The sequence below is a fragment of the Coturnix japonica genome, chromosome 14, assembly GCF_001577835.2.
Source record: "Coturnix japonica isolate 7356 chromosome 14, Coturnix japonica 2.1, whole genome shotgun sequence".
NCBI lineage: Eukaryota > Metazoa > Chordata > Aves > Galliformes > Phasianidae > Coturnix > Coturnix japonica.
This window is the reverse complement of record NC_029529.1, coordinates 73032-217210: the sequence shown is the minus strand read 5'-3', so window position 1 is coordinate 217210 and position 144179 is coordinate 73032. Positions and strand designations below refer to the sequence as shown.

At 36.8% G+C, this 144179-nt stretch overlaps 2 protein-coding genes across 4 annotated transcripts in view; one reads left to right on the top strand and one right to left on the bottom strand.

Moving 5' to 3' along the window:
- Positions 1–22978: 22978 nt before the first annotated feature.
- SNX29 (sorting nexin 29) lies at positions 22979–106583 on the bottom strand. 3 transcript variants are annotated; one of them, XM_015876438.2, is made up of 21 exons: positions 106442–106583; positions 100348–100409; positions 99517–99569; positions 97742–97866; positions 93030–93210; positions 91273–91343; positions 90175–90423; positions 88413–88782; positions 87486–87604; positions 84163–84268; positions 83653–83735; positions 80587–80650; positions 79096–79224; positions 76814–76896; positions 70180–70286; positions 68024–68140; positions 66901–66956; positions 65502–65583; positions 62518–62658; positions 46927–47066; positions 22979–28177 (listed from the first exon to the last, which is right to left on the bottom strand). In XM_015876438.2, exons 1-21 carry the CDS (start codon positions 106446–106448, stop codon positions 28048–28050), a joined length of 2475 nt encoding a protein of 824 aa, XP_015731924.1. In that variant the 5' UTR covers positions 106449–106583; the 3' UTR covers positions 22979–28047. The 3 variants fall into 3 exon arrangements, with proteins under 3 accessions (XP_015731924.1, XP_015731923.1, XP_015731922.1); XM_015876436.2 differs by lacking the exon at positions 22979–28177 and adding an exon at positions 43872–44572 and having other exon boundaries at positions 106442–106547; XM_015876437.2 differs by lacking the exons at positions 97742–97866; positions 99517–99569; positions 100348–100409; positions 106442–106583 and having other exon boundaries at positions 93115–93210.
- Positions 106584–121066: 14483 nt separating this feature from the next.
- GSPT1 (G1 to S phase transition 1) overlaps positions 121067–144179 on the top strand; it is a 25365-nt gene continuing 2252 nt past the window's right edge. The window contains exons 1-15 of the mRNA XM_015876435.1: positions 121067–121499; positions 131109–131156; positions 131526–131567; positions 132310–132537; positions 133237–133270; positions 134714–134791; positions 136856–137036; positions 137388–137542; positions 138127–138267; positions 138946–139039; positions 139358–139438; positions 140917–141090; positions 141495–141584; positions 141794–141962; positions 142584–144179. The exon at positions 142584–144179 is cut by the window's right edge and continues 2252 nt beyond it. Of these exons, the coding sequence (XP_015731921.1) occupies positions 121211–121499; positions 131109–131156; positions 131526–131567; positions 132310–132537; positions 133237–133270; positions 134714–134791; positions 136856–137036; positions 137388–137542; positions 138127–138267; positions 138946–139039; positions 139358–139438; positions 140917–141090; positions 141495–141584; positions 141794–141962; positions 142584–142636 (1857 nt within the window). The 5' untranslated portion in view covers positions 121067–121210 and the 3' untranslated portion in view covers positions 142637–144179. The remainder of the gene's footprint in view (positions 121500–131108; positions 131157–131525; positions 131568–132309; positions 132538–133236; positions 133271–134713; positions 134792–136855; positions 137037–137387; positions 137543–138126; positions 138268–138945; positions 139040–139357; positions 139439–140916; positions 141091–141494; positions 141585–141793; positions 141963–142583) is intronic.

The window sequence follows — 144179 nt, the reverse complement described above, 5'->3', positions numbered from 1 at the left end:
AATATCAGAAGTCCCAACATCTACAATGACCTGAAATTTTATTTTAATAATTTTGTTCCACTCGATAACAAAGTTTTAAGATCTTTATAGCAAATGGATAAAGGATATTTTGTAAAAATCTACATCAGAGGGTGGTGATGCACTGGAACAGGTTGCCCAAGGAAGTTGTGAATGCCCTGGAGGCATTCAAGGCCAGGCTGGATGTGACTCTGGGCAGCCTGGACTGCTGGTTGGCGACCCTGCACACAGCAGGGGGGTTGAAACCAGATGAGCATTGTGGTTCTTTTCAACCCAGGCCATTCTACAATTCTATGATTGTTAGCAAATTCTTTTTATTTATATCATTACAACATGTCATTATCATTTGTTCAAAGAGAACACCAGTCTGATCTTCTGATCACAGCTTTTATATATCCAGTGTTCTCCATTTTCAGAAGATGTGAATCCAAGCATTAAAAAGAGAAATATAATTGCCTCAAATTTTTCTCATCCTAGCAGATGTTTGCAGACAAACAAATTTTTTTGCTGCCAGATCTTTTCACGATTTATGATGTACAGAGCCACTTATCCCTCACTATATTTGCAGTCACTACAACTAAAATTGGACTCCACGAAGGGCATACTGTAAGTACCCCTTGAGAAATTCCAACTGGCTTTCTTTTCCAATGAAATTTTCATCAATAGTACATATGCAAAAAAGAGAAATGAAGGAGCCTTGGAGTTTTTGTGAATGGTTGTTTTAGTGTGGTTTTGATTTGGTTGTTGATTTTTTTGTTGTTGTTGTTGTTCGTTGGTAGATTTGTTTCTTTGTTTTCCTTCCTTCCTTCCTTCCTTCCTTCCTTCCTTCCTTCCNTTCTTCCTTTCTTCCTTTCTTTCTTTTTTTTTCTCTCTTTAAAAGAGAGATTTCCTATAACAATGAATTGTGTTTTTCTCACTTTTTTTTTTTTTCCTTCCTTCCTTCCTTCCTTCCTTCCTTCCTTCCTTCCTTCCTTCCATGCTCATTTTCTTCCTTCATTTTCTTCCATGCTCATTTATTTTCTGAAACTGTTCATTTGTTTCTTATTTGCTTTATTTTCTTTGCATTGAATACTAACAAGAAGTAATCAGCCACAGGAAAATGGCACTTTTCCCTATAAGGTTTTCACCCACGTGCAAGATAATGTTAAAATTCCCCACCAATAAACCATTTTAAGGCTGAGGTTCCAATACCTTGTTACCTGACACTCTTCTCTAGGTAATTTTCATTCCCAGATGTGCAAAACTGACAAACAAACATTTTGTTTATTATTTATTTTTTTTTTTTTTTATTCAATCTTTTATTCTTGCTGTTAGAAATTTGTTGTAGAAAAGTGCAGTCTCTTCCAACCGTGACTTCCCTTCTCTGCCACCAATGCTCAGCATGGTGCAGGTGGGAAGAGCAGAGACTGCAGGGCTAGGTGCCCCTGTTTCCAGACAAAGAGTAAGAGGTTGCAGCCTTGAGACCTGCTACTGAATATCACATAATCTTTTCTCTTGTTTATAGACACCTGGGGAATACTTGATACATAGCCAAGCCTTTCAGTTACTCTAGTCTTTCTATTTGTACAACCATAATTACCGTAACCTACATGAAGAAACAACAGCAGCCTGAAGACTAAGCTTATGGAAGGGAAAACAAACAAACAAACACAAACCAAAACCCATCAGTTCGGTTCCCGCCATTGCTGACCAACATGGACAGCCCAAAAGTTGTTCTGCTGGGTTAGGGAAAGGGGGGATGCTCCTTAACATGTTTCTTTGTAATAATTCAGTACAATACTATACATGCTTTTAAAATGCTTCTTTTAGTGTGTCAAGCTCAGCTTATTTCTGATGTAGTGCTTTTGTAATGTTTATACATAAAAACTGCGCACTCAGAAGTTGAGGAGCTTGAGCTATACAATCAAATCTAACATAGGACTACTGCATCAACAGTAAATAGTTGCTGTGCAAACAAAGTTATAAAATACAAAATCTACAGCACTGGCAGCACATAAAATTCTAAAATTTGTAAAAAACGGGGAAAAGACCTACACTTTATTTGAAAATTACATCATTCACAATTCCATTATTTTTGACTTTTTTTCCAGTTATATGAGAAAACTTGTTTTGGAGAATTCATGTGGTAATATTCAGTACTAACTAAAAATTCATCTGTCTGGAGAGTGCAATACAGACACACTAAAGTCTATCAAATGATAGCATTGCTTTCAAGAGCCTCAGGCTAGGATGATGGTCTTGAAGATGATTGTGAAGACAATATTATGCAGGTATGTCTTGGAGCTACTAGAGATATTAAGCACCAAAACCAATCAGTTAATGTAAAATGTAATAACTGATCTCTTCTTGTAAGACAACAACAGCACTATAGGTTAAACAAGTTCTGAGACAGATGGCTATTAGGCCATTATATGAAAATGGCAATAAGAGGATAGTAAGAACAGATTGGTATTTCTATCAAAACATGAGCCTTGAGGAGCCTTTACTTTCCTCATGTGATATGGATGATGTGGCAAACCACTGTTTAACAGTGTGGACTGAGATGTTACATTAGTGTTGGCCTTCGGAAGTTCACTGTGAGTGGGTAACCAAAGCATCCATAGCCTTCAGAAGGCTTCTCCCAGCAATACAGATAGAAAGACTTTGAAATTTGTTGCAAATGCATTCCTGCAGCTTGTTGTTTTGCTGAATGTAAATTTCAACTTAGGTTGGGAAAATATTTATTACCTTTTCTTATTCTGTCCTGAACTCCACATGACTTCTTCAAGTCAATGCCATTGCCATGGGCAATGTAAGGTGAATGCTATTCCAAATTACAAGCCACGGAGTTCGGTCAGTTTAAAGGCTCTTATCACTTTCTTAATACCAGAAGCTCCAGGGAACAATGCTTAGCATTAGGTTTAATACTTTAAGGGTCACTAGATCATAGGATATTGATGTTAAATCTGATTTTAACTCCATTAATATGCTTTTAGTCTGCTTTATTTAACTTCATGCTTTCTTGACAGATGAACTATTATATATATGTTTTATATATAAAAAAACTTTGAGTTGACACTGACTTATACTTCTAGATAATTTTCCATTGACATGAAAACAACTGACAACATCTGGAATATAAACACATCACAAGTCTGAAAGGTCTTTTTCACAAGACCCACTCTGGATAACATTTTCCTATACAGTGAGTACAAAAGGATGAAAGACCTATAATTTGATGGCAGGAGCCATCAAATCCAGGGGGAAGACTTTGAGGATGATTCCCTGGAAGAAGCTGCTTGGAAACATAGCACTCAAAAAGCATCTAAACAGCAATTGCCACAGCATTAAGATTCTATGTAAGGCAGCAGCCAGAAAAAAAAAATCCCTTTTCCAGTTTTAACATTGTTCGCAGTCATGTTCTTAATTGGCATAATACAATAAATATGCAAATTGTAAAAATTTTAATAAGTTGTTAATGACAGCAGTTATTTCCCATTTTTGCTTTAAAAGCCAGCAGAGTTACTGCTATCTGTATCTCTTGTTTAGCTTGCACGTAAGACCCATTACAGAAAATCTGATTTTCCTGAACTTCATCTGGTTATGAATTTGTTTCCTAAATATGAGCACCAGAGCAGTGTCACAGGACTCTTAACATAAGCACAGCAACAGCAGCAAAAACCAGAACCTGCTTCTCTTCTGCAGGGCTTCCTGAGGAACTACGTCTGATGACTCAGACACCTAACTACTTGTTTATAGTGTTTGTATGCATGAAACTGGAAAATGATAAAAGCTGGTACCTGGGGTTAAAGGAAGAAGAAAATAGAAAGATGACTGACCAAAGCAAATATTTCTGCCAGCTTGATTATAAAAAGAAACAAAAACAAACAAAAAATTTCTACGCCACTTGCAGCAACAGTTATCAAGAGTGACTGACTGGAAATTCATTGCACGGTAAAACAGTCTGCCTAAAGAATAGGCACTAGACTGTATTGCCTTTAACACATATGCTCCTCAGTCAAATCTCATTCACCATCTCATTCATTGCAGCCATCAGAATCTGTCATCAGATTAGCAGATTCAGGCAGTCCCTTTCCAATTTAAAGGAGAAAAAATTCTATATAAATAATGTAGCTAATGGAAAGATTGAAGTGGAAGGAGTTTCTCCCTATCTTCACACTGAGCTCACGCAGTTGTTAGAAGCATCTCCTTCTACCTGTTGATTTTTTTTTTCCAGAAAAAATGCAATTTAGTGATGCAGGGAACAGTGAAGCCATTTCCCTGCTAGGAATTCATGTAGCATAGAGAGACATTATGCAGATGGCCTAAGGAAAACACAGGGACACAGTAGTGCAATTTAAGAATCTTCCATTAAAATCCTAATACCACTAGATGGAGAAACAGTATCTCAATGGAACTAGCAGAAAACAAAGACTGCAGCAATGCCATTCCACAGCCACCGAATAAGATGTACTTCGCATTTTTACTAACACTGGTGTGGTGATCAACAACAGAGCTTGCAAGGAATGGTCTGAGGAATGGAAAGCAGCAGTCTCATTGTCTTCTCCTGCACCACAGTGTTTCATTATCATCAAGTACTGGATCCACGCAACCAAATCAATTTAGTTTACTTACCAACAAGCATGTATTGAAGTTGAAAAAAAAGGAATGTAACTTGCAGGAAAATTTTTCCAGTACACTTCAACACAAAAATGTGACAAGATACAAAGTTTGAAAGGTCTGTCATAAACAGCAAGGAACATGGACAATCAAAGACATGAAACACAGTCCTCAAAGGATAACCAGACACACTCAGATTTTCACATAGCTTACAAGACCGAGCATAATGCCTATAAAAATTATCCTCCTAAGACTTCCTAATAAGAAAAGGAAATTCCTTGATGGAAACACCTAATTTCTGTTAATTCACCTAAAAAGAATTTGCAAGTGGAAGTTAAGTTTCTTGAGGATAAGACAAAAGTAATCCCAAATAATTTGTATAAATTTGCCAAATATTTAAAAATATAACATCAAGGATATACCAGGAGTCTCTTTGAACCTGTACTATTCTGAGAAGAACAGAGACAGTCTGCCTTGAAGTATTACACACACCAACATTTTTTTTTGGTTTCTAATGAGTCTGAGAATTGGAAGAAACCTTTTACAGTATAACTGCTACAGAGACAAATAAGCAAATCTGATTTGTTATCTTCGTAGACAGGAGTCCAAAGCGAGATGTTACAATTTTGGCATAATGGAAGCAATGATGATTACAGCACAACTTTTAATGCCTGCCATTTTCACTTTCTTGTTTCTCATCGTCTCTAGTATGCTGTCATCAAAAACACCACTCTGTGATTATAAATTTCTATTAATATCAAACAGTGATAACTAGCTGTTGCAATAAAATGTTTTATAACAAGCTGTAGTTCCATTTCCCCATTTTCCTAAATATCTTAATACAAACTAAGACACAGATAAAATATGTGCATTTGTTTTGGGGCTGTAGACCTACTGTTTTTATGTAAATATGAAATAGAAGACTAGAGGAGTTAAAAACACAATGGCTGGAAAGAGGAGGAATATGAGATAACAGAGATTTATATTTTACAATACATTTAGATGAACAAGAAGAGATTTAAATCTAGATATTTTATTTTCTTACCTTTTCTCTCCCACCTCCCCAGAAGTGAGAATCTGTATCACACATTTCCCCTTTAGAACTTCTGTTTGTTATCAGCCCTGCAGAGAAGGACATGGGGATGCTGGTAGACAAGAAGAACATGAGACAACAGTGTGCATTTCCAGCGCAGAAGGCCAATCATGTTCTGGGCTGCATTAAAAAAAGGGGTGGCCAGCAGGGAGAGGGAGATGATTGTCCCCCTCGACTCAGCTCTTGTGAGGCACCATCTGCAGTTCTGCATCCAGGCCTGGGGCCCCCAGTATAGGAATGACATGGAGCTCTTTGAGTGGGTCCAGAGGAGGGAGTCATGGTTTTGTAATTTTGTAATTTTGCTATCAGTATTCCACATTATAACATCATGTAAAGCATGGATACTTTTATCAAGTGTGCAGTCCACAGAAGAAGACTACATATCCCAGAGAACATCACGGTCAGGGATAAGTCACGGAACCAGGACGCTATATAATCTTGTTCCCAGGCTGGAGTTCTCTCTTCTCTCTCGAACTCTCGGAGAGTGGGAAGCATTCCAGCCGTGTCGCCTAGAGTTCACAGTAGGCCTCTCGGTTTTTGGGGACTCTCTCTTTCTGTTTTGTTCGATTTATTATCCTCAATTATATTATATTGTGTTATCTTGTATTCCAATATCATATTTAGTAAAATAAGTTTTTCCTCCTTATATTGCCGCTATTTTTATCCCATTTCCCTTTTCCCCCTCCTTTCCGGGCCCCCGGGGGGGTGGGGGGCGTGGGGGGGAGGGGCCTACAGGGTGGCTTCCCCTGTCACGGGCATAGGTAAATCTAGGTAACCCTTGACAGAGGGCCACTAAGAAGATCAGAGGGCTTGAACATCTCTCCTATGAGGAAGGGTTGAGGAAACTGGGCTTGTTTAGCTTGGAGAAGAGAAGGCTGCAGGGAGACCTCACTGTGGCCTTCCAGTACTTGAAGGGAATATATAAACAGAAGCAGGAATGGCTGTTTACAAGGGTGGACAGTGATAGGACAAGGGGGAATAGTGTTAAACTGAGACAAGGGAGGTTTAGGTTAGACACTAGGAGGAAGTTTTTCACTCAGAGGGTGGTGATGCACCGGAACAGGTTGCCCAAGGAGGTTGTGGATGCCCCATCCCTGGAGGCATTCAAGGCCAGGCTGGATGTGGCTCTGGGCAGCCTGGTCTGGTGGTTGGTGACCCTGCACACAGCAGGGGGGTTGAAACCAGATGAGCATTGTGGTCCTTTTCAACCCAGGCCATTCTACAATTCTATTATTCTATTTAGTGTTGAATAATAAGAAAATAGGGCTAATGGCAGGCATGTGACTCTGCAGTTCACAGCTTTGAAAATCTCATATCTAGAATTAAGTTAACTTGTTAAAATAATAATAATAATAATAATAATAATAATAATAATAATAATAATAATAATAATAATAAATCTACTCTAAATGGCAGAGAAATTGATTTGCCATTTAGAGATAGCGTGGAGATGAGAAGTGGAATTGTGTGTTGTACAGAGGAGTCATCCAATTGTCTATTTAAATACAGAAGTTAATTAGGTACAGGAGAAATCAGACAGAAAAATGACCAAAGCAAGCGCAGCCTCTATCTTCAGCACAGGAGAATTAGGAGGAAAACAAGCATTCAGTCCTTTTTTATGAAATCCAGCCACACCGTACCCGCCAGAGAGGCCTCTGCACTTAACCCCTACATATAAAATAATTTAAAAGGAGGAAACTATACAGGAATATTTACACCTCTGATAAATAGACTGATACTGATCCAGGTGTCTCTCTGGACCTGCGTATGTGGCTGGGGAATGAGATGGCCATAGTGCTTGTGCTCATTACTGTAAAGGAAGACAGAGAAGCACACAGCAGTGGTGACTGTAATAACTGCCCACGTTAAACATGTGCAGAACCCAGTGAACAGTGTTTGAATCTCTAAACTTCCATACAGCTAACCTTCAAGAAACATGTGCTGCTCTACCTTTCTTCTCCTATTTAAATTTTACATTCTATACTTTAATCAAGTTCATTCATTACCCAACAGCTTGGCAAGGATTCCTGCTTTCACTAAAGAAAGACGTACACGCACACACATCCAACACAAGCCTGCATATAGACTGTTTCCCTCCAAACCCTTGCAGTTTTGTGAAAGTCAGGAATGCAAACACCCACACTTCACAAGAGACACATCTATAATGTTTTCGGTCATTTGCAACCAGTGTGTACAAATACAACTCATCAATACTCACTGACAAAATATGGCCTATATCTCTGCTCTCTGAATCATAATGGAAGATTTATCCTCCCACATCTAAAAGTAACAGAGGCTAATAATGTACACACTTTACCTTTTCTAAATGCAATTTCTTTTTTTTTCCTATTTTAGTTTTCTAGTTTTTTGAGAATTTTCTCTCTTACCTGACTTCCCTACATGCTCACCACACTATCTTCTTAACTAAACTGCTGATAGTTACCATACTGGTTTGGAGTATGCAGCTATCAAAAAAGCAGTGAGGGGTTCTTGTGTGCTTGTCTTTGGTGTGTTACTTTTGTTTCTTTCCCTTTTGTTGTTTCTTCACAAAAGAAGAATAATCAGTGCTATCAGCAAACACCAGGAACCTGAAACACATAGCATCTTCTTGTTCCATAGCAATGACACTGCAGATCACCAACAAATAACAAGATATGAAAGATGTTCTAGCCTATTTTACTGCATACACTGGAGAGTATTCCCTTACGTGATTTGGGAAAAAATTAAGTAGCTTTCTCTTGGTTTGAACAGGGATTATTTTCTATTGACTTCACATTCAGAGGAGTTGTGTTCATTTTTTCAAGGACAGAAGTTCTCCAAAAGCCTTCACAATGAAAGAAGGTCAGGGCCATATTTCTCCCAGAAGTATTTCTCCTAAATTTCTCTCCAGTCTCCTTTTTCCCCTATAGAAATTTACAGCTCAGGCACAGAGTTGCCAATATCTGATATATATTTTATACCCAATAAAGAAACAGGTATTCAACAAAATGATAGTGGCAGGTAAAATTGCTTACAGGGCTTTGCAGAAATGATGTGGTTAAATAGTTATATAGTTTCCTATTATCAGATATCACTTTTCTCGCATACAATTGGGAGATGTGGTTTATTTGCAACCTAATATACTTTCATGTCATGGACATTGTAAAGAAAGCAGGCTTTGCATGAGGGGCTGTCAACAAAGTAGAATTTCTTAAAGGAATGACATCTTCCATAATATATTAGAAAGGGATGTAAGCCTTGAATAAAAATACGCTATCACAGTTTAGGAATAGCAATACACTCTATTATTTGAGACCTTAATGACAATGGGATTTACTATTTAAGACTGAAAGATTAGGAAATGATATTTACAAATTACTTTCCTTACTACTTTCTTCTTACCCATAGTATTTGTGGGCTCACTTTAAAAGACAGTAAACTTCATGCACTCTCATATGTAATTCCAGCAAAGTTATTCGTCTCCAGTCAACGTTCTGAATTCTATCAGAAGTAGAGTTCATTTGTATTTACCTGGACAATGGGGTGTTATACTGACAAACAAAAGTACAGCTGATAGGCAGTCTGCTAGCACATACATGCAATAGGCTTAAGAAGGGCTACTATCTAAAGTTCTATTAAAAACGATGATTGAATTGAATTCTGTCCCACATCAGAAACTGAGAACCTCATGAGGTCTGGAAAGATCAGACACATAGTTACAAACTTTGTTTTATTATCTTTTTTTAGGAGGAAGTTTTTCATTCAGAGGGTGGTGATGCACTGGAACAGGTTGCCCCAGGAGGCTGTGGATGCCCCATCCCTGCAGGCATTCAAGGACAGGCTGGACGTGGCTCTGGGCAGCCTGGGCTGCTGGTTGGCAACCCTGCACACAGCAGGGCGATTGAAACCAGATGAGCACTGTGGTCCTTTTCAACCCAGGTCATTCTATGATTCTGTGACCTTCTCGACAGGTGAGTGCTGCTGAAATACAGAGCCAAGGGAGAACTCTAAGGCAAAAAAGCATCCAGTTTTCATTCTTCTTTCATCCAGAAAGCAAAAGAGCAAAAGTTCCTACCATAATTTTGAGGAGTCAAGACCTTTACGTTGTTTCCAAGCTTGTTGGGGGTCCCTATCAGTAGCAGCAATACATATTTAGAAATGAATAATAACTGTCTGTCTTAAAAACTAATGAAATTAATTCAATTATTTTGTAAAGGACTTTTGTAAAATAAAACAAAGCCTTTGCAAATGGGCTGATGGCATTAACAGTGAGAGCAGTATGCTCTCCATGGCTCATGTACAAAGGATAGCTTTGCTGCTCTAAGATGTTTAAAACTGCAGATTTCATCCAAGACTTCCTACTTTGCTAGTGCTTGTGTTAAAAGCAACAAGATTTTAGATTTCTGATCATTATGTTCTAAGTGTAGGTCTCAGATAAAGCAGTGCTATCATATTTTGGACTTTTTTTTGCTTTTGTTTTTGTTTTTGTTTTTGTCTTACTTGCCTCAGTGATGTGCTGTAAAAATCCATGAATGCTTGCAAAACAACATTTAAACGTTGACACCTGCTCCTCTATTAACTCACAACTTCCTCCCTCAGTCTGTACAAGATCAAAAGATGCAAGGCAAGGACAATGGAAACAACATAAAGGGCAGTAAAGAGCCCGATGGCATTTCCCATTGAGCAGACAGGCATTAAACATCCGGTGCCACTTCCCAAAGCAAAACACTACCAGCAGCAGCTGTTTGCCCTGGCCAGTGGCAGCACACTGGGACAGGACACACCACAAAATAACAAGAACCAGTTCAATACCCCCTTAAGTATTTGTCCATAGACAGCCTTATACCCCATCTGGGGTGCACCCCACAGCATCACAAGTGTGGGCCTGAAAAGTTGTGGTGTTTGCTGCAAAGTGGGGCTGTAAACTGTAAAGGAAGAAAAAAAAAATCACCACAGTTTTAATTTAGAGAAGTTTGTTAGAGAAAAAGAGCTCGTGGAAGGGAAATATGAAAAGGTTTTAGAGTGATGAACATAAAGTTCTGCATGAAATGGGATCCCCAGCTGGCTTGGCAGCTGGGAGCAGAGGTGACCTTCCTGAGGATAATTCCTATGCTGTGAAGAAGGAGGTGGCTGCTGCTTTGTGCAGGGAGGAAACCCTGTCAGCAAACCCTAAAACCTCGAATTTGTCCGGAGAAGACAGTGAGTGAATGACAACGAGCCTCCTTCAGACACCAGATGTAGGGATGGGATGCACGCAGAGCATGGTCTGGAAGGAGCTTGCCCACCTGTGTGCGCTCCCAGCTTCATCCAGCTAAATGCCACTTTTGTCTGGGCAGCACGGCCTCAAGGCTCATCCAGCACAGCTGCTGGTGAAAGCTCTGAAAATAGTAGCCTTGTGTTTTCCATCTAGATGTGGAATTGGTGGTACATTTCTATGACTGTTGCTTTGTTCAGATTTCAGTTTTGCTGAATGCTCATCTCAGTGAGTTGGCAGGTATTCTAAGAGGAGAAAAAACTCAGGAGGATGACAGAAAATATGCAAGGGAGGCTGGCATGGCTGATTGTGCCTTACTGTAATGGCCTTTCCTCCTGCACAGCCAAGATAACATGTGCCTGCAGCTCAGCTGTCCTGCAGCTGTAATGTTACACAGGTGTTTATTGACTATGGTTTCAAAATAGAAAGATTCTTTTCAGGTACTGATATCCTTGATCACAAATATCTAACAGCCAAAGATGGTAGGAAAGATGCTGATAATTATTTTAGTTTATCAAATTTCTATAATGCCGTCCAGCATATGAAAGAAAATGCCATCCAGCTTGGAGAGAAAAAAAAAACCCAAACATTGTGCTTTCTGCTCCTTTGACTGGGTAATTTGTTAAGTTCATCCTTCAGTGCTGACTCTTGAACGCTGCAGATATCCAGGCTGGTTAGATAACTTGTGAATTCAGTTTTTGTTCATGAGCTTTCAATTTGTCTTTGACAAGCAAAACCATTCATTGATGAAAACAAGACCCAAGGATATCTGAGCTAAAAAGGTACGATGCGTCACTGTTCTCTGATATTCCTAACTGTTCTGCAAAAAGCTAAGACAGGCATGATTTATTTATTTTTTTAAAGGAAAAATTACGTATTTTGATCATGTTTTGTCAGTGCCTCATCCCATATACCTGTTACAACAGGGGAACGTTACTACCTGGCTTCCAATACTTTCTTACATGTTGTATGGGAGATTGGTAATCACAGCGTGAACCACTGATTAATCAGCTGGGGCAAGTGTTGGGTCAGCTGCGGGAGCACAGGTGAGAGTAATGGAGCTGTGCTCCCGGGAGGGGTGGACCTCGACTCCACCTCCTCTGAGACCTCATTGAAGGGCTGACCCTCACTGAGGCAGCATCTCTTGGTGATTGCTTGCTAGTAAAGATTGCCCCAGCTCCTTCAGCTAAAGCATCATCACTGGTGAGTTCCCCTTTTACTTATATCTTCTGTACATTTGTTACCATCCTTGTAGTTACCACCTATACACATGTACTGTGCATAGAATTGATATTTACAACAAATATGTCAATGTGAGACTCTCATCAGTGTTTATTTACTGGTGGATGTGAAAGATGGCGTGATAAAATCAGCCACTCATAACAAAGCAAAATTGGTGTGCAAGGTGTGATGACTAGCTCAGTTTAGAGTGCTGCAGTTTTTGCTGCTTGTTGAATCACATCTATCAGTAATTAGGTAGTATTTCAAAAACTTTGTTATGTTCTCTCAGTAGAGGCTCAAATTCTCAGAATCTTCCCTTTGCAAAGTTGTACTGCCTGTGTGAACCTTGACTGCTTGTTACCAGAAGTATTCATAGAGTTTGTTGTTGTTTCCTAGGCAACCACTCCAGGTTCACCCCAGAGCTCTTGCTCTTTTTGTTCCCTGATTAAGATTTGCATGCTGCCTTTGGCTGATCTTACTTATGGGAGTAGTACTAATTTTCACAGGTGTGATATTGATTAATGTTTTATTTTTCAAAGAATGTTATAAAGTATGACAGGATTACATGATTATTAACTTTGGTAAATTATAGTTTCAGCTCCCTAATATGGAAGTTATTCTAGTTTTCTAAAGGCAATTTTAATTTACACAACAACTGGTTTTGTTTTTCTCTATTTTTATGCAGACCGGCTGTAATTCAAATATGCTCCTCTTGTCCTGAGCACTACTAGGGATCTTTTTCAGGGAAAAGGGATCTGAATTCACTACTTGAATAGGATCTTTCTTTTTTTTTTTTTTTTTTTAAGCATTTAGTGTATCTTAAATTTGAAAAATCACTTCAAGCATAATGAGAGACAATGAAATAGTTCTACTTACTGGTTGAAAGTAATTCTGGATCTTGAGCCCTTTTGTAAATATTGAACTAAGTACTCAGTAGGCTTTCCATTTGTATGCTGCTTTAATATACGTACATATTTTTTACAATACCACTTGCAGTTGCCTTGTTTTCTCAGGTGGCTCTTCTGAGGGGGAGCATTATACACAATCAGTCAGCTTTATAAGTTTCAGAATTGCTTCTAAAACCTTCCTCTTTAGCATAGTGCACCATTTTACAAATGGGAATGTCATACTAGTCTTTTATGTACCTTTAATTTATTCCAGTGGCCACTGTGCTCAAACAGTATGACTGCTGAATGAATAACTTTTCTCCCTGAAGTACTTTTTATGCTACTCTTATCTACTGTCATGCAGTGCAGTGTATGATCACCTTAACAAAGTGAGGTGGGCTTAAACCTGAAACATGATTTAATTCCTAAGAATCCTTGGAAATTCATTGTGAATCTTTCTCACTGACGTCCTGTTGAAGGAAGAAATGTTTGCACAGGTTTCATTTGAAGCCTGAATGTGTCTTTCTAAGGCAGAAGTCCATTTTCAAAAATAAATAAATAAATAAAACAAGTTTATAGAAATTTGTTTCCATAAGAATGAAGATAAATCTGAAGAACCATTAGTAATACATAGAAAAGCTAGTAAAAAAGGTGGAAGGGAAAAGACCTACAGGACTTTTATACTTCAAGGAATGGACTCATAATGATGTTTGCTTTTATTTCTGTCCTTCTTTCTGACCAATAAATGAGAAAATCAAATGAGAAACAACTATGGCTTCCCACTATGGCTTTCCCACTCCAATTTCCCGTTCCAATTGAATATTCCTGGGAAGTTCAAGCTTACTCTTAAGTACCTCAGTTCTCAGGGGGTCAAAACCAGGGTCTTCCCTCTCTTTATCCATGAAAATTTGCTTATTCCTTTAGAATAAGAGAAGGTAAATTGGCATACAAGTTCCTAATGAACGTATTCTTAAAGAGGAGGGTGGGAATGACCTCTTTTTATTAAATTGGGTCTATCTGTGATCTGTTCCATAGCATATCTATCCAATGTCCTTTTCCTGTTCCATCCAAAACAATGCCTAATTGCCTATTTGCAACCACAGCCTTTGACAGTACCTCATAGCACCTACAAGTAAGCATGTTTGAATTTTTTGAGTTAGTACAAAAAGATAGCACCACATCATCAGAAGTTTGATACCATCCTTCCTCTCAATGGATATAATAATAAAATCCCTCAGTTTCCTTACAAGACAGGTATACTTGAAATGACTTTCAAATAGCTTGACAGCAAGTACACACTGATTCGCAGTCAGTAAGCAAGCCAAATAACTGGATCGCTAAGCTGTGCATTATGCAAGTCTGAAAAAGAGAAAAATATGAGCAAGGAAAGCTCAAAACAGATTCCACAACAAGAAAAGAATCAGAATGTTTCCAGTAACACAATGATCCACTGGCACATATTGTTGCCAAACTTAACAAACAAACAAAACAAACAAATAAATAAATGTATAAATAAATAAAAACCCAAAACAAAAACAAACAAACAAAAAAACCAAAAACATGCACACATGAATATAAATTTTGATTCTGGAAAACCAGAAAGGCCAAGTGCAATGGCATCTGGGTCAGGGCAACCCACTGATACAAGTTGGACAGAGAATGACTTGACTGCAGCCCTGAGAAAGATTTGGGGGTGCTGACTGATGAAAGATTCAACATGAGCTGGAAATGTGTGCTTGCAGCCCAGAATGTCAAACGTATCCTGGGTTGTGTCATGAGAAGTGTGACCAGCAAGGGAGGCAATTCTGTGCTTCTACTCGGCTCTCATGACACCCCATCTGAGCATTACATTCAGTTCTGGAGCCCCCAACACGAGAACATGGAACTGGTGGAGCTGGTCCGGAGGAGGGGCCACAAGGATGATCAGAGGGCTGGAGCACCTCTCCTATGTGGACAAGTTGCGAGAGTTAGGGCTCTTCAGCCTGGAGAAGAGAAGGCTCCGAGGAGACCTTATAGTGGCCCTCCAGTACCTGAAGGGGGCCTACAGGAAAGCTGGAGAGGGACTTTCTATAAGGGCAGGTAGTGGCAGGATGAGGGCAAATGGTTTCAAACTGGATAGATTTAGACCAGATGTTAGGAAGAAATGCTTTACTGTGAGCATGGTGAGACACTGGAACAGGTTGCCCAGTAAAGTTGTGAATGCTCCCTCCCTGGAAACACTCAAGGCCAGGCTGGATGGTGCTTTGAGCAAGCTGGTCAAGAGGGAGGTATCCCCGCCTACAGCAGGGGGGTTGGAATGAGATGATCTTAAAGGTCCATTCCAACCCAAATCATTCTGTGATTCCATGAAACCTTTTGAATACAAAGCAGAAGCAATTAATTACAGGCTTTTAAAATATTTATTTTTTAAAATTGAAATCCTTGTAAAGGTCTAACCAATCAGCCTTAGGAAAACAAGAAGCATGAGACAGAGAGAGCTCAGTGAGCAGGAGTCACAGGGGCCAGACACCTTGGGTAATGATTTATACAAAATTAATCTGGCCTTTTTTGGAGGGAGTGGCCTCCAGAGCAGAGAGGCATGCTCAACCCATGGATAGTACTATAGTACTTGTTGTCTGAGTGAGCTGCAAATAAATAAATAAATACATACATACATAAAGTAAAACATTACTACACACTCCATTACAGTTTCAGATAAACCACATTTAATGGTAAGATGATAATTGTTTATCCATAGTTTGAAGCTAGTAGAACATATAGAACTAATAGAATAATAACTTGAACAGTTCAGGGGATTGTCCATCTGTTATAATGTTACCACTAAAATCTAACAACAGATCTGCAGTCACAAAGCTTATCTATCTCATTGTATTGGCAAAGCTTCATAACTTAGGTTCACTTCAGTGCAATGCAAAGACTGCCATAAATGCTGTTATTACTGATGAAATCAAAAGGTACAGTTCCGTATGATTAACGGAAGTCAGAAATTCTGTTATAACCAGCTGTGATCTTAGTGGTCATATTAAAGCACATTGAAAGAGGCTCTTTTCTGCAACACAGAAGAAAAATCTTGGGTCAAAGAAAATCTTTAGTTTAATCTGATGTCTCTCATTTAGGTTATGCATTATAAATAATACGTAATGATGGAGGCAAAGAAAAGAGGGGGAATAATTTCAGCAATCAGTAGAAGCTGAAGAGTCTGGAAGTTTTAAAACTGGAGTACACTGTTCGCAATAGAGAGACTTGCTTTTTGTAAAAAGCACAAACATGTAACAGTCATTAAAAAAAACTTTCCTCCCACCATTATTCCCATCATAAAAGTTTATAGGAAACTGTGAAACAGTTCTGTCATCCCTGTTTTAGTAAAGACAGGTGAGACATATGAGAGATGTTACACATGTCAATGTGTAGTCTCAAGGAGCTTCTAACTCAATTCATCTTCAAGAGAATAATGGAGGAGTCTACAGAATTCACATCTTCCATTTCTATATGAGGGAACTGGTGGCAGATTTGATTCAGAGGGAAAATGTTCTCTTTATCCTCAGCACTGAAGGCAAGATAGCTGTGACAGGATGTCCCGGAGCTATACTGCTTTAGGGATCAAACTTATACCTCTTGCCATTGTACTGGGCCATGTAGGGACACCTGATTGTATCACTGACTCCTCTTTTATTCTGGGACGCACTTTTATAGTCTATACTTTGATTAAAATAAGCAATGTTCACTGTAGAATGTGCTTATATATCTGCATTAAGGAGGCATCTAAGTCTCACGGAAGCAAAAAGAAAGCCTCACAGACTTTGCAGCATCCCTGACCTTTCCCTCACATCTGCTCTCCTCTTCCTATGCAAACATACACGAAGTCAAAGGATTTACAAAGCAGGAAAACAAATGGAATCCCACAAGGCATTCATACTGGGTCACATCTCTACTTTGACAAGGTACTATTTAATATCAGAGTGAACTCAATTTTCATAGACCATGGGGAATGCTTATGTAACAGTGAACTGTTAAAACAGGAATAGGCAAAGATTTCACAAACCAAAGCAAAGATAGATTATTGACTATTATTAAAAAAAACAAAACAAAACAACCAACACTTTTGACACTAGCTTATCTTGAAGAAAATATTATAAAACTACAGCCTTAGCAATTTATGCATTAGTTACTTCTTATCTTGAGCAGATATCTGATATTTTATTGATGATCTGTACACTCTAAGTAATTTAAAAATAAAGTGTCTCAAAGAAAAGCTTCAGCTTTACAAACAGATTTCTGTAGTATGACTTAATATTGCTTTAGAACCATATCCATATGTGGTCAGCCCTTGCACAGCCATATGATTCTTATGTGTAAGACCTCTCTGTGGGGCATTGTCTATTTCTCTATTTCTGAATGTCTCAATTAAGGATTTTTCAAACTTTCTGATGACAATTCTAGTAAAAAGTATTGCAGAGCTTTTTAGCTCACTGAGTGAAAAACTTCCCTATGGCAATTTCAGTAGTCTATGCAGTGCAGACAACCTAAAAAGAATAACCCAAAAATATTAGATGTGCACCCTTTTTGTCTTTCATTCTTCTCTTCCCCCTGTTTAAATGTTTAAAATTCATTCACATTCCAGCACATGTCCATCTAAATTGAACATTACATTCCTGTTTAGCAACATTTGCAATAAGGCAGTTTTTATAACACAATCCAAAATCTGGTCCCAACTTAATGAGGCAGTAATAGAAAACCGCTTTTATTCACTCATTATGTTTACAGTTATATGTAGTACAATTTCATATTTATAAATAAATACAAATTCAATTAAGAAAAGAGTAATCAGAAAGGAGAGAGTTAAGATCTATGTGGTACCAAAGGATGACCTAAGTTATTCATGACATTTTTCCATAGAATTCCTTCCTGTAGGAGAAATCTGGTGGCAGGAAGACTCTGATGTGGAAGTCAGAGCCAATAAAGAGCAGAGAATATTCTTTTTTCTCTATAATGGGCCATTGGACACTATGCAGCTTTCAGACCTTTCCCCCTAAAATTTGGTGCTCGTAGTTGTTCTATTTCAGTAAATCAACATTTGTGGAAAATAAGAATGTATGGACAACAGAGATACCGTATAACAAGTTATTTCTTTTATATTGGGAACGTTAGAAATGTACATGTGCACAAGGTAACTGCTCTCTTTAGTACACAGCTAAGCTTTTGACTGCACTATGTGACATTAGGTTAAAAAGGCTATTTTTTCCCCAGGTAATATCCTGACTTGAGAACAATTGTTATTGATTGTAGTGTAATAATAATATACAATTAAAGGTATGAGCCCGTTGCTTCATTCACTTGCCCTTTTTAAGAGCAATTTATAAACTGTTTGAGGAATGTTTTCAAACAGGTTAGATGGCAGCATTTTTGTCTATAGCAGTCATTTACCAAACAAAGTACCAATTACAGTTCAGATCAAAATCCTGTATCTGAGTTTCAGTATCAGATTTAAGCCTCTGTACTATGTCTGACTCCCCAGAATGACAAGAGAGTGCCTAGCACCGTAGTGTTTTAAGTTTGTATCCCAAGCACTGATCTCATGCCCAACTTTCAGAATAGACTTAAACTTTACAGGGATCTCGTTCTTATCTTCCTGTGGTGGTTTCACATTGATAGCTAAGTTTTGTCATGAAGCTCACTTATGCCCCCACCTAAATAAAAACAAGGGGAGAAAATACAGTGGAAACAAGACTTCTGTGTCTTACTTTGAGATAAAGAGAAGTTTAATTAAAAGAAAAATAAGCAAAAGCATGCAGAAGCAGCGGGAGAAAAATATTCTCTACTTCACATCAACAAGTATTGTTCAGCTTCAGAAACAGCCTTCAATACCTGTAGCAAATGTTCAAGAAGACACTAAATAAATTATAAAATACTTCTATATGGGCAGAGATGTCTTTCTTTGAAACCATTTTAAAAACAGCTCACAGCTGAATGCAAACTGAAGCTTTCACAAAGAATTAATCTATGAACACCATAGATGAGCAGAATAGTTTCACAGATGGGCGTGAGACAACTGCCTCCACCTTCCTGATCATATAGATGTCTCAGTTATTAATGCCTGCAACACCACTGCCCTCTGTCCTCATTATACACAGACCAAAAGTGGGTCAAGAACGAGGAACTTTAAAAGTGAAATCAATGCTTGAGACAAATAGAGTACTTGATTTGGCAAAATCACAGTCAATGTATAAATAAATGAAAACTCTACTTGTGCAGCAGAATTTCATGCTTTAGAAAGAACAGACTATGAGCAGAGGGTGAGTTTCTAATTAAGAGAAAATTGCTATGGTAACCAAAGGTGGTCATGCATAACTGGGTGTGAAACCACATGAGGCTTCTTGACAGAGATGTCTGCATATATTTTCTAGCACATTTTCTGTTTCTTAGAATTACATTGTCAGATCAGTCAATATTTTCCACATTTTATGTGCCCTCCATTTAGCAACTAAAAATGCATCTCTGTGGGCTTTGGTGATTATTGCAGTTCTTCAGCACCCTTCTTACAGCCAAGGCATCGGAAGTCTAGATGCAGTTCCCACAGGAGCTAACAAGCAATAGGAAAGAATAATATTTACAGGGTACCAGTAGTGGTACTTAAGGTGCATTGTATTGGAGTTTGTCTTCCAAGCCAGGTACTGTATTAACATAAACTTAGCACTAAAGCTGACTTAATGTATTCTTTGCTTTCCTATTTTCCACAAACTTCGTACATTGTGTTATTATTAGTGTCTCTGCATAGCTGAAGTGACTGCTCACCTACACTGACAGTGCCAACTGTATATACATTAGAGCATTAAGTAGTCAGGAAAAATGTCTGACTGAAAATAAAGATAAGTGAAAACTCTCAGTCAGCACTGTACTGCTGATCCAGCTATAGTTTGCTGTTTCTGCATGTCCATATTTTCCATTAATTACATATCCGCAGGTGTTTTGCATGAAGTGATGTGGTCAAAGAAGTTTTCAATTACTAAGGAAAAGCAGAGTATCATATTCTGCTTCTGTCATGCAGAGAGGAAAACTTTGCCCATGCTGATTAACTACAGCAGTTGACAACAGATGCTATTTGTTAATTATTGACATATCCAAAGGGTCCTATGGCTTGACAAAATGTCATCTCAATCTCAACACAGAACATATGGTGGCAGTTTGATGTAGTACTGTAGGGTTTGGGTTGTTGTTTTTTTTTTAATATATTCCTACACTGAATTCCTAACTTGTTTTTCTTTTGCTCCTTGTAAGGGTATTTTGTATTCCTTTTTTTTCTGATAGGCAATTACTGTGTTTTTTGATATAGTAGAATTACAGAGAGGTATTGATGCATCATTTGCCAATTCACACTTCTTTTTTCACTCTTAAAAAAGATCAGCCAGATGACTTCCTTAACTGCTAATAATGTCCAATATATTGTTTGAAATTAAAGCATCACTGCAGAACTCCTCACACCAACTGCTTGAAGCTACACATACCACTGAATGCAAAAAGATCTGTGTACTATCAAAAGCCTACTGGAGAATTTGAGTGAATAGCTAAATTGTATGCTGCAGAGTATTAACGTGTATCTAATGCTTACATCTGAAAAACACTCCTTCAAATAGTTCTGCAGTTTAAAGATTATGATACAAAGAATATACAATTTTTTTGTCACAGTTATCTCTACATCTGTGTCCATGACAGTGAGACAGCAGGCCCACTGTCTTAACCGAAAGAAAGAAAAAAACAAAAAAAGAGCAGCAACAAACAGATGGAGAAACATTAATTTACTAATTATAATAGCAGAAATACAAGTTAATTGGGTTTAAAGCTAATAAATGAAATAAAAGGAGAGAATTTCTGAAAGTTCTTACTCTGATCTGCCAGGGAGTGAAGAGAGCTGGGCCTGTGACCTCCAGCCAAGTTTTACCCTTCCTATTGACCAGAAAACAGAACAGCAAAGTTTTTTGGAGAGCTGTAGTACATCTCTTCTGAGACTCCCAGTGCAGTACATGATGTGGTGATGATGTGGAATATTGATGACAAAAATCATAAAACCATAACAGAATGTGGTCTTATAGTGAATAAATAGACTTGCTTGAGTACGTCAATGGTGACAAGATTCATATTTCTGATGAGGTGTTATTTACTCTTAACTTGTAGCTGGACTGTTACTTAACTATATTCAATGATATTTAATTTCCTGCCTAGGAAATGCACTAGGGGATCTCCACTATTGAAAAATAATTTTATCATAACACATGAAATCAGGAACTTTAATCTTCATAAATTAGTTTCCTACTAGAAACTGAAATGTTGAAACTGTCGCTGAACTTCACACACATGCCAAAGTCTTAATTCATGGACAAATTAGCTCTTGAAAAAAGCAGGCAACCAAAGGAATAAAAAGGCAGATTTTATACATATATACACACATATAAATACTAATTAATATTGCCATGGTTAACTCTTTACTTTGTGAGCTATCCCAACCAGTAAATGGACTCGATGATCTCTAGAGGTCCCTTCCAACACCTAAAATTCTGTGATTCTGTGAAATATTTTTCACAAAGAGCTATATAATATGAAAGTGAAATCTTACATAATGATAATTTCCAATGAAAGGCCTTGGATTTCACAGCTCTTGTATTTGCAAGTTGGAATCATTATAAAGAAGCCATTCTCATGCAAAGTTGATGACTTGGAACTCAGACATTGAGAAAAACAAACATTTATTGTGTACTGACTGTGTGCACAACAGCACCAGCAATAAAATGAATTAAGAACGTATTTTTATTTTAAAAATATATTAGTGACAGTCAGCTGAAGCACTATTTAGCTGGCTCTTACATAGATACCCTGACCAGAGAGATTTTATAAGATGTGGAGGCCAAAAGATCACTTTGGTTTTGTCTTTCATTTATTTATTTATTTATTTATTGTACGACTAATTAGTTTTCCATGTAGCAATCGTGCCTTGAAATTTTTTAATTGAATTAATCAGCTGTGAGTAATTCTGTGAGTACAAGAACTGACTAACACTATTTTTTTTTTTTAACTACAGCTTTGTTTGTTAGGTAGAAATTGATATACCACAACTTTAATTTAAAACTATCCCTTACAGTGAAGCAACCAAATCCAGCAGTTTGTTTTAATGTGATGTGGAATCACCTGACACTGTGAATTGCCAAAAGCATCATTTCTCAATAAAACAAACGGAGGGGGAATAGAATCAGAATCGTTTGAGTTAGAAGATACATTTAAAGATCATCTAGTCCATATCCCCTGCAATTAACAGGGACATCTACAGGTACATCCTGCTCTGCTCCAGCAATGAATGTAAAGAGAGGAGGGGAAAAATTAAAAAAAGCTATTCTTAGAACTTTTTCCAAGTGACCATGAAGGTCATAAAAACTGTCACTCTAACAGCGGTTATCAGCTTGCATGTGTAGGGCAGATTATTAGTCAGACTTTGAAACAGCTTTGTAGTTCTTCCTTTTTAAGAAGGTCTTTGAAAGGAAAGGGAGATCAAAGTCAGTCTAAATTCCAGAGCAAATTGGCATAACAGACATGGAGACAGTAGAGAATACAGTCTCTTGATCTGTGCTGGAACACCAGTTCTGCTAAAACTGTAAGTATGCCATCTAATTCACCATAGATCTCATGTAATGACAGTAAAGATCTTTTGTAATACCAACACACAAGAAAAAAAATCTTGTGTGATATTTCCTTCTTTTTTGACTGAGTTATTTATATAATATGAGATTATCAAGTGAAATATTTGAGATTTCTGCCCATAAATACTCCTGCTTATAAGGAGACATAAGACTGTTCAACAAATTATAGTGATGCCTATCTATATAGTTCTAGAAACCCTGAGGAAAAAAATGAACAAATTACAGAAGTGTTTAGCGTGCTCTGTTTCAAATGTGGAAGGACATTTTTTATTTTCATCTTGATAAAGTAGTATGTTTCAACCAAATTACAACAAAATTACCACAGATTATTTTAAAAAATACAAGAAAATATTTAGAAAATTTTATATATTTATATACACATTTTCTTAAAAATTATCTAGTGTAAACATTAGCATAGCAAGTTAAAATAATATTACAGTTTATTAATACTTAGGTGAATGCTGTATGTACATATGCTTTAGAATTAATACAATCCTTTTTACAGTTTCACAGGAACACCACAGTTTCTCCAAATCAAAAGGGAAATGAAGCTTCTTCGTTTTCCAGCACGTTTGGTCCCATATACAAGATATTTATCTCAGTTTTCAGGGAAAAAAATGAAAATGTAGCCATTCAGAATTATATGTTCACTCAAATTTGCATTTCGGTAATTTTTAGTGTCCTAAATTATTAACACTCTGCTAAAGGGAACAAATACTACAGTAACTTCTGTAATGACAACAGACATCAGCTTTAAAATCTTGTTAAGTAAACTGATTCCTCTTACATGGGAGTACAATATATTTGTGTAAATGGAACAAAGATATACATAAATATTTTAAAGTCCTGATACTTGCAGCAATTTGTGAATCTGGAAAATTCATTCCTCTCTAAACATTTTAGTGGTGTTTTCTAGTATAAAATCATGCAATTATTAAACAAAAAGTTGCCATTATCATTAATTAGAAGTATCCTCTTCTAATTTTTGAGAAGAGATTTTATAAACAACTGATGTTATCTATAACTGGACATGAAAAGTACAGTTAGAACAGAGTAAGATATATGCAAGAAATAAATGAAATTTATAATGTCAGAGCAAGTTTTTATCTTTCATTCAATATGTGAAATAGAAAGCAAGTTAACTGATACTCATATAATTCATATATGTAATTTCATACATTAAAATGATTCTTTCGATACAGAATACTAAGAAACTAATAAAAGGGCTGAATGTTCAATCAAATTAATATTCAAGGTAGTAATAATACAAAATGTTGACTAAAATATCCTAACATACAGAAAAGGAGAAAAAAAAAAATTCTTGAGTTAACTACTTTTCTAAAAGTAACATAAGCTCCAATACAGAAGTACTGTTTCTGTTTCCAAGGAAAAAAGTTATATCCTAATGTTACATGTGTTTATTTTATTATTAACAGGAGTTCTAGTTGGAAGAGCACACAGTGCTGTTATCAAAATTTGCAAGAGGATATAATTTGGTTTAATTTAATTTTATTTATTTATTTTAAAGCAACTGCTCCACAGATTTATCTTGGGAATTATAAGCAGATAAATTTATTTCTATCCACAGGTATAGACTATCTGCTCTCAGAATTACTAGACATTGAATGAAAGATGTTTTGATATGGTGGGTGTTGTGGAGTGTGAGGGCTGAACCTTTGAAATGGCATGAAACTTACAGCAGAACTGCAATCCTCATTTGCTTTGAAACAAAGAGAATTACATCCATATCTGAAAGCATTAATAACTGATTCTGTTAACAAAACATTATCTTCTTAAATTGTTAATATGGCCTGATGAACAGTATCATTAGTTCACTCGGGGCTCACTGAGTCTTATTTATTATCAGCTTGCTGCTCTGAGTGACTCAACTCCATTTGCTAGTAGCTTCTCAATAATTTGACAGCTACCATGCTGACATAGACATTGGGGTTAGATGCCAATATAGACATTATTCTATAAAATAAGGCATTTTGTAACAAAAAAAAAAGAAAAAAAAAACAACTTAGCAATAGGTCACAATTTTGAACCAACGGACTTTAATACCATTAAGCCCTTTCTTCAAGTACTTGTATTAATTCAGTCATGATGGTGTATGACTTCAAGCGGATTCTGTAAGATAGTATGATTTAATTTCAACTATCACATCAACAATATATTCCAACAAAAAGTAACTGGCTTTGAGATTACTAATCTTCCTAAGAATATATAACTTAATGAATGTATTAATGTAACACTTTATGCTAACATCCTGCCTCATTTAAACCTTGAAAATTACATTTCCAAAAACTTGATTTAATGGAAAAAGCAAGGTCAATACACTGCATTCTCTACAATGAATGACAGACTCTCTAAATAAATGAGATTCTGAAAAAACACGGTCAATATTTAAGGGATTAATAGTGACAGACAATTACATTTGCAAAAGATCCAATTCTTGTCTGCCCAGTTTTTCTTAGAAAATTGTTCCCTTTGAGTGTGACAGGAGAGCAGTGTTAAAATTAAGAAGTAATGCCATTTACTTTCAGAATTTATTTTGAATAGACTCTAAAAGTTGCAGATGAGCAGCCCAACCTAATATATCTGAAGATAAAATGTGAATGAAATGGAAATAATACTTAAAGTTTCTAAACACCACGCTGTAGCCTAAAGCTTGAAGGAACAACTGCTGGGATCAGACAGGCCTGAATCCTGTATTATACATTCACAGAGACGTTCAGAGCAGACAGAAAGACCTGGCTGAATACATAAACTCACTTTGCATCAGCCACAGACCAGACCTAAGGATTTAAGAGCACTCAGCTATTATGAAAATCTGAGACTTGTAAAAAATGATAACTACATGCTACAGAATGTATTTACGTGCATGGAATTAGGCGATATAAGACAAACTGGTACAATCCACTCAGTTGACTGAATCTTTGCTGCCTTTGCAGCTATTTTACATGAACAATACATTGGAATGCTTAATGCCATCAAGTCATCCTTCATCAACTGTCATTCCTGATTTTGATGAATAAACAATTAGTGGGACTTGTGATAGAGTTGTAATTCTATAGAAGACAGACCATTTTAGAATGTTCTGAGGTGCTAAAATTTTGGGCATTGGTTGTTCCCAAGCATCTCTTCACAGTCATGCAAGTAGCACCTTTCATAGGTATCCAAGTGAGGTGGAAAATCTGACTTGTGAAGAAAGGCTTAATTGAACTATCTTCTGAGTTCAGATAAGCCACAGATGAGTATTTAAAGGGATTAGTAATGCACTCACTACACTACCTTGTATTACACACAGTTTACAGACTGTATTCTTAGCAGCAGATATATAATTCAGATGAATTTAATAAAGAACAAATTGTACACAGTAAACAAGTTCAGAATTTTTGTGTAATCTACATACATTAAAAAATTAAAAGAACTAAAACAAGAATGAAATAATTTTAAGAGCCAAATGTAGAGACAAGAAAAAATCCTCCTCAGCAACTAGAACACTTTAGAAGTTGGATTGTGTAAAATGAATTTTCTTACCATTTGCAACTTTCAGAATAAAATCCTTAATCTGTGAATTATTTCCTGAAAACACAAACAGCTTCAAGTGACAAACAAATACATTACAAAGGATTTCATACAGTGCTTTCTTCCAGATTTACTTGCAATTCATTATTAATTGATGTGTGTTATAATTCTACTAACCAAGACCCTGTTTTCTGAAAAGTGAATTTAGTTTTGTTTCAGAGTGGAACCACCATTACAGCTGCTTTTTCCTTCCAGGGAATGCAAAGCTTAACTTGCCAGCAGTGCATCAAACTGAAGTTTGGAAAGGTTTTAACTGACTTACTACTACTGGCTTTTCTTCTTTCTTCATTCTTTCTTCAGTAAATACTTCAGTTACACAAGACACCAACAGTAATTCAACTTTTAATTAACAACAACAACAAAAAAAAGCTATTTCCCAAGTTGCACTTTCAGATTTTGGATTTTGATCCAGCCCACAGCCAATACTTACTGTTTGTAATGATTCCTACTCAAGAAGTGCCATTGAAAATGACTAGAACCATAACTAACTAAAGAATGTGAATTGGTCACAGGTTCTGCAGAGCAGAAACTTGTCTGCCAGAGTCTGATAGAGCACTGATGTAAAGAGTCTGTTATGAATCATCAACTTGAGTTACTTAATTTTTTTTTCCTGCAGGGTAACATTAGGTCTCAGTATCTACTGATGTGAGAAGAAAATTAGTAGATACTGAAATGACAAGATACACAAACTTAAATTAACATTATTCAATAAAACAGTACTTCAGAGGAAAAGGATGTTCTTACACAAAAGAAAACCAGAATAAAACTGACAGAAAAACTGGATGTACACTGCTTAAACTCAATGAAGAAAAGATGATAGCTAAAATACAATTGACTGCCTATGGCAGAGCAACTGTTGGATACTGAACTAGCTTCCAGTTAATCCTTGTCTGAACTTCCATCACCTGTAGTGATAAGGGACTGTTCAGTAGCAACAGTGACAAGTTAATAACAAACTATAACCCAAGACTTGAAAACACTATTTCGTACCATGCTAATTTTGTGGTGGTTTACAGGAATTAATAATATTGCACCTAGCCTTAAATCAAGACTGAAATTTCACTAAAAAATTATGATATTCTCTGATTTTAAAGAATTACTTGCCACAGATGAAAGCTATTGAAAATACCTAGCTAGAAACATAGAAAAGCTCTTTTTCCACTTGTACCATTTTCCCCTCGTCATCTACTTGGTCACCTTTAAAAAAAAAAAAGAAAACAATAGTAATTTACAAAAAAAACCAAAACAAAACAGTATTCCTATTTACAAAAGATTATAAATTAGTGAGGTCATTTTAAGCACTTTTTTCTGACATAATAAGAAGTGATATACATAGCAGTTTTTTTTTAAGGAAAACTGTCATGACATAATACTCATGTGTGAACCAGAAAAATGAACACGTGCAAAGGCAGACACAACAACAGAAACAAGCAATTTGCTTGAACAGAACAAAGGAGAATATGTGCAATGAAGCTTCAAAAAACAAAGAAAATGCTTGTAAGTGTGATTGAGCCCTTGTAAAGAGCCCTCATATTCTTTTTGAGAAAGTGATTACTGACTTCCAAAGGAGTCAGGATATGACCCTTAGTAATAAATGTCTTTTTTCAGGATTTAAGTTGATGCAGCTGTAGTCTCTTCAGGAGCTTAAATTATAAATACAAGCTACAAAGGAATCACAGAGCAACTTAAAGTACTTAGTGCCAGTATTCAGAATTAGAAGGGTCAGAGATCACCGCTTTGAGGTTCCAGACTTCGTGGCTCTCTTTGATGGCTGCGAGTCAGTTTTGGGAAGCGTGTAGTCACTCTCAAGCAACTGCTTTTGCTTACTCCTTCTCCAGAAGGTGGAATATCGCTAGGAAGAAAATAAAGGCAGTGGTAACTAGTTTTTTATAAGTTATGCACAAATTATTCTGTCATAATTTTGAACATGAAAAAAGCAGATGTTATGGGAGCCTGGCACATAACTGAGAAGTACTGCACACATCTTCAGCTACATAGAACTGCATTTTTTCTACAGGTATCTCAACTTCAATTTACAAATGGGCTCTTTCAATAATGAGAACTGGTAGAACTTCCAATACTTTATGGAAGGTTGCAAATTACAAGATGAAGTACTAGCTGAAATTTGGAAATGGAAATAAGCATTTTGAAGTGATAGAAGTACAAGCACAATAGACATAAGCTCGGATGATGCTCTACTTAACAATCCTCTAATTGTGGATGGATGTATCATTATGCGATGAAGTACATTAGCAATACATCCCTGTTGCAAATTCTTCAGTCTCTTCTGACCCACAACAGACTACAGTCTTACATGAATGAGCCTTTTTGAAGAGACTCTGAGAAGTATATTAGGTTCAAGAACAAACAGTAACATAAAATTCAAGCTTACCTACGTGATATTCAGAGGCTATACACTCCTCGGAAAACTACAGTATAAAGGGATAGCATTGTACTTTTGCCATTCTCTTGGAGGACTTCAGATGGTTTTTAATTATGCTGCTCACAGACTAATATATAAATTTTACAGTTTACAGTTTGTAACTCAGCTAGGCCATAAAATTACACAGCATACAAAGTCAAGTTTACTTTTATAATTTTTTTAACATTGAAAAAAATAAATAAATAAATTATTTATCTTCAGAGTGAGTTAACAAGTCCAAAAGGGAAGAACTACTCTTCTGCAGTTCTTGCCATTTTAAATAAATACAGATCTTTTAAAAAAAGATTACCCTGTGTTCCCCTTTCCTACAGTGACTGTTCTCACAGTTCAGACGGCCCTGTAAAAGCCATAGGCACGTGCAGGCTCCACTCAAGCATTCTGTGCACCCTCATGGGAGAAACTGCAGCAGGTCAAAGGACAAGGTCTGGGGTCAAGTGGAAAATTCACTTGCAAGAAGCAGAATACTTCAACAAGATGGAGCAGCTGTACCATTGGTAGCAATTAACTTTGGAACAACAATGCAGACAGATGTTATTTACTTTACTTATAATAACAATATAATTCAGTACAGAAAAAAAAAAAAAAAGTGTCCAATTTAGATGATAACATTAACAGGAAAGAAAAGGATTTGAAATGGCAGTGTATTTTATTCGTCTAACTTCCCTTACGAAATAGCCTAAAGTAATAGTTAAAATAGTAAGTTAAATGATTTTTCTGAATTAAAATTCACTGTGTTCATAAAACAGTCTTCCCAGGCAACCAGGAAGTCCTTTACATTAAAAAAAAAAAAAAAAAAAAAAAAAAAAAAAAAAAAAAATAATAATAATAATAATAATAATAATAATAATAAACAAACTAGAAGTAGCTGTGGCATATATCCTCCTTTAATAACAAGACTAACAATCTAGATCTTTAGTTCTATATTTTCTTTTCAACAAAATCAAAATTCTAAACATTAATTTAGCATATGTTACTAACTTTTGGTTGCCAAGGATAATAGGATTTCCAACCCCATGGTCCTTTGAGTCGGTATTTTGAAACTCAGCACTGCTTTCTAATTTGCTATAGAGAACTCTGGTCACGTGAATTCAATTTCAGCTGTGCTCATAAACATTCTTTTAGTACATGAATATCATTATTCACTGTTTTTATATTATTTATAAAAATACAGCCACACAGTGTTTATTCTCTAGTGTTTATAATACAGCATGGGGTAGCAGTGATTTCAGAGGCTTGGATTTTTTTGTTAGATATATATGTTTTGTAATTTTGTAGATACAGCAGCTTTTAAATATAAAGTATGCAACTTTTTTTCATTGATTTATTTATTTTTGCCTGATTGGGCTTTTCTCAAACTTACTTAGGTTAATTTACCAGAAGGATCGCTGCTGATAGTGCTTCAGTTTTGTCAGGCCAACAGAAGCTATTATGGGTCATTTGTAGTGCAGAAGAAAGCACAGTTATGTGCAAATACTATAACTTCGTGATGTACTTTTCTGAATGAACATCTTAATACTCAAGCTCCTCCTGCTGGTGCATCCACAAAATTACATTAATGACAGCCCAGAGGAAAATCACCTTTCCCTTCCGGAGAAAAAAATACCATTAAAGTGAAAAGTGAAAAAGTGCAAAATGAGTTCCTCTAAAAGAATAAATGAACATGTCATTTATACCAGTCTGTCTTGACAGGAATAGTTGAGGTAATAAAATTATCTTAAGATGAACACTGACATGTGTAAAATAAAAAATAAAATTGCAAGTAATTCTGCTAACTTAAATGATATTACTTCCAAAAAAGATTTATCAAATAGAAAATTACTGCTGATTTGTCTTAAATGCATAATTATTTTTTTACTCATCATAGTGGAAATTCATTCAAATCATCATGTCATATAGATTTAAAGAAAGCAATTTATAACCAAGGAATAATCTTGATACATCCCACACAGAAAGACAAACAGGACCTTAAAATTAATTTCAGCTGTTGTTGGCCTGAAACATTCACATGGAAACAGAGGTTGGATGGTGAAAAAAGATTTGGAGCATTAAAAAAAACCAAACCAAAACAAAAAGCCATACATTAGTAAATATACATCCTAAGCCCCTTCTCTTCAACACTATTCCCAAAACTGATGCAAGAACTTGCTAGAGCTGAAATCCTCAAGATAAATGGCTTTTTACTCTGCAATCAAAACTCTCTCATTTCTGTCTCATGTTAATGGCTTTAATCTATTTCTGGCCTCCAGGTCAAATGATCAAGTCTCTGGCACTACATAAGACACTTTTTCAAACCAACAGACACATCCTGTGAGCTCTTGGGCAGAAGTATGAGCATATTAAAATAATCCTGCCATTTCTGGCAAATACATGTGAAGATGAAATTGAAATATTTGTTTTGAATTTATTTTTGCCAATCTTCATTTGGAATTGAGGAAGAAGGAATAAGCATATCTGCATGCAATTCTTTTTGTTCTATTACCTTCTTAACCACTGAAGTCTTACCAGGGTTTAATTTTGTAGGCTGTCTGGCAGTCACGCCAGAATCTGTTTGCTATGCGGGAACCTGCTCAGCCATAGAATACTCAAGTATCAAAGGCTCAAGTTCCCTGCATTCTCACCTTGTCTCAGCCTGAAGAAAAAACACAACCAGCTGAGAATCAATTCCTTTTTCCCCACCAGGTCACTGTTTAGAATTTAAGCATTCCTGATTGATCTGCCTTGCATTTGTTTGGATACCAATCCTGATACATTTATTTTGTCTAGGTGTCAAGTTCTGCCTAAGGTGCATCTGTAGAAAAAGCTTAAAATTATTGTCTTTTTAATCAGCTTCTAGTTTCTCCAGACCTTTCATTAATGTCTTAACTTACACATATCAAAATGTAAGCCCAGCTTTGGGTGTTTTTCTTTATGCACCTAGCATGTGAAATGGCAGTATTCTCTTCAATGACATCACAAGTGCTTACATAAATGTATTTTCCATCTCATTTTTGACTTTTCTGAATAATGTTAGAGAGAAGTTTCTTATAAAGTACCTGGAATTGGAATTACTTTTGTACCAGCCTGAGATCAAAATAGAATATAATAGTAAAAGCACACCCTGGGAGCACAGTAGAGCCCAGGATCAGGCTACTTATCTCACCTGGAAATGTATCTGTGGAAACAGTAACGAGTGTGGTAGTATTAGATGCACCTCATGAAAAAAGGCATTAGCAGGCAGATAAATCACATAGTTTTCCATTGACATTTTCTTGTGGGATTCATGTTTCTGTTTGCCATGACAATTAATTTGTTTAAAACCCAAATACTTGATGGGTTAAGCTCGATCCAGTCAGAAAGTTGCCTCAAGAAGTTAATAGTAAACAATGCCAATACATTATTAAAGACATTCTTGTTAATCCATTGAGAAATAATTCTATCTGCCAGTACAACATATCTCAGCACCTTCTTCTGCCAATTACAATCAGTTATAACACCTGTTCAGTGGCAATATTAACTAAGATTGTGACTTCAAATAATTTTGTATACTTTAGTAACACATGCCAGTCTGGTTTACACTTTTTTCCAGTTGCTGAAATGTAAAACAAATTGGAGGCACGTTCTGGTTATCCCTCCCAACTTTGTAGAAATGAAATTTAACTATTAATGAGAAACAGGGATCTACACTTAGTAATACAAAAGACTGGGCTGGAAAGTTTAAACAGTCAGCTTTTATCAGAAGAGATACAAAGATATGGGTAAAATTATCCCCCTACAGTACAACTTGATATCGAAATTTCTGAAGATACTAGTATAGCAAAGATGTCAGGTTAAATACTGAACAACTACTCCCTCAAAGATTAGGTCTGGATTGACCAAGAAATTAAAAACATCAGTTCTAGTATTAGAAAGGAGCAAGATGATGGAGAATTTTATCTTGGAGCAGTTTCATTTTACAAGCAGCCGGAAGAAAGTCTTCTGAGACGCCTATACAACACGTGCCTATGGTTCCCCTTCACAATATTACTGTACAGGCTCAAAGAATAACTGACTATGCTGATACAACGAGAAGACTATTTACACTCTAGACACGTGATCTAATAACTGAGGTTACAGCCCTACATGACATATTTCTTCCTTTTAGACTTACAGCTGCCCTATGCACTGAAAAGCATGGGCACTGGAATTTGTTGGAGACATGGAATCACCAAGGTTGGAAACAACCTATAAGATCATCCAGTCCAACCATCCAACTATCACCAACAGTTCTCACTAAACCATGTCCCCTCAACACAGTGTCCAAACTTTCCTTGAACACCCCCAGGGTTGGTGACTCCACAGCCTCCCTGGGCAGCCCATTCCACTGCCTGACCACTCTTTCAGAGAAGTATTTCCTAACACCCTAACATACCCTGGTGCAACTCGAAGCTGTTCCCTCTTGTCAAGCCACTAGCCACAAGAGAGACGTGTCTGACCCCCAGCTCACTACCACCTCCCTTCAGGTAGTTATAGAGAGTGATATGGCCACCCCTGAGCCTTCTCTTCTCTATACTGAATAATCCCAGCTCCCTCAGCCACTTCTCAGAAGGTCAGTGCTCCAGACCCCTCACCAGCTTTGCTGCCCTCCTCTGGACACACTCCTGGGCCTTGATATCTTTCTGGCAGTGGGGGGCCCAAAACTGGACGCAGTTCTCAAGGTGCAGCCTCACCAGTCCTGAGGATTTAGATGTATTTGACTCAGCTGTAGAAGTGAAAACATGATAAAATATTCCACTCTGCCTGACAATGTTAACCAGTCCCATTTAATTTTCTTTTGGTCATGCCTAGCTATTCTCAACAGCTACTGCTTTGAGATTTGTCTTCTTAATTCTTATATGTCTTCTACTGAAAGATTTTAAAAGAAGTAAGGCATTCAGAGTGATTCAGTATATTTATGACTTACCCAGAAACTGTATTAAGACTAATAAATTAACCTCTTATAGGGAATTAATCTATGACTTCTTACAGCTTCCAATCAAATTCCAGAAAATAGATTTGAAACATGGATTAATAAGAAAGAGACTCTTCTGCTCACTCTGCAGTTGCAAAATTAACAATTTTATGCTGTTTACGAGGCACAGATTTCTAATATTTTCTACAGGGAACAGCAAGCTCTGCAGATTAGTGGTTTTTCTCCCCATATATCTAGAACTTTACTGAACACTTAAGTGCAACTGCATTATACTTAAAATCACAATCTGAAAATAAATCTTCATAATATTCCAACATAATCGCTTGCTGAGGCACTGTGTTGTTAATTATATGTAGATCTGAAGAAAAACTACTCTGGCATGATCCTGGAGACAGTGACATCAGTCATATTCAAACAAATCCCTCCTGTAATTTTTTAATAACAAGGTTATTCTAGCAAGAGCAAATTGAAGAAAACTGCTTCACTATCTGCATGATAACTTGAAAATCTCCAGCTATTCTGACTACATAATTATAGGCAAGAATAGCCTGACATTATAATCAGACGAAGCAATCCAGTCATGCTGTCCCTGGTTAAGGGCCATACTGAAAAAGTACACGGAACAAGCATGCTGCAGCTGAACTCTGTTAAGTTATTTCTGCACAGACCTCAATAATTCATGCTGTTTTCAAATAAGGGACTGCTGACTATTTTTCAATATGACTTCAAGATGAAGAAAAGAAATATCCCAGCTCCTTTTGAAAAGTTAAGCATAAAAGTGCAGTTAAGCATAAACTTGTTATGGCCAGAATTAAAGCCAAGTACATATATAAGGACATCTCCCTCATGAACATTATTTGCCTTGTTTATTTGAATGGCTGCATCCATTTATCCATTACAGTCAGTGTTGCACAAAATGGAGTATGAATAAGCAATGGAACACTGCAACATAAGACGTATAAACAGGTTTTTCTAAACCATGTTTTCTCAAGTATTCCTTACTCTTTCCTGTGCAAAGAGAAAGAAATAAAGCTTACACTTCCATCTCTCAGCAAATTCTCTTTCACCCTTCAAAATATTCCAGCTCGAATTTAGACTTCCAGCTTGAATTTAGACTTCCAGCTCGAATTTAGGCTGGCCACAACAGTAAAAGAGAATAAGAAATCTTTTTACAAATATATCAACGGTAAGAGGAGAACCAAGGAAAGAGTTCACTCCTTCCTTGATGCAACGGGGAATGTGACCACTGAGGATAAGGGGAAGGCTGAGGTCCTCAATGCCTTCTTTACATCTGCCTTTAATGGGCAGAACAGTTGTCCTCAGGGCACTTCATGCCCCGATCTGAAAGTCTGGGATGGAATGCAGAATACACCCTAAGTGATTCAGGTGATAAAGAGCTCCTTCTCCACCTGGACTGCCACAGGTCCATGGGACCGGATGGGCTCCACCATCGGGTGCTGAGGGAACTGGTGGAGGTGATTGCTGAGCCGCTCTCCACCATCTACCAGCACTCCTGGTTAACTGGAGAGGTCCCAGAGGATTGGAGGCTTGCTGATGTGATTCCCATCTACAAGAAGGGTAGTAGAGAGGACCCGGGTAACAACAGGCCTGTCAGCCTGACCTCGGTACCGGGGAAAGTTATGGAGCAAATCATCTTGGGTGAGATCACACGGCATGTGTGTGGCATCCAGGGGATCAGGCCTAGCCAGCATGGATTCATGAAAGGCAGGTCGTGCTTAACCAATCTCATCTCCTTCTATGATTGGGTAACCAGGCTGGTAGATGAGGGTAAGGCAGTTGATGTAGTCTACCTAGACTTCAGCAAAGCCTTTGGCATGATTTCTCACAATATCCTCCTGAGGAAACTGGCTGCCCGTGGCCTAGACAGGTATACCCTTCTTTGGGTAAGGAACTGGCTGGAGGGTTGTGCCCAGAGGGTAGTGGTTAATGGAGTTAAGTCCTGCTGGCGACCCGTTACAAGTGGTGTCCCCCAAGGATTGGTTCTAGGGCCCATCTTGTTTAACATCTTCATTGACAACCTAGATGAGGGAACTGAGTGCAAGCTAAGTAAGTTTGCAGATGACACCAAGTTGGGAGGTGGTGTTGATCTGCCCAAGGGTAGGGAGGCCCTCCAAAGGGATCTGGATAGGCTGAATCGCTGGGCTGAGGTTAATGGGATGAGGTTCAACAAGGCCAAGTGCCAGGTCCTGCACTTTGGCCACAATAACCCAATGCAGCGCTATAGGCTTGGGGCAGAGTGGCTGGATGACTGAGAAGAGGAAAGGGACCTGGGAGTGTTGATCAATACTTGGCTGAACATGAGCCAACACTGTGCCCAGGTGGCCAAGAAGGCCAACGGCATCCTGGTCTGTATTAGAAATAGTGTTGTCAGCAGGAGCAGGGAGGTGATCATCCCTCTGTACTCAGCTCTGGTGAGGCCGTATCTTGAGTACTGTGCTCAGTTTTGGGCTCCTCACTACAAGAAAGAGGTCCTGGAACATGTCCAGAGAAGGGCAACAAAACTTGTGAGGGGTCTGGAGCACAAGTCTTATGAGGAGCGGCTCACGGAGCTGGGTTTGTTTAGCCTGGAAAAGAGGAGGCTCAGGGGAGACCTCATTGCACTTTACAACCTCCTGAGGGGAGGCTGTGATGAGGAGGAGCTTGGCCTCTTCTGCCAGGCAACAAATAGGACCCAAGGAAATGGACACAAGTTGTATCAGAAGAGGTTTAGGCTGGACATATGAAGGAACTTCTTTTCTCAGAGAGTGGTCAGGCACAGAAATGGCTGCCCAGGGAGGTGGTGGAGTCGCCATCCCTGGCAGTGTTCAAGAAGCACCTAGATAGGGAACTAGGAGACATGGTTTAGGGGTTTCCGGTAGGTATGTTAAAGGGAGGATGGTTGGACTAGATGATCTTATAGGTCCTTTCCAACCTTGTGGTTCTATGATTCTATATTTTCATCTTTGAAAAAGTAATTAAACTTAATCTTGGGTTTTATACCCCTTAGAGAATGCTTTGTTTTCTTTAAATATTCCAAGTGAAACAATTAGATGGAGAGGAAAATGTTTTAGAAGTCAAATCAGTTTATTAAAAACTGCTACTACAGCAGTTATGCGATTTTTACATACGTGGTTATATTTACACACAAGCTTTCTGATTTAAATAACAGCATATTATCAATACTTATTCTCCCCTCTGCCTACCACACCCTAGCAAATTCATCAACCAAGATGATTGTATTTAGGAGGCTTAACATTATAAACTCATGTTTGTAAGCTTAGTTTGTAGTATTTATGAGAATGAATTATATAAATGCACTATGCCAAAACTGCATGCAAAAAAAAAAAAAAAAAAGTTGTGCAAATGTACAGAGAACCACCCAACATGACCAACATGAAACGGTCCCTTTCCTTAATCTAGAATGACTGATCTCTTCCGCACAAGGTCCTAATTTTCTGGCTACAAAATACAAAGCGTTTGACTGATGCTTCTTCCTGTGACCCCTGTGAATCTCATCACTAGGAAATAAAAGCATGCAGTGACTTAAACAAATTGTTCATAATTTTTCAGCACCACATACTTTGAAAAAACATTTTTAAATCAGCAGAACATCAGAAAAACAATCTGGTCATAAGACAGTAGGTATCTGGGTACTGAAGAGAGAACACAGGGGATATAGATAACTCATTAGGATATTTCACACAGATTCTGGTTCCTAAAAAATAAATTCACCAAATTATATTTTCCAGTGAAGGGTCCCGCTTCTGAATATCAACTACACACACTTAATGCTGTCTGATTTCTTCCATTCCTCCACAGACAGTCATGAAACAAAAGTGGATTTTCTGATGGCCAGTGCATTGCTGGCAAATGCCAAGCTTCTGTAACAGAATTCAAGCTGAATTCTTTGAGCATACACTCCAAATGTAAACCAGAGCTGTTGTTTGACCCTGGAGTTATCTGCTATGAATTCTATCAATTACACAAGTCTTTTAATTATTGCAGTTAATAGAATTATTGTTCTAAGTAGGGACTTGAACTTTTCATAGACCTCTAGAACGAGTTTTGTCTAGCTCATGTCACTTAGACGAGACCAGCACTGCTTTAAGTGATACATTCTGCCACGCAGACTGGTTAAAGTCAGTCAGAAGCCACTCAGTTTCTTTCAGTGCACAGGGATTAAGGAATAAAAATAACCTTAGCCTTTGTTAGAGCAGTAAGTCTTTAAGAATATTCCAGAGTATCCAGAGGTGCATGATGTGCAATTTCCAAATACATTAATTATAAGTGATTATTTGTGTCAGGTTTTTGGTTTTTTTTTCCAGTTTCATTTTAAAAAAATCCATTCATTCTGTGAATATATATTTAAATAAATGCTCCTCTCTTCGATTGTACATTTCAAATTCTAAAAAAAAAAAAAAATCACCAAAAGTGATAAGAACTTCAAAAAGGAAATACACAGTCCCATCTATTAAAACCCCTTATGCTATACTACTTACCCAAAATCTGCTTGCAGCTGTATGGAGAATGTAACTCAGAAAATTTATCTTAAAATTTTGTGGGCTTCACCTTTGCAAAACAAAGTAAAGAAAAAAAATCTGATTTTTGAGCACCTTAGCTATTGCTGTAAATGGTGGAATAACAGATAATCAAAATGTTGTGGAAATTGGGAATGGTAACAGAAGGTAATGGAACCCAGAGCTCTCATATCCATCTAAAGATGCACGTAGACAGCTCTGACTGACCAGATGGCTTCTTACAAAATGTCACGGTTTTGTGCTGTTGCAGTCAATATTCTACATCATAACATCATGTGCAGTATGAATCATTAATTGAGGGTATAAATAGTGGAATCAAGTTCAAAGGAAAAAGGGTTAAAGAGAAAGTAAGATTATGTTTATAACTGAACAATACGGATTGCTAAGGGAAAGTTATATGGTATTAAAAGTGTTTGAATGGGACAAACTGTTTTGATGGTATAAGAAAGTGTAATTGAGGGTATGTGGAAGTGTAATTAAGGGTATGTGGAAGTGTGATTGAGGGTATGTGGAAGTGTGGAAGGTTCATGCTCCAGTTCTGTGGAATAGCAGCGTCCTGAGTACTCAGCTCTCAGAGGAGAACTACATATCCCAGAGGACGTCGTGGCCAGAGATGAATCACCAGAGGAGGAGCACATATATAATCTCACTCCCAGGCTGGAACGCCCTCTTCTTCTCTCGCTCTCTGCGTTCCAGCTCTGTCGTCTCTGCGCTCCAGCCCTATCGCCTAGAGTTAACAGTAGGCCTCCCAGTTTTCAGGGATTTTCTCTCTCTCTCTCTTTCTCTCTCTCTCTCCCTCGTTTGATTTATTAGCCTCAATTATATTGTACTATATTGTGTTATCTTGTATTCCAATATCGTATTTAGTAAAATAAGTTTCCTCCTTAGATTGCTGCCACTGTTTTTTGTCCATTCCTCTTTTTCCCTTCATTTCCAGGGTGGCGGCCCCTGTCACGGGCACAGGTAAACCTAGGTGACCCGTGACACAAAATAAGATATTTACATGACTAATTTTGAAAACAATTCATGGTGGTACACTTATTTTCTGCAACAGACCTGGAGATGGTTCCCTTTCCCTATTAGTCCTCCAAAATAAGTTGCCTGAACTAGTTGTTATGCAGTCTTCACCTATATGTGCTGATACTTGACAGTGAATATCTAAAGTTGGCAAGATTCTTAAAATAACCTCCATAAAGAGAACCCTAGCAAATAATTATAGATTAACTAGTTCAAGTGCAGAAGAAAAAAAATATATTATTAACTACATAGTAGGATTTTGTAAGGAAATTATGAATTGCACCATTCCATTATAGAAGAATTATATAGAATTGGGCTAGGGATGCTTTGTTTCGCTTATATTACTTCTGCGATGATCAAGGGCAATCAAGTGACTACGGATGGATCATGTTTATAATTATCTGATATATAAATCTGATTATCAGATGGTACTAACCAGCGGCTAATGTAACTCAAAAGGCAAAAAAAAAAAAAAAAAAAAAAGTCTCAGGAAGGTGAGATTCTGTGAAAATAATATTCAACTGGATCAGAGATACCTTAGGAGCATGCACTTGCAGACTGACAAAGTCATGAGCTTGAAACGGTCTAGAACAATCACATAATGAATCACATACCATCAGTTTTACTGCTTTGTGTTTATTCACTATAGAGATAATTCAGTACTCTATGTTGCTGAGTAATTCCAAAAAATCTAATGAGAAAAATAAATAAATAAATAAAAAATCTTCACATCAAAGTATTCACTAAACACAGAGCAAAAACACTTTTTCATCTGTGCTTGTTCACATTCCCAAAGTTTTTAGCATGCCCTCAGCTATTCATTATTTGAGTTACTAATTGTTCTGTGCGCCCCTTCTCTGGAAGGGTGGACAAGGAGGATAACCAGGGAATACAGTGTCAAGCTATTGCAGACATGTCTAGTCTCATTTACTACAGAATTTAGGAAATAAAATAAATGAGAAAGGATTTTATTTTATATTAGGTATATTATTGGAGCATTTATTTTAAGAATCCTACTCAAGTTACTGCACAAGAAATTGTTTTACAATATTGTATGAAAAAATAGACAATCGCAAAGGATGTGCAAGTTTTGGCCATGAGTATTAGACTTAACTCCCCACAAATCCTGTACATATGTACTTTGAAGAAAATATGCTGTAAGATTTCTTGGCTACTCTAATAAAAATAAGTTCTACAGGCTTAGGAGAAATGATTTTTCAATCCTGTATATACTTCAATCTTTCAAATATCATTATTTGACAACCATTAGCAAAGAGGTAGCCTAGGAAGTTAACAGAAAGCAGACTTCAGCACACTGCATTTTATTTTTACTATTTTCATGGTTATATTTTGCAATTCTTGATTATCATTCTATGTGAATGAAATCTTATTTATATTATCTTGGGTTTATATTTGGAGATAAACACTTAATACAAACAGTACATTAACCCACTCTAGAGCCTGCTGAACAGAGAATATACCCATCTAATTAATCAAAGAGGGACTAGTAAACTGAGTTGACAGGCAGACTCTAAAGCTCTGGGCAAGCCCAGCAAGCTACACAACATGCACAAACTCAACAGCACACATAGCTAAAAGACTAACAGATTGTCAGGATGAATCAGTGTTACAAATACAGTAAGAATCAAGCATACTAATGCACCTGGAAGAGCTGCTGATTAGCAAGTGTTTTAGTTTCCTGTAACTTTCCATGTAGTTCATACCTTAAGTTTGGAGAATAAGCACAGTAGCCCGATTCAGAAATATCTGTATTTTAAATCATAATAAAACTGTCATCTAGATTTAGTTTAGTGTGAACATATTTGCACCCCACACAAGTCTTTTATAAGTTCACATGCTCATTCACCACTGTGTAACAGATCTAGTAGAGCTTTTCCTCCCAGTTAATTCCTACCTTGCTCTACACAAGGAGTAACAACTACACACAGAATATTTGCTGGGCCAGACATCTGCATACCAAGATCCTATGTGGAGCAGGATCTTTATCTTTTCTCCCCCAAGGTTTATTTTCAAAAGAAAGATGAAATACCTTCTACCTACTACACTAGTGGGAGATGTGGAGGTTGGGGGCTGCCTTGGACAGAGTGACCATGAAATGATAAAGTTTTCGATTCATGGTGGAGCTCGGAGGGGAAATAGTAAAACTGCTACCTTGTACTTCCAGAGGGAGGACTTTGATTTCTTCAAGAGACTAGAAGGGGCAGTCCCCTGGCACTCAGTCTTAGCGAACAAAGGGGTCCAAGAGAGCTGGTTGCTCTTCAAGAAGGAAATCTTAAGGGCGCAGGAGCAGGCGGTCCCCTGAGCCACAAAATGAGCCGGCAGGGAAGAAGACCGAAGTGGATGAATAGGGAGCTATTCTTGAGGCTCCGGGAGAAAAAGAGAATCTACCTCCTGTGGAAGAAGGGATGGGCAACTGAGAATGAATACAGAGAAGTTGTTAGGATTTGTAGAGGTGAAATCAGAAAGGCAAAGGCCCAGCTTGAATTTAGCCTGGTTGCTGGGGTGAAAAGGAATAAGAAACTCTTTTATAAATACATTAACAGTAAGAGGAGGACAAAGGAGAATATCCACTCTTTGCTGGATGAGGCTGGGAATGTGACCACTAAGGACAAGGAAATGGCGGAGGTTCTGAATGCCTTCTTTACGTCTGTCTTTAAAAGTCAGAACAGTTATCCTCAGGGTACTCCTCTCTGTGATCCGGTAGTCTCAGCTGGGGAGCACACTAACCCCCCTTTGATTTTGGAAGAAATGGTCAGAGACTTGCTACTAAAACTGGACTGCCACAAGTTCATGGGGCCGGATGAGATCCATCCAAGAGTGCTAAGGGAACTGGTGGAGGTGATAGCCGAGTTGCTTTCCATCATCTATCAGCGCTCCTTGTTGACTGGTGAGGTCCCACAAGACTGGAGGCTTGCCAATGTGACTCCCATTTACAAGAAGGGTTGTAAGGAGGATCTGGGGAACTACAGGCCTGTTTGCCTGACCTCGGTTCCAGGGAAGGTTATGGAACAGATTGTCTTGAGTGAGATCATGCAGCATGTGCAGGATGGCGGGGGGATCAGGCCTAGCCAGCATGGGTTCATGAAGGGCAGGTCCTGTTTGACCAACCTGACCTCCTTTTATGATCTAGTGACCCATCTGCTGGATGAGGGAAAGGCTGTTGATGTGGTCTACCTGGACTTCAGCAAAGCCTTTGACACTGTCTCCCACAGTATTCTCATGCAGAAGCTGACAGTCCGTGGCTTGGATGGGTACACTCTCAGCTGGGTAAGGAGCTGGCTGGAAGGTCAGGCTCAGAGAGTGGTGGTGAATTGAGTTAAATACAGCTGGCAACTGGTCACAAGTGGTGTTCCCCAGGGGTCGGTGCTGGGGCCTGTCTTCTTCAATATCTTTATTGATGACCTGGATGAGGGCATTGAGTGCACCCTCAGTAAGCACACAGATGACACCAAATTGGCTGGGAGTGTGAATCTGCCCGGTGGTAGCGAGGCCCTACAGAAGGATCTGGACAGGCTGGAGAGCTGGGCTGAAGCCAATGGGATGAGGTTCAACAAGACCAAATGCCAAGTCCTGCACTTTGGCCACAACAACCCCAGGCAGCGCTACAGGCACAGGGCAGAGTGGCTGGAGGATTGTGTTGAGGAAATGGATCTGGGGATACTGATTGATGCTCGGCTGAACACGAGCTGACAGCATGCCTGGGTGGCCAAGAAGGCCAACAGCATCCTGGCTTGCATCAAAAACAGTGTTACTAGCAGGAACAGGGAGGTAATTGTCCCCCTGTACTCGGCATTGGTGCGGCCACACCTTGAGTACTGTGTTCAGTTTTGGGCCCCTCACTGCAAGAAAGTCATTGCGGCCCTGGAACGTGTTCAGAGGAGGACTACAAAGCTGGTGAGGGGTCTGGAGCACAGGCCTTACTAGGAGCGGCTGATGGAGCTGGGATTGTTCAGCCTGGAGAAGAGGAGGCTCAGGGAAGACCTTATAGCTCTCTATAACTTCCTGAAGGGAGTTTGTAGTGAGCTAGAGGCAATGGTTCCAAGCTGTGGCAGGGGAGATTCAGGCTGGACATCTGGAAATATTACTTCTCGGAAAAGGTAGTCAGGCACTGGAATGCACTGCCCAGGGAGGTGGTGGAGTCACCGACCATGGGGGTGTTCAAGAAACATTGGATGTTGTAATATAGGCTTCAGTTCCCCGTTGACTCATGTTTTCAACCACACTGATCTCATTCAGAAAACCTGCTGAGTCTCCGGTATCTTTTATTCTGTCATACAAAATAAATTTTGTGAAAGCTACTAGTTTAAGGCAATTTCAGTACTTTTCTGCAGGCTGTAAACTCCACTTCAAAGTTCTTGCTGGAAAAGTCACTGCAGTTAACAGAGCTGCTCCTCTGTCTTTATGCACTGTTTTCAGATTAAACAACCTAAATGCTGAGCTGTGCAGCCTAATACGCTATGAAAATGCTACCTGCTTTTGTTAAATAGAGTCAAAGTTGTACACAATGCCTACAAGAAACATACATTAATTTGATGACATAGAGAATAACTTACAAGTATCTAATAGCAAGAGAAGCTATCACATGACAGGAAGAACTGTATTACTTTATTCACTTTTTATTTCACTTTGGAACATCACACCACTTTATCAACACAGATACCAAAAAAGAGTAAGTAACTTTGCAAACCTTAAGTCTGAACCAAATGAGAGGATGCAGAACAGTTACTATGTGGAAAAGCACAGTACATTTGCAACAAATGCTATCTGACAAAGACCTGACTGACTTTTTCAATGAATATTCAAATTTTGAGTTTCAAATACATTAGAGCCATTCCACATGATCTGTGCAATCCTGGAAAATTCAGACTGTTAAGTTTCAATCTATTTGTGGAAGGTGTTGCCAAGAGCTTTTTTATTTTTAAAGGAAATCTAAGATATTTTTACCTCAGCAGTCAACAGAGCTTGGCAACACATTTCTGCTGAAACATAAATGCTGCATAATGTGTCTACATGGTTTTATGAGTAGATCAATCAATTAACGTGGCAATAAATTAGCTTCATTACCATGTTTCAGGTATTAGCAGGCACTTTATTAATTAAAAGTCACATATTTAAGCAAGTGCTAGTCCCAGTTTGTTCAAGTAAATTATATTAGTCGTTATCAAAAGACAGCTTACTGCTACAGAGCATAACTGAGATCTGCTGAAGAGATACTGAACTCAGTGCCAAACTGGCAATGCAGGCTGTCACTTCAAAGGATGCAATCAAGTGAAAATTTGTCCATTGGCAATTGTTTAAGACCTGTAAGATGATCAGTCATTTATGCTATTAGAAGCCACATACATGTGCAACAGCTTTTATACATATCCCTTAATCAATTATTTTTTTGAGAAATTAATCTGTTCAAAATTGTATTTAAAATTTCCTTACATCCCACTGATGTTGCTTTGCAGTGCTTCTGGGTTAGACTGTGCAGTTTGATAACCTTTTTATGTGAAGATGTTAGTGGCTATGTATTCAAAGATCTTTCTTAAAATAATATTCCACAAGTGCTCCTGCTCATCCTTCAACAGTGCCCATGTCCACTGTATAATAAACTATATCACATGGAAAGACACTATTGAATGAAACATTAACTTAAACTTAATATTAAGCTTTTTTTTTTTTTTTTTTTTAAGAGTAGCATTATTGCCTTTGCATCAATACCGCATTATCTCATGGTTTATAATCTCACACAAAACATCATTTTGGTTATAATATGTAAATGATTCATAACAGTCCAAGTAATGAATTGCTGCTACAAACAACGTTGTTCATTTATTCAAGCCAAAGTAACTAATTAGTACTTCTAACAGGAGTAGCCATTGAAGTTCCTTATCTAATAGTCTCTGGTTTAAATTACTGTTCACTTTTGTCTTACTTTAATACTCATTTTGTCAATATTTTTATGATCCTCTGAAATGCCAAGCTAATGAGAACTACTAGAGCTACTCTGTACATTTGAAACCAAAAATCATAATTTATTACAAACTTTGTATCTTGAAATTGAACAGGTTTAGGAAGAAAATCTAGCCTTGACTAACATGTTACTCTGCAATACTGCTTGTTGGCATGGAATGAAAAAAGGATAATATAGGAACTTAAATAATACTCATTACACTTCCATTCAGACAATCAATTTATTTCCCTGCTGCATATGTAGAACAGCTAATTATTAAATTATGTTGATGAGGAATCATCAGTCCACTACATCACAGAACTGTATAGAATCATCTTAAAATGAAATACAATAGGAAGAAAAATAATTTGAGTTGAGAATTCAATTGCAAGTGTATTTTGAACTTGCCTCCCTCTTGTTTAAAAACAAAGTACAGATGAAAAACAACTTCAAAATGTCTAAACAAAAAGCTATTTATTGGCCCATTGACTAGAAGCACTCAAAACCATTTCCATCTTTATTGCCTTCAGTCTGATTCTACAAAATAAAATTGTAAGAAGGCAAGATACTTGACTCTACAGACATCATTTTGCCATTTATGACAACAACCTCAAGGACTCTACTAAAATTGATAAACTTCTTCAGATCCAGAAAAAACTTAAAATACAAAAGCTGTCAAAAAAGTTCCAGTTATAAAAGTTCCCTTGCTGTCTCACCTTCAGCTTTTAGAGTAAGCCCTTCAGTTTTGGATACTCCCCCCCCTCGTTTTAGTTGATTTATTAGCTTCATTTCCAATCGTATTGTTACCTCACATTCTGATATTTAGTAAATTAGTTTTCTCCCTTAGCTCCTTGCAGCTGTTTTGTTTTCAGACCCATCTCCTGTCTTTTCACCCTTCCCCTCCCTCAGGGCAGTCTGTGGGTCCACATGCCCATCAGTCATGGAACAGGGCTGAACCAGCCCAGAAACCATTCACAGCCTGTAGAGACTTTTGAAGAGCAAATTTACTACAGAGCATACAGAAAAGCTATTAGCAAAACTTAATGTTACTTGCAAAAGCAAGTTTTCATCAGTATCACTTTTTAAAGTGCTCTACATAGCTCTTCACAGTATTTGTAAATCTTAGGTTTACAGTAAAAGGAAGATTTTATGGATGATATCCCAGTATGACTGAATATTGAAGGGTTTGCTTTCAGATTATTAGTAGATGAGACTGTGTTAAATCATTTCTGGACACATTCAAAATTAATACCAGTGAAGTCAGAACATACATTAGCAGATTGCAAAGTTCATCTAGAAAGAATTCAACAGCTTGACTTTTTAATTTGGTAAGCACACACTAACTGTGATCCACCCTCATTCCTCAAAATAAAACTGAACACAAAAAACACAAAACCCACAAAAGCAAACCAAAACACAAATTTTAAAGCCCAAAGAGAAAAAAAACAAAAACATCTAATTCTTTGAACAATCTGCATCAACGCATATTCTTCATGTTGAAAGCTTTCTTTACACAGTAATTTTTTTCCAAAACCACGAGTTAAAGAAAAGTTAGCATGTATGTCATATATTCCTTCATGAATAACAGAAGCACTTATTTGAGCAGATGTCTATCAGAAAAAAAACAAAGTTCTGAAGATTTGGGAGATGTTGGCAGTATACTTTAAATTGTGATAAAAAGGCTAAATATTTTCTTGATTACTTGACAGATACTTACATAAAAAAGGGCATCAGCTGAATGAGAGTCTCTTTTTTAGGCCTGGCTGTAAATTCTGGCACAATTTGAATAACTTTGTTCATTACATTCCTTAGGTAATTTTGTAGCTGTTTGCGGCGCTCTTCTACAAATTTTGCATCCTAAAAATAAAAAGGAAACAAAGTAATCAGTGCAAATGCATATTTTTTTTAATTTCCAATTCTATTGTATCAATAATAGTAGTTCTAAAAAACATCCAATTCAATCTTTTGATGATCCATGTATATTCTGTTTAAAGAAATATATTGGCAATTTTTAAAAATGTGCAAACAAGGAAAAAATGCCTTGACTCTGCACTTGTTTAAAGACGGTCTCACCCAACCTAGCAAAAACCTGTATCACAAAAATATCCACTCATGCTGACTTCTTTCCTTTACAGAACGTCTCTTCTGTGGATCAAAACCCTTTTTCCAGTAGGAGATCTGCAAAAAGCATTGGGTGCCACCTGGTTTGTGAAATAAGTAAGCTCCACCTCATTCTGACCACCTGGTATAAATGTCAGAGTAAGATCTTTAGGAACAAAGTCAAAATTACAACTAGACAGATGCAGTTCTCAAAAGTATTTTGTAGAATATGTCTGTTCAGCTTGCATTATTTGTGCAAGAAATATGATCAAAACCATTCTGTGTTTCTTGCAAAAGATATGACAACTTAATAGCAGCACAGTAAATACAGCTGATGTGCCACCAAAAATTCTCAGTATATTAAAAAGATCAAGCCACACAAGGAATAGAGATTTGAAGATGACTCCTCCTTTCAGAAAAAACAGACTTAACTCCTCAAACAAGGAAACTCCTTTGAATTCAGGACAATCACTACAGAGTTCCTAGAGCCCTTACTAACATTTTGTTCTTGTATCTCACTAGATGCTGGCAGTCACAGCAATACTTTTATGAGACAGAAAGAATGAGAGAAGTTTGAGTGATATTTCCCAACATAGGCCTTCAAATTCAGAGTTATGAAATCCACCATGTTAACTGATGCATATTTGCAAATATTGGCAACAATAACATTCTAAAAAAGCATAAGCTTATTTTCACCTTCAACATGCATTTTCTGTCTCTTGTACTTTATTTGCAGATGAATATTTAACAAACTGTAATTGTAATTGCTGCAGGCGCTCATCCTCGCAGGCATTAAAATGCTACACATACTTGTGTAAATTCACAAAATTCCAAAGTGTATACAAATACATTTTGTTCTTCTGTTTTCTAGACATGAACTTCTATTGATGACCAATCCTGATTTGACATTCCAAAGTTGTATTAATACACAGAAGAACCATGATCAGTTGAGAAATAAGGAAAATGAAAGCAAACAAACACCACCACAACCATGTTACACATTTCACTGTTTGTCTTCCATCAGTTACATAACTTTGTTTTTCAGCAAGTTTACTACATTCATACATGTCCCCCACAGGTAATGCAGCAAATATTTCTAGTATTAAACGACTTAGTGAATAACAAAGAATTTAAGAAGCCTAAAAACTCCTGGAAACTGATATTTCACCTAGAAAAGTTCTGAATTGTTAACACCTCATGCAACCCAATCCGCAGTCACACCCCAGCATTCCCAACCTAGTACAGTCACTGCTTGGTTGGAACAGAGCAACAGCTTGCTCACGCCCAGCAGTATTAATCAAGTCTGGACAACAGGGCAGAACAGAAGTCTACACAAGCTGTCGGAAAACGTTAAAGCAAAATTTTTAATGTGCTGACATATTAGAAATAAGTAGAAATGTGAGGAATAAATAAGTCAAGGTCAGTGCAATAACTTCATCTTTTCACTGAGATATTCATTTCTCCTGTTATACCAGTTCTCTGACTAGCTCAAGGAACAACTTTTTCTTCTTTTCACTCAAAGGATTCCCATCACTGCACACATCAGCAGAGACACCGATTTGCTACTGCCAGCTGCATGTGGCAGAAGACAGCAAAGCACGTCACAGGTGTCCTACATTGATCTCAAAGAGAGCTTTTGTGAAATAACTTTGTTTCTGACAGCTTTAACCACAGGAACACCGATGAGAGAACACAGTATATTCAGAGTAATCCTCTCCCTTACTCTAGGATTCGCAGTACAGAGACATAAGTGTGTCCTGGGGGTGCAGTGGTAGGAATGCCGCCTTGCAACACTGGGGCCCGGAGTTCGAATCCCCCCTGTGGCGCAAGTGGTAGAAATGCCGCTCTGCTACACAGTGCTACACAGAGGCTCGAATCCCGGGGGCTGGACTCGATGATCTCTAAGGTCCCTTCCAACCCGCACGAGACTATGATACTATGATAAGGAGCATCACTTTACTCAGCAAGCCTGCACCCAGCACTGAGGCAACCTCAGCTTCCAAAGAACCAGTCTCATCCCCCACCACTGCACTTTCTTGATATTGTTTTATCACTTCCTTCAATGTTGTTTTACAGAATCACAGAAAGACCCGGGTTGGAAGGGACCTCAAGGATCATGAAGCTCCAACCCCCCTGCCTGCCAGGGCCACCAAACTTCCACGTTTACTACATCAGGTTGCCCAGGGCCCCATCCAATCTGGCCTTGAACACCTCCAGGAACAGGGCATCCACAACCTCCCCAGGCAGCCTGTTCCAGGACCTCACCACTCTCCTAGTACAGAACTTCCCCCTAACATCCAACCTAAGTCTTCCTTCTTTCAACAAAAAATCATTTCCCCTTGTCCTGCTACTATCAGCCCTTACAAAGAGTTTATTCCCCTCCTGATTTATAGGTTCCCCTCAGGTACTGAAAGGCTGCAATGAGGTCAACCCGCCTTTTCTCCAGGCTGAAGAAGCCCAGCTCCCTCAGCCTGTCCTAATAGGGCAGGTGCTTCAGGCTCCTGATCACCTTCATGGCCCTTCTCTGGACCCTTTCCAACAGCTGTCTTTCTTGTACTGAGGGCTCCATACCTGGACACAGTACTCCAGATGGGGCCTCACGAGAGCAGAGTAGAGAGGGACAATCACTTCCCTATCCCCGCTGGAGCCCAGGATCCCATTTGCTTTCCAAGCTACAAGAGCACATTGCTGGCTCATGTTAAGTTTCTCATCCAAGAGGACCCCCAGGTCCTTCTCTGCTGAGCTACTCTCAAGGACAACTCCTCCCAGTCCGTACAGGTACCTGGAGTTCTTCCACCCCAAGAGCAAAACCTTGCACTTTGCTATGTTGAACCTCATTAGGTTCACCCAGGCCTACCTTCTAAGTTTATCAAGGTCCCTCTGAATGGCATCCCTTCCTTCCTCCATGTCAACCGCACCACTCAGCTTGGTGTCATCAGCAAACTTGCTGAGGGTGCACTCAATTCCATCATTGATGTCATTGATAAAGATGTTAAAGAGCACTGGACCCAAGACAGATCCCTGGAGGACACCACTCATTACCAGCCTCCACCCGGACACAGAACCATTGATCACCACCCTCTGCAGTTTTTCAACCAATTTCTTATACCAAGTCCCCCAAACTTTTTAACTTTTATTTTTTAAATTAACACTATCAGTAGCAGTCTTTTAAATCTTAGGGCTTTTTGGTCACAAATCCTCAACAACAGTATTTGTGAGGAAATCATTTTAATTAAGTTAAAATTTGTTCTTACTCAGAATCTGCTTTCTTCTTTAATCCCACCCACTTACTGCACATGCATTTAAACAAGCACATTCCTCTCAAAGGCAGGACCACTTCCTCTGTTATAAACACAAGCAAAATGCTGAATGCAGGTACTTTTCATTGCTCATGTCAATGTAAAACATCACACTAATTACAAATATCTGCAAAAAGTCTTCTAGTTAAACTACTAGAAGGAAGATGCTTGGCAAATGCATTTTTGCTATTTACAATTGATCCTATGAGTGCTCATAAGTTTTTTCTGCCATTTCTTCATTTGAAATACTGAAAAAAAAAAAAAAAAAATCACAGGAGCTAAACTCAACCTTGACATGGTTAAAAGTGCTTTTAGCCTGATCTAAGTTTAACCTCCAAAATAAGCACTGAGCAATCTCTACCATAACCTTCTTTACCAAGCCCACTTTCCTCATAAGAAGCAATGTAATCCAGTGTCAGAACAATGTAGATGCAAGTCCATGCTTCGTCATGACATGTTTCACAACAGCAGAAAATATTACTCAGAAATTATTTTGACATTGTTACTGCTAGTTAAAGCAGTAACAAAATATTCTTGTCACAAACTGGTAAATAAAGCAGTTGGTAAATAAAACCCACTGGACCCAATTATCTACAATTGACAAGTTAGTATTCTGTGTACCTACTAACAAAGGACATTTTTACAAGCAATAGTTAAAAGATTCTGATTCAGACTTATTAGTAAAGTAAAAATAGTTTCTGAGTGTTACTTTGGCCATTGTACATAATTTTACCTGTCAAAACATGCATATCTGTTTACATAAGAAAACAAACAAACAAAAAATCTGTCCCTAAGATTCAAAATACAGATTTACATATTCCTGATCTCCCTGTAATCTGGAAACAAAGTCATTTTTTTTCAAATTACAACCACATTTACCTTCACAAAATCTCTAGCATTTCACAGCATTAAAGGTTAAACATTTTTTTTAATATTTAAGAAAGTACATACATGCACAAGAAGAAAAAGTACCAGTACTAAACAAAAGAAAGCATTGCCTCACTGCCAGTGGTTACTAATATGGTTAAAAAGGTGAGTTGCTCTCACAAATAAGTATGATTACTACTAAAAAGATTTGAAATTCAGGAGAAATATATAGAAGAAATGGAATTCATAGGATGAATAAATAGTAGGTCTTGTCATTAACAACGAGAAGAAAGAAGAACTTCTTGAATCATCAAGCTAAGCATTTAACCAGTTACATTATGAAAAGCCTTTTCTTTGTCTCATAAACGCCTCAAGAAGTCTTTTTAATTGCAAAAAAGTTATATGAATTTTACCTGCCTTTGCCACATATGTTGTGTTTTGTTTTTTTCTGAGACATCACTAAGAGGAGTCAAAGAACAGATTACAAGAATAAATACTTGAGTAACTGCAGAATTTTTTCTTTTCCTCTAAAAGTACATACCAAAAAAGGCACTAGAATCATCTTTATACATATTTAGATCCTATACCTCCAGGAGCTGTAACTGTTTATAGAACACAAATTATATATCACTTGAAATTACTAAAATATATATATACATATATATATATACACTCTACCATAAGCTTTCTTCATTTCAATGTAAAACATAATGGAACCTTCCATAACCACTTTGGGATGGCTCATTTTTAAGCACATTCTTCTGAACAACTGACTACAATCTCAGTAATTTTAAAGCAAAAAAAAAAAAAACCAAACAAACAAAAAGCAAGGCTAACTGGCTCTTTCAGTTCTGCTAAACGGGTCTGGCGATAAACCAAATGTTCCCTCCAAGCTTGAAGAAATTTAACTATTCCACACCTCCTAGTCTGTCCGTGATGAGCCTCAATCCTTAAACCCACAGAACTACATGGCCAAAAGGGTGTTCAAAGCAGACAGAAGCTCTTATTTTAAGATCTGATATTTCTTTCCAGGTGAGACAAACTCTATGGATGGCTACTACTGCTCTTGGTAAAGACGCTAAATCTGACTTACAGCCTTTCTGAAAGGTAGCTCTATTCTGGCCGAAGAGAAAGCCTCATATATTCAGTGCCACTTGAATTACAACCCATGACAGCATCCAGAAACTAACAGTGACTCATTTCTACAAAAAATATGGACAGATTCTGACATAAGTCTATAGGCATGTTGTTAAAAGAGATCCAGCATACACACTCAATTTGCAGGCATATTTTATGAAAAATAAAACTGCTATGGGTTCTGTACAACTACTCTCACAAATTATTTTTTCCTAGCCCACAGTTCAACAGCATATATTTTTACATTAACAGTTCACAAAATTTCAGTTAACAACCGAAATAGTTTCAGATTGCAGAAGCATTAAAGCACATCTGGGAAATTACATCATTCTTGTTAAATTTGGTATTTATATCTCCCATAATATTTTATGAAATTGTTTTTGACAGAGAATTTGCCAAGTTTCTGCCTACAACATACCAGTACCAAACTACAAATTTCTTAGAAGAATACATAATAGAAATCTTACAGACTGTCAAAAGATGTTAAAAGATTTTAAGCTATAAAACCAAGAAGCAGAACCTGACATACCAAACTTAACATTACCATGTCTTGCAAAGCATCATTACTGGCCAAGTTTACTCCAGCCTGCAGTTGAAATTGTTTCACACAATTGCTGGTCTTTCAATAGACTGCTATTATGTAGCAGATGGCAAAACACTGATATTCTTCATTATAAGTGGGAAGCTCACTTAAGGTGATTCAAACATCTCCCATCAACTATTGAAAATGGCATGATTGCCATGGTTACCTGCACAATTTAGGGACAGACAAAACACATTTTAGTTTGGTGCTACTGCAAACAAAATAAAATACGCTATTTCTGAGGCTCTAGATACCAGTTATCATTTAACTAACCTATTGTTAGAGCAAGGGTAAAAAAGAAAAACAACAAAGCAAAAAAACATAGTTCAGAGTTCAACTCAACTCAATTAAAATAAAAGTAAATACAGACTATGCAATATCACACCTAGAATCCTTTCCTAAATAAACCTAACAGCGCTATTATAGAAAAACCTGTAAATGCAGAAATAAACTCAGACTATTTCGGTGTACCTTAATATTTTTTTTTCACTGCTTTGGTCAATCAGTCCTTAAAAATAACACGCTTTGTTTACAAGTTGTACACCTCTAAATTAAGCTGGAAATCAGAGCTAGAATGGGAGCTAAATAATCAATTGCTGATCTACTCCCATCATTTCATGTCTATTATGTCAAAATACATCATCTTCAAGCGTTACATGACAAAACACGAGCATAGGATGCACAGAATTAACAGACATTACTATCCCACTGCGTGATTTCCCATAATTTCTCACTCAGTGGAACAAACAGGAATTCAAGATACAAAGAATAAGTAAAAGAACTGTGACCTTTGAAATCTATTTCTCATTAAAGAAAGGTTTCCTGCATGACTGTAATCATTACTCTGGATTTCTCTTACCAAAACAGCTGACTCATTTCCAACTCTACCTGTGGCTTCATTTTACTGATCCCAGAAAGAAAGCAATCCTTTTAGAGAAGTAATTTGAAGTAATTCAATTGGTAATGCTATGCTAACAAAATCCAGGCTCACCTAAATATTTTATTATTAAAAAGCATAAATACTCACTACATGTCTATTTGTCAACTGGTTAAGAATCAACTGTCCATTAAAAAATATAAATAAAAAACTGCAGCCTACAGCATTACTCCCAAGCTTATATCTTTGCTCACCTGTCAAAGCAGTAAAATTTAATTTCTATTTTCTCCTTAGTCTAAGTGTATGTCAGTCTACTCTTTACTTTTATTCAGAAGGTTCTAGCAAAACAATCCACGAAATTGAGACCAATTTTTCCATTAGCCTATGTTGCAGCAATTACTAACAAAATATTAGTTATAATGCATCTCCTACTCAGAAGGCCAGATTCCTTTAACAGAAATTTCATTTAGATATCCTCTAATAGGACCTGCTATTGATTCTCATTACTGTTTTTTAAATAATGCCTGCATGTAAAGACATTTTATAAGGAGCAGTGAGTGAAGCCAAATTTTTCTTTCAGAAAAGGTATCCTGCATTTCACATGACCTGAAATGCTCAGTTTTCTCCACTTCTGAAGAAAAAATTAAAAGGTACACCAAGTTTATTATCAGCAGTCCCTAAAAAGCTATATAACAAATAAGATTATGTTTATTTTATAATAATACAATAAAGTATTTGCTACAAAATTTCTGTAATATAAAAAATGGTTTCCTACTGATCTGTCTTCACTTAGTGATATGACCAAAAAATTAAAGAAAAAACCCAAACTTTTTCCAAATGCTGTATACAGAAAAGTTCAGTTGTAGACAATTATAGTTAACAACCCAGAGGATCTGTGTGGATCCAGGTATCTACTACTGACACTGACAGTGAAACTGGATGGATGGACCAGACCATTGGTCTGACACAGTACGGCCATTTACCTCTTCCTATATCCTAGCAATGACAATTGTTTCTGCCCTACACACATAAAATATGCCGCTGTATCTCAACTTGCCGAAGGCTAAAAACCTGAAATACTCTGTAGCCTGCCTTGATGCACACATGATAGTGACAAAAAATTTCTAGTCACTGCAAGCTTAAGAATACTCATGAAGTTTTTATTTCTGTCAGTACAGTACCTTAATTAAGTTACCCATTTGTAGAGTGGACTGTATTAACTTAATCTCCATGGCTTTTGCAAACTGAGATTTCCACTTACAATGTAACATCATAAACACAAGGAGTAGTGCTCCTTTTATGCCTATAGAATGTCACATTAACACTGTTAAAGAATTAACATATATATGGATAAATGTGTAAAATTAAATTTGAATTCTTTCCCGGTTTGAACACAATAGAAACAGACTCCTTTCATTTCTTTCTAATTAAACAATGCACAAGCATGTCTACCAAATTTTTATTATTAATTGTTTTTCTAAAACCTGCAAAAAGGAGAGTATATGAAAATAACTCAGTGTACTAATTGAACTCACTAAGAGGGCTGAAAATTAAGATCCAATCACTTTGAAAATCAAGTACAATGTAGAATTCAGGCATGTATATTACATCACCCAACAGCATATTAAGTAAGCATTAACGAAAGCAATCCTCAACTTCAAATTATTCACTTTTAATTAAGGATTTATATTTCCAAAGCTTTTTCCCTTTAATAAATGTATTCTAATTCTGAAACACCAAAGAGCCATAATTTTCTACAAATTCTATTCAAAGACATGGGACATCAAAGCTTACTCCTAAGTATTATTAGGTTTACTGGCCCTAAGGCATTATCTGGAATCTCTTTTTTTTCCCCCCCCTCCTCTTTTCTAAGTCACAGCTCACTATAACAGCGTGACTTTGACAAATTAATTTAATGAAGTATAGTTTCTGTGGCCTACTAAATTCCATAGAGTACAAAAGAAGAAATATCCAATACTTCTGATTTCAACTGAAGTCAAATGTACTTAAACTTTAGGATATTCTGAAATGCTTTGCTGAATCAGAATGCAAAAACACACAAGCCTAAAGTGGCTTCCTTCCCTAAGTCTTTCCTGTATGACATTCTTTTTGAGTTATTCTTTCTATATTTTTCTTTAATTGTCCATGTACCACTATTGAGGGAATAAACAAAATTGCAAGTATACATTCAACATATTATGTGAATTTGTTTAAACCATCAGAAATGATTTTTCATGTCAGTCCAGTATTACAGGTAGTGCTTTGATAAATATGATGGTCCAGAATATTCGCTAGACTGGTGATGAATTTGGAAAGTGTATGTTCACAAACCCTTTTCCAGATCTGAAACAGCTTGTAAGGTGGAATGATACAAAGATGGTAACAAAGATAGTAACAGATATTCAAAAGGTTATTTATGAGGAAAAACTCACCAATATGGATGCCTTCGCTGGGAAATGCTGAGACAAACTCCACCAGGGAACAATCTCCAAGAGATGCTGCCTTAGTGGTGGCCAGCCCTTAAATGAGGTCTATAGGAGGTGGAGTCAAGCTCCACCCCTTCCAGGAGCACAGCTAAATTACTCTCACCTGTGCTCCCACAGCTGACCCAACACTTGCCTCAGCTGATTAATCAGAGGTTCAGGCTGTGATTACCAATTTCCCATACACAGCTGTAGAAAGTTTCAAACACAGAAGAGCAGCTCCAATCTGCTCTTATTCCTTGTTTCTGTCAGCACTCACCTGCACCTCAACAGTATCTCATTCTGGATCACAACAGCAAAACAGTCTATGGTCACAATGCAGTGTGAATAGGATAAGAAATGTTGAATTTAAATTTACACTTGTGTTCTAAATGCAACTGACTAGTAGCAAACACGTGTTTTCTCAATGGGGTAAATAGCTCTATTAAGTATGACAGTAACCTTAATAGAAAACGATGTAGAGTTCAGCTCTCTCAAAACTTTTAACATAACATTTGGCTAAAATTCAAGATAAGTAATTTTTTGCATTTTTCTCTCCTGACTCCTGAAGAAATGTGGCTCATCCACAGTAAAGATAAGGGCATTGAAAAGACAATGAAAGACTGTAGGTATCCCATATACTTTAGATGTATATAGCCACCTGTGAGAAGTAAATTACATTCTCCAGCAAAAAAAAAGTTTTCCTTCCTAAACATTTCAACTCATTCATTTATTTCCTCAGCCCAGCCCAAAAGCAGCTACCTCTTCCTTTCCCATAGGAAAATATTCCTACCAAAAGTTCACAAGAGAAGATTAAAGACCTAACTATGAACTAAGACACTACACATCTTACATATCCACAGATAAGAGCAGACAGTACAAAACTAGCAAAAAAGAGGAAGCAGAAGATCCAGTACTGGAATATTCACATAGGAGCATTAGCACAGAGACCTTTGTCCCTAACTCAGACATGTTTCCCTCAGGGACAGCATTTCCACAGTCAGTTAAACAGATCAAACATTGATTTTAAAAAAAAAAAAAAAACAAAAAAACACCAACAAAACAAAGTAGTACAAGTAGGGGAAATGAAGTTATAGGAATCCATCTGCACTGTCAAAGCAAAGGCAACAGGAATAATTTCCCAGTGAACAGAGTTTGTAGAATTACCATATACGTTCCAGAATCTAACTTAGCCTATACAATAGATGTTACCATTAACATTCTCATATATGTACATATATACACTCAAAAACATCAATGTACAAGTAGATATTTTTAAGATACATACATATTGACTAACTTTAATTACATACACAAATTATAATTTATCTCAGTCACTGACAGGTAACTGAAATTTACTTTATTTAACAAGTGTTTGTTTTGTGCCCAGTCTATTGAGAAAAACAGCACAGACTTCAGTTGCTAACAATGATGAATGACGTTGCTCTCAACACATTCTCTTAGAGAACCCTATTTAGATTTCTGTATTGTTCTTTCTGTGCAGTGAAGGAGTCATGGCAAAGTCACTCAAATTCAGACAAGCATTACACTTTCTTCTTATATGAGATATCTAATGTTTTGAAGGAAGGCAAAGTATAGCATGCAGCCAAGTCAGCACTAAGCAGAAAGCTGCCCAATTCCTACATGCTTAAATAGTCACCAAATTCACATCTTCAGCTGAAGAAAAGAACCATTTCTATTTTGATATGCCCTCTACTAGGGCAATACATGTGCAAAGGTAGAATTAGATGTTTATTCAGTTACCAAAATCTATTCTTTAAGTGCTCTAATCTGCTCAAAGCAGAAGTAGAAACTGAGATTTTAAGGACACTGCAATATTAAAAACAAGGGAATAATAGGTTCAAGAAGTACTAATGTATTATTAATTATTAGTTTGAAAGAATTCAAGAAATGTCACCAACACAGCACTAACAAAGATCAGAAACTAACTTTTTTCATTTGAGCCCAATTTTCTTGCATTAAGTAATGCTTCCATAATAAAGCATACAGAGATTCTTTTGCAATGAAGCATTATAATCATGTGAAGCTTCTCTTCATGAACTCACATAACTCAGTGTTCGCTAGACCAAGAAATGCTCCTGGAACAAGACCACTGGCCATTAAGAACCTCACAGGTGAGCAGGAGTTACAGCAAAGACTTAAACCACAGTAAAGGGAATGTGAATTCAAAAGATCCAAAGGGTCTAAGGAAAACTAAAATGCAGAGACTTAACACAAGAAAATCAAGGTTAGAAATCACCAGTCTTGTTACACATAACTGAATAAAAATACTTGCAAATCACATACCAAGACAATAAAATTACAGAACTTTACGATGTTAAAAATCGTAAGTTTTAATTGAAATTATTTACAGTTTAGGAAAGCTAAGTACAGAAACATGAGTAACTTCACTGTGATATTTCTTACGCATGCAAAGTAAGAACCATTTCTTCTTTCAGCACAAAATGTGAATAAACTGAAGGAAGAATATTTATCCTTGCAAGCACTACTTATAAAGATTTTGCCAACCACTTGGCAGCAGCACTTAACAATCATTAGTAGAAAATACACAGATTGGAGACTGGAATAAATAAGAAAATACAAGCTTGACATGCATTACTGTTAATTATTTCCTACCAATTTACCCACTTCAGTAACTACCTGTTTTGATTTGATTCAAAGCAACATTAATTCTAACTTGCAACATGCAAATTAAATTGAGACAATGAAGATAATTTTAACAAGCTGAAAGGCAAACATGCATACTTCATAACTGAAAAAGGTAACTTGACCAAAGCAGTATTCTTTCACCTTCTCTGTTCACAACAGACTAAATTGGTAATATTACAATGGCAGTGTTCTGTGCATTAAATTTGTACTTCCTCAAGTGTTAAAGCTACTTTCTAACCTCAAATACCTAATCTGCTGAAAGATTATGGAAATGAACTGTAATATAAATTAAATTATTCTATCTTAAGGTAAATCAAACCAGTAAAAGGCACAAATACCTTAAACAATAACAAACAATTAATAAGAATATTAGTTTATTTGTTTTACAACTGTTAATTATTTTCAGGTTCCTTTCTACTTGGTGACAACTATTAACAAATACTTCATTTTCTCATTCCTTTAAGTTCTCTGTTCTCCTTTTCTCATTTTCCCTCAAAAACTGCAATTTTACATTTGAACCTGGTCTTCTTTCTACTGCAATAAACAAAAAAATAAGAATTAAAACTTATAGTTCTCCAGACTTTTCTACATTACTGTGATCTGCCAAGTTTTCTCGTCAGTGCTCTAGTATTTTGCAGCTTCGCAGTAATGCCTCAGGATCACTGTAGAACAGTGTCCTCTTGTGGTCCTGGAGGTTCCCTAGATCTGAGACATATACCTAAACACCAGACTTCATGCAGGTATCAAGGCCGATTACTGCAAAAGCCTCTTTCAATGCCACTGATCACCTTCACCAGGCTCACAGTTCCAAGTCAAGTATATTGAAGACATGCAATGAATAATATCATTCAAGTACAGACTGGATGGCTGCAAGAGCTCATAATACTATTTTCTGAAACTTATGAAAGAGCCATATCTATGCATTTACACGTGGAGGACTATTTTACCAATATGCTCTTTTGGCATCTGATAATACTGAGGACTCGTAGAGGACACAAAAGTCATAGACTGACCTAAACTACAGAGGGATGCTCTTGTTACCAGAATTTGGCAATAAAACCATTCTTTGGGTACTAACTTAAGAGCATATTGATTAATCTAGATAAAGGAAGACAGCTAGCATTCCGTTAAAAATAGTATAGCAAACATGAGAGGAAAAAAAAGAAAATACTTCAACTGAAGTTTAGCAGCATATCAAAAAAGCAACAATGCCCATGAAAACTTATTTTTTTAAAGTAAGGTAGAAAAAGAGCTAGTAGTGCTCATCACCAAATAGTTTAATGTGCAAGAGCCTACATAAACCTCTCATCCTATACCGGAAGTTCTACACAATCCCAAGACTGACAGACATTCCAAAGTGAATAAATTCACTTTACACTAAAACTTAACACATTCCAGTTACTTCAACTTGCTTTTCCATGGAAAGAAGTGCCCTCTCAAGGCCACTGCATAATCTTAGAGTGTAATATGTTCCAAATACTGCTAATTCTGCTAGATCTATTGGATAACTGTTACCAATACAGAGTCCATCTTAGTGCACAAACATTTACATTATTCCTAAATGCAGTATCTACTACAACTTGGTACAGAAATTTCTACTGTTAGGACAAAAATTTGCATATATAATGGGCTGTGGAAATTTTTCTGAGACCTGATATGAAAGAAAATGATTGTGGGTTTATACATGATTAAGGAAGAATTTCAGTCCAAAGCTAACGTACTGAAAGCAACACAAAAATTTTAATGACTTGCTCAACTGTTACTTCTGTACTTATCAATTATGTAACTGAAGTTATAATTCAATTAACATATAATTAGGACAAAAGACTATCAAAAGAGTTTATTGAAGTGGCCAATATGCAACCACTTAAAAGAAAAAAAGAGAATTAAGTAAAACTGTTTATATTACAAAACTCCACTAGAAATGAATAGTTGGTCTTCTAATACATGAAAAAGCAAAGCAACTCTTATAAGTACTTCAGGTTAGTAGCCAGTAAACAATGCATTCTTTGGACTTTCTTTTTCACCAAGTACAGAAATCTACTATTTTTTTTTTGTAAACTGCATATCAATATAACACTATTTCAGTTTACATGCATTACTACTCATTTCATAAAATGTGCCAAATTCATTTTTATGGTACATTTGGCAATCTGTTTGATCATAGTTACTATCTTCAGATAAATTCAGACAAACCTGAACACCACTATGGAATCTGCAAGCTTTTCTTTAAACAACAACAAAAAAAACTTGTTTCTTTTTGAAGCTTCATATGAAATTACTTCATATGAGTTAACAATGGTGATTTTTTAATCCATAGAAAAAGTTGTAACAGATACCATTAGAAAAAATCTGGCATTTTAGCAGCACAAGTATTAAAATGGTTGTAAGCCAAATATCTAATGAAGATCTAATGGTATTTCAATCATTATCTCAGCTTTCCTTTGAAGACTGAACAGTTCATTATGGTTGGTTGGTTCTTCTCAGATATTTGATATAAGAACTCAGTGACATGATGGCAAAAAAAAAAAAAAAAAAAAAACAGGTAAAAGGAGAAAATCTCATACAAAATGAAACAAATTTGCTTACCGTGAAGAATGAAAAATGATTTAATCATCCAGTGGTTCAGTACAGAAGCTTTAATGTTATAAGCATGATTTAAATACCTCATATTTTACTTGAGATAGTTAAATTTAGTTTTCAGATAATCTATTCACTGTAAAGATGAATAACTTAAATCAGCTTTCAGTGAAGAATTTTTCCTTTTACTAAAGCTGCTAAACATCTTAGAGTTCTGGTGATCAAGAATTTAACAACATATTTTGGAAAAACCTACTCTAATTTAATAAGTCTTCAAGGGATGAACAGTTTTACTGTCTGTAATTTCAGTGTAGCTAAAATAGATAAACAGCCCAGGCTTTTCAGTAACATTAAGCCTCCAGAATATTTCTGTCTACTTTTTCTTATTCAGAAACTCTTTATTCTTTTCAGTTTAATGACAGAATGATGTCAAATTAGCATTAAAACATATAACCATGCACTGACATCCTGGCCTCCTGACTGATACATATCGAGAGTTACAGAATCACAAAATTATTTCCCCCCTTAAAAAAAAAAAAATTAAAAAAATTAAAATACAACTCTAATACTTAGGCTGCCCATAAAAATAATTTAAAGTTTTAAAAATTCTCCAAAATTCTCTGAACCACAGTCAACAGGCATTTAGGGAAAACAATAACCATTGCTTTTTCACATGTGCAAAGAAAAGATTACTTCTTGAATTCTTTCTGATACTATGAATTTATTTAATTACCTTATTTCCAATTGCTTTTTTTGGTGGAAAGTTAAAAGTCCTCACTTGCTGGTATTTATTCTGTAATTTATGATGTAAGCTTCTGAACTCTGCATATCTTCGATAAACATTCCATTCATCATCCTTTATTCTTATATAAACCTGAAAAACATAGACAAGAATTTTTTATTTTTTCCTAATTCTTAGGCTATTTTTCAACTACTTTAATCTTCAATCCAATTCCTTCTGCCCTTAAGATTTCTGTCTTTGATGAAGCGCTATGCCAACATTATAAAACAGTATGCTGGCTCACATATACACTGAAGGTCAACAGTCCCATCTGCCTGGAAGAGCAGATCACAGACTGCATTCCCACTGCATCACCTCTTAGCCACAAAGACTCCTAGTTTCAGATACTGCTCTCCTCCTCTGCATTTAGGCTTCATTTCCTGAAACAACTTCTCCCTGCTTGAGCAGGAGCATTCAGGTACTGTCAACTCCCCTCAGAAAGTGTACATTTATGTACATTTAAAGTACATAAGAAGAAATATGAGGAAAGATATGAGTCAGACAATATGAAACAGGAAGTCTGTTGAGTTGCAGAGGAATTTAAACATTAGAAGAATGTTTATTGACAGTCATAAGCACTTAACATAACTGAAATTCGCACTTATTAATAACAAGTCTCAAACTTCACCTGTTCCAATTGGCACATTTCAGTTTTCTCTACTTGACGAGTTTCTCTCATGATTAACAGTTTTTATGTCCAAGTTTCCTCAAGAACTCAGAAAACTCTGAACTCCAAAATATATTGGAAAAATCTCAATATCAACACACTTCAATACTGCTACTAAGAATGATGTACTACAAACAGATTTTTCATACAGCTGATACAAAAAATTCTAATTGCATTTTTATTTTCTGCCATTGGAGAAACAAGTGATATAACAGCAAAAATAAACTGTATTATAAATAAAAGGACTCATAGAAACGAGCTCAGACATTTGTCCTATTTGTCACTTCCAGTCCTCGTCTGTTCATTCCATACTGATAGCTTGGTAAATATATTCTTCAACTATTTCAACACTGAATCAAAATCCCTGTAATTAGTAGCACATGTTTTGGCAGATGAATTCATAGTGCTGTTTTTAAAGCTATTCTTAATTTCTATAAATTAATGATTTCCTGATATCTATAAAATACTGAATACATATTCAGCCTGCACATGACTTTATATCTTTATCCAAGATGTAGCAATCACTTCAACTCCAATTATTTCATCATAGGGAGATATAAATTTGTTTTTGTTTATATGCATGTCTATATTTATATATTTTACACACACAAGCACACAAAAATAGAATGTAGGCCTATTTTTGGTTTAAAAAAAAAAAATTCAGCCCTCTATCGTATGAGAATAGCTGTTTGCCTAATACATAATGACCTTAGTCACACAGAGACTAAAACCTAGTAGAAATACCATTGATTTATCCTTTATAAGGAAAGATCTTAACAGGTACTAAGAGCGAAGTTAAAAAAAAAAAAAAAAAAGACAGATGGTTTAGGTCATTTCTATAAGTAGTTCTTGCTCACTTTTCTTTTTTAAACATCTAAAGATGAAGTAGATTAAGTAGATAACTGCTCAAAGGAGCTCTGCGGAATGTAACTAAACACAAACAACTGACAAAAGACATTTTATGTCTGTTTTAGGCAAGTGCTTCGACCTTCTCATGTTACATATCTCTAATATCTTTGCATCGTCAACAGACAAAAAAGAATATTCAGAAGAATGATTTGTACATTTTTTCTCATATCCAATATATAAGCATATGCTTCAGAAATAAGAAAATTCTCAAAATTGTCTTTCTGACAATGTAAAATTTCAAGTATTTTAGAATCTTGTTATGATATTTGGCTTTATTTTTCCTCTTGTTAGAGACCCACTCTAAGAATCAGAATTCCCTGTCCTTCATTAATGACAAGCAACTGATGAAACCTATTCAAAGCCACTTCATAGCAGCGGCACATATTATCTAAACTCCACAAGGCTTTGGATAAAGCCCCGAAACTCTTTCACATTGGTGGTCAGGTTTATTTCAATATTTTTTCCAATTAAAAAAAAAAAAAAATCTCATGCCAAGTATCTACAATTACACATGAATTTCACATATTCTCAGACTTTCACTATTTCTTTTTATAAGCAGGTACAGTCAAATTCTGTCAAAAAACCTAACTAGAGGGACTGCTCCAGAAGTAATGTCTCTTATTATATTGTCTCACAATATCAGATGCAGGCATTGGTAGCATGGCAGTAGAGGTTGAATCTTCCTGCCAGTATCCCATTACATTTCGTTGCCATGCAAGAGATGGCAGCAGAGGGGCAGGTCCGACAAAACGTCATCTGATATGGAAATGCCTATGAAGCAAAGGTGTGGAACATGAATTCCTTCACGAGAGAAAAATAGCTTGCACTGATACTGACTGACGATGTTAGAACATTTATGGAGATCAAACAGTAGATGTTAGCACAATGAGGCAGTGGGAGGTACCTACCAGCAGGGGAGATAGCAACAGATTTTGATAAGACCAGCACACAGGCTCATGTTTATCACCAGCCAAAAATGCACAGCTAATGTTGGTGACTATGTTGAAAAACAGTATTCTGCAGTTGAAAACTTTTTTCTATCAAATAGTGTTATTGTGTTCTTTGGATCTATAACAGTTTCCACCGAAATAAAGAGGAGACATTACTTTTGGAATGACTGTCTACATTTCATAAGTTACCAGTAAGAACAAACATTTTTTTTCAAACATCTAAGCAAAATAGTAGCAAACATGCCCTATGTTTTAATGAAGCAGAATATCATTGAAGGTATTTATATTGTGTAAAATATAAACCAAGACTTTCTAAAATAGTCATCTGGACTATCTATAATAAAATTACACTGAAATCCATTTTAGTCAGAAATTTAACTATAGCATCCACATTAAGAAGTATTACTTACTTGATAAACATGGAATGCATTAGCAGCTTTTCCACGCAGAAAGACTGAGGGAATCCAAACATTAATAAGAGCTCGATTTGATCTGAGTAGGTAAGAGAAACAGTTAAAACAGGAAGAATAGAGAAACATGTTTATGTATTAAAATTGCAAATTTCCTATTGTAGGTTAAGCCTTCAGGTGGCTCAGCACCACACAGTCATTTGTTCACTCCCACCCTTCCTAGTGGGACAGGGGAAAGAATAGAGGAAAAAAAGTAGAACTCATGGGTTGAGATAAAACTATTTACTAAGGTAGGGGAAAAAAAAAAAAAAAAAAAAGGACAATTGTTATGACTGTTTTTTAGTATATACATATATATGAATACAAACAAGAAGTGACGCACAAGCAATTGCTGACTACCTCACCTGACCAATGCCCGACTAGTCCAGAAAGCAATGTAACAGAGCAAGATGAAATTCTCCCCCTCTTCAAAACTCCTTCTATATGATATTGTATGGTAAGGAATAATCCTTTGAACAGTTTAAGTCAGCTGTCCTAATTCCATTTACTCTCAGCCCCTTGGACCTTTTGCTCCATATAACACTGCTTAGCAGAAACTATAAACAGTGGTGTATTATCATTGCTGTTTTCCTCCTAAAACCAAAATCAGCATCACACCAGATAACACCACACCACATAAAAAAATACCATCCTAGATGAAAGAAAGGCAATATCCCAAAATTAACATAACTGGGAAGGAGAAACTGAGGCAAATGTTTAGTTGTTTTTTTTGTTGTTGTTGTTGTTTTTTTAAATGGTGTATTTGACAACCATTGATTATTAACAAGTTCAAAATTTTGGTCCATAACACTCAACAGCAAAGATATGAATTCATTAAAAATAAAACAAAAAAGTAAAACAAACAAACAAACAGAAAACCATTAAACAGTTACAAGGAAGCCACTTCCATCCACTCCCTTCCAGGTTTCTACAATACAAAGACAGTCCAAATCACACCACTTTGATCTGTGATGACCTAATATTTTGTTTGGTTTTTGCAGTGCTATTTGTATGCACTGAGATGAGAAAACAAGAAGGAACATCACGCTAACATCTAACAAAACAAAACCAACAGAAAACAGTAACTTTTTGGTGCTACTGTAGAATACCAAATTCTAAGTTGCTGGATGTACATTTCAAGAATATTCATGAATCTAAACTTCTTGCATTCAGCTTTGTTAAACAATATTCTAGGGCATGGACTGTACAACTCCCCATGTTTCTGGATTTTTTTTTAAACAACAAAACACCACATCTGAGAATTCAGTATTTTGAAATAACATCATAAAGGAAATAAATCTATTTACTTGCTTATTCTTCTTTCCCACAAATGCACAAAACATGCATATTAGAAACTTACATTTCGAAGTCTGACAAACTCTGATCTTCAGATGTTTGACTCAAATCTCCAGGGACCTAAATTTACATAGCAGAAATCACATGCTGATTATTATGCTTTTTATGTATAATATTATAAGAAAATTAAAATTCAACACTCAAGTTGTAAAATGCCAATAAAAACTACTATTTAGAAACAATAAAAAAAATAAGCAATCATGCCACAGTAGTTTAAACATATTGCAATGCAAGGTCTTCATGTAATAATTCCTTTGTGAATGAACTAATCTGGCTTTGTAAAAGGAAAGCATTTTGAATTTATTTTTTTTTTAGATTCTTAAAGACTAATATAATAGACACCATTTCTTCAGCATGTAAATTGAAATCAGCTGCTAGGAGGCTATTATTTATTATCTGAAAAATACATTATAAAAAATATAAAATTAGTGATGCCTAGTTTTCTAATTAACTGAAATTTCATAGTTGGTATCTTCATCTTAAAACGCAGTTTGTGAGAAACTTTGATATGATAAGCCTAGAGCAAATGGGAAGTTTCAACCTCTGTTGCCATCTCATCAACATCCACCTCCAATGCTGTGGGTCAAAATAATGAAATACGCATTATTGTCAGATCAGGTATTTTAGCTCATGATGTAAATAGAGGGATAAATTAAAAGGAGTGAAAGAAGGTATGATGACTAAAGAAACAAAGTGGAAATACCATATTTCTATAGCGTTTTTAAAGACAACTAACCATAACATGGAAAATTTAATTGTCTCTAGGTGAGCAACAGAACTTCAAAACATCAATTGCTGATCTCAGTAGATTTATGGATATAGGTGACCTCATATTTAGAAACTTATCAATTATTTAATGTTGTTCAACCTTTCATAGAAAGCTCACTTAAAAAAAATAACACTAAAACCCTTATATTTGAATGCTTCAAGCAATTTTATTGTCTGAACATATCTACCTTATATTCAATAGTGCTGAAGAGAACGAAAGTAGCAAAAACACCAAATAAGGTGCTCTTAGTTGATGTTTCACCAGCTGCTATTTCTGATAAGCTAATAAAGATTTTACTTCAATATGAGTAAATGTCTTGAAGTGAAGAATGATAATCCTTCATTTAATAAATACTTACCGGTCCTCTCAAATCAATTAGCTCCTGCCTCATCTGGGACACAAGAGCTTCTTTAGCCATTAGAGCACGGTGCAGCCTCTCATTAAACTCAATCAACTCCCCATGCATTTCAGCCACCTGAAAAACATAACCCAGAGATAAATGTGTCTTATGCTGAAAAAAAAATTACTCCTATCGGAACTACTAGACTACAAAGCTGAACAAAAGATTCTGTTCTGAGAGATGATCTATCAGTACCTAATATACCTGGCAAGGGATTTGTCTCAAATGGACAACGGTGCTTGTAAGCCTTACAGAAAAGAAATATGAGACAAAAGGATTTTGCAGATTTATTCTCAAAACAGAAAAAAAAAGACTCCATTCAGAAAATCCTACTGTTAGAAGTTTCCAAGTAAATTATTTCTATATTCCCTATAAAAAGGGAATGTTGACGTAGGCTAGAATCATAGATGGAGTGCCAGATAAGTACTCCTAGGTCATAACAAGAAAAGCTGCACTTAACAGGAGAGGTTAAAACACCTCTACCAGGGCCAACCTGTCACTGGCTGGAGAGGTGGGCCCACACCAACCTGATCCAGTTCAACAAGGCCAACCGCAAGGGTCAGGGCAATCCCACCCATTGATACAAGTTGGACAGAGAATGGCTTGACTGCAGCCCTGAGAAAGATCTGGGGGTGCTGACTGATGGAAGATTCAACATGAGCTGGAAATGTGTGCTTGCAGCCCAGAATGTCAAACGTATCCTGGGTTGCATCAAGAGTGACCAGCAAAGCAGGTGTCTTTCTACTCTGCTCTCATGACACCCCATCTGAGTATTGCATTCAGTTCCGGAGGCCCCAACACAAGAAGAACATGGAGCTGTTGGAGCAGGTCCAGAGGAGGACCACAAGGATGATCAGAGGGCTGGAGCACCTCTCCTATGGGGGCAAGATGAGAGAGTTAGGACTCTTCAGCCTGGAGAAGAAAAGGCTCTGAGGAGACCTTATAGTGGTCCTCCAGTACCTGAAGGGGGCCTACAGGAAAGCTGGAGAGGGGACTTTTTATAAGGGGTAGCAGGATGAATGTGAATGGCTTTAAACTTGAAGACAGTAGATTTAGATTAAATATGAGAAAGAAGTGCTTTACTGTGAGGGTAGTGAAACTCTGGAACAGACTGTCCAGATATGTTGTGGATGCACTAACCTAGCAGCAGCAAAGGCTGCACTGGATGGGACTCTGAGCAACCTGGTCTAGAGGTTCTAGACCAGTCTATGATTTATTTCTATAAAAATGTTTGTTTAATAGGAGATTTGGGTATAAAATTTCATTACATTCATCTGGAAAGTCATTTTTATTTAAACTTAAGATGAATCCATAGTCTTTATTTTTACTTTTTCAGTAATTAATAATTTTATGTTACTTTACAAATGAGAATCTTGTATTAGGAACTTACACTAACATAACACCAACTGAACTAGTAGCTTCCATCAAGCATTTCCATACTGCAGTACTCCACAAGCTACATTATAAAGCTTTATGAAAATTAAACACAATCATAAAAGATCCAGTCAGAAAGGTGTAAGAATGTTTAAAAAAAAAATGATATCAATATGTCAGGAACCTTTTAAAGTTCAATTCATAATACCATAAAGCTTGTTAATAATGGTTAGGGTTATATATAGGGTTATAATAATTATGCAATGCCTGAAACCAACTGTCTGACCATTTTATAATCATCAATTCTAACGTTTAAAAAAATTACTTATTAAAATCTTCATAATAGAAGTATTTCTTAATGCAGTAAATCAAATCAGTTCAAAAGTGATACATCTTTTAGCCTGTCAGTGATTTCTTAACAATTAAGCAAGTTAGGTCCTTTTATATTGTAAGCAATGTGGTATTTTTATACCAATCAATTTTAATAAAAAATATGAATGTGTATCTTTATTAAGAAATGTGTTTCAATCACGTGAATTGTTTTAAATTAGCTTTAAAGTTGAATGATTAAACCTGTATTTTTACAACAGAAGACTGAAAATTAAACTTTTAATTTTTAGAGCAAAAATAAGAATTTTATTTTAGACTAATGGGGAAGAAAAGCTAAAGAAAGAAATGCCTACATCTTCAAATGCTTTGTTATCTTTACTATCCCTCAAAAGTTATGCAGCATACTTTACCTCAATCAATTTTCTTTCATATGAGTTGGCTAGTTCCTCATTGTTTTCTACTTGCTTTTGCTCTGGAACAGTAAGTTCACCATCAGTACTCCAAATGTTTGGCAAAACTAAAACAAAGAGATGCCTCAAATTAAAAACACTGAATTACATAAACATTGTAGACAATCTGTTTCAAAGTAGCAGCTAAAAAAAAAAAAAAAAAAAAAAAACAAACCCAGTTCTTAGAAGTATCAAAATAGGATGTAACATTAAACTATATTGCAAGTACTACAAAACACTGCAAGGAGCTTTCTTGCAGGCACTGTTTAGACAAGTTCTCTAATCTTCACAGGAAAAAAAATAAAAGCTAGATGAATCTCACTATTTTGTGACTACAGCTACATAGATAGTGACTCCAGCTCGTAACAATGCCCTTTGAAAACGAAGCTTGTNTACAAAAAACAATCTCATATTACTTGAACAGAACTACTCACACATCACGGAAGCTACAGATAATAGGGCTGAGAAACTACATTTCAAACTTTACCTAACAATCCATCCTTCTGCATACAGCAGAATCAGCTGTATTTATTTTATTCCTCACAGTTAATTGCTTAATTCATTCTTAGAAACCTTCAATAAAGGAGATTTCATGTTTCTGTGTACAGTTTACTTAAAAGCAAGTGTTATTCTCAGAAAAAGTTTTTCTTGATAGATAATCAAACTTGCTTCACCTGCCATTTAAGCCCAGTACTCCTCATCCACAGTCAATGAAAACTGGTTCATTCTATTCCAGTTCCTAGCCCCCACTTTCATATATGAAAATCATTTGAAGGCCTAAGTAATTCTCCTACAAATTACACAAACTCCAACTCAACTTCTCTTCACAGATCATGAATTTCCATAACCACATAGCGCAACTACACTTAATAGAAGGTCTCGCAAAAAATATAACTCTGATAACACAAAAAGCTTTTGATAGATGAAGAAATACACCAGATGGCATGTCATAACTCAAGATCAGATTTGTTCCTTCATTAGACTGATTTCCAAACCATGTTATTTCTCATTTTCTTACAAACACAATACTATTTGCAAGCTGCTTTCTGCAGCTGCTAATTTAGATTAGCAGACAATTTACTTGATGCCGTTTTTGAAATTAATGTTACTATAATTTTTAATTTGAAATTCCTCTGTTGCCCAAATTTTTCATGATTTTTTCATATCAATTCACTGAACAATAAAAAGTAATTCCTTCATATTTCTTCCATCTTTAGCAAACTTCAGAAAAAAACTACTAGCAGTAAAGAATTCCCATGTTTCTGCCATCATTTATTTAAGAAAGTAGTAACTCAACTTCGTGTGGTGAAATTTAATAGACTGTTCTGTTCACAGATTTTTAAAAGTAGTCATGCATTAAAAACAACAAAAAAGGATTTAACTTGCATGATCAGGGCATGCAATAAACTTGCATGATCAGGGCATCATATAAACGTACTATGAACATTTCAGCAAGACCTCACAGGTCACATGGCATTAATGCCACTATTATTAACAAGTCCAGACATTCTTCCATAAGAAGGACAAGATAGCCACAGCAAATTACTTTTGTTTTAAAAACTTGAAAAAGATGTACTATATACTACTAGTTACTAACTAGAGTTTGCAATAGTTTTGTATAATCAGAAATCACCTTCGATTTTAACCTTCAGTCAAAAAAAATAAAAATAAAAGAACTGGGACAAATACAATTAAAGCATTTCAGAGTTTTCTGCCTCACCCCTACATTTTATGAAACCTTAAGAAGGTTAGTCAACTAGCTTCATGGGTCTGTTTGGGCAAATGAGCACAGAACTCCTTAAATAAACAGGACCTAGAATTATTATATCTCAGCAGGTTTAAAAAGTGGTAGGCATCTAGATCCTGATGGCTGAGAAGTCAAGATTACAATTTATTTAAAGCTTAAATATTAATAATCTGTTCAGTCTACAGTAATTTTCACTCACTTTGAAAGCTGGTATGCTATTCTGAATTTGACACAGTTCTAAAGCTTGGGCATTATATTTATAATTGCATTTTTTTAAAAAGGGAACATCCAGCAAATCACCTCAAGGGAAACTATTATGCTGACTACTGTTTAGCTTTAGGAATCTACTTGATACAATTGGAAAGATTAACATGGTGGAAGGGTGATACAGCAGAGAGACCAGGGCAGATAGGACAACATTTCAAAGGAAAAGGTGCTCACCTGCCTCCAAAGATCTAGACTCACAGAAAGGACTATGCAAGAGAGGGATCTCCAACCAGGAGATATTCCCCAGGGGAATTCAGCCCTTAAATGGGGTCTAAGAGAGGTCACACTGCTGAACTGCCTTCACCTGTGCTCCTAGGCCTGACTGGGTCCTTTCCCAGGTGATAAATCAGTGGTTCAAGCCATGACTCAACAGTTCCCATACATTATTAAAAGCTATCATCAATAGCATCTGATCTGATAGACTCTTCTCTATTTATTGTAAAATAAAATAAAAAGCTGTATAAGGTCAATTTATTTTAAGCCTTTCAAAATAGTTTCACAGAAATTCTAAATATATAGTGTTCTAAAATCTCCAATATATGAGAAGACTTCAGTTCTGATATCATTTGGAAGACAATCAATCATCATTGAAATTACTTATTACAGTAACATAATGTGTTATTGAAATCAGCTCTATGAAACAGGGTAATTATCGCTGGTGAGGTCAATTTCCTAACGCTGAGTATTTTTCAAGTTTAAACAAAAAGAACTCCCTGTAAGGCTAAAGTAAAAAAATTTAATCTATGAGTATATGGATTTATATATAAGAAACAGGAAAGAGTTACAACTTAAAATTACGAAAGTAGAGAAATCAGAAGTTCCTTCATCCTATTACTACCAATTGTCACAGTCTAAGAACACAGCAATAAAACAGATCTTGCAAACATACTGTTATCCTTTAAACACAGAAGCTAATTAAGAACAAGTGTTATGGTCACTTTAAATTATACTATAATTAGAATTTAAAAATTTGTCTTAAGTTATACAGTGATGAATGTATTGGAAACTATAAATAGCACTTTCTAGAAACACAAACATTCTTAATTATCAAGAGTAATAGCTGATGAATTAATGCTTACAATATTGCAAGGTAAGTATGCTGGACAAAATAGTTACTAGACATTGGTCTCAAAGGAGAATGTAAGAAATTAGCATTCACAAATAACTATCTTACTATCAAGCTATTTTTAGATGGCAGTTTTTTAATACATCTCACCTTGAGACAGTGTTGTCTTTCATTGTTGTTACTAGTTGGCAATATTTTTTTTTTTACATAAATACTCACGTAGTCTAATCAACAAGTCTTTTTAATCAACTTCTTCACTATGGGACCAGGGTCAATTAAAAGCAGAAGAAATTAAAGCAGAAGAAAACAAGTAAAAGATGCTTTCTGTTGTCCAGCAACAATCTGAATACAACATAAGGCCTAAGAGTTCAAGGAAGCCACTGAATATTAAAAATATATATATGGGTATTATTATGTACATATGTGTATATTTTATATATATACATTTGTACATATATTAAAAGAGAAACAACCAGATTTTCNTATATGGGACAGAAGGATTGCCAAAAGAGAAAGGACTTATGCGTTATTTCAAACTAAAGCGATAGATTCTCAAACATATTTACAATCAAAGCAGCATGTGCAGTTCCAGGATTGCTGGCTGTCTCTGATAAACGGTAATTAATGCCAGCACTTTCCTCACTAAGCTTCAGAGTTACCATTTTACTGAGTTTCTAGATCTAATTCTGGTGCTGTAAAACTGTTCCCATATATTCAAATAAAATCTTGTTGTTTGCTACCACAATAAAACATATGAACACTGGAATAATATAAATCACTTATCACATTGGATGGTAAACATTGAAAACTTCTGGAAGTCTTCAAACTGTGACTGCCAAAAGCCAAATGTTTTGAAGGGGAAGTTAGAAATTACACGGTAAGTTTTACCTGTCCCAGAAGATGCTTTCCAGCTTGGATCCAATTTGCCAACGCTGTGTGTAAGCTTTTTTCAATATAATCAATTTTTAAATTGCTTATATTGAAAAAAAATTATATTAATTTTTAAATTTAATTATATTAAATTCAGAGGCCCTGTAATCATGGTCACTGAATAAAACATGACACACTAAAGCCCTAAGTAGTCTAATGACTTTTGTTCATATTTATGTTTTGTTCAGACTAGGAGATTATTCAGATGACTGATATGGGATCTATGGTCACAAGAGCAGAACATAACTTTTTTCTGAAAGTAGCTTCTTAACACTTTTCTATCTCCACACTATTAAATGCACACTGTTTTTTACTTCTCATGAAGCAGAAGAACTTGTGATGACTATATTGCACTTCAGCAATCAATATTCATATTTTTCTTTAAATATGTACTTAGGTATTATTCACATGTCTAAGTAATCTTCTGAGTAAGAAGCCCCAATTCTACTAAAAAAATCACATAAATCACCAATGTTAGAAAAAAAATATTCAGTTATACAGAAAAAGAATATGTGATATTTAGAATGTAAGACAAATTATTACAAACAATGCACAGGTGACATAGTTGTAATTTATTTTGGTCACTTATGGTAAGTATTGTAAGTAATTACTGTGGGTGGATTAATATCCTTTGAGCATAAAGCATATATATATTCTTTCTTAGAAATGCTGATAGTGTTTCACATCCCTTCTTCAAGAAAATCAGACCAACCTACTCCGTTTCTATTCTTACCGTTCACTAATTTGCACAGTTTAAACAAGGCAGAATATAGTTAGCCAAGGAATTTTTAATTTTTTTTTTCCCCATAGACTCATCATGGAAATTGTCAGTATTTAATGAAGTATAATTTCTGCTGTTATAAGAAACTTAAGAGATGTTATTTGTGAATAATTCTTAACATAAACCATTAAACTACAACAGCCTCAGAAGTAAAAATCCATACTTACAAACAACAATACTTTAACAGAATTTTTAAACTAAAAGTGTGGTAACAAGCCCTTAAGAACAGGATTTATGTTGTATTCATTCATATAGTCATCTATATGACAATGACATTGACAACTAGGAAAAAAAAAAAAAAAAAAAAAAAGACTGCCAGTTTCTGAAAAGCCAGCTACTTCCTCTCTCAAAACAATATCTGTAGATGGTATTCCCACCAGAAGATGACTCAAAATTACTACTCCAAGTCACTTTGTCAGGGACTCTTCTGTCAATTACTTTACTAGTTATCTTTCAGATTATAAAAGAAATATCTGGTCCATAGAATGGTGTGGGTTGAAAGGGACCTTTAAGATCATCTAGTTCTGGCCTCTTCACTGCCGGCAGGGATACCTCCCTATTGACCAGGTTGCTCAAAGTCCCATCCTTCATGTGTAAGGGAAACTTGATCACAGCCTGAACCTCTGATTAACCATCTGTGGCAAAAAACAAGTCAGCTGAAGGTAATTCAGCTGTGCTCCCGGAAGGGGTGGAGCTTGACTACACGTCCCCTAGATCCCATTTAAGGGCTGACCACCACTAAGGTAACATCTCTTTCTGGAGATCACTCCATTGCAGAGTTTTTGTTGTCACTCTCAATGTTGGTGAGCATCCATCTTGACTGAAAGACTCAGCACTGGTGAGTCTCTCCTTAGATACCCTCTGGTTATCTATTTACTCTGTAAGTACAACTGTACACTTATATTATTCCAACTGTACAGCATGACCTGGAATGCTTCCAGGGAGGAGGCATTCACAACCTCATTGGACAACCAGTCTCACCACCTTCGTAGTCTAAATTTACTCTTTCCAAGCTTAAAACCATTTCCCCTCATCCTGCCTTTATAAAAAGTCCCTCTCCAGCTTTCCTGTAGGCCACCTTCAGTTATGCATTTATTCTTTTTTTTTTTAATAATAAATTTATATCTGATAGCCTTTTCTGGCAGGTATATTGCTTAAAAAGTGAAATAATGATTAAAGTACGACCTTCTTTCTGAAACTGCCAGAAAACCTTCTCTAATAGTGAGTAGAAAAATGTTCATCAGTGTTTTTCCTCAAAAGGAAAATATACCAAAGCTAAGATATCCTGATGGTTTCTACTGAACAGTAATTCAGTGGTAAGCCATCACATAAAATTCTTTTACAATCAATACTGATGTCAAAAAAAGACTGTTCAAAACAATAGCCCAGTGAGAGACACAAGGGGCTGTTTTCACAGAAATGGAATTGACCTCTTTTCAGCTCATATTTTCAGCAGGGGGAGGGCTGATGTCATACTGGATAGGATGTGGGTGCATGAACCACTCCCTAGCCACACTGGGGTTATTCAGTGTGGCTGAAGTGTTGTTTATTGATCTGGGCTTGCACAGGACTGGGTAGTCAGTTATGCACAGAGGTCCACTTCAAGATCAATCAGAAAAAAAAAAAAAAAGCAGATGCATATAAAGAAGGCCTATGGCTATTCACTATCTATTCTTTCATTGTAGGTTTTTATACAAGTCTGGGAGCAACTGCCAGCATTTGGTTATTAATTATGCCTCCAATAAATTTTGTCTCAATGGCAGAAGCCTGTGCACGGATTTTTTCTTTTTCCCTTCATCCTTACCTTCCACTGCTTGACCTTCTCTTCTGAGCATCTGGACAGCTCCTACATACTTCTTAAGTTGCACTTTTAGCACTTCATTTTCTCTGTTGATTAAAAACACCAGCATAAGAAAAGATTACTATTTTCTCAAAATAGAAGACCATTTCATAGGAAAGAAATACACCAGCTGTGATAATGGGCTTCACTTAGCTTGTCATTAAGATTTTAAAAACAAACAAACAAAAAAAAAAACATTTACACATTAAATAACATGTCTACAGACAGAGTACCAGGCAAATTTGTTTTCCAGGAGTACCTGTAGTAACTATGAAACTCTAGATAGATCACATACAGACTACAGAAAACTGAAAACAGTTAACACACAAAGGTGTGCATTTCACTTATGGGAATTCAGTTAAGAAAGAGAGCTGTTCGGAAGCACATGCAAAAATGTTTGCTGGAACTTATTATATACGTTGGCCCATATATATGTTTTTATATGCTGTTGTGTGCAATATAATTCACAATCCAAAATTAACCTATCAAATTGCTTTCCGGATTATGCCACTGTTTTGGTTGTTCCACAACCAAAAGAATAATCAACTTAACTGCCTTGATGCTTATATACCATTACCCGCAATTAGGCAGTTGTAGAAAGTTCCATAAATCCTGCGGAAGACCTTCTTTAAGGTAAGGATGATGGAACAGGTTGCCCAGAGAGGTTGAGTGGTCCATTTCTACGGAGATATTCAAGACCCACCTGGAAAACTACCTGTGTGCCCTACTGCAGGAAACCTGAGATTCTATAAAATTCATTTCACTGAAGATGTCATCCATCTAACAATTCCTAATTCAAACACCCCAGATGGTGTTTGAGGAGTTCCTGTGTCAAAATTTCAACCATACTAAATATGGCTAGTGAAAACACACAAAGTTACGCAAATGTACTGCATTTTATGGGTTTTTGAATCTGACTGATGCATTAGCAAAACAACTTGACTGAAATATGCAGTAACATCCAAGTTGAAAGTGTACAGGAAACACAAGCACAACTGGAAGTTAGCAGCAGCAAATCACTCTGCAAATTCCAATTATTCAAGACCATTCTGGATTATCTTTTTTTTTTTTTTTTTTTTTTTTTTTTTGCCAGTCATCTGGCCTCAAAGAAATTAAGCTCTTTCAAAGTGCTCAAACAGAATGTAGTCACTAACAAGATAATTTATGCATTGATGTAGGTAGAATTTTGAAACTGAACTATTCATTGGATGTTTTGGAACTAGTCAAGATTAAAAGAGAGTTAGAAAGGCTTTTTTCTTTGTTTTAAGTACTGCTTCAAATAATTTTAATACTGTCTAATATAATTACAATAACTTTTATGCTTTGCTCAATATATTTTTCTGTGTTTCATCATTTCCTCAATTCCAGGTCTTCCATCACGAGTTGATTTAATTTCAAAGCTAATTAAGGTTGAAAAACATTAACATTTATTCATAGCAGTGGTTGCAAGCCAACAAAACAAACCTTAAAGACAATTAGTATATATTAGATTACAGTAAGCAATCAACATAAACATAGGATAATCAAAATTCTTTTTTAATTCCTAATTCTGAAAAGGTAAATAACTGATTTATAATAGCAGTATATATATATGCACATACATATATTTAATTAGCATCCTAAGAAAATACACTATAATGTTGAAAAATGTCATACGAAGTCATGCTTTTTGCCATAAATAAGTGTAAAAAATTATGTCATTTTCTCACCTGATTTCAAAATTAAGCAGCAAGGGAAACAGTGAAATATGGAAGACAACAGGGAGATTAATCTGCCTGCCTGTATGACATTGATCTGCCAATAGGACAAAAATATAAGAGATATTGGTTTTGTTTTGTTTTGTTTTTTTCTAAATAATGAGGATTGTTTGTTGCTTGTTTATTTTATTAATGCTGAAGAACAATGGATTGGACTAAATCATATATGTATTTTTGGTTTCTTTGTATTATTACTCTTACTCAGTATTTCTTAAATGATTCCCAAACAGTGTTTTAGAATACTTATTAGGAATATAAAAATTCCAAGGAGTACTTATATACTTCTTGCCTCACAATTAAATATCACAGATACGTTATCCCCTGCTGTCTTCCAAGATCCCTTAGCAGCATTGGCTAGATTCATTACCTGACTATCCAACCCAGGCACTATTTTAGCAGTTTTTATTTCTTACTATTAGACTTATTCCCATTTTAGAATTACTTTCTAATTGCTGCAATTAATTTTATGACTGTTTTAACGTTTCTCACCGTGCCAAGGCTTGAACTTTTGTGGCATGTCGCTCTTCCTGTTCTGCTACCTTCCTTCTCCAATTGTCCATTTCCTGCCTTATAGCTGCAGAATGCTCCATCTCACCTTCAAGCAGATTTCTAAGGGACCTGGAAGATGGCAGCAGCATCAGTTAGGAAACTAAATAATAATTGGAGGACACTTATCAATTGCAGAGTAGGTTGTTTGAATACCATTAATATCACCCTACAATTTCAGGTAAATTCAATGTAAAAAAAAATTCACCCAGTCTGTTTATAGAAAGAGATGAAAAGCTGCAAACAAAAAGTATCTGATCAAAACTTACAACAACTGTAAGTGCTTATTATTACATTTGATTAATTTCATAAGCATAAAGTCATAGAATCACTCAGGTTGGAAAAGGCCTAAAAGATCATCGAGTCCAACCATGACCTAAGCATGCTACCCTAAATAACAACCCTCCACTAAACCATGCCCCTGAGCACCTGTACACAAAAATTTACTATAATAGAAAATGACTTATAACATGGTTTCTGCGCAACAGTGAAAGCTCCCATTTCCCAGAAACAATCTATAAGAAATTTGTTTATTACCCACAGCATAAGACAGGTAGGACACTGTCATACACCTCTGTGTGAAAACCTTGATGAGCTAAGAAGGGTCAACATGATGTAAAACCCAAGCATCTTGGTCCTTCAGACAAAACACACTAAGCTGAATGGAGCATTAGTTTGCAATTATGGGAGTGAGGAGGCGAAAGAGGCAGCAAAACATTATCAGTTAGTATTCTCAACCTTAAAAGCAACATTTAATTAAAATATCTATTAAAAATGTAAATTACTGCAAAAATCCTATTACATAGTAATATCTCCAATATATACATAGTACATCTCCAATAATATCTCCAATATATACATAGTACATCTCCAATATATATATTTTTTATATTTTTATTTATTTAACAAAGTGCTTCAATATATTAAGTAAATTAGGTCTACAAGCATGTTGAACAACATACTGTTTTTACATTTACATCATTATTTTGCCCCAAGTAAACAAAAGAACATTCATGTATGAAAGCCACTTCCAATGAAACACTGTTAGCGGTCCTATTTCTGCACCAGACGGGGGGGGAAAAAAGACAACTTTGAATATTTGCATAAATATAAACTTTAACTCATTCAGAAAGTCTCATGAGATCATAAGACTCTTTTGGCTATAAGTTTTGATTTCAAAAGCCGACAACTAGCAAAACCACCAAAGACACGTATATGTGATTTAAATTTAAACAAAAAAAAACGAGCAGTTGAATATTGATTCCACAGTTGAATGTTGAAGTACTAAGCTTTCCTTTCAAATAAAAATAATATTTACATCATAAAAATGACAGATTACACACAGCTTTATAAGGACATCTTACGTTAGAGAAACTGAGGGACAACAGGTTTTTGAAATTATACAGCACTTCTTGACCAGAAAAAGAAAATTACCTATTCTGTTCTTCCAGTTCATCCTTTCTATTCATCATGGCCACTATAGCTTGACGAAGTTCATCTAAAAATGAAAAGGAGAAGAGGAAAGATAAAAGGGGAATGGAGATGTATTAGTGTGCCTTTTTGCTCATTTAAGATCAAACAGTTATGTATGTGGGGGTACTATTTCAACAACACACTTAGGATGATGACAAAATCACTTGCTATTCAACAAAGCACATGACAATTCTCTTGATCTCATCACTAATTTGAGAAACCTTTTGAAAACTGTATTACTTAACACAGTATCAGAAGTACTGATCAAATCAAATTAATCTCTATTTGGTTTCGGTATAAACACAAGTTCGTCTATAGTTTAGGCCATTTTAATCAAAGCTACATGAGGCATCTTAAGATATAATGCAGCACCTTTTCCCTGTATTAATGAAATTTATTGTTGCTTGCTTACCTTCTCCAAATTGCTTTCTTTGATACAAAACCTGACATGGTCATGTAAGTATTATAATGAGACCAAAGTAGAGATTATGTCATTGCTTTCTCATGACATTTCTTCTCAAGCTCAGTCTATTGTCTTAAAGACGATAGAATTTCTGAATCTTATTTCCTATTAAAGAAACCTTACTTCCTGTAAATAACTTCAAAAATAATTTACCTCCTGGTATCAAGACAAAAAAACTAAGACAATTTCTTTGAACTTGTAAGAAGTATAATCTTCAGGTGCACTACCATTTCAAGGAAGGTCTTCTGTTTCAGTGTGGGGATAACTTAAGGATCATCTTTCTGTACACAAGTCAGTTTTTCACTTTCATTTTTTTGAGTTATGTTTAATGTTGATAATCAGAGTAGCTTTTCTGTACTATACAGAAAAGTGCCGTCTCAAAGTCACTCACTTGGAATTCTGCTGCTATCATAAAGGTTTTAAAATCTAACTGTACAGCTGTACTACTACCAATTCCCATAAATCTACAGAAAAAAATATTAGGGCTTAATCATCTAACCTAAATGAGATTTTGACTTTCAGATCTTGTACAAATCCACAAAATAGAGCAACCCTTCAAAGATTTGAATGGCTTCTAGCAAACACCTGAATACATACAGTTTCTCATAACATCTGTTTTGTTGTGTTGTTTTTTTCCTGCATATCAAAGGGACTGAGAAAAAGGATAGTTCTATACAAGCAAATCTAACAGGAAGCAGGAAAAGAAGAAATAAAAAAACCAACTCATTACAAGCTTTGTCTCCAGAATTAAGAAGTACAAAACACCCACAGTCACTGGAGGTCTCACAGCTTTTTTCACTGCACTATTCCATTCAATTTTTCTTTATTGTGTTAGAATTATTTTCCATGCAACCAAGCTATAAGCTTCACCATTTAATAAGTCTTCTACTAATTGCAATACAGAAAAGGAACTCAGTGTCTGGGTTTGTCATAGCAATGAATTGTTCCTGTATGGAAAATCTACAACCAGTAGCAACAAACTTGAAAAAAGTATTTTTGTTCAACATATTTGGAAATAACTCTTACAAAGTTATTAACTTGTAAGAACAGGCAGTTGAATTTTTATTATAATGATAATTAAATTATTTACAAATAGTTCCACTGGCTTCATAGATTGACATCTTTCTCCTATTTCTTCCCTCAAAACCTCATCTAGAATAAAAACTTAATGTTTACATCTAAGTTTCTTCTGATACTGTGGCTCACTTCATTTAGAAATTGCTAAATATCAAGAATTTAAAATCTCAAAATATATTTTATATTTGATGATTGTCTTAACTGCACATATGAACTATCTGAGCAACTGAAAAGAGACCAACTGCTGGCATCTATGAATAAATCAATTAAGTGCGATAAAAGCAGAAAGTTTCCCATTAGAACTCTATTACTGAAAAAAAAAAAAGCAGCTAACACAAATAAAAAAAGAAGGGTTGGACTGTAATAATAACAAGCATAAATATACATTGACCAAACCAACAACAGTGATTCCATCTAAATCAGCATCTTCAACTATGTGACTTCAAAGTCCCAAGCTAGATTCCCACTTCAAAGAGCACATTAAATAAAGCAGATCTAAAAAAGCATTAAATAAGACCTAAAAAAAACATTAAATAAAGCAGATCTCAGTAAAGCAGATCTATACTAAAGCATGAAACAAAATTCAGTAAAAATGCACAGCTCACCTCCTTTAGCATGTCAACATTAAATTAGAATACAGCATTAAAATTTCATAGTGTTCATTTATTTTGATTATTCATAAATCAATTTCACAAATGAATGTTGCCTACACTACTTCTGTATTCCTGAATGGAATTCAGAATTTGGACATAGTTAAAAAAACATACACATAACCCAGAGTTTCAGGAACAAAGCCATATCTACCAGTTCAGTTGCAAAACTTTCTGTACAGGGAGAAAAATAAAACTGTACTTGCTTGTGTCTTTAGACAACAGGACAGTTTAAGAATTCTTCATTCTGCAAGTTTATGTGAAGCTTTAAAGGTTTAAAGATGAGGTAACAGACAGCCAGTACAAGTCTTCTTCTTACAACAAAGGGTACTTTATCCCATCGAGCTTGATTCTCAACACTACTGAAAATAAGACCTCAATCATAAATAAAATTTCCATTTATGAAAGCACAAATTTATTTTTGGAGCAGATTTTCCATATTAAAACCATATACCAAGTGCACAAAGAGTTCTGGATTTGTTTTTTTGCCCCACTAGGCCTTACAGAAAGCACACCAAATAAGACCATATCAGAAACAACCATCAGCACTTTTGCAACTTGCAGAAATTTAAAGATAATAATCATTACTGTTCTTTTAACTACTCACAACTAGTATAAGGGTATTTATAGCAAATCTGTGGAAAAAGAGGCTAATGTGTGCATCTGCAATGAACCTTGTATTGCCAATTCAGAACTATTTTAGGGAAGCCATTGTGGCCAGCATATAAGAAATGAACCCTCCATAAACAGATGTTACTGAAATAAAAATAGAAATTAAGAATAACAGGACATAAAAAAATAATTCCATTAATCTAGATCCATCAAGGAAGTACTTACTAATTGTCATGGATTCGGGCACAGTGGCTGAAGGCAACATATTGCTTAAAGTATTCACTTGAGCTGGAGGACTGACTTCCACTCTAGTTACAGAAGTACAATATCATCAATAAACGTAAAGAAAATCCTGAATTCAAAACTTAAGAAAAAAGAAACTAGAATTCTCATCAACTATTCAAAACACATAATCACGCACAGAAAACAACATATATTCATCCATCTTATGTTCAATTATTGTTTAAGATATCTGTTTTGTATGATTTAAGAGCACAGGAAAAAAAGCTCAAACCAATCAGTCACAGAAAGTATGGTTAAAATACCCAAACAACATAAAACCTATTTTGTCCTGCCAAACATTTCCAAGAATAGCCTAACAAACAGTTTGTTTACCAGTGTTGAATGGCTATCTGTTAGACAAACATAATAAGCTGGCAGCTATCTATAGGTTGCAGGAGTTGTAGGTTTTTTTGTGTTGTTTGCTTTTCCTGATGAGATATATTTGACACATACCTGTAGGGAAGGTCAGATCTTCTTGGAAACAGTTCTACTGCATCAACATTTTCATGCCCCCCTCCATTCTCCAGTTTATCTAGAGCAGAATGCATACACAAGCTTTCTTGAATTAATATTATTATAAAAATAAAAACAAAACAAGAAAGAAAATAATTACATTTTTTTACCCAGGTACATTTACCTTCACTAAAGAATTTTACTTTACCTTTACTAAAGAATTTTAAGTGCTTAAAAGACTTCTCCAAATCTGGCTTCTGCATATTCACCCCAAACCCAGGTAGGATTGTAACACAATCATCAGTTTAGAAAAGTTTTCCTATAGCAAAACTACTTATTATAGTATAGATATTGACATTTAATGCTGATAACAATGCTGTGAAGTTATGAAGAAATTTTATATTGAATTTATTTTAAAGTCACAGGAGTTTAATTAACATCTGACATCTGATACTGCAAATCTATTTGGTGACTTGCAGTTAGTTCCCAGTATCTTAAACCTTGCAAAGCTGCCATCCCTTTATACACTCCCAACAGAGCATCATGGCTCTTCTTCAACCTTTTTCTTTTTCTCTCTCTCTCTTTTTATTTATTTATTTATTTATTACATTTGGTACACACACCTATGAGCCAAATATCAGAAATCAGGTATTTCTCAGAAAAGCGTGGATAATACACATCTGTCCACAGATTCACAACTTTCAGTATCAAAACATACACACCACTGGGCCTGTCATGATGGCAGGTCACCTGATAGGAAAAAAAACTACATCCTCCTTCTGAGAATGTATTAAGAAATACATATATATTTATATAATTGTATATATATATGCAAATATTCTGCACCTCAGTATGTAAGGGTTACAAACATATCACAAAACAATACTGAAAAAGCAGGAAGTCTGGAAAAAAAAAAAAAAAAAGATGGGAAACAAGAGTTATGTCAGGTTTACTATGGAGAAGAAAGTTCTTTTTATTTTTTATTTATTTTTTTTTTTTTTAAGCTGTAAAGTTTACTGACGTTCAGTTTCTAACTATATATTCCATTTTGCTTCCAGGAAATTGATTTTTGACTCAGGCTCTCTAATCTCTAAGCATGGAGAAGTGATATGTCCTGACACATCCCTGAAGCATAACAGCAGACTGTGAAAACTCATATGAACAAATAACACTGTGTGCTATATATTTGAAATAGATTACATCTCATTATTCATCTGTGTAAGATCTACGTACCAAAATAATGGCTTAAACAATACATATTACAGGAGCTCACTAAATATGTTAGTAATAGACCCTCTAGCGAAGAATACACAAATGTTCCATCATTCCAGTGCTGTTTAGAAGGGCCCATTGACAGAAATGAAAGATAAAACTGTGAAACTAGATAGCAAAATTTGTGATGCTGTTTGTTATAGCAGATGAAAATGATTTTTTCCACCAGCCCAATACCACGCTGTATGCTGAGCTTGTGTACTGGATCACACAGTTTATCAGGAAGATAAAGAGGGAAATAGGAGAACTGAAAAGATTCATATAAAGTAACACTAAAGTGGACCTGATTGGGTCTTAAGCACTGTCTTCATAACAGTTCCAAGATGAAGTAATGTTAATGAATTATCTGTCAAAGGCATCGTTACTGATCACATAATTATAGAAAGGCTGGGGTTGGAAGGAAATTTTAAAGATCATCTAGTCTAACTTCCCTGACAGGGCAGGGCTATCTTTCAACAGATCAGGTTTCCTGACTCCGATTTCAGCTACATATATCCTTAGCTCTAGTTTCTGATTCCCTGCTCCTATTGTAAAATCCAGCTGCCTACTACTTCCTTCCACAGTTCAATTACAGAATCCCATTTCCCCTGCTCCCCCCGATACAAGTGAAAATGTTGACTTATATTACAGATTTCAAGCTGTTTGAGTCAGATAACAATTATAATCCTACAGAGTTGGCTTTTATGTTTCTGCAAAAATTCATTTAAGATAACAGGCTCATAACTATGGCACAAACTGTATGTTTTCTAAATCCACTCTTTCATAAGCAGAAAATGTGGGAAAACTAGAAAAAAAATGAAACACTTTTTTCTGAACCTCTGGCATTTCTTAAGAGGTACAAACACCAGAATACAGCAGAGGGCAGTATAGCATTATTTTATGAACCATGTTATTTTTATCTCATAACTTAAAGAAGAAAATCACACTTTTTCAAAGCCATTCAGTTAACTGTCTCTTTAAACTCTCAGAACAAATGATGCATATTCAAAAAGCATTCAATTTTTTACCATTAAAATAGATCATTTGAATGCCACTGGGAAGTTATTATTAGTCTCTGAAAGGAGAATGCATACTCAAAGCTTTACAGAATGCAATGTTTTATAAACAGCTAGCAAATATCAACTCCATGCATTCGTGAGGAAGCTTTTTTGCTTTTTGACACCAGAACAGATACTGAAAGCATAGTGAGTGCTATTTTCCATACCTCTATCCATTCTCATTGCTTCTGGTCTTCAAGATATGGTCCACACCATTCTTTGAGTGCAGTTCCCAAAAGCGCAGAGGCCAAAGCATTAACTTACAAGGGACTCTTTAATTTAAGCATCTCAGCATGCAATGTGCTTTCAGTGCAGAAGCACAACACTGCTAATTCATTATGGACTTGTAACCCGCTATAACTTTTTCCAAATCATTATTTCCTACCCAATCACTCCTCATCCCATTTATACAGAGATAACAACAACTATTGAACTGGGCTCCTCCAGTGGCGCAGTGGTAGGAATGCCTCTTGCAACACCGGAGACCCTGGGTTCGAATCCCCCCTGTGGCGCAAGTGGTAGAAGTGCCGCTTTGCTACACAGGAGGCTCGAATCCCGGGGGTTGGACTCAATGATCTCTAAGGTCCCTTTCAACCCGCACAAGAATGTGTTCAGTATTTAGTAGTTTCTCTGATCTTCAAGGTCAAATTCAAACTACCAAACAAACTGATAGCTTCGTCCAGCTTACTGGCATCTACCAATTGGATAAGGATACTTCCTATTCAACCACTCAAATAATTACCAGAGCACCACACATACAAGACTACAGCTCAGTCACAACAGATCTCTGGTCTATTTTCACATGGATAAATCCTCCTCAACTAACCAGCTTAGATATGAGCTATGGAAAAGACTACCAAAATGAAGAACTTTGACTCCCACCAAAAAAAAAAATAATAATAATAATTTTAACATCATCTTCAGTTTGTACAATGCTATGCTTCTTTACCACTGCTGCATGTTAGAAATTGCATTATAAAGTTTGTTAGCATTACATACAATTAAAATATTTACCAGTTTGGGAGTAAGAGTCAACAGCACTGACAGGAATCAGAACATCTGAGTCATAATTCAGGACTTGTAGAGGAGACCAACCACATATCTGAGCATTGCAAGTGACTATTTCATGAGGCCTATACAGAAAAACAAAAATAAAAATTATATAGTCAAAGATTTCCACAATGCTCATATTTCTTTCAGAGATACGACTTCATGAAAAACCTTTATTTCAATACCCCTGCCAATATCTTGGTTCAGATGTACATAAATTCACAAAAGACGTACATAAATTTCCTATAGCGGCCTTCCAGTACTTAAAGTGGGCTTACAGAAAAGATGAGGAGGGACTAAAAGAGGGTAGGTTTAGATTAGACATTAGGAAGAAAGTCTTTTCCATTACGGTGATGAGGCACTGCAACAGGTGGTCCAGTGCAAGGTGGTTCTGCTCATACCAGGGAGGCGGAGCTCAATGATTTTAAGGTCCCTTCCAACACAAACTATTTTATAATTCTATGATTCTAAAATCAGACAATTTCAAACTATCAGTTTTATGGTTTTGTCTTGGTTAACATTACTCTGATACTAGCAGGCTCTGCTTAAAATATATGGTTTTTCTGTGAAGCCAAACTAAAGCTGGCATCACACTATGAATAAGTACATGTCAAATATGTCAGAATTGCAGCTTTGCAAAAATTTTGGAAACTGAGAGCCTCATGGAGAACAGAGATTCTCTGAGATTTGAGATTCTGAAATCTCAAAATTCTGATTTTAGGTGAAACATTGATGCAAAATATCCCCAAACTAGGCCAAATAATTTAAACAAAGAACAAATTTAAAAAAAAGTCCACTAGGATTTTTGTTAGTTACACAAATTTGACAGTGCCCACGAAAGAAGAAATAAGAGAAAAAATTACCACTGGGTTCTTCAATAAAGTTACTTACATTTCCGAAGACTCAGTTTCAGCTTCTGTTTCTTTATTTCCTAATGTTTTTTCACATAGTTCATCTTCATCTGCATCTTCATCATCAATACTCTTCACATCTAGTTTCTGGTATTCATACTCCCCATTCATGAAAACAGAAATACTTTTCCAAGAGTGGTTACTTTCATTCCCATTCGAATTTTTTCCATGACTGGTTTTGGATGAGGGTAATATAAAAACTGAAGACCTATCTAAATTCTCCACTGAACTTTGTCCCATCATAAGGGTCTTTGTGGCATCCCCCACACTTAGTTCATCATTTTCTTCATCAAATGAGATTATATTTGTCACCTTCTTCTTCTTTTTTCGATCTTTCTTATATTTCAATTCTATTAGCAACATAAAAGTTTACATATTTTAAAAAAGAAAAACAAGAAAGAAAGGATGTGCTCTGTTAACAGAACTCACATACTGAATGCATTTATTAAAGAAAAAAAGAATCCATTTAATAAGGTACTTCATTATCACTCCATACACACATTAGTCTTTAAATCTGTCAACTGAGCTTTATATACTTCATGTAACACAAATTTTAAAAATTATTATAATAGTATTCAACTGGAAGTGGAAAAAATTAGTTCAAAAAATGACAAAAAGAAATTCAAGAGTAAAAATCTTTCAGGCACCTATTCCTGTGGACTATAATAAGTGTATATTTCAGAGTATGTCAACACAACAGGAAAAAAGCATGAAATATTCCTGGGAAATAGTGATGATAAAGATGATAAAATACTCTTTCATTACTTTTGGAACTGACAATCACAGAATCATAGAATCCTTAAGAGTTTTAAGAGACTTTTAGAGGTCATCTTAGTCCAACTCCCCTGCAATGAACAGGGACATGCACAGCTAGATCAGGTTGACCAGGGCCTGATCCAGCCTCACCTTGAAAGTCTCCAGGGATTAGACATTAACTGTGGTTAATATACACTGGGCAATCTGTACCAGTGCCTCACCACCCTCACTGTAAAAGACTTTTTCCTTATATCTAACATAAATCTACCCCCTTTAAGGTTCAAGCCTTTTCAGGTTGTTCTATCACCACAGACCCTGCTAAACAGTCTACAGACCCTACTGAAGACTCTAACGTATAATAAATATCACATTTTAATTGATTAATTTTAAAATACAAGGGATTAAAATATTGTGTCCTTGTCAGTGATGGTACCCTGCAAAGTGGTTAAAACACTAACACATGTAAAGTCCAGGAAGACCTATGAGTAATTTTTCATTTGCGGTAATTACCTGTCTCATATAGGAGTTTAAACTATAAACTTAGATGCTGCTTGAAGACTACAAGCTAAATTTTTTTTATCCAGTACATCAGAACAGCTTAGATGGCTAGCAAAGTGCCAAAAGTAATCATACTAAAAGTGAAAAACCATTATAGCAGACACTACAAGACATAGTCTTATGAGTAAGAAGTTGAAATCCAGGTCACAATTACAGCACCAACAAGACAGTTTAGCTTCCCTCCAGCATTGATAAAAGGAAGCTAAAATAAATATTAACTTTCCATTATCCACACTAGTAGTTTCAAAAAATAAATTAAAAAGAGCCAACCACACTTAACATTTCACATTCAACTGTTTTGCATGCACAGCACATGCATTTTTTATATCTTCTTTCCATACAGTATATTAAACTGAATTGAAAAAAAGTTATTTAAACACATATTAATGTAAGTCTCTGAATGACATCAATATTGCAAAAATGCTTACCAGCATTTACATTCTTTGAGAGAACAGGAAGCGGGTCAGTGTCTTGATCAGGTTTTATGAGAATAGAGACAGCAGAGGATGCAGTTATCTCTCTAAGAAGACTGCTAACACCCTGAGTGGATTCTTTCAATAATGAGGTTACATTTTGTGTTGATTCCTTTAATAGATCAGACACTGAGGGTGTGCATTTGCTTTGTCCGTTTAAATCTCTATTATCAATGTTGATTGCAAAGAGAATGGAGTTCAGACCTACAGATAAAAGAAGGGAAAAATGTAAGACCAAAACTCCACTTCACACAAAAGTTACAAAAATAGAACCCTGGTATATATGAATGCTGACAGGTAAAACATTTTTTTCCAAAATTTTCCTACCACTCTCTGTGCATGAATTCTTTCTGCTCCACATATCATTCACTCTTTCTAATATACTACTCAAGCTTTTTCATGTTCTGAATTTATCTTTACGTATACAGTTCACATTACTTTTTGAGTACGTAATATGCAGCTGAACTGGTTTATTTAGTCTTTTAACTGTAAATAATGCTGCAATTTTACACTGCAGCTTTAAAATTTATTGGATCCTATACTCCACAAATAAAAACCTGTTAATTCTATCTTGCATAGGGAAGCATGTTGATAATGAATCTCAGAAAATGTATGTACACAGCAACAATGCACCACTTCTGAGAGCTAATTCCAGAAAAATCAAGCTAAATGTTGCCAGGTCTTATTAGTTCTTCCAGCACATTTATTTGTATTCCGGGTCTGACTAAAAAAAAAGCCTACCATTATTCTTTTCAGGTCAAGAGCAACCTATTTCTTCTTCAAATCAAGACAGTTTCAGGGGAAGAAAAAAATTATACTTACTATCAAATAGTCAGAAAATCCATCTGAAACACTTCAGAAACAATAGAATAGCTAGATCCAGTATCTTGACATTTTATAACATAAACTGGCATAATACTTTTACTGTTTACCCTGAATGTGTATCTGATGCACATTCTCCACAGAAGCAAACAGAGAAAATCCTTTCAACTGAAACAGAAATGATGTCTCAAAATGTTTTCCCAAAACAGTAGTATATAAGAGAGGTGTTACCAGCTGCCATTGTAGGGATCATACTAGAATGTTCTTCATCCATCATAAAAGACCAGTCTTCATAGAAGACACTGTGATTTGAAAAGAAGAAGCAAAGAATATTGAGTTGAACACTTACAATACATTCCACTGTTAAAACTCAGAAAAATAAGTATGAGTACACTGACAAATCAAACATACATCACAGTAATTCCCTGAACTTCTGAAGTATTTTGACTGTCTAAACAATCACTTGAGACATCTTAAAACAGTAAATAAACATGCATTTCTTTAGATGAAAAATATGAGAATCACTAAAATTGTATTTTATCTGTGTTTTTTTTTTTTATTTGGGGAAAAAAACCACTTAGGACAAGGAGGTTCATGTTACAATAGTAGTCACAATTGTTTGTCAATACCTATTGCTGCTATTCCACATACATAAGTTTTAAAATAATTACAGCTGACTTTATAGTCACCAAGCATTTACAAAGCATGAGAATGCATGAACACAACCCAAATATCTAATCAACTTTGACAAGCTGTTTCAACACCCAAAACCACATTAATTACCCTAAATTGTCAGGGTCAGCTAGGAATTTGGATGAAAGGAAAAGAAACTTCACAGTGAACAAAATGTTAGTTGTCCTAAATCCAGTTATTTTTAGTAGCAGGATGTTGTATTTTAGCTGTCAGCATTCAGATTAATAAAAACCATAAAAACATACAGCAAGAAAGACTTCAATCTACATTAAACACAATAGATTCACTTAAGTTTTCAAAACAGATAAGAGTTCGGGATGTAAACTAATTCTGGAAATTCCACTTGAATTCAAATAACATACCTTAAGTATTCTACAATAAGCCTTTTTGGAAACAAGGGTTCATATATAATGCTCAGTGTTGACAGTGTTGCTACAGTACATACACTGGTACAAGCATGAGGGTACTAAGGGACAAAGCAATCCAAATAAAAATATGAAAACTGTTGTAAGAGAGATTTGCGTAGTCAGTCTTGTTTTGTCTCTATTTGACTTCATTTCAAAACCTGTCTTACAAGAAAGCTACAGAAGGATGGAATAGACCAAAAGGTACTAAAGAGATCAGTTCTGAAAGTACATTCATTAGTTGATGCAAATGGAAATAAAGCTTTTCTGATGAATTCACTAAGTAGCTCAAGCTCAACAATTAAAACAAAAAATGCCACAGATTCCCAAAAAGAAAAGGCTGTAACAGAAAGCTCATGACATGTTTCCAAGGAATCTGCAGAAGTAGCTACCTATTGCTTGATGGGCAGAGCTTTTAAACTCCAGGGTAAGCATCTCCAAGCAGGCTACAGGCAACTACTACTGAATTAACAAAATCAAAGCTGAAATACTACGTGATTTAATAGAGTCAGAGAGGCACTCAAAGTCCCTATAAAAGGCATTAAGGTATCAGAGAGAACTGCTGAAAGAGTAGAGAAGAAAGTCAGGAGAGTGGACGGAAATGAATACAAGGATAGAAGTGTAAATTCTCATATGTAAAAATGAAGCCAGTTTCAGGTCACATGTTGACTTGGGCACAAGCCACTATATCAGTGACTCAGAATTTGAAAAATGAAAAAATAAACATATGTCAGATTAGGTGGGATAACTAGAAGAGAAATAATATGATATATTATTACAGTTGTACTTCTTGCAGTTTTTCTCTTGGGATTTTGTTGACTTTTCAGTCAGAATATCTCATTTGTGAATACATGCACACTTCCTGCATTACAATGGCATCAAATACAGTACCTAAGCCGATTCTTGTCTGCAAGTAGCATATGAACATATCTTTCTAAGGAATGTTCATTCAATGCACAGCGCAACCAAGCCCGACCTCTGCCAACATCTGTAGTAATTGTCTTCAGAGAGTAAAAGCGCTGCAGTTCATGTTTATTCAGAACTTCTTTCACATAGTACCAAAACACTGGCTCTGCAGAAAAACAAAACAAAAACACCACAATAAGCTTTTGTTTTATCTACAATAGTCACTCAAAAAGTAATGCCTCCTATTTATTTCAGTGGAAACTACAACAGATCCAAAGAGCACAATGACACTGTTTGATAGAGCAAATTCTCAAAAAACTATTTTTCAATAGAGTCACCACCATTATCTGATTCACACAGATGAGCAAATTGAGACACTCCTCATTTCATGGTGTGGCAGCTGTACATGGTTGTCTGGAACGTTGTTTTCCTTTCAGCCATTGCCACTGCTAAAAAGTACCACCCACTCCCTCACTGTGCTTACATCCACTGTATGGTGAACATAAACATTCACATGCACCCATGAATGTTAGTGAGTGCAATTTTTTCTCATATGAAGGAGTTCCACTCCACACCCTCTCTTCAGGCACACTTCCATGACAGACACCAATTTCTCAGACTGCTCCTCTACTGCCATCTGTCGTACAGCAACAAAACACAGCTGGATGTTGGTGGGAACGTTCAGCCTTTGCTGTCATCCCACCAACATCCGTCCCTAATGCCTTGAGCCAATATCATAAAACAGGAGGCATTACTTTATGGGTAACCTACATATTTTACTTGCTTCTATCTAAGTTTACTTTGTAAGTTTCATTACAAATCACGACTGATTCACATGATAAATTATCTCCAGTATTCCCAACTGAATCAATCCCAACAGAATAAATTTATCACACAATTTTATACACTGTTCTCTGAATGTTTTATAACTTGAATAAAGGTGAACTGTTTACCATCTACATATAACTCTCCAGTTAATTACATTATTTATTTCTACAGAATTTAGGTCATGTAAGCACTTAGAACTTGTAACTTCCCTGAAGATGCCAAACACATTGAAGGCTTCTAGCCTACATTTTAAAATAATCATATTTAAATTAATATTTTACTCAAGAAACAAATTCACATCTGGGAATACACTATGCAAAGAAAAAAATGCTTCTAGAACCTTTCTTTTTTTTTTGTTCTCTGCGAAATGACAAAATCTGTGTAGAAAGAAATGGGTAGATCAACAATTTGCAGACATGCAAAGGACAAAGTCAAGTGTTAAATAAATATAAAAGGCAACAACCCCCTTCCCACACAAATACCTACTGCCCCAAACACTGATAAAACTTCTTTTTACAGTTGCATAAGTATCTGAAAGCTGATAATTCATACTGTCAATAACATAATAAGAAACTGAATTTAGGGTAGACAGGCCTTTAAGAAAAAAAAATCTGAGAAAGCCAAGAATTCTTTAAAAAGTTCAAAACAACAATCTGTCGAGGAAGACAAGCACATATTCCTTTTGACAGTTTAATGAAGGTCACTGTTTAACATTTTTTGTTTTTAATTAGTTAACAAAAAAGTGAAAATTCTAATGTAGGAGTGAATAGTACACTATCAGCTTAACTATCATTCTGACTTCTGATCGCAATCTCAAGGCAGGCAGCATAAAACAGACATTTAAAGAAGGATAAAAGATTTCCTCAGAGACTCAAAATTTGCAACAAAAGATAAAATGGACAGATTCTGTCACTTCTTATCACATTTCAAAATCATTTTAATGTAGTTGCAGCATCAGGAAAAGGTCATCCAAGATGTTCCCCTTTGTCTATGCTGAATAAAGAGAATGCAGTCATGTTTTGAAGGGGTTTTTACTACAGGTTACGATTTCTGGAAAAATATGCTCATTTGAGGGTACAATTTTATTTATTAATCTCTACTGAAAGCCATTAGATTAGTGAAGTTGTCAGTGGTGCCATAGTTTTAGAAAACTGAACAGACTAATTTACTAGGAGTTTTGCTAATAAGATTTGACATCTATGCAAGAATAACCCAGAACTGTTCTAAAGAGACAATGTGAACAGTGTGAAATACATGAAACATGGAACTGCCAATCACAAAAATGATAAGTTTGGAAGAGGCCTCTGGATGTCATCTGGCCCGAAAACCTGCTTAAGCAATGTAACCTATAGCAGGTTGTCCAGGACCACATGGGATGCAAACTATAGGCATACTTGGCTGAACTAGAATTAGAACTGTGCCTCCGGTGGCACAGTGGTAGGAATGCCACTTTGCAACATCGAAGGCCCAGGGTTCGAATCCCCCCTGTGGCGCAACTGGTAGAAGTGCCGCTCTGCTACACAGGAGGCTCAAATCCCGGGGGTTGGACTTTATGATCTCTAAGGTCCCTTCCAACCTGCACAAGACTGTGATACTGTGTGATATAGATAGATTAGCATGTAAAACAATAGGAAAGTCCATAGAATATATCCCTCTGACCTCAGCTTATTTGATCTGCATTTTAAGTCAAATACATGTATACCCAAAAAATAAAGCAGACCATAAAATGTTGGATTTGTATCAAGTGAACACTGACTTAATGATTTTATTTTTTCCTATTAACAACAGAATGTGTTTTACTGTCTTGCTAAAAGTCAAAACAATGCAAAAGAAGGAAATCAAATTATTACAGGAACAGAAAAAATAAGCAGGTTTCATCTTGTGCCAAGAGTGATACTCAGTGTTTCCTGGCATTCTGTTTATTTACAGATATCTAGGATTCTGACACTTAGTTTTTAATCAAAATCTATTCAGTGGAAATTAAGTAGAAGCATTATGTACCCTAAGTTTTTCCATTACATACTTGCTGAAAAAAGAATGATGCAAGTGGCATTTTGAAATGAACACATTCATTTCAGTATTAGAATTAAATGAAAATTCAAGTCCTAACAGCTGATAATAAATTTCATAGCAAATAATCCTGTACATATTATTTAGATGCAAAATTTATTTTAATTTCAGTAAATACAATTTGTATAATTTTACCATAGGCAAACACTTGTTATGCAATTCATGCAAGTATTAATCACATTGTAAAAACATCCCATGCAATTTTAATGATATCACAGTTCCAATAACTATGACGTTGCACAATGAATCATTAATCAGCACCAATGAGCAACTATGTCTAAAATTAGGAGCACAGACAGCAAAGAGATCAGTTTGAAGCCAGGCTCATCAACTTCTTATACAAAGAAAAGAAAAAAAAAAATCACATTATTCAGCAATTCTGCATTTCAACTTCAGTCAATTAAAGAATAGTTTTGTACTAGCCATGACTGTATCATGTTAGAAGACTGAGATTATTGCCACAATTGGAAATACTAGTTTTCTACTGGATAACACTTTTGAGCAATCTCACTTAACTTCACAGATGTGTGCTGGACTGCAGGCCTCCTGAGGACAATTCCAAACTTAATTAGCCTATGAACCTCTGAAACTGTGCAGTAAAAAATAATGCTAAAAAGTATCATTGGCAGAAAGATTTCAGTGAGTCTAGTATCTCTAAGAAGACAGAGGTAATAGAAGAGTTCACCTATTTAGAACCCTTTAGCAATACTGCCCTAACATATTTTAAACTAAATTCTGCAGGGAAAGCAACTATCTTTTGATATCAGCTACAGCATTCATTCTCACATAATTCTGTAAACCTCTGAATTGTTTTACTTGTCATGTAGAATCTGCCCATTACTAAGAAACGCAGACTTCTCTAAAACTACTTTAGCTCCTCATGAAACAGAAGTCTGTAGGCTCTAACCTATTAGAAGAAAGATCAGTATACAAACACCCATCATTTCACCCTATCAACAGGAGACAGTGTTTCACAAATTTAAGGCAACACTATAACCACTTGTGTATAAAGCATTAAGGTAACACCTACTGAAAGTAATTGTATGGTGTAATGCAAAGTTATATCGGAGATTAAAGTATGTAGTTACATAGAATATTAAAAACAAACAAAAACACCCACCATGCGTTACATATTTCAAATTCAAAAAGAAATGTGTCATTATAAGATGTGGATATCGGTTAAGAAATTATAGAACGTTAACTATAAGCCAAACTTCACAACAAAATTAGTGAAGATGAATACCTGTACATACTTTCAATAAAAAACAAGGTGAGCTTCAAAATGAAGGCACAAAATAAAGAAATCATTAAAAAAAAACAACTGTCCTGGCTGACCACCTAATGAAAGCAACAAAAGATTCATTTTTAAAATGGCATCAATACTGAGAGGTCAAATAGTTCTGATGCTGAAGAAAATGGCAGTTAAAGAATGGAGTAAGATAACACTAAGAATGAAACCACCCGAGTATCAACAGCACAATTGCACAATGTTCATTCCTAGAAGATGTAAAAATAAACTTGCCAATGATATTATCCATGATGGAACAATACAAAGTGCACATTTTCAAATTCCAAAACTCCTACAGAAACTTAGTATGAAAGTTAAATACTAGATTAAGAAAGCAATAGCCACTTTCAGCCCTTCATGAGATTCCAGTTATTCTAGTCTGCACTTCATGAGATTCCAGTTATTCTAGTCTGCAGCTTGGTTCACCACTCAAAACTTCTATTTGAAATCATTCTGCTTCCTTGTACTTTTTTTTTTTTTTTTAATAAAATAGTTATGATTAATGAATTACCTGTTTCAGTTTTACTAGAGAAACCTGCTGCCTGTTTGAGTGCCGCTGCCGTTAGTGCTAATCCTCGGCTCCTCCTCAGACCATGCTGTAACACAGCTTCAAACTGAGCACACAAGCAAGTGACTCTGCAAGAAAGTTTTTACACAAATCATGTGAAAAGAATAATCAACTACATTTCTTTAAAGCAGGTTTACTCCAAATGTATAAGCAGAAAATGTAAAGGAGAACCTTTATTTTACATGCAGTGAAAGATCCTCTGCAATTAATTAATCTTATTATTTGCAAAACATAGCCAAACCCACAGTTTCATCATGGCTATTCAAAGCGGAAACAGAAATAATATTCAGGAGAACTAGCAATATGAAGTTATCTGCATCTGCTATGGTGTTTTTTTAGCTACAGTAATTCAGATTTGGATTACCTAATTTTCATGCAAGCCAATTATATACTCAGAAATATACTATACATGCAATAAATTATTTTCTGAAAATATACTATAATGTCCCATACAATTAGTTGACAATTTTGTTGCTTGCATTAGTACATTATAATTCAATCTAGGAAAATATCTGAACATTGTAATGTCCCTCAGAAACTTTAGGCATTGGAAAATAAGCACAACACTCCAGTGATATTGTTCTTCATGATAATATTTTTTTAAACATAACCCACTTACTAAATCAGTTTTCATACAAGTAGTAACACTAACAAGAGTAGTTTAAAAGTACTAACAAGTACTAGTTTAAAAGTAGTTTAAAAGTTGTACTCAGTACTCAATCTGCCAAAACAACTGCTACTGTAACCTAGAATACCTAAGGTCTAAGGTATACAGAAAAATAGATTTCCAACACAGTTTGCATTGATTTTCTCCAACTTTTATTTTTGCCAATACTTAAAACCTAAGTTTTAAGAAAGTTGTCACCTGGCTTAACAATACTTAAGAAGAATTTTGAGTAGTTATGACTGATTTTTGCTAAACAACTAGTGTTGAAAATGGAAATTCCAGCAGACATGATCCAAAAAAACCAAAATTGACTTGACTTTTCAATTCTGAAAAAGAGCAGAAATGAGATTCTGGGGAAGAGCTCATATTATTAAAAATTGACATGCACTGAAAACAAAAGCAAGAAAACCATGCAGCAACTTTAACAGAATTTAACCACTAGTAGAATGGAATAAAAAAAATCAAGTATTCCATAATGCCCAATATAGATGTTTAAAGGCACATACATCTCATACATTTAGAGTATTTACTAGATGGAGGGATAAGGGTGTGTTAAATAAATATAGAAAAACTTGGAGAAGCCTAGACTTCTAGACAAAAAAACTCCAAGAAATTACAACTTCAAAGGTAAAAAAAAAAAAAAAAAAGTCTATGAGAACAAAACGTTGAGAACTGTAGATTTTACTGGATTTTTATCTAAACACTCATATTATCTTCATTTTCAAAACTGTCAAACAAATAACAACATATCACAGTAATAATTCAAACACTGTAACATTACAGATACACATATCTATTATCACAATTTCCACTTCCTTTTATTTGTGAAACAAAATATCTGTACTCCATTCTGGTAGAGGGTAGGTGTTTATTTGGGAGTTGGTTTGGCTTTTTTTGGTAGTTGTTTATTTTGATGTTTTGGTTTGGTTTTTTTTTTTGTTTATTTGTTTTGGAGAGTGGAGTTTGAGCGCATTAGGTATTTTGGGCCCTACATTTTAGGTAATTATGATGCATAATTCAAGTACACTAAGAATTTTTTGGAATACTTTACCTGCTATCAGAATCCGAAGCTATTTCTTTTCTTCCTCCAAACCGTATTTGACACTGCAATAATGAGATTTTAAGAATGTTTTGTTACACTAAGACACAAAATAGGCTGAAATATTTCCCTTTAAGAAACAAAAGCTCACGACAAAAAGAAAACAGTACAAGATTATTGGAAAATACTCTCTGCAACCAAAAATCACTTTTTAGCATCATATTTCACTAACAGATCACCCTGGCAGTTCACATATATTCTTGCTATCCACAACACCACACCTTCATTACCTGAAGAAAATAAATAGGTAAAAATTATTACTTTTGAGTTTTAAATGTATACCCATTGAAACAAAAAAATACTCCTGTTTGGCTCAGTGCTACAATTATAGAAGAACTATTCTCTACAAAACATATGGTTAGCTCACTTTCAAGACATTCTTTTACTTTCCATATTCCTTTAAGATAAACTGAATCTATTATATTCTATATGATGAACTTCCTGTTGATACAAAATTAATCACAGTCCAATTTTTACCCTTCACTGAAACCCCAGTGTGAAGAAATAAAGTTGATACTTTATAATGCTACCCAATTTAGTCTTCACAGAACACAACCTATCTCAGACACATAATAAGTACTACAAATATAATTTGCATATAGAAGATTTTTAAAGAAGCTCTGCATAGCACTCATTTACTAGCAGACACAAAAATTCAGCAGTACTATACAAAAGACAAGATTTCTTCTTTGGGTAAAAAGTAAAAATAAAATAAAGGCAATGTCAGTACTGACAACACAGAATATTGTAGAATATTGTAGAAATATTGACTGGATTTCTCACCTGTTTAACTGCATCCAATAACCGTTCTAGAAGAAACTGCCTTTTTGTGTCGTTGTGTGAACCTGAAAATTCAACAAAATTCTATTACTTGAAAAGAAATAAAATTTTAAGAGAAGTAATATTGTGTCAACACTGCTCTGAAAAATGTTCTTCATAAGCCAGTTATTCCACTACATTTATAGATTAATTTTCTCTAAGTAAAATGATGTAGTATAAGTCTGTATTTTGATGTTTCAAGTAACCTTTCACTAACGTGCAGTAGCACTGTTTGAATCTAAATTCTTATTTTAATACGAGTGGTTTCATGATACAGAGTACACTGTAGCTGCACCAAGTACAATGTAACAGAGTACAAACTTCATAGGGCACATTCTCCAAGCCTTTCACAAGCCTTGTCGCCCTTCTTTGGACCTGCTCCAGCACCTCAGTGTCCTCTCTGTTCTGAGATGCCCAAAACTGAACACAGTACTCGAGGTGAGGCTTCACCAATGTCAAGTACAGGGGCAGGATGTCCTGCTCACCACACCATTCCTGATACCAGCCAAGATGCCATTGGCCTTCTTAGCCACTTGGGTACACTGCTGGCTCATATTTAGCTGACTGTCCATCAGTACAGCAAGGTCCCATTCTGTCAAGCAGCTTTCCAGCCACTCCTCCCCAAGCCCATACAGCTGCCTGGGGTTGTTGTGACCAAAATGCAGGACCCAACACTTGGCCTTATCGAAGCTCATATCCTGGCCCATCAATCCAGTCTATCCAGGTCCCTCTGCCTTTCTCCCCTTCGGCAGATCAACATTTCCTCCCAACCTCGTGTCATCTGCAAACTTACTGAGGGTACACTCAGTCCCCTCCTCAAGATCATTAACAAAGACATTAAATAGAAGTGGCCCCAGTACCGAGCCCTGGGGGACACTGCTCGTGACCAGCCGCCAACTGGATTTAATTCCACTGATCACAACTCTTCAGGCCCAGCCATCCAGCCAGTGTTTCACCCAGCATGAGCAAACTTCTCCAGTCACCACATACGAAGCCCTCCATTAAAGGATATCAGCAACACTGGATCCTTCCTCTGTTGTCCAGCACTGCAAGGTGCCAATCCCAGAATTTTCTATTTTCAGAACCTAATTTAAAGCAGTTCACTCCACCCTAGTAGGAAGCGATGTAAATGCAGGAGATGGGGGAGCAGGGACGGAAAAGCTTTGTCTGTGATACACACAATGCCAGAATTTTAAAAAGTAATAGGAAAAAACATGTAAATTGAGCTGCTAACTATGCTCCGCAGTGCTTACAGAGATTTTCAAGAAATCACACATCAGATTCTGAATTTATTCCCACTGTGTAGGGATGTGTGAGTTTGGTTCTGTTAGTCAAATAACGTGCATAAACTCAGCTGAAGATGCAAACAACTCTCAACACTAGTAGATGATACTAGAGACAGATCTGGCACCTCGTACATTCTGACTTCTAAACAATTAGGCCAATTATGCCACTATGAAGATAAAGCTTAATTCAAATAAACCTTACTGTTCTACACCATGCTACATCAGAGATTAGTTTCACAAACTTGTACTTGATATATCAAGCATATATTCACAAAAACATTGACATATGTCTACACACCTATTAGCTTATAATAAATCCCATAACTGTAAAACAAGAAAAACAATTAAACCTCAAGTTTTACTAAACCTTCCATAAACAGCAATACCAAACATAAGCAAAATGGGAGATATACCATACTGCTTCAAACTCATTTCTTCTTCAGTCTTATGCTTATGTACCTGGGAGAGCAGACATATAACAAAACATATTTCCTCATAATGAGTTTTACAGAATCACAGAATGGCCCGGGTTGGAAGGGACTTCAAGGATCATGAATCTCCAAGCCCCCTGCCACAGACAGGGCCACCATCCTCCCCATTTAATACTAGACCAGGTTACCCAGGACCCCATTTAGACTACCTTACAACAAATCCATGCAATTAATAATTTCCAAACATGAAAAACATTTTTCAAATGAAAATACTAAGTATGTGGGTTAAGTTTGTCTTACAACTGCAATCTATGATAGTTTTTAAACTGATGTTTCTTCTGACACTTTTTGTGTCTATTTGATAACTTGGAAATGGTTTGCAACTAGATACCAGACTCTGAACACAGAATATATAATACCTACAGGAGATGATCAGCATGCTAATTAATGCTTCAAAAGACTCAAATAGCTTTAAGTTTACACAGATTCGGAGGAGTGTAATGTCTATTTTGTCCTTACTGTACTTAAATTTAAATAATTTCCATAGGTAGCTCACGTCACTTTTACTATTAACAAGGTTAGTAGGATAAATAATGTAATATCCATACTGAAGGCAGCTGAAGTTTCTGATCAGTGCAAGTCTGCAGAATTCAACTACTGCTGTGTTTAACACACGAAGTTCACTACTAGGCAAAAATAATATATAATAGTATAATTTTTTTTAGATTTTTTTTTAGAAATCTTTTTTTTTTTTTCAAGAAAAGCATAGATTCTCATTCTTTGTAATAAGCCTAGAAAATATAGTACTTCAACAATTTATTGAAATTAATTCTGAAATCTTGAAATTTTAGAAATTAATTTTGACTCAAGGTAGATGGAAGGTGAAAACAAGTCTCTAATGATTCTATTAACTATTCTGCTCTTTTGCAATCTCAGCGATTTTCTGAATAAAGTCTTTAAGCAAATATGCATATATTTGAAAAAATACCAAGTGTGATCAGTTCTATATTGTTTAAATAACAAGTGTATTACAAAGTGACCAAAATACCCTCCTATAGATTAAAAAGAGCAGAAAAATCAACTCCATTAAAACACATAAGGCAAACAAACAAAGCATTACTTGGAAAGGCATTACATTTAGACCACTGCAGGGGAAAAAAAAAAAAAAAAAAAAAAAAAAGAGTGAAAACATAAGTACAAAGAGCAAAAACAAAAGTCTCCTCCCATCTCCAACTACTCAGTCAAAAAGTTCACACAGACTCAGGTACGGTACATGACTTACACTTTTTTTTTTCTTGTTTACTGTCATGCTTTCCTGTTTTCAAAATAAACTTCTCTCCATACCATCCATACCATAACAGAAATATCTACATACAAAGCAGACGTCCATTATGCAAGTAAGGAAAACAGGATTTCCAGCAAATTATTTGCAAGTAAGTATGGTTGTCTTCATCATTTATAGAATACAGATTGAAAACATAAACTCAGAATTCTCTTACATACCTCTTGAAGTCCTGTACATAAAACCTCAGGCTGTAATTGCTTTTGCTTGCCATATAACAGGTTCAGAGGATACAACCTATTCCGGATGTGCACAGCACCCTGTCATACTACAATACTATGACCCTACTGCCTCAGCCTGAATAAGCCTTATTTTCATGCACTTTGAAACTGTCATAAAACTGACAAAAAACACCCCTAATTTTTGACAAGTACATAAATCTAGTGTCCCCATGTTATTTTCCTTTAAAGTTTAGCTTTTTCAATGCTGTCCAATAAAATAGTATTAAGTAATTAGCAGGTAATGTTAGCAATATTAAGTAATGCTAAAATCTACAGGAAGTTGCCTTCATATCCACTAGAAAAACACATGTTATGTGTAGATGTAGCCATCAGGAAAGGAGGTCAAATATCCTAGGAGCAGTTCTTTTAATTTTAAGGGCTAACATTGGGTAGGGAGATAAGCATAGACCATAGTGTTATTCCCTCCCTGTATAAATTCCCTCCATAAATCTTATGTTATTTTAACGTTAGCTGTATTTATTTCAGATAAAGGAAACAATGACTTTCTATGTCCTTAGCTCTTCTATTTATGTTATCCTGGAAAAAAANAAAACAAAAAAAAAAACAGCAAAAAAGCCCTGCATAGTATTTCATAACATTGATGTTTAACAAAAGGCAAAACTAGTGCTCGCTTTGTTACTTTGACATCTAATCAAAATGGAAAACTTGTATAGGTCTTGGCACAGGCTACACACAGGCAGACTTGCCAAGCAATTGGATTACTAGCCTTAATGTCACACCAGACATTATTACTTTTAAGTAATTAAATATTTTTATCCCTTAATTCTGAATCCATTATTAAATATATCTATATTAATTTAAAAAAAAAAAAAAGGGCTTTTAGAAACAGCATTACAAGGATTTACACCACAAGAGATGCCACCATGTATTTGAATTAAAGAACATAATTCAAATGGAGCTCCAAAAGATGCATCTCCTAGAAAGACTTTGCTCTGATTTACACAAAGGCTGATCTGCAGAAGGCTACTCCAAGCCTGAACTGAAGGGGTGAGGCTTTCCACGAGAACACAGGCTTCTAACGACTTCAGAATCAGGTTTTAGTTGATACAGTGTCAAGACCTGAAACATTTGAGAAACTTTCTTTTTCCACAGTTTGAAAGATTTGACGGTTGCTTGCATTGTTCACAAGGCCAATTAACAGTTCTCCACAAAACATTTATTTTTTTAATCCCTTCTTCTAAGATAATTTATTTTCTTCTTAACACAAAAATCAGAACAAACCAGAGGAAACTACAGATGTCTTCATCTTCATTTTTGGTTTCATGTTAAGCAAAGGCTGCTGTCCCTAAAAAGTACAGCATTTAGTTACCCCAGTTAGATCTTCAATTTTTTTCTTGATACATTTGGCAAGCAATCCCCCGTGTCTTAAATCAGGATGGAAGAAAAACCTACAGTAGATAAGACAACACTCGAGTTTGGAGAAAATTATCTAAGTTGTATAAATGAATTTATCACTGAATTTATTATTGTATAAACAGAGCCATGAACAATATTTTCTGAAGTACGTCCCTTCTCTAGAAAAACAAACTAACTAATAATAAAACACTTATAAATGTGCTTCAAGACATACAAGGTGCCAGTTATCCTGTCATATTTACAGCAAAAAATCTGTTGACTACCAGGATTCTTCCCTCCAACCCATTAGCAACTCATGCTGGCCCAGTCAAGTGGTTTCATTTCCTCCAACTCTTAGGGACACAAATTCCAGGAAAGGAACACTGGGGCTACAGGTGTATACCCCACAACCAAGGCCCCCTTGTCACATCTGAATCTGGCAAACAGGCATAATAGAATCAGTAAGGTTGAAGAGATCACTAAGATCATCTAGGCCAATCATCAACCCATCACTACCACAACCACTAAACCACGTCACTCAGTGCACATCTTCCCTTCCCTTTTTCCCCTCCAGGGACAGCAACTCCACCACCTTTCTGCACTGCCTGTTCCAATGCACTACTACTTCTTCTGTGAAGAATCTTTATCTAATATCCAACTTGAACCTCCCCAGCATAATTTAACTAAGTCCATTGCCTCTTGTCATCTTGCTGTTATCTGGGAGAAGAGGCTGATCCCCACCTCGCTAAAACCTCCTTTCAGGAAGTTCTAGAACGCAATAAGGTCTCCCCTGAACCTCTTCTTCTCCAGACTGAACAATCCCATTTCCCTCAGCTGCTCCCCATAAGACTTGTGTTCCAGACCTTTCACAGCTTCACTGCCCTTCTCTGGACATGCTCCAGGACCTCGATGTCTTTCTTGCAGTGGGAGGCCCAGAACTGAACACCATATTCGAGGTGCAGATACACCTTAAATACTCTAAGGAACCAGGTTTTCTGCCCATCATACTTTTCAATTGTCTCGTTAATTGTACATGAATAAGTTTTTCGTTTGTTTGATCAATTTATTCTTGGTCATTTATTTTCTCTCAATATTTCCTGCGGCCTTGCACAACCAAGGCAACAGAAATCCACGAGATCAGTACCGTTTGTGCCGAGGGCAGGCCGGGCGGGTTACAAGAGGGCACAACACCATCTCTATGGAGCCGCACCTCGCTCTGCGTGGCCCGGCAGACCCCGTGCCCGCTCGCAGTCCCCAGCCCTACTGCACAGAGGCGGGGAAAGGAAAGGTGCCTCGTCGCAGGTCCATGCCTTGCCGGACGGGGGTCCCTGCAGCCACCTCAACCCACAGAGCGCGCCGCGGACCCGGCGGCTGCAGAGACCCCCCGCAGCGGAGAGGGCCCCACAGGAGCCCCACACTCACCACTCATGGTGGCCGCCGGGCTCGCAGCGTCCCTCCGCCAGACGCACTCCCTCAGCCCGCGCAGCCCCAATCCGGGCCGAGCATCGCACACGCACCACCCCGGAAAGGCGCCCCGTCGGCCCGGAAAGTAAACACGGCTCCACGCCGGCAGCGCACCCCCTGGCTAGGCGGCATCCGCTCTCAGAGGCGCTCTGTAGCCTCCTTCCCTGAGGTGGTGGCAGCCCTTGAAGATCCGAAGGCACAAGGAGAGGGAGGGATGAGTGTTACAGCGTGCTGTCATCCCAGAGTGGCTCGTGTTTCAAAACCTGTACAGGAATTGTGCAGCCTCTATCAACGGAATTAAGTCCTTTAATTTTGTGCACTGTGTCACTGCTTGTGCAGTGCATTTACCACATTGCAGCAGATGATAATCTTTTTGTCGAGAGCTCCTAGGTACAATAATAATGAGCACTGTAATAGTGCTGTAGGCCTATTTCAGAGGTGTTGGCTGTGTAGCCAGGCCTACACAGCTACAGCTTTTTTTTCATAGAACACAGTCTGAAAAATGGCCAGCAGTTAAATGAAGTTCTCCACCGTCAGGAAATACATGGTGATTACATGCATGGTACTCCACAGCACCAGAGCCTGCTTTAGTGTGACCCAGAGATACTATCTGAACTGGGAGTAAAGGCGTACGCCATCAGAGCATTCTTATTTCAAGCATCACAGATTTGAAACTACACTTTACAAGAGTGGGGATACTGTGTAGACTTCATGTCTGTCTCAATTTTCAGCATAAGATCTGATTTTTGTCATGAAACATAATTTCAAATTTATTTCTATATCTCGCATAAATAGGTGGAATCTCAATACACTGGAAGAGCCATTGTACACAGAGACTTCCAGAAATCAAAAATTCCAATAGATTGGTATTTTTAAATAACATAGAAATACTTGACCAAAGATACATTAGAATTAGAAATAATATAACAACAAATGTTCAAGGCAGAGTATAACAGAATGATGTGCTAGCCATCCCCACTGACTGTAAGTATTAATAGCTACACTGGAATAATTGATTTAATATTATGCAGTAAAAATATACTACTGTCATGTGGGAATACAAGAAGGACTGTAAGGAACAGCAGCTGTGGAGGAAGATAAACGGCATGAGGACCAAGGACACCTCTAGAAGAAGAAAGAATGGCTCGTGGCTCTGATTGGATAAGTGCCAGCATGAATGGTTGAAGAGCGTTTGTGGAATGTTCTGTTGACATGTAGGGGCAAATGGGAAAGCTATGAAAAGAAAACTTGTGAAGGTGTATAAGTGATGGGAAAACTTCTAGTGAACAATTTGGATCATTCACATCTGAGTCTGTGCCATCAGACACAGCACTATCATAGGCACCCAGCACCCAGAATATAGTTGCAGTAATCAAAAGATTTTGCAGTAACTAGAGCAGTAGCTCCTTCTTCTGTAACCGGTAAGGGAAATGAAGTTTCACAGCCGGACTGAGGTTTTAGTAAGCTACAGTCACAACAAGTACATTCTTTCACTGAGCACATTAATTTTTCACTTTGAAGTGAGTGTGTAGTTCCATCTGTATGCACACTGCTTACAGCATTAGCTGTGAGAATATCATTCCAATCCATGGAAAGAGTTTGTAATTATAAAAAAGTTAATCTAGTACCTATGTCACATTGTATCAGACATACAGTTTCTATGGATCCAAGTTTCATTATGTTCCAACTATATTCCTAGCCTTAGTGAAAGTTTTAAGATGCAGACAATCTTGTAAGACAGAATTATATACAATAATATTTTGTTATGATAAGACCTAGAGTTACATGTCTCTTTGGCAGAATGTAGGCATACCAAGCAATGAACATCCAGCTAGAGCACTTCCTGCCATGAACTCAAATTTGCCAGCTGGTTTGTTTTGACATCTGGAGAAGCCTAATACTCCCAGAAATCCCCATCAGTGCCAATTTTACTTCATTACATGTGCTCAAATAGTAATACTTAGGTGAGAGGAATTAGATGCCGGGGGGGGGGGGGGGGGGAAGTGAGGAGGATTTTGTCTTTCACAATTAAGTTTGGAATAAATGCATAAATAAATAAAATAAAAGCACTAAATTTTAGATTTCAACATTGAAATAACAAATGAAATCTCTGGACAGAATACTCGTATTATTATGTCAATATTTAAGTATATAAGGACTGAAATTCATCCCTCAGACCATTACCTAAAGTCTATGTAATCACAAATAACTTCAACAAAGCTTTGTTTAGAGACTGCTTTGGGATTTTGCTGCTAATGCTTCTGCCAGTTTTTTTGCCTGACTGTACTTCAGAAATTCTGTTGGAGCAATTACATAGTACTTAACAAGAGTTTTCTGCAAAGGCTGTTGCATTCCCTTCACAAACAACATTAGCTAAGACACACAAAGGAATTCTTCCAGCTGTAGAGTTGCTCCTACATTGGTCATGTTGTGCTGACAGATCTTCTGGGTAGTATATGTAATTTCCCCCCCCCCACCCACCCACGCTCCTAAGGCAGCTAGCTGAATGACTTAAGAGTTTTCGGTCTTTTAGTAGAGGCAGTGTAGGATTTGTCTCAGTCCTCCTTAATTCTCTAAAGCTATTTACTGAAAAAGCCCAAAGAAAAAAGTCCTTTGTAAGTGGCCTCAGTACAACAGTCCTGAAGATATTTGAGATGAATTTACCTACAATAAAAAACACTAGTTTTTCTTAAAACAACAACAACAAAACAAAACTGAACTTCAAGGAACAGCAGTCTTATAGACAATTAACTTCTAAAAAAAATCATTAAAATTATCTGAAACATGTATTTCAGAAATTACATTATGTTAACTGCATGCTTTAACTCTATGGCTGGAAGCAGGTAAGCTGTTCTAGGAGTTGGGTGTGGGAATACAAGAAAAGCTGTTCAGAGCAGCAAGCTGTGGAGCAAGATAAACCATGAGAACCAAGGACACCTCTGCAAGGAGAAGAAGAGTCTCACAGCTCTGACTGGATACGTCCCTGCATGGACAGTTGAAAAAGTGTTTTGTAGAATGCTTTGTTGACATGTAAAGGTGGTTGGGAAAGTTGTAAGGGCGGACGGGAAAGTTAGAAAATAACTTGTGAAGGTATTATAAAGGATGTGAGAATGTAATAAACGATTTGGATCGTTCACATCTGAGTCCCGTGCCTCAAACGCTGCAGCAAATGCGAACCCACTGCGTGAGCAAATCGAGCCCGCGGCTGAGCGAGCCCGGTCCGGCAGCGCCGCCCGACTGAACTTCGGCAGACTGTTTTGGCGCGCGCCCGCCCGTTCTGCAGAAAGGAAGGTGAGCAGTAGGAACTAGCGGGAGCATCACACAGGGAGCAACGATTACATTCTCGAAGTGTTACGGTCCAGTGTTACTGTATACAGGGATGCGACTGTGTCTACTTCAGCATTAGCTACTCTTCTTTAAATGGATAAGCAAAAACTGTCCCTGAATTTCCAGAAACTGAGTTCTCTCTCGATGAGAACTTTCTGGGACAAATCGGCTACAAACTCTACGAGGCTTCTCTCGCTAAAGACAGAACGGCTGCTAAGCTGTTGCCCGTTTGGAGCCGGATAATGGAAGGGCTTAAGCAATTACGACGGGAAAGAATTTCTTCCGACCATTTCCTGCCGCCCTCCAGTCCACCCCCGCCGCTGCCTCTCGCTGCGGGAAGCGGCCCGTACCCGGATCCGACTGGCGGCTCCGAACCCCCCCCCCCGATTTCGGGGAGTCGAAAATCGGCAGCCCCCCCACCCTCGCGCTCCCGCCATTCGTTCCTGCTCCGACGCTCGCCGCGCCCCCGCCCTTCGCCCCGCCTACGACGTTCGTCGCGCCGCTTCCGCCCTCTGCTCCGCCCACGACGCTCGCCGCGCCCCCGCCCTCCGCCCCCCGCACGTCGTGCGCTGCTGCGTCTGTGCAGCCCGGGTGTAACGTGGCTAATAAAACGGACGGATCGAAACCAGGGGATCGTTGTGACCCAGGTCCAGTATATCCGGAATGCGAATCGGGCGCATTTCTTCCTGATGATAATTTGAAGGGAGCAGAAACGACAAATTTCCCTACAGCGTACTGTGGTGTCTTAGAGCAGTGCAGAAAAGAAGCAATATTAAGGGGTGATGGTGACACATTGCAAGCCTTTCCTGTGTTGTATCAGCCGAATCAGGTCCCCCGTTGGGAACCCCTGCCTTATGAGGCAGTGAAAGAGCTAAGGAAGTCAGTGAGAACATACGGAGTTCAGTCTACCTTTACATATAATCTTTTGGTTGCAATTGGTGATAGTTATGTTATGACCCCTCATGACTGGAAAAGTGTGTTACGAATGATCCTCTCTCCCATGCAATACACCGTGTTCATGACTGAATACCGGGATCAGGCTGCTGTCCAGGCCTTGAATAATTTGAACAATCTAAATCACATTGGCCTAGAGGAACTCATGGGGGAGGGGGTCCGGGCAACACCTCAGGCACAGGCACAGCTGGACAGGCAATGCCTGGAACAAGTTAAGACTTTGGTGTTGCATGCTGTCCGTCGGGTTCCTGATTCACCTGATTCACCCAATGCTTCATTTACTTCAATTAGGCAAGGGGCTACTGAGCCTTACATTAAATTTCTTGACTGTTTACAAAATTCACTAGAGAGACAAGTAGAAAATGAAGCTGCCCAAAATGTCTCGCTTAAGCAATTAGCAGTAGAAAACGCAAATGCAGACTGTCGAAAGGTTTTACAGTCCATAAAGAATGCAGACCCATCAATTACTGACTTGATTAAAGCCTGTTGATGTAGATTAAAGTTGATGCAAGATTAAACCCATCTTGATGTAGGCACAGAAAGTCATAAAATGGCCCTGCTAGCAGATTCACTGGCAACCTGACTTGATGCAGGGACAGCTCAAAAAGTGAAGTGTTACAATTGTGGGGAACCAGGTCATGTACAAAGGGACTGTAAAAAGCCCAAGCGAGCAAGTAAAAATGCTTCTGCTGTTTCAACTCGACCCTGTCCACGGTGCAGGAAGGGGCTACACTGGGCTAGAGACTGCCGATCCAAACTTCCTGTTGCTGCACAGCCCTGCGATCTGCCGGGAAACGGCAAGAGGAGCGCGAGACCGCGCGCTATGACAGCAAATACGGTCCCGACTCAGCCAGATGCTGCTTGGCCAGCTCACTCAGACCAGCCACCGTTGGCAGCACAGGAGTGGATTTGTCCACTGCCCAGTCAGTGACGCTGACTGATAGCACTGTGACTCTCATTCCAACAGGGGTAATGGGTCCCCTTGGGGACGGGCGTAGCGCCCTCTTGTTAGGACGTTCTTCTGTTACAAGGATGGGACTTTTTGTTTTACCTGGAGTTATAGATGCTGACCATACCGGGGAAATTAAGATAATGGCATGGACACCCTCACCCCCCTGTTTTATTCCAAAAGGCCAAAAAATAGCACAATTAGTCCCTTTTCATTCTATGACCAAACCTGGTATTAGAGATCGAACCGGTGGATTTGGGAGCACAGATAAACCTGTTGTGCTATGGACCACACAACTGTCAAAAGACAAACCTAAATACTAAGCATTTACCATGCTTAGTAAATGGCAGGCAGTTATTAGGACTAGTGGATACTGGAGCTGATGTTACCATCATTAAGTCCAGTGATTGGCCCTCTGAGTGGCCACTAAGAGACCCTAATTCTGCTATTGTGGGGGTTGGGGGCCTACAGCAGCCAAAACAAAGTGCCCGAATTTTATCTTTTGAAGGGCCTGATGGTCGCATTGCTTGTGCTGCTCCTTACATTTTGCCAATTCCCTGAACTTTGATCTCTTAAAAGGGTTGATCTCTTAAGTCAGTGGGGTATGATTTTGCAGACAAATTTTCAGTAAGGGCCATTGATCGGCAGCAACCTATACCCTTAGCTTGGAAAACAGAACAACCTATTTGGGTAGATCAGTGGCCCTTAAAAAGAGAAAAGTTGCTGCACTTACATGAGTTAGTTCAAGAACAGCTAGCTGCTGGTCACATAGTGCCTACTACCAGCCCTTGGAATACTCCGGTTTTTGTTATCCTCAAGAAGAGTGGAGAGTGGAAAATGGAGACTTTTACAGGACTTGCGTGCTGTCAATGCAGTAATTGAGCCTATGGGAGCGTTGCAGCCTGGCCTTCCTTCACCCTCAATGTTACCTTCGGATTGGCCTATAGCAGTCATTGATTTGAAAGACTGTTTTTTTACCATTCAGCTTCATCCAAAAGATGCACCACGATTTGCTTTCTCAGTGCCCTCTATCAACCTACAAAGCCCTGTTCAGCGGTATCATTGGACAGTGTTACCACAAGGAATGCTTAATAGTCCAACGATATGTCAATTGACTGTAGCAAATGCATTACAACCAGTACGAAAGGCTAGACCTCATGTCCTTATTTATCATTACATGGATGATATTTTAATAGCAGCAGAACAAGAAGAGGGTCTAAAGGACGCTTTACTGCTCGTCCAGGAGGCAGTCCAATCTATTGGCTTACAAACACCAGAAGAAAAAGTGCAACTTAGTTCTCCATGGAAATATTTAGGATGGAAAATTGCATCTCACACTATTCAGCCACAAATCCTCAAAATAGTACCTCACGTACGGACATTAAACGATCTGCAAAAGTTATTAGGAACCATCAATTGGTTGCGGCCACTTTTGGGAATTACTACTCAAGAGCTGCATCCTTTATTCAAACTACTGAAAGGAGACCCAGATCTAACTTCTAAAAGACAATTAACACCAGAAGCACAACAATGCTTAGACTCTGTAATAACATCAGTGCAAAATCGATACAGCCATCGTGTTTGTTTATCACTTCCAGTACATCTCATAATAATATCCAACTTCTATCAGCCATATAGCTTGTTATGTCAATGGGATACCTCAAGAAAGGATCCTCTCATTATTCTCGAATGGGTATTTTTACCTCATACATTTTCAAAAACTATTACATCACGAGTGGAAATGTTTGCTATGCTAATACAGCGAGGTCGTCATCGTCTACAAATTCTACGAGCTCTTGACCCTGAGTGCATATACGTACCTGCTACTAAAAAAGATTTAGATTGGATGCTTGCGCAGTCACTTCCTTTTCAGACTGCTATGGCAGACTATACCGGACAATTGTCCACTCATCCTCCCAAACATCAGTTACTACATAATTTGGCTGATATCCCCATTGCTACTAATACTTTACTTTCACATGTTCCAATACCTAATGCTGTTACTGTATTTACAGATGGCTCTGGCAAGACACACCAAGCAGTGGTTCTCTGGCGTGCGACTGCTACACAATGGCAGTCAGACGTACATGTTGTTGATGGATCACCTCAAGTTGTAGAACTCGCTGCAGTAGCTCGAGCTTTCCAAATTTTTTCAGACCAAAAGCTTAATATAATAACTGACTCTTTGTATGTTACAGGTAACATTCAGCGGATAGAAGCTCAAGCGAGTCTTGCATTATGTTTTTCACTGTACTCTTCCTTATTTTATTATGCACATTCGATCGCATACTACATTGCCTGGTCCTTTAACTGAGTGCAACTGTAAGGCTGATCAAGCCACAGTCGCTTTTGCTACTCCTCAATTATTGCAGCAAGCGCGACTCTCTCGTCAATTTTAACATCAGAATAGGAGAGCCTTACAAAAACAATTCCAACTGACAGTAGATCAAGCCCGTAACATTATTTTAACATGCCCAGACTGCCAGGCAATTGCCCCTTTGCCTCAAACTGGGACAAATCCACGTGGAACAGCCCCTCTTCAACTCTGGCAGACAGATGTCACTCACGTTCCTGAATTCGGCCGTCTAAAATACGTACATGTAACGATAGATACTCATTCTTCTTACATATTTGCCACAGCACATACAGGTGAATGCAGTCGCGATGCCCGTAAACACTGGTTATCTGCTTATGCTGCTATGGGAATCCCACATACTATAAAAACAGATAATGGGCCCGCCTATACCTCTAAGGCCACTCGAACTTTCCTTCAAGAATGGGGGGTTAGACATATTACAGGCATCCCTCATTCTCCCACTGGACAAGCTATCATTGAGCGTACTCATCAAACACTGAAATCTGTTCTTAATAAACAAAAAAGGGGGAATACGGGAGACACACCACAAGAAAGATTATGTAAGGCTTTGTTTGTGCTGAATTTTTTGAATCGTGATCATACAAATACAACTCGTGTGGATCGTCATTTTGGGGGCTCCCCAGTGCTCAAGGAACGGCCAATGGTTAACATTCGAAATATGGCCACAGGGCACTGGGAAGGTCCCTTACCATTGATAACCTGGGGTCGTGGATATGCTTGTGTTTCTACAAGGACTGGCCCTACATGGGTTCCGGCAAGATATGTTCGGCCTCATCTCAAGGCAGAAAATAACACCCAGCCTTAATAATGATTGTGATTATACGCCTCTTACTTCATTGATATTGCTTTGTAATTTGTTGTATTGCAAATAATAATTTTAGTAATGGTAAGACATAGTAGGTAACTCTTCCACATTACTGGTATAAATTTAAGAATTAGAATTATTAAGCATTATTTAGATTATTGTGTGTCTTTCCTATTTTGGCAGTAGATAGAATATAAGTTAAATAGGATTTGATGTTACCAATGCTGGAAATTATGGGAATAGCTCTTCTAGTGTATTAGTAATGTTCAGTTATGATTTTATTAGCCTATCAACTAGCCTCTTCTTAGTTTGTAAAAATAAGACCCTGGAAAAGAATCCTGGACAAACGGATGATTCTTAAATATAAAATGATTAACTCTTTTTCATCTCACTAATTGTGATTTTCAAAATACGACCATGCATCAATTGAACCAAAGGTGCTTGCTAAAAGAGCTGACCTCGGCAATTTATTCTGTTTTGTAAGCAGGTGTTCCACTTGGGCTCTGTACCACGCACTGGCCATGCGGATGCAGTGTACAAATGGAAAATACCATTCAGACCCTGAGTAGGAAAAGAGCAAGAGAGAATCCGTGGTGGATGAGAAAGGGAAAGTGCACCTTGAAGCAGGGGATGCCCTGCTGGTGCTGCCTATCGCATCCACAGCCAACCTGATCCTTCTCTCTCCTTTTCTGCAGTTTTCTGCCTCTCCAGGGACAATAAGTAATAATGTGCTAGCTTAGGGAGTATTTGCTTCATGCTAACGGGATGGTCTAAAATGGATAACACGAAATTGAAGTCTTTTCTAACCCATTTCAGATTTACACAGAATTGGATTCTCAGGGGTTCTTTTCCAGGTTGTAGGAACTTAGGCCGCAGGCAAAATGCGTCTGATATTTTAGTGGATTTAACCATATATTTTGTCATTTGCCTTATCTCCTTTTTCATTTTTAAAGTATTGTCAATTGAGGCCTTGATTGAGTTATAATGATTATGTTATTAATATAATTATGTTATGGTTTTGTAATTTGGTTGGTGTTGGTATTCCACATCAGAACACCATGCCTAATAATGGGAGTAAAGGGGACAAGTTTTTTTTCTGTGGACTGCCTTAAATGGGCATGTGGGGAGGGGCACCGGAGGGGAAGTGGGGAAGGGGACGGGGTTGCTGGCCCGGCTCCCTGCGAGATGACAACGCAGTTGGAGCTTCCGGCCTCCCACAGCTCCATCGGTGAGATTGGGGACTTGGTATTCTCTTTGTTGAAACTCTCTTGTTGTTGTTTAGCGTTATTAGGTTATTAAACTGCCGTTCATTCTCAGATCACCTTTTTCCTCCTTCATTTTTTTTTAGACCCAATCGCAATGTCCCTTCCCTTCCTCTCTCCCGAAACGCATGTGGCGGGGCCGCGCCGCGCCGTGCCGTGCCGTACAGTGCCGCTAGAGAAAGGGGGGCACTTTTGTTCCTGCTCCCCCAGGTTTGTTCCCACTGTCCCGGAGTGAGCTCTAGAGAGAACTCCGTGACAAATTAGTGTTATTATTTTATAGTATGGTAGTAGCTTGTCAATAAACAAAAAAGGGGGAATTGTGGGAATACAAGAAAAGCTGTTCAGCAGCTGTGGAGCAAGATAAACAGCGTGAGAACCAAGGACACCTCTGCAAGGAGAAGAAGGGTTTCACAGCTCTGATTGGATACGTCCCTGCATGGACAGTTGAAAAGTGTTTTGTAGAATGCTTTGTTGACATGTAAAGGTGGTTGGGAAAGTTGTAAGGGCGGACAGGAAAGTTAGAAAATAACAACTTGTGAGGGTATATAAGAGTTGTGAGAACTTGTAATAAACGATTTGGATCGTTCACATCTGAGTCCGTGCCTCAAACGCTGCAGTTGGGTACACACAGTTAATAAAAAATAAATAAAGAGGTTATTAAAACTATTTTTGTGTTCATTAACTTTTACATTCAGCAAAGAACAGTGCTATTTTTAGGCACAGTATTTTTTTAACTTTCTTCAAGCACAGTGAAAATCAAGAACACTGTAGATATTTCCTGTTTGGTACAGCACACTTTAATTAGGCCACTGCTTTGAAGGGTGATGATGCTGTTGCTACATCTGATATCTCTAAAGAAGATTAAAAAAACAAAACAACTAAAGGTAGAAATATTCTCTAAAAAACAGTATCTAAAATAGCTTGGAGTAATTCTATGACTGGACTGTGGAAGTGAATTTCTAGTGCTACAGTGCCACATTAGGAAAATCAAAGAATTTTATTTATAGCTCTTCCAGTCTAACAGCTTAAAATAACAACTTCATCTAACAGCTTAAAATAACAACTTCATCTAAGACAAAACAAATACCGCCATCACATGAGTGTCCAGCAGGGGGAGAGTAATAGGTCTGGAACCGCATTTGTTAAATAGCAGAGTTACAACAAACTAATCAATGAAAATACATTTCCAGGTCAAGATATCTCAGTCTGGATTATACATGCTCTTGTACAAACATAAAAGCTCTTTGTAACTCATTTAACCCTTTCAAGACCACTAGCAAAACTTAGGACAGACTCAGATCTTGAAAAAGTCATAATGTCAGAACATAACATGGCTATATTTTCTCCAGTTCCCAGCTACATCTCTTGGGACTACCTGGAAAGATAATTTGGTAGAGTTTTAAAGTATTGTTTTCTGGTACCTAAGCAAACCGCAAATAGTTCAGTATTTTCAGTTCTGTGCCAGAACTGGGGAATATATTAAAGTTACTTAAAGGGGGAAAAAAAAAAAAAAAAAAAAAAAGAAAAAAAAAATCTTATGCCATTTTCCCTCAAGAGGGGTGTATCGCTTGAATCTAAATTCAAGATACATCCTTAATCCACATCTTCCACAAAAACTTTGACGTGTCTGACTCCTCTTGCTTCTTTTAAATATTGCTCAATTTAATTTACAGAATACCTTTTGAGGTCATCTCTTCACATATGCTTCATATAAACAGCTATGTTTCTATAATGGCAATTCCAAAGCCAAACACTGCGCCTTATGTTCTTCCTCTTAATATCAGTAATTTAGCTTGCAAATTTTGTCTTTTCTTCCTCTTAGGTAAATAACTTGTTCTTTTGGCATTATTTTTAAAGATTCGAGATGACTTCAAAGCAATTCTAAATAGCAGGCTGCACATTTAGGTGCATAACTAATGTACATATTTAAATACCTTTTAAGTTTCAGGACATGACATCACAGTGCGTCAGTCGCATTTCAGCTCGCTGCCACACCAGAGAGGGACGTCTTATTCCTTTCATACTCCTCCCAATCTCAGCCAAATGAGATTCCCCATTTTACAACAGCTCAGGAGTTGATCTGATCTTAAGGTAAACTGAATCAATTTAGCCAGTACCCTAAAACCACTCCCCTTCCCTCTCTGACTGCTGCTGTGTTATGGCCTTACATAGTGGTGAGCAATTAACTCTTGGAAGCTGTTATCTTATGTGACGTTTTCTAGCAAAAAGAATATTTTTTCTTTTCTCCTTCAGTGTATCTGCTGGGGTGTAAAGTGTTTGTAAAAGCCTTGGGTGAGCAGCACTTTCATAATGTTAGTAAGTTACATTGTGATGATGAATGCACATATATATAGCTGATTCTGATAAAAGTTTTTAGTGTTTATTAAACAAAGAGCTAGGATATTTACTCAAAACATTTTAACACAGAGAGATTTAATCAAGGAAAGATTTTATAGTGCTTTACATGCTTTACAACCTTAAGAGAATATCACTATTCCAGTATATATTTTTCCACTAGAATTTTCATGATTCCATTAGGTTCTCTTTTGCTTATCAGCTGTTCCTTAGTGGAAAAACAAACTACTAGCTCTGTTAAAAATGTAATGTTTGAGTTTACATAATTCCTACGAGTGACACAGCCTGCAAAACAGGTTTGTACACTCTGAAGGATGTCTGATGTCTTCTGAAACTCTGTAGACAAATTGCTCATATCCTACCTAGCAAGTACCTAGGGAGTTAGTATCAGGCAAGGAAGGAAGGAATGTTGGACATCATTAGTAATTCTTTTCCTCTGAAGGAATAGCACAACTTGGTACTTTGGGAGCTGTCATTCAGAGTCTTCTTATTAAAAGCCAAAGCATTCATAAAAATTGCTGCCTACATGTTCTGTGTGCTACTAATTAATTCCTCCGGAAATGTTGTACCTGCCTCCAGTTAAGCTTTGCCTGACTTGCAGGTTTTATCAAGGCTCAAACAGAAAACACAAGCTTGCAGTGCAGCACTGTAGTCACTATAAACTTGACTTATTAAACACTCGCAACAATGGGAAAAGCATACACTGGATCAGCTGAATTCACGTAGCTTGGTTTCTGCTATTTTTTTTCTCTTATTCAGCTCTAGTAACCAATAAGCTCCTGTTTTTTGCTACAAATGTTGTTACCACTAGGGCAGATGATTTTATTTCCATCTCAGCTTCAGTGAAATTACAAATGTAAATCTTGTTCCTTTATCCATCTGTTTCTTTCCACAAAAACCGAAGGAACTTACTTAACTTTCACCTCTTGTGAAATTTGCTAAAGCTGGACAATGCTTTCAAAAGTTAATGAAAGCCTTGCAAGCTGGAAAGAAATAAAATCAAATTGTACAATGTATTTCTTACTTTTCTGGCTTTCCTTTTAACTGCTTCTTCTAATTTCCTGAGAAAATCATACAATTCCTGCTTCTTGGTCCACCCTTGGTAGAACTGCATGTTGTTCATCCTTTACGAGATACTGTCATGGCTCTTCCCCAGTTTGAACTCTTCCAAAACAAGAGCTCAGAAACTTGTTTGTAGGTTTATTAAACTCTCACCTATGTTACTGCAGTACCATTTAGAATCTTCCTTATTCCTAATAAACAATGAATAACAGAAACCATGGCAATGTATGCCTGAAAACTACAATTGAGCTCTGCACCACGGAGTAATTAGACCACCTTTCACATGGTCTTTAGTCCTGGTGATGGCATGCTAGTGGTGCTTGAAGACTTCCACTGGGCAGAAGTGTAGTCTCTAATTGTGAATGATGTTATTTATTTATTTTATAGTGAACTATCTGCAGCATTCGTGGGGAATTTTTAGCTTTTCTAAGTGCTGTCCTGCACAGCAGCATTGTTCCTATATATGACCTGCCAGAAGCACGGCCATGAATCAACGTCTACGTTACCAGTGGGTAAAAGTTTTTATTCCCAGACACTCATGCTGCTGCCAGAAATCACCTCACTCTGCAGTCAGGACTAAGTTACATAAATGCCACTCAGGAGAATTTGTGCCATTCTGCAACCAAACCTTCAGTGGATTTTGCACTGAAATTATCACACTTCAAACCTCAGTACTTTATCAGTCTGCTGTTTGCCCTTGTACCTTTCCTTCACTTTCAAAAATACTTCCTTCTAGGTGACTTTTTTTCTTGTTGGTTGTGTTTTCTTTTTGTTTTGTGTAAGAGCAATTCTTATCAGACCCTTATCAGTCCCAGTCCCAGTACCTGGCACATCCCAGCTAACCCAGATTAACTGGAGTTTTCTTATGACAGGTAACCGAGTCAGTCTGCTGTAGGAATGTCAGAGTCACAACTTTTAGTGCAGCCTGTCGTTGAAGTGTGCCATGTGCCCCAACAACGCAGCGTCACGCGTGACTGCTGCCCGTGCCTTTCCTCACCGCCCCCACGCGGCATAAGCGAAAGCAGAGCAGCCCGCTACCTGCTACCTATCTGCTACCTGCTACCTACCTGCTACCTGCTCCCTGCCACCCTTCGCCCCTCACACTATTTCCGAACCCCCTTTCCCAGAGTTCCGCAGCGCTCCACCAGCACCTCCTGGCAGAGCCCTGCCGCAAGGGCTGCCGGGACACGCACAGCTCTCCCCGCTGAGGCCTTGGCGCCAACTGCCCCCTCCATCTCTCCAGAAACTGCGGGCGGAATCCGCGTGAGCGACAGGCGAGCGCAAAGGCTGATGGGAAGTGTGGTTTCTAAGAGCACGGGAGACGCAGATAACTATCTCTTCCGGGGAGGTGGTGCTGGCGCAATGCAAGACGGGCATTGTAGTTCCCGCTCTCCTACTGGTCCGTACTGTGGGACGAGGCCCCGAGCAGCTAAAAACTACTAAAATGGCGGCAGGGAAGGGCGGAAGAAGGAGGTACGGCAACTCCGGGAGGCCATACTAAGCTGCGCGTCGGGGCGGTCGAGTACACGCGGAATCAGCGGAGCGAGTGCTGAGTCGGTGCCGCTGCCGGCTTTCCTCTTACCCCGGACGCTGGGAGACGCTTTAGGGCCGCAGAGGCTTGTGGGGCAGCCACGAAATGGAGGCGAACGGCAGCGGCAGCAGCAGTGACTCTGCTCCTGACTGCTGGGATCAGGCGGACGTCGAGACGGGCAGCGGCGCCAGCCCAGGTTCCGCCCTGCCAGCTGCGGAGGCCGAGGCCCAGCAGGAGCTGCTCGGGGCGGCGTTCAGCCGGCAACTGAACGTCAACGCCAAACCCTTCGTGCCCAACGTCCACGCCGCCGAATTCGTGCCGTCCTTCCTGAGAGGGGCTCCGGCGCCCGGCCTGCCGCCACCATCGCCCCCGCCCGGCTTGCCGCCGCCCCACGGTAAGAGGGACGGGGTGGGCGCCGGGGAGAGCCACGTTGAAAGGGTGCGGGGCAACGGCTGAGGGCCCGGCGCGGGGGAAGAGGAGAAGGGTTACGTGGGGCCTCCGGAATGTGAGGGAGCCGGGCTGGGCTGGTCTGCGTTGGCCTGGAAGGTAGCTCGCAGCCCGACGGGGGTCAGCAGGGAGTGCTAGGCCCGGAGAACACGGGGGTTTGAAGCCTCGCCCGTGAGAGAGCCTTCGCACAGCAGAGGGGCTTCGCATGGGGCGTCACGTGGTTCTGTCTGGCCGAAGGGGCAGGTGCTGCCACTCGCCTTTTCCCCGAAGTCTGGGGCCCTGGGGAGGATTTTCCCAGGGCGCGGTGGTTCAGCGGAGGGGACCTCGCGGGAGGCCGAGCCGCGGTGCGGGTGCTGTGCTCTGTATGTGGGGGCCTGTGCCTTGTCCTGCCTGCCCTCACTTGGAAAGGGTCGCTCACGGTGAGAATGAACCGCAGTGGTCATTTTTCTCAACCTCTAGAGACACTGGCTGATGATTTTGGTGGTGATATGTGTAGTGTTACTGGGAAAATAGCACTGCTTCTGCCACCAGTTTTTCAAGCATGTTTTAAATGTCTTTCTGAAGATCACATCAAGTAGCTAACTATTCTAACATGAAGCTGGTAAGCAACTTGGAAGGAATGGAGTTTTGTCCATCTGGCTTCTGACAGTGGAAGGAATTGTAGTTTGCCCAGTTCTTAATTTTGAAGAGATATGCAGATAATGTTAATACTAAGTTTACTTTGCATGTGGGAAATTTAAGGAGAGCTTCTTCTCAATTTCCAGCTTTAAACTGAAGGTTCTCCCAGACATCAGATGTGCTGATTAGTTTTGTGACAATATTTCAGTGTCATACTTGCAGCTAAGGAGTTTGTGACCTGGTCAAGTATGGCAGTTTAACACTTTCCTGTGTTTTCTTTTCCTGGAATACAGGAATTGCCCTTCCTGATGCAGTTTGAAATAAACTTGCTGTGATTTTGTGTCTATGATTTTTATGATTTTGTGTTCATCAAGGCCTGTCATTTATTGCATACTAATTTAATACATGAGTTAGTCTGGCACTCCCCAAGATGTGTGCTTGGCTGATGTTGGTAGCTGAAATTTGTAAGTTTCACATATGATCCTGTGAAATTTTCATTAGCCACCATTGAGTGTTGTGGTGTTGTTGTTTTTTTTTTTGTTTGTTTTGTTTGTTTTGTTTTTTAACAGCTATTAAGTATTCCTTAGCTTTATTGAGAAATGTAGCTTTTGTTCCATGTGAGCAGGCAATGTGTCAGTGCATTAAAATGTACTTTGAAGAAGCCTTGGACAGACTATTGGATTTTTTTCAGAATAAATGTGTGTGTTAAGTTTTACTGGTGTGTAAGGTTCACTGTAAGGTAGAGCAGGAAGTTTGAGGCTGTTCTAAACGTGTGATTCAGCTTTAAGAAATATTTAAGTCTTGTGTGTTTTTTAGCCAACCTTGCATCTACATCTTTTTAGCTTTGTAATCTGTGCTTTGACTGAAAAGTTTTTTGTAGTTTTGAATGTTAGAACTTTTTTTTTCCTTCACCCACACTGTAAAAGTTTTTTTTTTCCCCTAAGACTTCCAGCATTTTCATAGAATTTGAACTACTTTTCCTCACCTGATCATTGTATTTATTTGTTTATGCTTTTCTCCCCTCTTTTGCTACTAAAAAGGCTTATGGTAAGTTTCTGTTTTTCCAGAGGCTGAGGATGACTTTACCAAAAGCTTGTTGGTCATCTGGGGTGATTAGGATAGCTTTTCTTTTGATCTTAGTTCAGAGTGCCTTTCCTGTATAGTGCAGTGATCCACCTGATTTGAATTTAACTTGTTTCTGTATCTTTGAGATTTAGAATTTAATTTTCCGTACTTAGACTGGAGTGTCTCTGAAGTTAAATAGGTCTGCTGTTCTTCTCTACTCACTACTCTCATTAATAAGATAAATCAGTTTTTCTTAACCCATGTACTCTATTTGCTATGTATTTTTTCAGGTTTGATGTTCTCAGTTAAAGTAATTAAAAGTCTTGTCCTGACAGGTGTTTTTATAAAGTGACAGCTGCTTCCTGGCTGGGAAGACTAGGTGGAGCTGGCGCTGGAAAGAAGTCAGAACAACATATTCAGCACCATTGTATAATCATAGGTCACTTTTCAGCAATCCAGTTTGCTTTTGCTTCTGTAGGCAGTTACATTCTCTATTACTTTGTGGGGAAAAAAGTGTTTATTACCTGTACTGAGGACTGTAGAAATACTTCTTTGAATTAAGAACTCATATCTGAACTCTTAAGAAGAATCTACATAACTATTGGCCAGCTTAAGTGGCCTGAACTTAAAGTGGCCTAAACTAAAAGTTTTAGTAATGCTTTTCTCCTTAGAACTTTCTGTTGCTGTGATTTTGAGTTGTGTTGTGTTTCTTTTGTAATTCAGAGTGTATTGTGGATCAAGATCAACGTGCAGTAATAGCATTGGATGTAGAAAAATTCCACAGAACTGATTTCATTTATCTGGCTGTCATATGTCATAATGTCTCCTTTTACACACAGTAACTTCATATTTTTGGTAATTTATCTAAAAATCCTGATACTTCTGTTTAGAGCATGGAAATAACATTCAGAGAAAAAACATTCAGGGAATGAGATAATGCTTTAGAAAAGTTAGGAAGCTTCTGATACCTACATTCCAAATTAGATGTTTTTCACTGTGCTTTCTTTTGATAGCAAATTGTGTGCTAGGGAGAAAATCTGAGCAGCACTTACTGCTAATGTGGCTTTTGCTTGCAGACATTTTCAGAATCAGTTTAGAAGCAAGTTACTGTTGGATTATAAGCAAAAAGAGTATAGGGCTTAAATTTCTGAACGTAAGGAATGTATCTTTAAAAATGTGTTCAGATGTGTTTGTGAGGACTTGCTTTTATCAAATTATGTTAAAACTCATATGCTTAAAATCTTTTTGGGGGTTCCATCAGAAATGTGAAATAGAGGCTTCCAAATTTTGTTTGTAACAGATAGAGATAGCACAGAGTGCCTTCCAATGAATCACACCGAGAACATCTTGGACAAATTATACTCATAGGGAAGGTTCTTTTAGAAAGCTTTTGCTGGACTAGCAAGCTCAACTAAATTAAGCCAAGGTATGATAGTTAATAACATGATTCTGTTAATGCCTCTAAACATTCTTCATCATTGCTGCACCTTGCAGCTTTGCTATTCTGTGACTTATTCTTACTATGTTAATGTTGCAGATCAATGTAAGATGCTGTTGTTTTTGTTTGTTTCTGTATTAAGGCACAAAGGAACAGTTGCAATTTTTTTTTTCTCACTTGAATTATTAATGCTTTCATTTTCTCATACCTGAAATCCAAACAGAATTTATCCAAAATGAAACATCTCTGACAGTGCAGCATCAACTTATATTACTGTGCTTATGTTTTTGTCGTAGTACTTGAATGTGTGTGGGATTTCTGGTTTAAAAAAAAAAAAAAAGTTGCAGCTCCCTTGCATGGGCTTTATTTACTCTGTTAGTTTTTACATGTCATTTTTCTGCTCTTTGCTGCTGGTTTTGCTTGAACCAGAAAACTGAACTAGAAGATGTGTCCCATAGTTGCTTCCAGCCTAAATTGATCAGTGTTGTATGCAATGCTTGTGCAAAGGAAAAAGTGTCAGTAATAAAACAGTAAGGGGAGAAAAAAGGGAATATAATCTAACAGCTGGTGTAGGGAAGGATAACACTTAGCCTTTTGGTAGCATTAGTGCTACTGCTTCTTCTAATGTTTATGTTATATTGACCGCTTCAAGCAGATTTCTGAATGCATTCAGCAATGACCAGTTTAGATCACTTGCACCTTGTTTTGAGCAAAGCAGACACCTTGTTAAAGATTCAATGCCCCTTAGAATGTTTCATGCCCTAAATCTTCTCAGGCCTGTAAATATTGATTTGTAAAGGTTACTCTTGAAATAGTTATGTTCAAGCAGCCGAGTATCCTTAGTCTGTGCATATGTAGTGGCATCTGTCTTTTTGGTTTTCCCTGCTCTCATTTTTCTTTACTTTGTAGCTAGCTGGAACATTCAATAGAAAATAGAAAATTCAAAATAGAAGTTCAGTTTTACTAAATCATGTCATTTTCCTCCAGTTTTGTGATGTAACATATAAGAAAGAGATGCAGGTAGTCGTCTGAAGCTAAGACAGAAATGTTGTTTTGTTGTGAAGGAATAGAAGTGACAGTGTTTGATCAGAGACGTGTATGGCAAAGAGACTTGTATGAAAGTGAAGCTGATACAATTTCAGTACAAAAGTTAGCTAGGACAGGTGACTCAATACTGAAACATGCAACTTGTACGCATATATCTTAAGACCTGAGTTTAATTTGCTAAAAATGCATGGATTCTACAGGGTTTTGGCTCTATTCCTCAAGGTTTTGAGATGCATTCATGAAAGGGTAGGAACATTAAATACTTTAATTGAGAGCTATGTTTTTTTTCTGACTATCTGTCTGAGAAATCAGTATGTCTGTTCAGCACAGATACTTTTCTGTAAAGAAATTTTCTTATTTTTCACTGTATTTCTTGAAAATCACCACGAGCTTTCTTAGACTCAGTTGTAAACAAGCATGTTGGTTTTGTGTAAGATAAACTTAAGGTGTTTGTCCTCACTGAGGAAGGTAGAAGGTGGGTCTCTTACTAAGTTAGCGTGTCAGAAAATCCTGTGAATACAAAGCAAGTGGTATTTTTAAATGACTATTACTAAATCATGTTAAAACTATTAAAACTTCTCTTATATTTATTCATTTTAAAAGCTAGATGCAGCTGTCTTCTGTTTGTGCTGGGTCTTACCGTGTGAAGCAAGTCAGAGAAGAGAGAAAGTAACTTTGGATGTAAATGAACTTAAGAGAACAACTTCCTGAATTACAGTGAACTCCTGAAAGTGTTTTCTTTCTGTGTATTTTAGAATATTGAATGTGAAATATTTAATTTAGCTCTAGAACTTGTGCTTAGAATTTTTTATTTTTTTTTAGAACTAACAGTCTCTTTCATTCTGATTCTTTTGCTCTGTAGGTTTGATTTGAAACTTTAAGTTTTACTGTGGTGAAGTTTCCTTTTTTTTTTTTTTAAGTGGGGAACAAACATCTGTACTGTAATTCATGACAGTTTCTGTGAATATATTACTATTTAGTAAATATGTACTGAGCTCAGGTATTCAAATCACAAGTAGAAAAGGTGGTGGGATTCATAATGTGGGTGCATTTCTTATCTCTTGCCTTCCAGGAATTCCTGGGAAGGAACTTGTTGCCTGTATTGGAACAACAAAATTGCTGTATAGTCTCAGATAAGACTTCTTTCTAACTGAATTTGTCTCTTTCTAGTTTTTCCTCCCCCCTGTATTTTCTTTGTTATTCCACTCTCTTTGTTCTGTTGTACAAACCATTTAATTAAACCTATATTGAAGGTACCAGCCTGGATTCTTAGCTCTCCTGCAACAGAGAAGTCTGAGAGCTGAGTTCTGCTATGCACAGAAGCAAATTACAGCTTCTCTTCAAGCCATAACAGCAGATTCTATGAAAGTGTTTGCATTGTGGTTCAGGCAACTGCTTCTGAGGAGTTATCAGTTATCACAGAACAGTATCTGCTTATGAGGAGATAGCTATCTGCTTATTCTGTGCTTCTGGTGAATGTTTCAGTTCAGATAAAGATGGAGATGTCTTTACAAGACTGAACTGTTATGAACTTGATGTTATAATTGTGGAAGCATTTGTGTTGGAAAAGATCTTCCAAGTAAATCCTGTCATCAACTGGACCTGCCACATCTCATCTTTAAACCTTGCCTTTTAGTGCCAGATATCCTTCCAGACCAATTAATTAATCTTTGAGCCCTGGCAAATAGGAAGCATAAATTCTCAATGTTGTTAACTCCCTGGTTTAGATAGAGCTTTGAAAAATATTTTCATAGGTTGAATGATGATGTTATTGGGTTTTATTGGATCTACTTGGGTAATTTAAACTGTTGTATAACAAAATGCTTGCAAGTAAGCCACCTGATATAGCACCTAACAAATGCTTCAGCTGTAGTAGGATACAGTATAAATTAAATAGACAAAGTGAAATCTTGCAGGTTTTTTTTAGTCATCAACGGTATTTTAAAGAGACATACCCTGTTTTAAAAATAATGCAATTTTTAACTCGCTTCTGGGATCATATGTACTGCTTCAGTGAATATTGTTAAAAGAAAAAAAAGAGTTTTATTCTGACTAGACTCTGCATTACATGAAGTCTAATGGTTTACCTGTAGATAAATGCAATTTTGGTCTACCAGTAGATAATTACAATGCTTTTACTTTCAGCACTGATGTAATCAGAACCCTGAGTTCTGATGAGGAGTTTGTCAAGGCCTAAAGATAAACTGCTCAGTTCCTGTGATGTGCTGAACAAGAAATGCAAAAATGCAGCAGTCATTCTTGAGTTATAGTTTGAGGAAGGATGGAGTATGAGAGGTGCTGCATGAAGTTTAAGTGGTGTTAGCCGCACCTAAACCCCAAACTTGAAACACTACTGAACACAGTTTCATATCATTTTAGTCATGTAATGACTTTGAAGGCACAATTCATGCAAACTGCATTGTAAATCTAATCAATGTGATGACAATACTATCTGAGTTATGCTCCCAGGTGAGAATCCAGAACTGTTAAGCTTTGTTAGGTGTCTGTTTGGTTTGTTTGTTTTTTTTTTTGTTTGCGTTCCATTTACTGTATAGAATATTTTTATAACGGTAGTAAGCCTTAAAAGTTCTTACTTCAGTGACTTCCAGAAAATGTAAAAATCTGAAACTTTGAACATCTACTTGAGTGTATTGAGAAGGTTGGGGTAAGTTCAAAGGGCTGTTTGGAACCTTCCTCAATTTCCCTTGTCTTTAAAGGTACTGTTACAATGTCTTTTACTGACCAGGGGAAATGAACAAGGTTACTTAAGTCCTCTGAATTTGTTAAAAAGCATTTTGCTGCAGGGACTGTGTGGGATTTGGTTGTTTTCTCAAGCTGTAAACTGGCATTGGCTGCTAGGAAGTAAGTCTGCTTCCAAATTATTATCTGTGCCTTCCCTCCCCTATGATCCAAATGTTCCTTAGACTGTTTCAGAGCTTAATGGTCAAGTATTTTTCCTTAAATTATTGAGAGAGCTATTCTGTGTGCTCTAGTGGCAACAGCAGTGCTCATTTATAGCAGCTGATAAATGGTTTGAAGAGCTGATAGACCCAAAAGGTCTGGGAGTAGTTCAATTTTTGATCAACCCAGATTCCTGTGCAGTAGGGCTGATGCAGAGATGAAGAATGCAGCGGACCCAGCTGTTTAAGGAGTAGAACTGCATCCCTTTGTTTTTTTGGTTGTGGGGTGTGTGTGTGTGATTTGTCTTAAAGCATACTTCAGGATATTTGGTCGTTTCCACACAGAGAAAATGACAAATCTGGAACTTTGAATTCAGATTTTTTTTTTCCTAAAGTAATTTGCAGTGTCCTAGTGCCTGGAATAACCTGCCTTAGCCTGAAATTCTTTATCAGAAGTAAGAAATTACTGAAGGGCATTTCTTTTCATCATTTAATGCCTGTTCTTTTTGAAATTGATTAGTCCTATTTTACTTCACAATGACCTTTTCAAGAGTAGCTTGTATTCCCTTCCTGCTATGAAGGAGCAGTATGTGTCTTATGTAAGTCCGAGTCCTCTTGTAAAATATGTGCTACTTTGTGATTCAGTGACCAGAATTTAATCACTGGCTTTGGCAATGAAGAGTGGGTCTTGCCCTTGGATTCTGTGTGGTATTAGTACTGTGTGGCATCCATACACAAAAATATATTCATTTTTCTAGTTTGGTTAGATTATGACAATTAACAGATGGTTGTGCTTTCAGGAATGCTACTCTTCAAGAGAAAGAACTGTTCCCATCCTTTTTATGTTAACAATTTCCTGTCTCAGTTTCTTATGAGCAAGTGTTCCCCCTCTACACTGAATGCCTGTTGGATTACCAACCAGAAAGTAAGAACTGAAACTTTTAGGAATGCTGCTGTTGACTGATGCTATAATCCAATGAAACTACTTGTAGAACTTTTCTTTGAGAACAAGTACACAGAATTGTCATGTGACAAGTTTTTCACTGTGGAGAAACATTGGGAGTAAAATCAGGGGCTCGCTGAAGTGACACTGTAATGAAAGTAGTTCTACATGTGTGAAACCAAGTGATGGTTTCAAGTGTTGCAAAACATAGGCCTTATGTTCATACTTAAATTCTGTGCAACCTGCTTACCATGCTCAAGTGGACATTTTCCCAGTTCTCAAATGGGAATAATAATTCTTGCAAAGAATCTCAAGGTAAACCTCTCAAGATCTCTCTTCTGCTTTTACTTACCATGCCAAATCATTCTTTTAAAGCTTTGATCCTGTGGCACTGGAACTGTGGCATGCGGGTCATAAGTGATATGATACGGGAGTATAGGGAACCTTGATCTGAACAGTTTTCTTTTATGTTGTTGTGCCCTTTCTGCTGCTGCTGTTCACTGGTTGTTATGCTCTGACCCACATTCACCCTGCCTGCCAGCTTTGTCATCTGGATCTCTTCCAGCTTTTTAGCATTGCTCCAGTTTATAGAAGTATGCAGCAAATACACAAGCAATGCTAAAGCAAAGAGGCTTAGAATCAGGTCCTTTTCTGCATGTTTTTGTTTTATTAAGGGGTTTTTAATAGATAAGGTTATAGAATGATAGAATACCTCTTGATGGTATGGAATGATGCCCCAGAACATCAGGTGGTAACACTGTTAATGTGAGCATATCTCTCTTAGTAGGTTTAATAGTTAGCTGTACCTCAGCATATGGTTTAGTGGCATGATTGAGTGTGTCAGAAGGTGGAATGCTCTATCCAGTAAATGTACCTATGTCTTTGATACATACAACTAGTGGGAAGTCCTTCCAGGTAATGTGGCTATATTAGAGTATTTAAGAAGACTGCCAAACTTAGTAGGTGTGTGAATGTGTCATCCAATGGCTCTAACGAAGGCCTTAATAATTTATTCTACTTTGTTTCAGTCTTATACTCAGTGCTTATATGAGATTTAGGAGGCAGAACAGTGTTGTAGGTATGCTTATCAGGTGAAGCTCACAGAACTTTTCCCTACGCTGTGACACAGTTAACATGTTTATTTGGGTACAGTCAAGCTGGTTTTCGTGTTTATAAACATCAGTTAGATTTTAACAGTTAAGCAAGTGTGCCCAAAAGTGATGGATGGGGTATGATACTGTGAATAGAGAAATAGCTCCCTTTAAAATGAAGTTTAATTTTAGTGTATCTTTGAGGGATAAGGAACTATTTTCTGATGTATTATTTTTACCACTTAGAAGGAACACTCTTTGGAAGTATTTGTGCCTGGAAACTATATCTGGTGTGTGGCATGGGGGAAGTGGTCTTTAAATACTCTTCTTGAAGGAATGCTCATCTATATCTATATCTATCTATCTATATATGAGCATATATATATATATGTGTGTGTGTGTGTGTGGACAGTGATTATAACAGTGTACTTTAACTTTTTTTTTTTCTATGCAGGTTTACCAGTAGAGTCTTCTCCAGAGGAGCAGGCAGCCTCTTATGAAGGTGATTTTTATGTTCTGACAATACAGTGCAGCTCCATTAAACACAACTTAACATAAATATTACAAAGAATCTCACTTTTGGAAACATGTATCATCTTTTTCTGAAATTCATTCTTTTTTTCATCATACTGCTGTTATCAGTGACTATTTACAGCATTAATGCAGGCTCTGCATGGTGCATAAGAACCAACTGGTTTGTTGGAGGCCATTAAAGGTTGCATGAAGCAGAAATTTTAAAACTGAATAAGGGTGTGTTAAATAGCATGGGGAAGTGTCTGAGCATCTGAACTATACATTTATTAGTTTAACTCTCCTGATATTGTTGTGATAAATATATATACTTAATGATTCCTTTTTTTTTTTTCCCTAGGTTCAAATGCTGCTGTTAACATGGAAATTTCAGAATCTGTTGGTAAGATGACAGTTGTTCTATTTCACTATATTAGGTTTATAAAGTAGCCACAACTGTGTTATCATATGTGTTATCATTATAAGCAAGGTTTGAAGAGTACTTTACTGAGCCTTTGTGTCTTGGTCCTTACTAATTTTCATCAGGTCATTATGCTTGGATTAGCAAAGAGAACTGACCACAAGTATGCATTGACAGATGCAGTTGGATTACATTGAGAAAGCAGCAGTGTTTTATTCAGAAGTAATTTTTGCATTAGAAAATAGTTTTACTAACTTATGAAATGGCAATTAATGAAAGATGTTAGCACTATGAATAATTAGAATGTGAAAATAATATCTTTCTACTTGTATTTGTATGGCTTCTGGGAAAACTTAAACCATTGTCCGTCCCTTTTTCTTTCTAAACGTATTTATCTATGGATTCAGACCAGCATGAATATCTGTGTTGATTTTCAGATAATTTTTTTCCTCCATAAAATTTTTGCTTTGTTAAAACAGAAGTCTCCTAATGCCTATGAAACAGTTTTCTGTTGTCAGCACACAGGATTGTGTGGAAGCTCCTAGTAATAACTGTTTCAGAAACGAGCATCTGCCTTATGGGCAACATAAAAAAAAAAAAAAAAAAGACGTCAGACTTGATAATAGATACTGTTTGATTGCATCTGGAGGATGGGGTTGTTCTCAGTAGTCATTTCTTTTAGTTTGTTGATCTGGTTGAGTGTATCTATTTGGTTAATTTTTAGTGGAAAATGGAGAGACAGAGATGTCCCCGGAAGAGTCGTGGGAACATAAAGAAGAAACAAGTGAAGCAGAACTAGGAAGTGGTCCAGTAGTGGATGCAGGACCTTCAGAAGAAAGCACTCAGGAAATGATGGAAGAGGAGGAGGAAATACCAAAACTGAAATCTGTGGTAGCACCACCAGGTGCTCCTAAAAAAGAGCATGTAAATGTAGTATTCATTGGTCATGTTGGTAAGTTATAAGGATAGTAAGTAATGTATTGTATTTTGTACTATCTGGAAAGATTAGAAATTAATCCTGCTTTTTCTTTGGATGCTGCTATTCATCCTTCCTTGAGGTTAATTTGAACATTTGTCCTAATAAACGTGTTTTGGGGAAAAAAATACACGTCTTTCAGGGTTAGAGTGGCAAGGATGAACTTGTCTGTGTTCCCTTGGGCACAGTAGTGTCTGTGTTAATGATTTTTTTTCGACTACCTGCTCTTCTGAGTGCTGAAGTTACGAACCTGTGATAGTGATTCAAAGGACAGAATCAAAAAACAATGCTTAACATATCTAATGTACAAAAGAACTATTGAATCATGGGATCTCTTACCAGTTTGAGTGCTTAGTGTTCTAACTTAGTCTTCAGGTAAATTCAGAGCAGAGTTGCACAAAAGTGAGGCAATAGTCAGAGGTACATCTTTATTTTATAAGGAGCAGCCTGTAGAAGCTAGTACAAGGGTGAGAGGTAGTGGTTTCGTGAGAGTTTTATGCATGTATTGACCCCATGCTTTTGCTGGATCCCAACTTGTTGAGTTTTCTTTGGTTACAAGAGCTGCTATGTTGATATGTACTAAAGCATTATTATTATTATTATTAGTTTCCCTGGAATTTTATTTTAAATTGTGAATGACTTAACACTTTTGTTTATTTTGTTTGGTTTTTTTAGATGCTGGCAAGTCAACTATTGGAGGACAAATAATGTAAGGAAACTCAAATGAAATGTTTAGATTTGCTGTTTTGTTTTGCGAATTAAAATGCATTAAGTAAAATAAGTTATTTTCTTTCTGAATTGACTCATCATACTAATATTTTTGTGATAAAGTATCACTGTGTTTGTTGTCTTTGAAGGTTTTTTTAATTTCAGCAGATCTAACCTTAGGAGTTTCTATTCATGGAAACAACTGCAAAAGCACGTGTTATTAAATGGGGGAAAAGACCTTCAATTGTTTTTTTTTCTATTTGTGACTATTTTTCATTATGCTTTTATATTATTTGTGCTTGCACTTTGTCCTTTTCTTGAGAATTAAAAGTGCATATCCTGTATTAACATTGGCATGCTTAATTTGGTTTTAATCAGATTTAATTGGAATTAAAATGAACAATTAAAATGATAATTTTAAGTGTATTTTAGAAATAGTACCTAGAAAATGCAGTATTCTGTGTGGCATAAGTAAATAAATGCAGCTCTTACGGTTCTTCAAAAGAAGGAGTGGAATGTGGTACATGAAGAAATAGATGTTGTCCTGCTGATGCAAAGTATTCCTAGGATTTTAAAATAATATTGTCAGCAAAAGAGGGAGGTCTTTGTCTTGGCACTTTCATCTTGGTTTGTTTTGACAAAACTGGAATGTTGGAACTGTCATGCTGCATTTAACCTTGTAGTTCATACAAGAGCAAATTAATATTTTATTATCTGTCTGTTCTCCATGTACAAGGATTTTTCTGTTCTTCACCCTCCTACCAACGTATTAGGTTACTGAACGGTTGGGTTTTGCTTTGTTTGGGTTTTTTTGTAGGAATTTTTCTGTGGTCTTTTGTTTTTGCCGAACATCACTTCATTGTAGGGGGCTGTGAAGGAAGAGGGTGCATTGTTGTTAATGTTCTATTTACTGTTGCTGACTTTTCAATTGTAAACTAAGCAGATTACTGTTATCAGAAGATAAATTGAAAATATGTGAGTGAAAAACCTGAATGTTGTGATGTGCGCTCCTCATCTGTATGCTCCTCATCAACCTGTTTGGTTAACTGAAAGATCTCTGTTAAAAATAATAGATTACTTGCTATAAGTAGAAAGAAGGAGACAAAAAATACTTTTCTCTAGATTTAGAGATGTTTCATTTAATTCTTTTTCTTAGTTTTTCGTATCTCCAGTATGTAGATATGAGATGTTCCTTTTGAAACTTGTTACTGCAGGATGTTTTACAAGTAGGCTTACAGGAGATATTTATCTGCCGTTAAGCAGTGATGGTGTACTTACAAATAATTGTGTGGCCTCTTGTGGAGAGAGAAATCCACTGCTATTCACATTGGATTGATCCAATTCTTCAAAATTATCTGTAGGAGTAGTATCACTATTTAACTATTTGGAAATACATTCCTACTTATGTAAAATTACTTTCCCCCCCCCCCCCCCCCTTTCTTAGGTATTTGACGGGGATGGTGGATAAAAGAACGCTTGAAAAATATGAAAGAGAAGCTAAAGAAAAAAACAGAGAAACCTGGTATGAAACTTTTTGAAGATAATAGCATACTTTGCATTGTGATGAAAATGAGAGTTTTTTTAATCTCTGTTCCTGTAGGACATGCTTCTTGCTGGAATGGGTTTGGATTGGGAGAGGAGGAACCACTAGTTTTCCTCCAGTGCTGCTTTGTCTGGGACTATATTGAGCAGTGTGATTCATATTGAAACAGGTTTTACTGGTTTTTTTTGGTTGGTTGTTTTTTTCCCCTTTTTCTTTTCTTTTTAATCTTACAATAGCACCCAGTTGTCTGGAAAAAAATGTATAAGGCAGATGCTTTTCTTAAACATTTCTTGGATTTATTCAGTCTGTGTCTTTCACCTGTAAACAGCAGAGAGATAAAAAAGATGAAGGTTTGTCAGTGTAGGAGGCACAAGAAGAGCTAGTGGATAGTTTTGGCACTAACATTTATTTGCATGAAAAATGAGAGAGCACATGGGGGTCTCGTGTTCTTTAGTTTCATGCTAGGCAATATGATGCTGTCAAGTATAAATGTTGGGTCTTGTTTGTGGTGTTTTTTTTCTTCATTTCTTTGTTGTACATGCGCACACACATGGAGCACATACAGCAGCCTGCGTTCTCTGTCAAACAGGTCCTGGAAAACTGATTTTGCTTCAGGAAGCTTTTCATTTTTGGCTGTCATAGGGAACATAGGGAGTTGGAACAGCAGCAGTCAAAAACTTCCTTAGCAAGAGAGCAGCAATGGAACTCTCCAGGAGTGAATTAACTGTATTATATGTAAGAGGTAGAGGGGTAGAAAAGTTGACGTGTTATTTTTTTATAAGGCAAGCATGATTTCCCCTGTTGAAAGTTGGCCATAATAATGAATGTTTAGGAACATTCCTAAATAATGATGGGCAATTTAGAAACAGATTTTCTCGTTTTTTAGAGAGTAGCAAGGAGTGCCTCCCTGGATGCTATTTTTATTCTTTAAAGTACATCCTGATATACAACAGAAAATATTACACGTCTGTCATTATCAAAGATCTTGTTTTGTATGTTGAGAGTCTTGAAATTTGAACAATTTTACTTTATGATTTAAAAATATACCTTAGTTCAGTTCAAATTTCAAAGACGTATTTCCTTTCTTAAAAGTGCAAAAGAAGCTTTGTTATCCAGCTACCATGCATTCTGTAAGCTGAGAAACATTTGACTTGTAGCTTGGCTGAAATCTCCCAGAAACATAGGCTATGGTTTACAACAACATGTGTATTGTTACAAGCAAAATGCTATCTAGCTCACTATCTAGACTACAGTGAATAACAAAAAACTAGCTTGTACCTAGGGAAGAGTTTGATTGTATGACTGTAATTCTCAATATTTAGCGCAGCCTCTGACTCCGGAATCTCTTGAACTGGCCATGATGTCTATCAGTTACATAGTCCCTGATGTTCCATCTCTCGATGACTGCTCAGCTGAGTTAGCATTGTCTCTTCAGAAATCATCCAGACAATAGAAAAGTCAAAAAGTCAAAAGATCTTTATAAGCTGCAGTTAATGCTTGAAAATAATGGTGTTTCAAATCCAGTTCAATTATTACTACTTATTGAGTATTACTTTGATTCTCTCTTTTCTGTTCATCAGTTTTCACAAAGCCTGAAATAAAAATCTTTTTCAGAAAGTTTATTCTTCAGTTCATTTGTCTGACCTTAACCCCAGCATCTATTTCAGCCAACTTCCGCTTAATTTTGCGGCAGAAAAATTCTTGCAAATCAGAACAGTTAATTATGTTAAAAAGAGGAATTGTTTTGTGTTTGTCCCAGACGTGTTCTTCAAACTTTCCTCAAGTTCAGTGCTGTAGTATTTGAGGTTAGGTCATACCTAGAGAATGTGTTCAGAATTGCACGGGTTTATGTGCAGGACAGCTGGCGCTGGCCAGTAAAACTCGAATAACGTTCAATAAATGTCACTGCTGGTGTTGAAAATTTAGTTTGGTAGTGTTTATATGACTAAGAATTGTTAAGGAAAAATTAAATTTTATGGCAACCAAATGTTCATACTTAAGTTTAGTAAAAATGAATATAAAAGCAATGTTTGTTCTTTGTAGGTACCTTTCATGGGCTCTGGACACAAACCAAGAAGAACGTGACAAGGGTAAAACAGTAGAAGTAGGTCGTGCCTATTTTGAAACTGAGAAAAAACACTTCACTATTCTAGATGCTCCTGGGCATAAGAGCTTTGTTCCAAATATGATTGGTGGAGCTTCTCAAGCTGATCTTGCAGTGCTGGTAAGGGCGAATTAGATTCTTCTGTTTTGGATGTATTGTGGCATTAAGCTTTTGACTTATTTTGTTTACTAATTTAATTGGCTAAAGTAGCCAAAATTTTAGAATCTTAAATCTTAGTCTTTTGGAGTAACTGAAGAACTTCTTTAAAACAGTTTAAAGTTGTTGTGTGGTTTTTATATACATCAGTGCAGAAACTGATGTATAATATTAAGGTTATACTAGTATATTTTCCAAGCTTTTATCAATTTTTTTTTTTTGACTACCCAAAGTTATTTTGGATTAAGGTAATTGTCAGTTGTTGTACTGAGAAAACTATTGAGCCTCATTATTAAAATATGTACTCTTAATTAGGTTATTTCTGCAAGAAAAGGAGAGTTTGAAACTGGATTTGAAAAAGGTGGACAAACAAGAGAACATGCCATGTTAGCAAAAACAGCAGGTGTAAAACATTTAATAGTTCTTATTAATAAAATGGATGATCCAACTGTAAACTGGAGTAATGAAAGGTGAGTTTAACATAAAAATAAAAAATTCATTAAAAGATATCAAAGTAAGCTAATTTCTACTTATTTTGTCTTTTTTTTCTTTCTGGTAACTTTGAAACTTTATACTGAGCCTGAGAGGAGATTATTTTGCTTTCTGTAGTTTAATTTGTTAGTTCTTGATTGCTTGGCCATGTGTCTCTTAAGCTCTTCGTAAGAATAGAATTATTCTGTTCACATTCTATTCATGTACCCTCAGGACTCTGGATATTTTGTTTTATAAGCTAATCTGACTGAGCAAATAATATATTAAGTTATTTATGGTCTTGGCCTGTACCCCTTGCTTAAAAGTATACCTAGCATATGTTGCTGTTTATCCATCCATTAATTGGTCAATGGTAGAAATCTAATTATGTTTTATGAAGCAGAAGAATAAGGGAAATAGGCACTACTAAGTTGTACTGAAAGATTAAGGAGAAAATGCAATTTGGCCACTGAGCTTTATTAGTTTTGCTTCTTAAAAAATAAGGCTATTTTGTTGTTAAGCACAGTATTATGTCATGTTTGAAAAATTGAAGTTTATCTTGGTCTGCTGCTCATTTCAATAGATACGAGGAATGTAAAGAGAAATTGGTGCCATTTTTGAAGAAAGTTGGCTTTAATCCCAAAAAAGATATTCATTTCATGCCCTGCTCAGGACTCACTGGAGCAAACCTTAAAGAACAGTCCGAATTTTGTCCTTGGTACATGTATGTATCTTAAATTCAATAGCTTGCACATTAGTTATGTTTCAATGGAAGTAAATGCTACAATGGAAGTTGGAAGTATGGCTTGGTATATTTCAGCTGTGTTCTAGAATTACTGGTTGAAATAATTGAGGAATTGTGATTGTAGTAGGAAGAACCCATAGCATGTGTAATTAATTGAATTTAAAATCCATAGAAGTTTGAAGATGACAGATTCTGTGTGTTAATTAATTTTTGGTTTTGTGGAATTAAGTGCCTTTCTACCATTTCAATTTCACTGATGCTGTATTGATCACATTGCTAGGATTGGTAATTGTTTTGATGTGAAGTTCGCTTGTAACTGTTATAATTAGTGATGAGCCACATCTCCTACTGGATGTCATATTTTCCACTATTCTTCACAGCAGTTAAAACATCAACAAAAATAATATTTGGAACTAGCTGATGTATTTAGTGTATCTAGCAAGACTGTCAAGGAATGATGTGTAAAATATGCTTAAGATATAACTACTTGCACTTCCTAGGTGTTAATGTGTTAGCTTGGGTAATGTTAACACTAGTGGGATGTTATGATGGATACAGCAATCTGTTAGAGGGTACAGTGATTAACAATAACGTATGAAAACATTTCCCTTTGTGAGACTGCATTTATTCACTCTAGTATTTTTTAAATGCTTTTAGTGGATTACCATTTATTCCATATCTGGATAACTTGCCAAACTTCAACCGTTCAGCTGATGGACCAATCAGGCTGCCAATTGTGGATAAATATAAGGTACAAATTAAAATGATAGTATTGATAAGTGGTTTATTTTCAGAAAGCAGTAAACTGACTGCTGTTTTTCTAAAGGGCATTGTTTTGTCTTTGATATGCTTCAGTTTCCAACTGTGGAATACTGAAAGAGGGGAATTAAATCACTAGCATTAAGGCTCTTAATCTGTAATGTTTCATGAGAACGGTTTCCAAAGCATCAAGTATTGCTGTGCTTTATAACTGCATAGGGTTAAGTAATTGTCCTTTTCTAGGTATGATAAAGCAGGCTCTTCAGAAAAAATGTTTTTAGTTATTATGTAATAATTTGTTTTCATGAAGGACATGGGCACTGTGGTCCTTGGAAAGCTGGAATCGGGCTCAATTTGCAAAGGACAACAGCTTGTGATGATGCCAAATAAGGTATGGTAAAGTTTAGATATTTGGAAAATGTTTCTATTCTGAAAACATCTTGATTCTTAAATATATTTATTTACTACAAAACATTTTTAATTTAATTAAGAACTAAGCACTCAAGTAAAAACTGACATTCCTAGGTGTATATATGCATGCATGTATGCATGTCATTTATTTCCTTAGCATTCGTAACTCACATTATATCTTCTTTGTAGACTAAATCACTGCGCTATAAACCAACACAGTTTATTTGAACTGTTTCATGTTGCATTTATTAGAGGGCTCACAAAAAGACATGGGGATGGCTTTAGTTAAGAGTAGGTTGTTCAGTAGGTTGTTACTGTTACTTAATGTAAAATAGCTATTTGGAATGATTGTTTTGCTTTGAAAAAAATGTAAAAATGAAGAATTTGAAGATACAGCTTGAGAGATAGAAAAGGCAAGTATAGCGTACTAAACTAATGATTGTGTTTGTTTCCCTTGGTTTCTTACAAAAAAAAGGAAATTTTGCTCTTAACTATTTGTCATGAATTATCCTGATGCTTCTTCCAGTTTCATACACTGAGGTAGTTTGCTAGAAAATGTACTGTATATTTGAGAATCAAGACATTTATAGCTAATTGAAAGCTGGTATTTCTTAAGCAAAATGTCAGTTTCCATAAGATTACTTGAGATCACTTCAGCTTTCTTAAGGTCACTTAACAGGCAACAGCTTTTTATAAAACTACTGCTTGTTATTTTGGGGTTGAGTAGGAGAAAATAAGAAATTATAAATGCATTTAACCAAACTATTACAGAATTCTTATTCAGCAAATATCCAGTGTTCTTAATGACATTCTTCTTTTACTAATTGCTTTGGCAGTTAATGATTATTTAACCTAAGTTTCAGGAACATTTTTCTGAAAAAGCTCCTATATTTTATGTTGGCTAGTAACATATAAAGATGCACTGTAATGTTTCTTCTGATTTTGTATAGAAAGATCAAGAAAATATATTTTAATCACTTCTTAGAGTGTGTTCACGCATCTGTTTTTTGGAGAAGATGGTAAAAGTAAAATGTTGTAGAATTCTGAGATTTGAAAGATTTCATGGATCACATTATTCTTCAAACTATTTCATTTGGAATGTAATGACTGTACAGCAGTGTAGATGCATTCTCCTTAGTTGACAGTATGCATCTATTGTCCCTCTTATCTTACTAAAATTTAAGCTAATTTTACTTTGAGACATAGTGGATATTTTTTGAAATCTGCTTTCTATTTATTGAAGATGCGATATAGAACTACATGAAATAAAACTTTTTTCAATAAATACACTGCTTTGAATTCTAGTAACTCACCACTCAGATATTGTTTTCTGAAGCTTACAGAACTGATAACAAATTTAAATTATAATGATTTCATTTATTGGAATTCCATTATGTTGAAGTGATTTTGTACCAGTCTAAAACATTGATAATAGAAAACTGCATTTTTTGCCTAAAGCACAACGTGGAAGTTCTTGGAATCCTTTCTGATGATGTAGAAACTGATTCAGTAGCCCCAGGTGAAAATCTAAAGATCAGACTGAAGGGAATTGAAGAGGAAGAGATTCTGCCAGGATTTATTCTCTGTGATTCCAACAACCTGTGTCATTCTGGACGCACGTTTGATGCCCAGGTAGAATAATTAACATTTGATTGCCATGTAAGTGGGTAAACAGCATCAAAATATTTTTCCTGTTCCACCAAACGTAATTTTTATCAGTTTTAAGTATCTTCTGAGACTTCTCATTTGTTATCGTATCTCTAAACTGACAATAATGTGCATGCTTATTCTGTTATCATCAGTCTGAGTTTAAAAAATGTTGTTTTGAATGTAAATTCTCAGTTAAGTTCTATAACTTAAAAAACAAGATCTTGTCAAAATGATTCTTCAGTTTCATACCTTCCTTTTTAGAAACAACTTAGTCATCTCAAAATCTTTATCTTACAAAGATGTTATGCTTGTTTGTTGAATTACATTTAATATCGTTCTCTGCTCTCTTGAGTTGAAGAAAAGGAGAAATTAATTTTTTCTTACAGATAGTGATAATAGAGCACAAATCCATTATCTGCCCGGGTTACAACGCTGTGCTGCACATCCACACCTGTATTGAAGAAGTTGAGATAACAGTAAGTTATGATATGAATCTAGTCAGTGTACTTGCTGGGGTGAAGAGTAATCTGAAATAACTAATAAAGTTATAAAAATGGCTGTAGCTGTTAGCATAGATCTTCTGAAAAGTGTGGTCAGTAATGATTATTTTATGCAGTAAGTCTTAAAAGAAATAACCACGGTGTTAGCATTCACAGCTATTTTATTATTATTTCCTCTTTTACAGGCCTTAATCTGCTTGGTGGACAAAAAAACAGGAGAAAAAAGTAAGACACGGCCCCGTTTTGTGAAACAAGATCAAGTATGCATTGCCCGTTTAAGGACGGCAGGAACTATCTGTCTTGAGACATTCAAAGACTTCCCTCAGATGGGTCGCTTTACCTTAAGAGATGAGGGTAAGGGTGCCACAAAAATACAGTCGTTTCAAATAGATTGTGGATGACAATGACGCATTAGAATGCAGACATACAGTTGTAATTACTGTATCTGTGTAATGGCAGAAAGTAAATAAATTTTTGTTGGTTGAAGTTATTGCTAGAATCAAGTAATGTGTTTTATGTTAGAGGAGTAATTTACAAAAAGGTGCACTATTGAGACAAAAGGCAGGATTTGAAAAATTATGAGCAGAGTTTTCCTAACACATCCTGGAATGTCCACCCAGGATACAAATACAGTAACATCTCTACTGAGAAACCAAAAAGATACAGGTGTTACCTTTAAAAGCAATAAACAGATCTAGCTTTGCATTCTGCTTAACTGAATACAGAGCACACTTCCCACAATCTGTAATGTATTCCCTAATATGAAAACAGCAGGTTTTACTATTTCTACTTACTTATTTTATTGTGCTTTTAAAATATACTGGTGCTTTCATCATACAGTACAAATTTATTATGTGCATTATTCCTGGTACACTGGACAGCGTTTGTTTCTGGAGAAACTTTTCTCTTCTTAAGAGATTACGCATATTTTTTTCCACAATATATGTAACTGCAGTGTTTGTCTCCTTGCTTTAGGTAAGACCATTGCAATTGGAAAAGTTCTGAAACTGGTTCCAGAGAAGGACTAAGCATTTTTCTCAATGACCCCCACATAATACTGTGAGGAAAATCGACTCTACAAAAGCCTACTTCACACCGCCTTCTTATTTTCTGCCCATTTATAAACTTCTCCCCATATTTTGCAAAGACAAATTTCACAGCAAAGGTCCACATTATGTCAGCTTTCTCATATTGAGAGCTCTGCTATGCCACTGAATTTCCCCCCAAATTTTTTTTCTCCCAAATTCTGCTTCCTTGGAAAGATTCGGCAATAGCTTTGTAGTCATGTGGACTTAATTGCCTATAATTATGAAATTCAAATGGATTTTTAATGTTTAATTTCCCCTGACATATAGAGACCTTTTTTTTTTTTTTTCCAGGCAGATAATTCAGAGTATGCGAGTGTGTGTGCACATGTTACAAAGATGACTACCATGTTAATAAAAACTATTCAATTTGAAATCTTTTTCAGTATTTGAATTGCTTTTGAATAATGTTTTTTATCCAGACAGTTGCATTAGCTTTTTAACCATTGAGTAACGTAGATATTTGGTTACTTGGATTTTTCTAAACTTCTCAGCCTCCCACATGCACAGTTTTAAATGAGGCAATTAGGCACTTGACCAAGTTTGTAATTATAAAGAATTCATTTTTCCCCTTTCCTTTGCTCGGTGCACCCTTAAAATTAAAAACATTTGAGCTAATGTGGCACTTCCTTTAGTTTTACATTTATGTTTTCAGCGAACTTAAGTTGACTTAACATCACTATTAGATACAGTCAGTTTTGCAGACTAGAACTACATATTGTCTTTATAAAAAAAATCAGCATTTTAAGATTCGTATCTGCAGAGAGTTCCAACAGCCAGTAAATCAGTGAAACTGCAGAAATGAAAATTGGTGGCAATAGTCCTGCTGTTATTTGCAAGAGCTGCATTCTTGTGGGAAAACTGGGCCAATTAAAATGTGCCAGTTATGTAAGTTATTCAGTTTGTCCGGCCTTTAATTTACAGGGTTGGGTAATCCTTGCTGTTTTACAATTCAGTTGGAAGGAGAAAGACTATTTAAGTTGCCAGGAGTTTGCACGTACTGAAATATGGGAGAATCAGAATCAATCTTGGTCTGTAATTTTTTTGCATATAAAAAAGCAGTGTAAGCTCATGAGGACCAGTGACAGTTTTTCTTGGGAAATTAGAAGTGAGACTGGTTCAGTGTAAATCTTACTCAGTGAAACTTGAAGGAACTGCAGAATTAAACCCTATTTAGCTGCACTTTTAAAATGGACTGTCTACAATTGCTATCCTGTTTCTAACGATCAGGATGAAGGCTGATTTCCTTTTTTAATTTCCCAGAATATTAGTAGGAAGTAGTAAAAAGGTATATTCAGAGCTTCTTCAGAAGGCCTTGAACACTTTCAGTTGTGTAATTGTGGCGAGCCCACCCCATTTCCCAAAAGTTCACAGTTAAGGAACTGTATTTGAATTTATAGAACTCAGAACTGAAACAGATTTACCCTTTTTGGGTTTTTTTGGTTTGTGGTTTTTTGTTTTTAATTTTTTTTTGTTTTTGTTTTTG

What these genes read in the sequence shown, in the direction of transcription:
- SNX29 (XM_015876438.2), bottom strand. An exon ending in GCTTCGGATTCTGATAGCAG is followed by an intron (nt 97,867 to 99,516) that starts GTAAAGTATTCC and finishes ACTTTCTTGCAG; the next exon opens with AGTCACTTGCTTGTGTGCTC. An exon ending in TAATTGATTTGAGAGGACCG is followed by an intron (nt 66,957 to 68,023) that starts GTAAGTATTTAT and finishes ATGTAAATTTAG; the next exon opens with GTCCCTGGAGATTTGAGTCA.